The following is a 144,179-nucleotide window of genomic DNA, read 5'->3' as shown; positions in this document are numbered from 1 at the left end:
GAGTGATGAAGTAATTTTGATATAGAAGAGGAAAGTACATGTTTCCTTACACATATTTACTAATTTCCCCATAGAATGTCCCCAGCTCTTTTGAGAAAGAGGAGGGAAGAGTTACTGTAGTCTAAATGGTTATGTGGTACCTAGACGTCTTTTTTTTTTGTAAGGAGGTGGACATCTTCAAAAGACTCCGGCCTGGGAACGCCAGAGTGTGGGATTTTTACCCAATAAAACCACCCCTGACTCCTTTAGCTAGGTCTCCTTCCGTCTACCCGCGGTGTTCGTAACCGCAATTTCCTCACTTCTTCTGCTTTTCGCAGTTTATCCTGGATTACTGCAATCATGGAAATGACCGCATCCCAGTCTTCCTAGCAAGTTACCATTCTCCAGACAAAATTTTCCGATGATAGCACTTTACCTAGAGTTTCCTCTAGGTTCCTCCTTTCTTCCGCGAACCTAGGACATTGGAAGAATATGTGCGCTGGGTCCTCTGGGACCCCGTTGCAGTTTGGACAATTAGGTGAGGTGTCCAATTTAAACCTGCACAGGTATTGACGGTATCCTCCATGACCGGTGAGAAATTGGGTGAGATTATAATTGATCTTGCTTTCTTTCCAGCCAGTCCCCAATGAAAGCGATCCACCTGTAAGTCCAACGACCCTTTTCTGACTTGCCCCATCGCTGTTGCCATCTGCTTATGGATCTCCCCATTTTGGCTGTTTTCATCTGCGATAAGGGAGAGATGGATTGGGTGTTATAAATGTTCATCATTTCGGTTGCCAGGATGTCAGTCGGCATCATTCCCGAGATGACGGTCCTGAAGGCAGAACACACCCTTAAGGCTGTTCTTCTGTAAACCGTACTCAGTTTATATGCATTGCCTAAAACCTGCAGCGCTTTTCCTCAAACTGGGACCGCATACAACATGATAGAACTTACCACCCAGACTACAAATATGCTCTATGTGCTGCTTAAAATTGAGTTTTCCATCTATCATCACATCTTTTAGGCAAGCGTTGAATGCACCGAGCAGTAGGTCTGGCCGACATTGACACACCTGTTTGTATACTTCTGCTGGGATACTATCGGGTCCTGGCATCTCCTTATTGGGGGGGGGGGGGCATAGAGGCTCCGCAGGCCGTCGTTATCAAGTTTATAACTAAATTTACGACAGTGTCACTTCCAGCAGCCCCCAAGGCGAGAGATTTCGTTTCCTTTTGGAGTCTGGGTGAGGCATGCCTCACTCAAGTGCCCTGACATTGAAGTCACCCCGACTAGGATCCATCCATCTGTGCCCAAGGTAGCATCCTCTAGAGTATCGAGCCTAAGTCGAAAGTCCTTACCTCTAACGAAGCTATCATCTCGGCCTTGGGCAAGAACCCTAAGGCGATGCCCCCGAATCCAGCTGGCAGCATTACCTAATATGACGGGGTACCAATAAGCTGAGTCCTTGTTTCCGTATTCACTGAAGAGTACTAAGTCTGTTGTGCGGTTAGTTAAAGTCAATCAAAAGAGCTTCCCTTGTAAGCTAGTTTCACTGCAGGGAAATGCATTTCTGGGTATTACCGGTGCCATGAGGACTACTTTATTCAATTGCAAGCCTTATATTATATATATGTGTACTCAGAGCACTGTAATGAGAACACCTCATTCGTTTAAATCTATAGGGAAAAGAACGTGCGTGAGGGACACAGAGGATTGGAAGAGTTATTGGGAGAACTAAATGCAGTTTTTGTAATGCTTTCTGATTCTCGGATCCCCTTACATATTTTTGGTAGAATATGTGTCCTGAAACTTAGAGAAAACTGGGACGAATCAGAAGAATGCGCGGCAGGCTATACTTTACTTATACACCGATACTTTTTGGATAAAAACGCGTAGTGAGCTTCTCCTTTGGAAAAATATGCAATGGCCTTTCAGGCTGAATGCGATTCGGAGGGCGGCAACCTGGGTGATTGACAAATCATTGATGAGATTGTCGGGCAGCTCTCTGACCAACTCTTTCAGGAGTCTATAAATCGATTGAATTCAATTTTTAGGTTCAATACGGTGGTTAGTTAGCTGTGGTGTAGAGGGAAATGAAATCTTGAATGCCTTAGCAAAAGAGACGAAAACGATATGACAAACCTGGGGATCAGTTTCCCATAGTAACAGGTGGCCGAGCCCTAAAGCTGCTAGATACATCAAACCTTTCCTATTGTAACTAAACAAACATAGTTCAAAGTTTATCAATAGCTAGCGATATTGCAAGGTAATACGTGTTCATACTGAGGGAGCGGAATCCACGGAGCTTTTTCTATGTGAGTGGGCCGCCTGTGAACCGATCAGACATCAGATTGTTGGTGTTGATGAGCTCCTGCTGCAGCGGGTAGTATCATATTCATTAGTGGAAATCCCGCGATATATAACTAAATCTGGGATAATCCATTACACGGGGGAGTCGAGGACAATGGACCACTATCGTCTGAATGAAACTGCATCAGGGCGATCGATATTTTTTTCTGGTTGCTTTCGAAATTATGGAAAATTTTGTAAGGGTGTTCGATTATATATTAGTTACTTAGACCTACCCTTAAAATTCATAGACCTCACACTCATTCTTTCCAGTTGTCCTTTGGTTACAATGAAAATTTTGTGTGTGAATATTAAATTTTTAGTCACTAAGGCCAGTTTTAGTATATTAAATTGCATAAGCAAAATACATAAGGATAAAAAGATATTGACACATTTTTCAGGATACTTTCACCACTTAAGATAAAAGCCACTATCAAACAGTGCACATCTGAACTAATGTAGTCCTTTATTCTAAAATCATCACATGCCATTCAAATTCTGAACTTGATGAAACCACACTCACCCTTATCTGAGGTCGCATACAAGGAATTAAAATTGTTTGCATTCACATCACGTTTCCCGTGCTTGGTTTTGATAAAGGTGTTATAGCAATCAATTGAATTCATCATTGGAACGATTTTCAATTACGAGAAAACGAACGACTGAGCTGAACTAGTCAGGCTTGAAACTGTCACTGTAACCGGCGAGGGAAGCGATACTCTTGTTCTACAGCAAACGGCAAACTGAGATTGGCCATCGAGAGTTGTACAGTAAAACAGCTTTATCAATATTGGATTACATGCATACTGTTGTAAAAATCTAGGCTGACATGATGCGACAATATGGGAGATAGTAAACAGTTTCGAGATCAGAGGAGTTTATATTTATATTAGAGGCAGCTAACTGCCGGCGAGTTAGCGATAAGGTAGCTCGGAAAAAAATATTAAATTTTTTTGTGATTCACGGAGTTCAGATTACTATTATTCTAGGAAGACCGTTGTGACTCCCAAAGTACCGGAGAAAAGTTTATTTACTAAACACGTTTCGATTAAACAAAAGCTAATTATCAGGCTACCGAATTTGGTAAAAAAATTCCAAGTTCTTGCAGAAAAGAGATACTATTTCGTTTTCATTTTATTTTTATTTAGATTCAGTAGTGCTGAAATACGATCCACGCCCCAGATTTTCAAGCTATTTCGGTTCGAATTGATGAGGTACCGAGAATGATGAAAAGAGTCAGAAAGTTTAAGCTTCGGACTATATGTATCTATTTTTTATTCATCTCAGAATTTTTTATTAAACATATCATTAGTGAATACGAGTAGAAGAAATGCAAATTTGTTGTTTACGTAACTTATTTTAAGATCTTCCTTTTCTTCATCCTTTGTCCCATTCATAATCGGGGTCAGTTCGTCGTGACCGCCGAGACTTTTAAATCCCCATCCAGTGTATCAAGCCATCGTTGTTTCGGCCGGTTTTTTTGGTCGTTTACCATCGACTTCGATGTTCAGACCAACCTTGACAAGTGAGTTCTCGTTAGCACGATAGCCTCAAATGTCACTTCCTGAACCGAGGTAAAATCTCTAAGATTTTGAGATCGAAATTTTAGTCTACCAGGGTTGCATCAAGCCACCGATATTATTTCTTCTGGTTATCAATGACGTTTTTCACGCTGCCTTGCCCGGGGAACGTGGCGGAGTTCAATAGATGGTAACAGTTTTCTTCAAACATTTCGACTACGCTGATGACATCTGTTTACTTTATCACCGGCTCATGGATTTGGAAACAGAGGCAAGTAAAGTTGGACCGAAGATTAACACCAGTTAAACCAAACTTCTCAGCCTAATTGGTTATCGCACTCCCCTATCTGCATTAATGGGCGTTGATCAATTTATATATCTAGGAAGCGTGATTTCTCCCGACGGTTACACTGAACTACATTTTGCCCAACATATTAACAGCACTAGATTCCCTCTCGCTACGTTATCAAAAATCTGGAACTGCGATTATCTCAACACCAAGATCAAGTTGATACTGTTTCCGTGCTAGTGTTATTTCTGTGTGGCTATAAGAGCACATGGAAAGTGAAACCTGCTGTTGGAAAAAGTGAAGTGGAAAGTGAAACTCACTGTTACTCAAAAGCTCCAAGTCTTTATCATCGCCATATAATCGGAGTACGCTGTCATGATACTATCACTAACGAAGAACTTGGTCGGCGCAGGGTCCTGTCACTGGTACGAACTGTGATTGGAAGGCGGAAATGGCAATGGATAGTTCACACATTATGGAGGGGCGACAATTGCATTGCTAGCTACGCCATGTAGTGAAATCGACTTTCCTAAGATGGCCGACGAGTGGGTCGCCTCAAGGGCACTTGGGCCAGAACAGCAGAGAAGGGGTGCAGGCGTCTCGGGAAATCGTGGTGGGAGCTGCAATGCATTTCACGTAATCGCGATTGATGGCGCGTAGCTATACCCCACCAAGGACTAAATGAGAACCATAAATAGTATATGCAACGGTATTAGTGATTCGAAGCTTCTGCACTACGTTGGGGGGGGGGGGGGGATTTTCAGTTGGGGTTTGAAGGAAAAGCGGCTGCTATTGCCTGCAAAGGCCCGACAAAGTGATTTGGCCATATGTATAATATAAACGCACTCAAATAGACTATATTTACTAATTGTCATCCCTACGTTTTGTCACTTGTTCCGATCGATGGCAAGAGAGAGAGAGAGAGAGAGAGAGGGAGAGATCACTGCTGAGCTGTTTAAAGAAGTGTCGAGGCTGATCTTAAAGAACGGCAATAATCTTCTTGCTTACTTCAAACGGGTATATGCCAAAAGCATCAAAATTGAATAACAGTTAACAACTATACATTATCAGGACAGCCATATCACTTCGTGATCTAATGATGTCCATCACGTTCATTGTGCCCGATTAAAGAATTCACTGAGCCACAGTGTTGGGTCCTAGCTCTTCGCTTTTCAGAGCTCAGATGCGATGTTGTCAGGTTCTGTTGCTATCCTCGATTTCATTCGCTCAACTTCAGTTGCGTTGACAGGTGGAACTGCTCCTAATGTTGGCAATGATAGTAGAAGTGGGGGATAAACAGATTCTTCTATTGAAATCTGCTCGAAGTATTCTCGCCAGTAATTAGTGAATAAGTATAAAAGAACCGTATAATCGTAGTTGTTTTTAGTAGCATTGTACTGATAAAGGGGGTTGTTTCCGAAATATATATTTACATTGAAAACTAAAAATTATATTTTGGAGGAAGTTACAATCAATGTGCAAATAGCAAATAAAAATCTAATCTCTCAGTATTATTTTTGGGAGTATTGAATAGTTCTGCACCGTCATGGTTCCATGACATCTTCCTTTTTAAGGTTTTTGTTTGGGAAACGAGGTTTTGCAGTTCTCCCCCTTTCTTGTTTTCTTCGGAATTCTTCCTGCCTAAGCTGTTCATGAATAGTTTTCAACGTTTTTTTCGATTTCTCTGGCTCTAGCTAAACTCCACGTTATTTCGACATGCTCAGCCCATCCCTGCGACAGCCTCCAATCTTGTTCGGCTTCCAGTCGACCCGGAACAATGAAATACAACATGCCTCACATTCTCAACCTCCATATCCACTCGAGAATCCTATTGTCCAGTATGATGTAATATGCCCTATGTCTTTGGCGATTCTGAGATAGATGTCTACAGTGTTAGATGCCGTCGAAATGCCCTAGACTCTTCGATTGTATACGTTTTATCGTAAAGACGCCGGTCTTTGGTCGCCATGATCTCTATGCAAGCACCCTTGCTAATACATATGCCGTTTTCCTGATGTTGTCGAGTAAGCCATCATATTGATTGGGCCGACAGTTAATCTAGCCTCACGAAATTCGAATTGTTCGTCAGAGAGACCACTTTTCTTCATTGCAATAGGGCGTAATGTATGTTGCTCATTCAAATAGTTTGCCAATGTTACTGACTAGACTAATCAGTCTATATAAGAAGGGGTCCTCCAATTATTTATCTGACTTCGGAATGAGCATCAACAGGGCCATAGAGAGAAAATCGGGGCCCGGGGTGAAAACGAGACCCGGGGTGAAAATTGTATGGTTTTGTGGAGGAAAATTATTTGGCCTCCCCATTATTTTTTTTTATTGAAATTAATATTACGGGCCTCCGAGGAAACTCCGGATTCGAAGGAATTCCTCCCTTTCCTTCCTTTCCCAACAGTTCTGAGTGCATGTTGTAAAAGCATACCTGGTGCTGCCCGGTGGAAATCTTGACATTATTGACCTCCATGAGGCTGTCTGGACGACTTAATCCCACGGTCTTCTTAAGACACGGATTGATTTTGTGACCACAATCAGAGCCCCGCTGAGACAAGCAACAACGGTACCAGTCTATACAAAGTGCATGGCTTAGCTGGTGGATGCAAGACATATCTAAATCTCCACCGAACTAAAAGTACGGCACCCGTGTTGTAACATAACACCACGCCGAGGCCTGAAGGTCTCTTCTCGCTTGAGAACACAACCCCCGTGAAACTCCCACTAGGGGGCCAACCGCAAACAACCGAGCTGTACTCACATACAACGAGAGTTCACCAGAAGTATGAGAGTCCAGGGGCTATCCCGGTTCGCATGGTACCAGTATACCTCTGGTAAGGTTTCTTGACCAAATTGCCCCGTGCAGACTCGGGTCTGATTGCCCCGTCTTCTTCACCGCCATCTCTGAGCACCACGAGAAGTTACATGAAGAATCCAAAAACGCTCGGAAGAAATTACATGTGGCTGTTATGAAAAGTAAAAGCGAACACTTTAAGCGATTGTGTAAGGAAGCTGACACCCCTGGGGTGGCGCCTTTAAGACAATAATATTGAAAGTCAAAGGCAAACGCTCTCAACCAATTTTTTACCCTACTCTGTTTAATGGAATAGTAACGGATCTTTCTCCACAGAATGCGAGTACCGCTAACATTCCCACTGTCGAGATAAACACCGCCGAAGTTCCCATGGTGAGTGAAAAGGAGGTCCTCGAAACTGCGGAAAAAAAAGTTGCAAATAAAACACCTTACTTGGATAGCATTCCTAATAAAATTCTCAAAGCAGCAGTCAAAATAGATCCAAATATGTCTGCCGAATCGTTCACCACATGCCTTAAAGAAGGAGCATTTCCTACACAATGGAAGAAGCAGAAATTAATACTAGTCCCCAAGCCAAACAAACCTTTGGGGGAAGCTTCGTCCTTCAGGCCGTTATGCCTTTCAAATAATACTGGTAAACTATTCGAACGAGTATTCTATAACAGATTACTTCGAATTGCCGAAAAGGATGCCGGTCTCTCCGAAAATCAGTTTGGCTTTCGAAAGAGGAGGTCTACAATGGATGCACTTGCCCTAGTAGCTAATACAAATTCAAGGACAACTGTTGTGCTCACACTTGATGTGAAGAACGCCTTCAATTCCGCTAGATGGAACAAGATGCTACGAAGTACCTGGTGCGTATCGTTGCCAACTTCCTAATCGATAGGGTTCTGTGCTGCTAATCAGATGAAGGAATGAAATTATACCAAATGACATACGGAGTTCCACAAGGGTCTGTCCTAGGGCCACTGTTGTGGATTATTATATATAACAGAGTACTGACCTTCCTACTGGTGTGACGTCCATTGATTTCGCGAACGATATTGGTGTGAAGGTTGTTCCACGCCTTCTCGAACAATTCGAGCTTCATGCAAATGAAGCAGTCTATGTGATTAAATCCTGGTTAAAGAATGCTGGTCTACAGTTCGCAGAGCATAAGACGGAAGTAGTACTTATCACCAAGCGGAGAAAGTGCACTTCCATCAAGATTAAAGTTGGAACGCAAACAATTCATTCCAGGACTGCGCTTAAGTACTTAGGCGTAATGATTGACCAGAGGTTAAAGTTCAGATTGCATGTGGAAGATGCAGCAACCAAGGCATATAACATCGGAGGGCTGGTTGCGAGAATGCTACCAAATATAGGTGGCCCAAGGCCGAGTCGTCGACTCCTTATTTCGAAGGTGGTCAGTTCGATCCTACTGTATGCAGCCCCAGTATGGGCAGATGCACTGAAAAATATAATAAATAAGAGAAAGATTGGAGCTGCGTATCGCACAAGTGTACTTCGAACATGTTGCGCCTACAGAACAATATCCAATGAAGCAGCTTGCGTGATAGCAGGAATGGTTTCGATTGAGAGGTGGTTTTAGTGGGTAAGGGCCCCACATAACCGTATGGCAGGAGCCTGCGGTAGCTTTTGAAACTTTCCACCTTCCATCGGCGAACAAAAAAAACAGACAGACGGACAGACACACATCCAATCGATTCTAATAAGGTTTTGTTTCACACAATACCTTAAAAATAGGAATACTTGGGAACATTAGAGGAAGGAGAGAAAGAACGGGACGAGTACCCATGAAAAGAATCTCTGTGGGAAGGATGGGTAGCCATGAGATGACTGAGAAGGGGAAGTTGAGTAGAGAGAGTTTAGGATGGAGAATATTGTGGTCAAGGGGATCAAAGGCTTTGGAGAAATCGGTGTAAAAACCAGAAAGTTTGTAGCAGTAGATCAATGTTTCATGAAATCATGCTGTTCTTTTGCTATGATTTGACCGAAGTGCGTGGTCAGCGAGTCGTTGACGTATCTCTCGAGGATTTTTGAAACAAGGGAATAGAATCAGACGGTAGATCACAGCTAGAGTAACGTCGCCGCTTTTGAGAATAGAGGCAACAATGGCCTCTTTTCAAAGATCAAGAAAGTAGCATTCTTCGAGACTTTTATTGAAGATTACACACAAAGGGAGGGAAATGCATTGTTTATATGTTAGTTAACAAGGAAAAGCAGATTGGCGGCAGATTCGGAGCAGACTGTGCCTGGAACAGGTGTAAGTGAAGTTTGTTAGAGCACTTCACTTAAGACCGTAACGGTGCACTACAGTACACAGTAGAAGACAATGTGGTCAGCATTGTACTGGCGTGATTTGACTCCGGCACTCATTCATAGCTGAGTCGACTGGTATCCGACAATCAGTCACGATACCAAATCCTTCTGCCACCATCATCATCATCAACGGCGCAACAATCGGTATTCGGTCTAGGTCTGCCTTAATAAGGAACTCCAGACATCCCGGTTTTGCGCCGAGGTCCACCAATTCGATATCCCTAAAAGCTGTCTGGCGTCCTGACCCACGCCATCGCCCCATCTTAGGCAGGGTCTGCCTCGTCTTCTTTTTCTACCATAGATATTGCCCTTATAGACTTTCCGGGTGGGATCATCCTCATCCATACGGATTAAGTGACCCGCCCACCGTAACCTATTGAGCCGGATTTTATCCACAACCGGACGGTCATGGTATCGCTCATAGATTTCGTCATTGTGTAGGCTACGGAATCGTCCATCCTCATGTAGGGGGCTAAAAATTCTTCGGAGGATTCTTCTCTCGAACGCGGCCAAGAGTTTGCAATTTTTCTTCCTAAGAACCCAAGTTTCCGAGGAATACATGAGGACTGACAAGATCATAGTCTTGTACAGTAAGAGCTTTGACCCTATGGTGAGACGTTTCGAGCGGAACAGTCTTTGTAAGCTGAAATAGGCTCTGTTGGCTGACAACAACCGTGCGCGGATTTCATCATCGTAGTTGTTATCGGTTGTGATTTTCGACCCTAGATAGGAGAAATTGTCAACGGTCTCGAAGTTGTATTCTCCTATCCTTATTCTTCTTCGTGTTTGACCAGTGCGGTTTGATATTGTTGGTTGATTCGTCTTCGGTGCTGACGTTGCCACCATATATTTTGTCTTGCCTTCATTGATGTGCAGCCCAAGATCTCGCCGGGATCACCGCCTGCTCGATCTGGATGAAGGAAGTTTGTACGTCTCGGGTGGTTTTTCCCATGATGTCGATATCGTCAGCATAGGCCATAGTTGGGTGGACTTGAAGAGGATCGTACCTCTTGCATTTACCTCAGCATCACAGATCACTTTCTCGAGGGCCAGGTTGAAGAGGACGCATGATAGAGCATCCCCTTGTCGTAGACCGTTGTTGATGTCGAATGGTGTTGAGAGTGATCCTGCTGCTTTTATCTGGCCTCGCACATTGGTCAGGGTCAGCCTAGTCAGTCTTATTAATTTCGTCGGAATACCGAATTCTCTCATACAGTTTTACCCTGGCTATGCTATCATAGGCGGCTTTAAAGTCGATGAACAGATGGTGCAACTGTTGTCCATTTTCCAACAGTTTTTCCATCGCTTGCCGCAGGGAGAAAATCTGATCTGTTGCTGATTTGCCTGGAGTGAAGCCTCTTTGGTATGGGCCAACGATGTTCTGGGCGAATGGGGCTATCCGGCCTAGTAAGATAGAGGAGAATATCTTATAGATGGTACTCAGTCACCACCAGTGAGACTTAAACCGCGACCTTCTGCTACGACAGTCCAGCGCTCTAACCACTTCAGCCATCTGGACAGACATTCCGAAACTGACTAGAAAGGAGCTATACAAGCGCATCTCGACGACATCGATTAAGTTTTTTTGTTAACTGTATCTGCCTTTTGACCACCCCAAGGTCCACCCAACATGGAAAACGACGCCAAACGATTACTCTGTTTTCTGGTTTTAATGAAACAGGATATAGGTTTATATACACCTATCCGTCATACTCTCTACTAAGGCCTTTAGCACATCCGTGTCTTATAATACGTATATAGGATACATATTGGCCTTACACCACCGTTGCGGCTTGAAATGCTAGTATTTTAGCTGGCTCTGATTTTAAGGTCATGTAGCGTAGGTCCACCATCTCATGCAAAAGTATGTATATGCCATATATATATCTCTGGGAATAACGATCTACAAATTTAAATACTGCTTTTTCCTTATTTTAAAAGAAACCAATCATTGAGTTTTGTGGCCAATTTTCTCATCAAATTACAAAATCTTAATTGATAAGAAACTTTGGTTTATTCATGTGTCAATTATTTTTAGACTGTCCAGTCAAAATAGGTTGCAAATATAAATATGTATGTAAATTCTGGTATCCGGTCCATTAATTATTTTACGATTTTCATGCAACACCTAATCAAAATCTTATCATTGCTGAATTCCCACTGAATGTGTTCGTCCCCGAACAAAAGCGAAATATTCAAAAGACCTTGCTTGGGATTGGAAAGAATGAAGACTCCAAAATAAATAAAGTGGAAAAAAGTCCAATCAGCGTACGTACATACATAATTATCAACACTGTCCAATTGACGAATGCCATTTGCATTGATTTATTTAATTTGTAATACTATCACTAAATGCAGTGTCAAAAGTCACGAAAAAATAAAAATACGTGGAATATCTTTACTTAGCAACTGGCAGTCCACCGCCGCCATATTAACATTGTTCAAGAAGCAACATTCAGCTCTCATGGAGTGGACTGAATATTGTTCCCAGGGTTATAGTCTATTGTTAACATATATTGTAACAAAAGCACTTTCGAGATGATTCGCCAGCAGACAGTTTTAATCGACTGAAAATACTTAGCAATAATTGAAGCAAGTGCTGCAGTCAGCGGTTGGTAATTATGGTCCGCTGGGGAGGGCGTGTTGACTATTCCCTTATCAATTTGGTTTTATCTGAAGTCCTAGGTCAATGGAATTTTCCTTGAGGTTTGCAGCAAGAAAGTATCATTTCACTCGATGTTGCAAAACACAAGAGATTTCCATACCGGTTAAGACGTTTTTATAGGAATGCGCTTATGCTAGAAGCGAATATCAATGAATTTTGGATTGTTTCAAAGGTAATTGTTTACTACGTATGTATGTACCACAATATCATGGAAAGCATGGGGTAAAAATGAAAGAAAACTCGCGAACTCCCCCTCGAACACCACTTTGTTGTGGTGGGGGAGCTTGTGGTAGTTTACTACTACAGTAAGAGTGCCCAAAAATACATGAAGATGGAAACAAAGGATTGTAACTCTCCAAGTGGTTAGAAGTCACAGACTTCGAATCCACCCGCGACTCCACCTAAATCATGTTCTCCCACGGAAAAATCTGGGGAAGACAGGCTCTCCACTTCAGTAGAAAACCTACACCCGGTGTCTATGGCGCGGTGAGGCAAAAAGGATAGTACAGCAACTCCCTTAATGAGAGGAACTTGAAATCTGACTACCGTCGGCCTGTCGGTGACACTGTTGCCTAACTCTTCTAAAATACGGGGGAGGAAGGCTCGGCAGAAGGAAACTTTAGCCGCAAAGGAGAAGGGACTACAGGCTTGCCTGTGAGAACCTTCTCCTCCGCCTGTATCCGGAAAAACGGAAGAAAGGGAAGCTGGTAATGTGGACGCAATTGATCTATGTGAAAACAGGTTCATGCAGCCCGGACTCCGTGAAACTGGGAGGGCTTCTAGACGACAACAACGGAAGGCACTTTAGTATTTAATAAATTATATTTTAATTAAATTTAATTTTATTTAAAAAAAACAAAATTCTATTCATAAATCAATACATTTCATAAAAACTTTTTAAAATTCAAATCGTAAGCGGAGTGCGGATGTCGACTGCTTTTTGGGTAGTTCTCATCAGTCGTAGGTAGAAGTCTAGCAATTATTTTTTTTTATATGACATTCTGCGTCCACTCATGGCACTCTCCTCTCCACTCCTGTGGCGAGGTCTAAACTGAGTGGAGAGCGCTGGTGGCGTCATCTGTCCGTTCGCATTTGCAACATTCAAAATAAATTTCGAATGCCGCGAATCCTGCCGCGCCACAACACTGCGAAGTCGAAGTTTTTTGGGAATGAGGACATAGATGATCCTACACCACCAAGTGTGACGATATACAGAGAAATCGGACGCAAGAAAGTGAAACTTTCGACGGAAGGTGAGGACAATCTTGTAACCCCAGTGAGATTCACACATACCTTTCAGTTAGCGGCGATTTTCATATTAGATTGCACTTATAGGTACAAACATAAGAGTTAGTCAAATCAACCTGCAGCATGCCAAAGCTTCTTCCTATCTACTGGCGGCAAAGTTGGCAAAGTTGCAGGACTGTCCTTATATATTTTTGACTCAAGAGGCATGGGTTCGTTTTAACAGAATTTGTGGTATTGGATCAACCAAGGGGACTAGGATCTTCTTCGATGAAAGATCCTCGAGACCGAGGGCCTGGGTTCTGATGTCAAAATTGTTCGAGGCAACCATGCTGAGACAATTCTGTTCCCAGGACCTTGTTGCGGTCAACTTACAATACCAGGTTAATGGTAGGAGGAGAAACGTCATAGTTGCCTTGAATTTGCTTAGAATTTAGCCAAATTATTGCAGGCAAACAGTCTGTAATACAAAGATGGAATCCTAGGAAAACGGATTGGAGAAAGTTCAATGAACTTCTTTGCGACAAAGTTGAACTCCCTAGGCGACTAAGGACTGCTTTGGCGATCGAAGATCAATTGAAAACTCTGAATCGCATACTTTTAGAGTGCTTTGAAGAGGCTTGTTCTATTTCCCGAGACCAATGTGGTAAAACGAATCCGTGGTAGAACCGAGAACTGCAGAGACTTAGGAAATGAACCAGACGACTTATAAATCGTGCTTGCAAAAACAATAAAGATGAAGACTGGCTAAACTTCCGGAACTCACAGCATGAATATAACAGGCTCGTAAAGCGTTCGAAACCAGACTCTTTTAGAGCATACTGTGAGGAATTGGAAGGTGAAAGCGAGACTTCCAGATTATGCAGAGTTCTTAATAAGGATGTGTTGGCCAAGTTGGACTCTCTTAGAAAACCGGATGGTACTTTCACGAACTCTAGAGTTGAGTCTATAGAGACTCTCTTGGAAGTACACCACTCGGGAGAAAAGGTCTCAGAAGTGCGAAGAAGTGAATTGGCGGCCTTCAACACGAAGGTGTTGCAAAGGGATTGGGACACTGCGAAAGCGGTTGTTACCAATGAAAAGGCCACCACCTGGAGTTGCACCTGACGGGAGATCTGGCAACTCCTCACATATCTGCCTGTCACTTTTCTCCACTTTTCTCAAAAACAGATCTACGAAATTTGGTTCGATGGTGTGACTTGTGAACGCCCATACATATAGTGAGTTTCATTCTTATATGTTGAGTTTTAGGAGGGGATCATACATGCAAAAAGGGGGTGTACAATTTTTTTGGGGATGATAAAAACCGTGCGCGGATTTCATCATCGTAGCTGTTATCGGTTGTGATTTTCGATCCTAGATAAGAGAAATTATCAACGGTTTTAAAGTTCTAATCTCCTATCTTTATTCTTCTTGTTTGACCAGTGCGATTTGGTGTTGTTATTTTTCCATCGCTTGTCGCAAAGAGAAACAAGTCGGGAAACCGGAAGCTGGACGCTTCAGGTACGAAAGGTTTTGTGTATTTCTTAGTACGTAGCACGTAATATATCCATATATTATGTGAGAGTATCCACTTTCGGATGATATTGACATTCATAGTCTTGAATTTGCGAAGAAGCGACAACTTGGACGTATTATAACTTTGTTAGTAATAGTGCGATCTCCACCAAACTTGGTAAGATCATGCTCTATATTATAGCCTACATGACTGCAAAATTTCATGGTACTAGGATGAACTTAAGGGGGGTTTCTAACCAATTACAAAAAATTGTAGTAATATGCTATTATTAACTTTATTTAAACAGATATCGGTATGGAAGGTATTTCGAAGCCCAGGCACCATATAGTGGCAACCTCCTGATTTTTTTCAGATTTTTCGGTTTGGTAGTTTCTGAGAATGGCCCCCTTAAAAAGTGATCAATTTCAACTCCCCGACTCCCCACCCTTCCAACTAAGATCGGCTTTGAAAAGTACTAATCGAGACCTTTAATTTGATACCCCAAATTTTACACCCCCCTTTTGCATGTATGGGGACCCTTCCTTAAATTCAACAAGTTCCCACCTTTCTACCTAAATTTGGTGTCAACCGCTATAACCGCCTCCGAGAAAAATGCGTGTGACGGACAGACAGACAGACAGACGGACAGATAGACAGACAGTAAACCGATTTTAATAAATAAAAATAAAATAATCTGTTGCTGATTTGCCTGGAGTGGTATGGGCCAATGATATTCTGGGCATTTGGGGCTTTCTAACCTAACAAGATAGTGGAGAATATCTTATAGATGGTACTCAGCAACGGGGCACCTATATAATTGCTGTACTGCGTGAAATCTCCCTTTTAAAGGTTTTGTTTGCAAAACAAAATCTTATTAAAATCGTTTCAATGTCTGTCTGTCTGTCTGTTACATGCAATTTTGCCAGAAACAGCTATACCGATTGACATGAAATTTGGTGAGACGGTAGGAACTGTGAACGCCCAGACATGCAGTGAGTGACATCTTTCTACGTGGGGATTAAGGGGGAGGGTCCGCATACATGCACATGTGTAACTTTTTATATCGAATATAATCATCAAATGAAAGGTCTTGATTAGTACTTTTCGATGCCGGTCTAAGATTTGACATTTGTTGAAAGGGCGGGGAGTAGGAGGCCTCAAAATTCTCTCCATATCGATATCTGCCAAAATTAAGTTATTAATAATAGTATATTACTATGATTTTGCGGTAGAGTAAATGCCCCCCTTAAGTATATCTTAGAGGTAGTTAGGTTATACTCAAATTAAGACAATAATATGTCACTATTTTTGGGAAATTTACACATTTATGAAAATGTAGAATATAGTATGAAGCATGAAATCCCCAAATTTGATCTAAATCGTACCATTACTGACAAAGATACAGTAGCTCAAAGGTGTCCCTTCCGTGTAAATTTACTACAACCCAAAATACTAAATATCAATATAACACTGAAGTGAGTATTCTGACATTCCGGGCTACGTCCAAATGGAATAGTTCTGTACCCAAATAATAAATTAATAAGGAACTGCAGACATCTCGGTTTTGCGCCGAGGTCCACCAATTCGGTATCCCTGTCTGGCGTCCTGGCCTATGCCATCGCTCCATCTCAGGCAGGGTCTACTTCGTCTTTTTTGTCTATCATAGATATTATCCTTATAGACTTTTCGGGCTGGATCATCCTCATCTATACGGATTAAGTGACCCGCGCACCGTAATCTATTGAGCCGGATTTAATCCACAACCAGACGGTCATGGTATCACTCATCAATTTCATCGTTGTGTAGACTACGGGGTCGTCCATCCTTATGTAGGGGGCGAAACATTTTTCGGAGGATTCTTCTCTCGAACGCGGCCAAGAGCAGGCGGCGCGGTGCCGTCCTACCTTTGTTTACGGTTCTATTAATACCAGTTACAGTACGGGGAAGACGTTCCCGCTTTGTTGGATTGGTTCATCCTCCGCCAGATTCCACTCTTACTTCTGAAATATCATCAACAACAGAAAGTTCCTCTGGATTGGATGGACCTACTTCTTGCCGAACCAGCATACCCTTGGTCCGTCCGAAGACATGTTCAAGCGATCACTGCAGGAAGGACTGTGAGGCCCAATTACGCCAAACTAAAGGATAGTCGGACCAGGGTCCCTTGTTAAGATTTGAATAAAATCACATTTGTTTGCATAATCTATTCCTTGTATTTCAACATAATTTCCTTCCTGTCGTTTGATTACTCGCTTATAATCAAACAATGTGTTAAAATTTTGTATTACATTTTGTTAATTCGATTTTATATCTAACGTTTTCTATGCACAGTCATGAATTTAATATTTGCACAGGATTAATTTTAAATTCTATCCATTTGTGTTCTTATCGCTAAAAGTGTTATAAATGAAAAGCTGAATAATATGACTGTACAATAATATCTCAAATGTTTACAAATTAAATCGTTGGTATCCATTCATGTGTAAATTTATAAAACAGCTGAAAACAGAAAATTATTCAGAATATTTTTAAGACAGTCATATTAATTTCACTTTTTATCATTTCCAGTTGGTTTTAGTTTTATTATATAATTTTGGATTTTCATTTTTCTTTTGGGCATATTCCTTATTCATAAATATAATATAATTTGTGTATAACAATAACAACTCTGAGATCAACAATTATCGTTAGGGATATAATTTTTATTTTGGATAATAATATGGGAATTTATAGGAATTTATTTTTTCGCGGTTTATTTATTTAACATATAGAATAATTATAATATTATTCACCAAAAATGAATCTACTCAAAAGTAAATGATAAAGTAACAATTGCATTCAGCGGAATCATTACAATTTTATTCCTAAAATTAATTCATTTATTTTACCTACTTGAAACTGAAAATACAGCCGTGTGTCCTCAAAAAATATCTTTTTATCTTCATTTATGCAATATTTTATCTTATAATATTTGCCAGATAGTGTGACATTTATTTATTTCTTGCTATGAATTTTTATGGTAAAAAATACAATATTTTTCGCAAATCGTATAGTTTTCATTTAGTTCTTGAAGAAACGTCACGTAAACCATTACAAATGTTTATGTCAACACTGAGGAGGGTTTCGTTGCATTTTGTTTATTCAACTCTTTCTGGAATATCTCAAAAGTACAAATTCAAAATGTATTCTTTTTATATTTAATACGTGTAAACTAAATACATATTGAATCGATAAATATATTTGATATAAAGTTAAAATTAAGTCAATAGGAGTGGAAACATATGTGTAATGATTAAAAATAAAATAGTTCTCAATCAAATTCAAGTTTATGTGAATACAACCATCCATTTACGGAGCACTTTTTATTAGTATTATATTAGTTGAGTTAGTTTTGACAATGTTTTTTTTTTATTTATGTATTATCTATAAATGTTGGTTTAAAGGTAATTTCAAACATATCTACATATTATTTTAATGTTAACGTTGTTGCTTTATTTAAAATTCTTTTAATTTTTTCACACTTAGTTAAGTTTATTCTTGAATAGTGCTTCTACAAAAGGTAGTCTCTAAATAATTCAACAAAGTAGGTATACACACGCATAACCTGCTAAATTTTCACAGAAAACAAATCTACTTTCGATAATTATTTAAAACGTGTTCTCGCATAGAAGCCCGTTAACAAATTTACTATATATAAATTTTTCTCGCAATTTCAAGCTCGGAAAATAGTAAAACTTTAACAAATTTAAATTAAAACATTTACAGCAGAATTTATGAACAACGAATGCTAAAGGAGTTACGAAAATAAGTCTTCTTGGTTAGTAATTTACTTTTAGCGTGTGCAAATTCACCTGCTCCTCTCTACATGCCTAACATTCTTAAAAATTTCGTACTTTCCCTTATTAAATTTAAGTAATTTTTCATAAGTATTTGAGTTTTTATTTCTAGCTTAGAATTAAAGGAGTTTTTCTTCTTTGATTTTCTTTCGATCTTCATTTCAACTACAAAAATAATTTTTAGTCAATAAAAGTTTGTTTTACTTTATTTTGTTTTTATTTTTTGTTTTAAGCAATTATGTACAGTAGTGCAAGAGGATATTTAATCTTTAATTTAGAAGTTTGTGTTTATTGGATTATTGCGACAAAATGTGTAAAAGTGTTGTATCCATTCTCCTTTTTGTGTAGCTGATTTCAAGTGGAGTTGGAAAATGTGATTTTTTTGGGAATGTCAAGCTTTTTGACATTATTCACGAAAAACAATGTAACTATGTACATAACCGTAAAAGATGGGGTCAAGCAGTGCATTGCAGGATAGACTGATAAGGAACATAGCTCCCTGAGGCCAACCTATCTCTCTCTGAGGATGAACTGTCTCTGCTCTGGGGTGGTGCGTGGCTTTTCAGGGGTCAAGCCTCTCGTCTGCCAAGACCGTTAGTGAGTGCTGATAGCCACACGCTGTACGAGGTGACTCTACTATTAACGAAACGCTACGGATCTAGATTGGGGAGTCGAAAAACACCTCCCCCAATACAGGCTTCATGTGAACTAACATACTGTATTCGAATGGAGCCTCACTGATACCTGGTCGCCTCAGTAAGTAAATTGGACTTCACCGTGCTACAGGGGTCTATGGCACGGCGGACTTCTTAACCCCCATACTCGTGCGAATCAAATGAGTACAAGCAACAAAGAAACAAAAAAGAAAACCAATAAACCAGGACCCTGTACCGCACAAAAACTAGATAATCAGGCGGGAGCACATCTCCGAAATACTGAAAGCCAGGTGATTACACTCAAGAAGGGAGAAGTTGGGACGTCAAGCAGTGGATCCAGTGGAGAACAACCAACGAATGCCACCGCTCAAAAAGCAGGGACCAGAAAAAACACGTCTAAGATAAATATATCAGACGTTAGGAAGGAGACAGGTCTCAGTGGCGCAGGTGCTAAATGGTACCTGCGCTACTTGAAGAAGGTTCGGGATAGACCTAAGTCATCTCTACCGGAGCCGAGAAAGCGGGGAGTAGCAGAGATTAGCCCGCAGAAGGAAATACTCCCAAAAAATCCAAACCTGAACCCAAAGGGGGAGAAAATCCAGGTAGGTCAGGGGTGAAGGCAGGAATCAGGAAGCCCGCCATTAGCTATGCTAGTGATTAAGAGCACTCGACTGGTCATACTGCCAAAAATGTTTCCCAAGTAAATACTCAATCGTCAGGAGCAGGAAACCATTGCAAGTGATGGACTTCGAAACTTGTGTTCACCGGGATACGCTTTTAATGAGGTCTTATATTGGTAGAGTGCGCGACGGAAGACACTGCAGAGTGGATTAGAACCATAGTTCCTAAATTGCCAGGCTGGGAAGGGAGAGTACTGTCAACATGATGATATCCCAGGGGCACACATAATAACAGTTTTTATCCCAAAAGTCGCGACAATAGAAACGAAAGACCTTATGGGTCTCCTAATCGCTCAGAATCAGGATCTCAACTATCTCCACGACTATGGGGAGGGCAAGGGTAAACTCCTCACGGTCGGGGTCGACGACCGATTCCTGGAGGTAATCAAACGTCGGAGTTGCCAGATCAACTATCGATTTGGCAACATTCCCGTGCATGTGCACAGGGAAAAGCCGAGGAAAGACACGTCGGAGGAGACGCCGGGTGAAAAGCATACCGAGGTCCCCGAAGTCCCGGAAGTCAAGGAGAGGCGGAAAGGACTGGATCAACCAGAGAAGTAGATCTGCTGCACAGTGAAGAGCAGAAGCTGGACGACCTAGACTTAGGATTTCGAGGGTTCAGGGTGGACAGCGACGCGCAGCAAAGCCATGTCGGAGGAGGAGGGCGATACTCCGACAGTGGAGAAGAGCTCCAAATAATAACAGAGCCAATGGCATCGGGATGGTAGTGGCATCGGGATACTTAACAGGAGACGAAATCCGAGCTCCGCCGGAACAAGTCGCAAAACTAGTGAAGTATTGTGAGAAGAGGGCGTTACCACTTCTCCTCGGCCGTGATACCAACGCCCACCACGAAGTCTGGGGAAGTAGCAACACCAATCGAAGAGGTGAGTACCTTATTGAATTTATTTTTAGCAATAAGTTAGAAATATATAATTTAGGGAAGACTCCAACATTTGTGACCAGCACTAGATAGGAAGTACTAGACATAACTCTAGGAAATACTCTAATGAATGGAATGGTCAGGAATTGGAGCGTGTCGGATGAACCCTCTATGTCTGATCGGAAAGGATAATCAGATTCGACATTGAGGGTAACTCCGAAATAAAAAGAATAATAAGGAATCCCAGAAGAACGGATTGGGAATCCTATTCAACGCACTTGAGCAACAACATTGCTTACCTTTAAGGGGGCGGTGACATCAAGAGCGAACTGGAACTAGAAACAGTGGTGGAAAACCTCAACACAGTCGTCATTGACGCATATGAGGCCAGCTATCCGGCTAAGATAGTTAGGTTATCAAGGATGTACCATGGTGGGACAGGAACCTATCCAGAATGAGAACAGGGAAACGAAAACTCTTCAACCGGGCAAAATAAACCGGGGACTGGCAGATGTAAAAAAATGCACTGACTGCGTATAGCAACGCGATCAGGCAAGCAAAACGGAACAGCTTCAACGAACTCTGAGAAGGTATCGAATAGATCACAGAACCAACCAGACTCTACAAGACTGTAACCAAAGATGGGGCAATATCCTTAGTCTGTTCGAAGAACGAAGATGGGACATTTACCGAGAATGAGGAGGACAGGGTACACCTGCTCCTCAGAACTCATTTCCTGGGGTCCTACTCCACAGTGGTAGGTGACAACATTCTGCCTGAGACTCCAACAACGAATAAAGGGAGAAGAAAGGAGAACTGGAAACTAGCAAAAGAATCTAGACTAAGGTGGGCAGTGGGAACTTTTAAACCACTGAAATCTCCCGATGTAGATGGTATTTTCCCAGCACTAATCCAGAGAGACCTAAGAATTATCTTAGAGTCTCTTCTGAGGGTGGTGAGGAGGTGTATAACACTGGGATACATACCAAGGGCACGGAAACGGGCAAAAGTGGTCTTTATTCCAAAAGCGGGTAAAAAGGATCCTTTTTACCCAAAATCTTTCAGACCAATTTGTCTAACATCATTCGTTCTCAAAACGGTGAAGAAGGTTATAGACAATTACATTAGAACTAACGTTCTAAAGCGTAATCCCTTACATCACTATCAACACGTTTACCAGGCTGGACGGTCAACTGACCCTGCTCTGTATCAGTTGACAGATGTACTACGGGATGCCATAGAAACAAAAGAAATAGCAGTGTGTGCGTTTTTGGAACGAACGAGCACGAAGGAGCATTCGACAACACATCGCACACATAGATACAAGATGCCCTGAGCCGCACGGGAGTGGGAAACACCCTGGCATTTTGCAGGTTTACGCGGACGATATTGTTTTAATATGTAGAGGCAAATATAAAGATATCCTATGTAATAGAATCCAAACTGGACTAAGGGTTACTAGTGCCTGGTGCAGGAAGGTGGGACTGCGGATCAATCCAGCCAAGACCACCATAGTAGCATTCACTAGGAGGCGTAAGCATTATTATTATAGAGCCATACGATTACATGATATGGAGGTGAAACGAGAAACAGAGGTAAATATTTGAAAATTACGCTAGACCAAAAATTAATCCGGAAGACATATGTCGGAAACACTTGTCGGAAAGCCACGAGGGCTCTGATGACTTGTAGATCCATAGCAAGAAAAAATGGGGTTGCAGCCCGAAGATACTACTTTGAATATATACTGTAATAGTAAGGCCAAGGATTACGCATGGAGTGGTAATCTGGGTAGAAAGGACCGAACTCAGCACATAAGCCAGGGAATTACACAAACTCCAAAGACTGGCTTGCGTGTGTATCAGTGGGGCAATGAGGACATGCCCAACGGCATCCCTGGAGGTCCTTCTGGGATTACCCTCTCTCCATCTGCACATACAGATGCAGGCAAGAGGGGCAATATTCAGGATGGCCGGGAGCATCACTGAGGCGGGGAGCTGCCTAAACCGAAGGAAGATTGATATTCTTTCTAGCCGGTATCCCGAATTACTGATACCAAGAAATAACATGACAACGAGGTTTCACTTCGATAAGAAGTTTGAAGCTCGTTGGAGTAAGAAGGCGAACTGGGAGAGCGTGGCTGTGATATAAAGCTTAACCCAACAACTGATTACTTGGTACACTGACGGATCCCTCATAGTAAAGGAAGCGAGTGCCGGTGTCATTGGTCCAAGGAAAATGTACTTTGAGCCAATGAGCAGGTACACTAGCATATTCCAGGCGGAAATCTTCGTCATAGACAGATGTGCCTCCTTTAATCTCCAAACGAACTACAGGGGGCAGAAGATTGCTATTCTCACCGATAGACAAGCAGAGATCAAGGCACTTAGGTCCAACCAGGTGAACCCTAGACAGGTATGGGAATGCCTTGAGAGACTGAATACACTCGGTTCATTCAACAAGGTCGGGATACTCTGGGTTCCAGGCCATGCTGGGTTGGGAGGCGGCGAACTATCCAAGAAGGGAGTAGGGACGCCTTTGCACGGGCCAGGAAACGGTTTCATCGCTATGATTCTAAGATATGAAGAGGAATGGTTGAGGGAACTATACTGGGCGGGCCTACTAGGGATGGAGCAGTGCAGGGTTCTTATTGAGGGATACGAACCCATGCGCACAAAGGATTGCTTAAACCTGACCAAAAAGAACCTCTGAATCATAGTGGGAATTCTTACTGGTCACTGTCGGCTGAACTATTAACTAGGGAAACTTGGGATATCTACGGACACTGCCTGCAGGTTTTGTGAGGAGTGTAACGAAACCTCTAGACACGCCCTGGGACAGTGTTCGGCACTTGTAGTAGGTCGAGGCATCTGGGAGAACGATGATGCAAAGTTGAAAGGTCTGGACGTATGGAACCTACTAAAGTTCCTGACGGTTATAGGCTTGGTTGAGATACTATGATTAATAGGTACACTATAGCCAGTAAAAGGGGCACAAAAGTTCTTTAAGGACGCGGTGCGACTTTCCCTTCATAGAATAATAATAATAACAGCTAATTGAAATAATAAAACTTGTTGTTTCTTTTTCGTTGGTGTGGGTATTTATTCTTGCAAATACCGATATTTCGGGAACCACTTGTTCCCTTCATCAGTGCAAACAAGTTGTTTGCACTGATGAAGGGAACAAGTGGTTCCCGAAATATCGGTATTTGCAAGAATAAATACCCACACCAACGAAAAAGAAACAACAAGTTTTATTATTTCAATTAATTAATCGTTGGAAACACCGCATAATTTCACTCTGAATAACAGCTAGCTAACGTGGTCCCGTGGCGTAATACGTAATGGTGGTCCCTCGGAGGAGGTGCGGTGCTGGGGGGGTGATTTTAGTGGGCCAAAATCCCATACACCGGCGTATGCAGGTCGGCACCTTTTGAATATTTTTATCTGCTTAAAGAAAAAGACAGACAGACATTATATCCAAGTTAATATTTTGTTTTACACAAAACAATTATGAAAACTCGTGGCATCGTAAATAATGTAAACTCCGCCAGGCTAGAATGACGCTTAGTAGATTAAAAAGTATTTGGTGATCTTCACAGATAACAAAGGATAGGAAGCTTTGAGGGTTCACCTTGAGGGACGAGATAATTCTGCAGCATTTTAGTGAAACATAACTCTCAAAGATTATCGAAAACAAACTGTGGTGGTTTCGTCTGGATATCTGAATACGGACTCAAAACAATGTCAAACTATTAGCATTCATCAAGAATTTCTGGATAGTAAAATATTCTAGCTAATGGGAGTTATACAATAAATCAAGAACTATGAAAGATGGTAGAGGAAGAGATGGTTACTGTTCAAATTAGATTAGATGTTCGATTTGTCATGTACTGTGCAGACTAGCGAATAGGTAGATAGGTCAAGTCTTGTTGAAAAAGAACTGCGCTGAAGGGGTTGAATATGAATATTAAAGATTGGGCACAGGTGTTTGCGATCCAAATGGAGGCGAAGCAGAATGGATAATAGTAACCCAGATTTTTTAATAGGGGTGTGTCGCCACGAATTCAGAACAATTGGAGGAAACATATTTTGGAGGCCTATGTTCGATTTGGATGATAATAACATAAACAGGTTGGAAATTTAGGCGTATTTAGATAAATTATTCAAGTGAAGATACAATTCATATTTGAAAGGAGTTACTTTTCTGGTAACCACAGATATTTTCCGAAAAAAAAAACTTTTTAAAATTTGTTTTCAATTATTTTGAAAATGGTTTTCAGTTCTAATTGAGGTCGGTTTTCCGATATACATTATATGTTTTATCTGACAGAGATATGTACATATTTTCCACATTTATTCGCAATTTTAGTTTAATATGAATCATCATTTTTATTTATTTATTTTATCGTTCTAAGTTTTATACTTTTAATGAAAATATTGAAAAATGTTCTGTTTTTTTTTTTGAAGAAACAATGTTTCCAAAAATTTACCAAATACAATATATAATTTTTCCCAGATCCATAAGACAAATTGAAAACATTTAACTCTTTTTCCTCAATTCATTCCGGCATCGCTATCTCCATAAGGAAGCCTGATTTCGCGTACAAAAAGGGTAGAATACATAACTATCTCAGCCAAACCAATGAAAGAAAAGACAACTTCGTTTCTCAATTTTTCAATCGTTAACTGTCGTAATCTCAAGTCTTGATGGTTTTCTTACTATTAATTACTACTAATTAGATAGAAGGTCGTCGTTTACAATGTGACGTGAGATAAGAGCGCATTAGCACTTTAATATTAGCTTTCTTTTGATTTTTACAAAAATATATATGAGGGTATGTGTGCCTTATCAGTTTTCTGCCCAGTTATGATAGTCAGTGGCTAACAAATGATAGTGCAGATGGGTTGTTAATTTTCAAGGTCAAGTAAAGGGGCGGTTTTATTACAACTTGCGGACGCTTATAAATAACACCATAGATAGACTAGCGCCGCATGATTAACTGCAACCTCAGATCAGATCACGCTTGAAGTGTGTTGATAAGTTTGACAGATCAATATTGTTAACTTCTTTTTTTAACCCCTGTCTAACTTTTTACGAAGAAGCTCCGCATTTAGCCAAGAGCACAACTACGGATATGCAAAAACACTGCTTTAATTTTGATAGGAAATTTAACTCCCGAATTGGCTTGTTCGTATAAGCATCGGAAATTTCACATCAATTGTCAACTCAGAAGCAGGTCCTTCAATTTATAATAACCTAATGCTCATTTGTCAGTGATTATTCAAGGGTTAATGCTAAGCAATAATATAATTTTACAAATAATATAGACCAAACTTCTTGGGACGTCAAGTTTTCTTGAAAATTGATTGAAAGCCTGCCTTTTGAAATAGGAATGAAATTCTAATAATAAATAAATAAACATTTAATTATTATTGCTTGAAAATACGACTAAAACCGTTAACGATTATAATTGCAACATTGTCTCTAATATGGCAATCAACAATTGTTGTTTTCAATTTGTTTTAGGTCAATTACAATAGTTTTCCTTAATTTCCTCCATAATTTAATCTAATTTTCTTATTTACCTAGTCCCATAAAAATGGAATTAGAAATACATTTATATATTTATTTCTTCTTCCGGGCTAAGTATAATAAATGGCAGTTCAATGTATTTCTACTTTATTTTTTTTTTTTTTTATTTACACTGCGGATTTAAACTTTTATCTTTTATGTTGGTAAATCGATCATTGGGTGCTTTGCTTAGCATTTAGATAGTAGCCACAATTTAGCTTAATTTTTAATAATAAAATAGTTGGAAAATTCAAAGATTTGATGATGAAATTAATGGAAACATTTTTTCTGTATAAATTTTGAGCCAATTGTTGGAGAATCTTTACGAAGCGAGGTGAGCTTGATTGTGCAGATTCTCCTAAAAAATTTTCAGAACCTTTTCAATATTTCCGGTTTTATCTTTTGTTTAATTTTCTGTGGTTTTAAGCCATATGTTTACATTTATGTCGTCTATTTATCTTTGAATTATTTTTACTAAGTTTAATTATGCCACAATTAGTTTAAGTTTGATATTATTTACGTCGCATTTTCTTTAATTTTATTTTTTGCTTAAATTAATTCCCCTCCTGTCTTCCTAAAATCGTAATATTTGACTTCTCCTTGCAAAATGTTTAACGTTCTCTACTTCATTTGTTTAAAAAATGTTTACTGGTTGCTTCTTCTCCGTCTCAATATTATGTACAATTTTAATTTTTCCTCACTGCACACGCATACATATGCAATAATGAAGGAGTACTTATTCCCTTTGTTTTCACTATTATAATACATTTTCTTATTCAAATCTTACGTGTTTAATATAATTAACGAAAAACAAGGTTTCTTCGCATAAAGTTTCAATAAAAAGATTTTTTTAAAAATTTGTTAAACAACTAAATGTGACACATCACTTGTATATGCCGGTGAATATCTCGGTGGTGGTGGTAAGCTTGTAAGTGACTTTCCTTTAGGACCTGCCTTGAGATCATCAAGGGCGCGACGGTTTCTCATTAAATTTGAATCTCCTGGCCAACCCCTTTCGGGACCCCGCGGACCCAACCGAGGGAAGCGATTCTTGTCAACTGCAAGGCTGATTGTTCCAGGGTTGGAATTTAGACCGACATTATATTGACGTTGCATTGCTAGCGATGCACGTAGTGTTTTCCGTTTCTGAAAATATTTCCAATATTTAGTCAATATTTAAAACGCATTATGAGTAAATACAGATGCATCATAAGAAAGAATATTTAAATGTTTACTTGCAATACTCAATGATACTACATTCAGGCCTTACATGCCCATATACAGGGTGCGGCGGCATAACTTCCTTTTTTCAAAACTCAATAAAAACTATTGTATGCATCGGAAAATATTTATTTATTTTTTATAATGTAGGTACATGTCAATGTAGTTTTTATTTACATTGTTTTGAAGATCATATCTGTTAGGTGACGTCCCCCATTCTCCATACATTGCGTAAACCGATTTCTGGCGTTTGTCATGACTGTTGTTAGCATAGCAGGTGTTATGTTGGCAATTTCTTCTTGGATGTTGGTCTTCAAATCTTGCAGGGTTCTTGAACTGGGGGGGGGGGGGACTGGGCTTCATCGCAAAAAAAAACAATAGCACCCTCGGGAACGATATCAAGAAGAAGCTCACACGCGTTCATCCGAGAATTGAAGTGACGTTCTGAAAGTTCCTGCACTATCGCCATCTTATAGGGATGAAAATGAAGATCATCACGAAGAATTCTTCTCACAGAACGATCCGATAGTCCAAGGGCAGATGCGTGTTTGCGCGCAGAACGCCGTGGCGATCGCAACATTGACGCTCTCACTGCTTCAATGTTCTCAGGTGATCTAATGGGCCGAGGGACTCTGAGAGACTCTGAGGTGGACCTCGCAAGCGATCATCTCTTTTTAATTAAAATTATGCTAATTGCATCAAAACATTTTATTATAATTTATTTACAACTTTTTAGAAATTCTTAGTTAGAATAAATTATAAGCGAGAAGTCCATCTTCTCGTCGCTTCTTTCTGTCTCGAACTCTACTGAATTCTGTCATGACACCGAAAAACTATCTTCGCTGTCAAAATTTGTTTTTCAATATCATGCGTGCATCTGACACGCAAGTTGCTCACTCCGCCACAATATTCCATCCCCAGCTGAAACCAAAGGGGTTCCCTGCGAGAAACCAGACATACGGCTCCCTCAACTCGGCTGCCACAAGTCAAAACAGACATGTCACGCGCCTCTCGTGCTGGTCGCGTTTCTTTGCTGGACGAAGGGTTTTAGTCGAACAAAGGAGACTCGGTTGACCGTGCCCCCGACGTTGGGGCTATAATGATGTCAGCCTCATTCGAAGCCTTTAAATGGGCCCTCATAAGTTGGCTACAGTCGCTTCCCGGAGCGTTCGTCTTAATTAGGACATACGTACAGGATTCGAGCTCCCTGGGCACGTCAGTCATGGTTTTCGCGTGGATGGTGGGTAGTGGCGGCTTCAGCTTTGGCATTGCACCCTTGAGCAGACGCAACCGACCGGTAAAGTTGCGTCGCGGCGTGATGTGGAGAACAGGGTTGGCGCGGAGCATCAGGTTCTCTTCATATACCTGCTCCACAGAACTTTCCAGAAAATTCTTCTCTATTGGCTGTCCGGAAACTTATTAGAACGAATGGCAGGACATCCGACCAAGAAGGGTTGTCTTGAGCATTATAGCGGCGTCCAGAGTCCTGTGCCACCTTTCGAGCATCCCATTGTACAGTGTGTGGTATGCGGTTGTTCAATGGCATTTGAGACCGAGGAGTTTTTCTCAACTCTGAGAAAAGGGAGGACTCGAATTACATTCCCTAGTCGGTCATTGTAATTGCCGACGCACAAAAGCGAGGAATCCGCTCTCGACAGAGGGCCTCAGCACAAAATTGAGCAGTAATGCCTTTCAGAGGCATCGCCTCCGGCCACCGCGTGAATCTATCGATGAATGTGAGGCATCACCAGAAACCGAGCGAGGGCTAATGATGTCAAGGTGTATTGTGTGGAAACGCTTGGTGGACCGAGGGAACACTCCTGCCTCTTTGTATTTGGAGTTGATCTTCAAGTTCTGACCTGGCTAATAACGTTTAAATGTCGAATTTGGCGAGGGGAGTCTTTGTCGGGCTTTTGTTCCAAAGTAAAAGTGAGTGGCTTATGGTCCGTGAACAATGTGAACCTTCAAGGGAATACCGAAAGTATTTAATTGTGAGGTACGCGGCTAATAACTCATGATCATAGGTGGAAGGGGATTGAGCTGTTTGGAGAAGAAGCACGGCTGCCCCATTTGATTCAATGTTTGGTGAAGAGCAACATCGACGAATACGACTAAGGGTGCATCTTGTTGGGGGAATGCCAGAAGGGTAGCACCCACCAGCTGTTGCTTAGTGATCTCAAACACCTCGACAGCCTCTTGGAACAACACAATCAAACTGGAGTTTTTTGGCCCAGACAAGAAAGCGTTAACGATCGATTGATAGTGGGCGGAAACGACAATACAAGTTTAACATACCAAAGAACCTTCTCAGATTTTTAATAGGCAAACTGGGTGATTGACGAGCGGTTGAAGGGCAGGCGCATCGCAATCTGCAGTGATAGCCAAGCTGCATTGAGGGCGTTGAGTACTACTTTGATCACCTAGAAAATGGTCCAAAAATGAAGAAACCGTTTGAACTCTATCTCTAGATTCAATACGGTGGAACTACTCTGGGTACCTGGTCACTGTGGCGTAGAGGGAAATGGAATCTCGGATGCTTTAGCGAAAGAGGGGTCAATCTCCCCTATGTCGGGACCGGAAGCAGCAATTGGAGTATCAGTCGCATTGGCTAAGTCTGTTTTCAAAAACTGCCACAATGATAGGTGGCAGAGCCTAAATGCTGCTCGATACACCAAAATTTTCCTACCAGAGCCAAACATGCGTACCGCAAAGGTTATCCTGTCGAAAAGCAGGAGGACTTGCAGGTGTATTGTGGGCATTCTGACAGGCCATAATTCACTAGCTGGGCATATGTTCAGAATAAGAATTACTGAAGATGATACGTGTTTCTCTTGTAATGAGGAAGCGGAGCCCCACCTATGGACACATCAGATCTTTGGTGCCGATGTTTTCCAGTTGCGATGGGTAGCATCACATCCACTAACAGAAATCCTGCGATACGTTAACGAATCTGGAATATTCGGTTAGATGGGGGTGGCGAGTACAATGGGCCAACATGGCCTAAGTGCTCAGAAGCTGTAGCTTCTCCCCCACCACACACACACTTAATAGTTTTGAGAAGGGGGAAACTCGAAATCGCTTGCACCTTAATTGGGTATGATGGATACCTTCAGTGGTAATCAGGTGGCGGAGGAGTTCTACCTGCGATTGTAGAAATTTGGACAAAAAAATCGGTGCCAAAAATTGGTGGGCTGTCCGAAGGGCAAGTATAGCGTGCACCAAGCCATAAAAATATGGTGAGAGCTATTAGAGTGTTCTCTCAACAAATCACAGTAGGAAGATCGAAATCCCAAGGAGAATTCGAAATAAGCTACCCCAATGGTGTCACAGACGATCCAAATTACACCCAATCGTATTGTCATCAACCTGCCATGACACAAGAGAGTGCGGGATAAAAATATGGACATTCTGGGTAATCAGCAGATACTTAAGTGGAAAAAAGACACACTAATAGTTCCGAAAAAGGAAATGAAAGCCCCAAAGAGAAGAATGCAGGTTTCGAAGTGCGAACTCTGGCAATCGAATGGGTAAAATCCAAAGGGACGAACACGGTGGGTGGAGTAAGGTAATTAATAAAAAGGCGAGCAAAAGTTAGAATTCAAACAGAGGCAATTGTGATCCGCTGCAAGGGTAATTTGTTCTACGCGGAGATATTTACAAAGGTCGAAACTGACTCCGACCTAAAAGATCTAGGCGGAACTGTCAGGAATATTCGAAGGACCCAGAAGGTTGACCTCATGTTTGAGCTGAAAAAATCTAGCTTAGAGAAAACTAATGACTTTCGAACTCACGTTAATAAGTCACTCTGAAAGAATGTCACAGTACGGGCTCAAAAACATGAGGTCTATATACAGTGCAAGGATCTCGATGAAGCGACATCCAAAGGAGAAATTTGCACTGCCGTGGAGGAGCAGTTCAAGTTGGAGGAACTTGCCAAGGAAACCATTGTGAGTTTGCGAAAAGCTTATGGCATACATTATGATTACTAGAAGTTATTGATAGCCGGGAGAGTTCAAATCGGATGGGTTGTCTGCTGTCTGAAGGAGCAAATTTCTTTAAAGAAGTGCTTCAGGTGCCTCACGTTTGGCATTTCTCAAAGGCGTGCACGACGGAATTGATCGGTCCGATCGATGCAGAAAATGTGGGGAGAAAGGCCATATTGCCAAAGAGTGCAATAGGGACCCCAACTGCTTATCGTGAGAGGGAACGAAGGGGCGGGAAACCAGCATGCTGCCGGAAGTGGCAAATGACCTAAATTTAGAAAGGCACTGACTTCGATGAGTAAATGAGGTTTATTCAAACCTCAACCATTGTAAGGTCACTTAGTATTTATTCGAGCAGACCACCTACGAAGCTGAGGTGAAAATTGCTATCATTAGCGAACCCTATAGAGACTGTTACAGATCTGGGTTACAGATCCAACTGGAAGAGCGGCGATATGGGCATGCGATCGAAAAGCCATACAAAGTAGTGAGAGTCAGACGCCAGCGGCTTTTTGTGGGTCAAAATAAACGTGGTATATGTGTACAGCTATTACGGCCCATCAAGTTTGACACTCCCAGAAAATGCTTAACAGTCTTGTTCTAGACGCAAGGGGACGAAGTGCAAGGGCAATTGCAAATTTTCATGTAGGTGTGTAGGAGGCGCCTCTGTGGAAAGAGCTGTCCATGTGACCCAATGCATCGCCAAAGCATGTGACGCGTCCATGCCTAGGAGGTGCTCATCCGCTAGTAGGAGACCGAACTACTGGTGGGGTACTGAAGACTTTTACTGTTAGAAAAACGGCTCAGGAGGTGGTTGATAGAATCGAGCAAGAGCAAAAGGAGCGCGCCTATAGGGAAGCCCGCAAAACCCTGAAGCTCGCCATCAAGCCGAACAAGAGGGAATGCTTTATAGAGCTCTGTAAGGAAACGGAGCACCTACAGAATCGTGACGGGACGATTCAGAGGCCGTTCATCTCCGCAGACCACGTGTCTTACCCTCTTGGTGCAGGGGTTATTCCCAAAGCAAAAGGAAGACACTAACAGTTTCAAGAGGCCTCTGAATATGACGCCAGTTACGAGAGGCGAGTTACTGGAAATTTGTGCTCGAATATGTATAACGAAGGTTCGGGTCTGGATGGCCTACCGAAAAGGGCCTTTAAGCTTGCTGTGAAATCCAAATCGAACATATTCGCTGCATCATGGAAGTGGGAGAAGTTAGTACTACTGCCTAAGCCTGGTAAACCTCGAGGTGAACCAACCTCCAGGAGACCTATTTGTCTTTTGGACAATGTTGGAAAAATGCTAGAACGAGTAATCTAAAATAGATTGCTCCCTAGCTTCCTGGCCCTCAACAGCACAGTATGGACTCCGTAAAGCCAGATTACCCATTAATGCCATCAAAATGGTTGCTGGTTTTGTGGAAGATGCAATTCCCGGAAAGAATAGTACTAGCAAATATTGCGTGGTGGTGACCCTCAATGGGATAAATGCATTCGATTCGGCCAATTGAAACCTAATACGGGAATCTCTGGTAAATATTGATATTCCCGCTTATCTTGCAGCCGTTGTCAACAGTTACTTACAAGAGCGAAGACCGTGGTATTTTACCTTGGCGGACCTCAGAAGTACATTGTCTCCGCGAGTGTCACATAGGTTCCGGACTAGGCAAAGTGCCTAATCTTCCTGTTCCAGCGGAAGCCACGGTTGTGGGTTACGCCAACGATATAGCGTTGGATGTTGAATTATACTCATGCGAAGCAATAGGTACTGTTAAGGGTTCTGCTCCGACATTTGTGGAGGAAAAAACGGAAGCGGTCCTCAGGGCAGAGTTGATCCTGTGGGAGGTTCATGGCATACTTCCAGATTGCTTATAAGCTTATAGCTTATAGCTGCTGTAGTGAGTTCGATTGCATTGCAGCTCACATTTTAGTCTAATAAATTGAGTGCTGTCTACAGAAAAGCAGCCTTAAGGGCGTGGTTTGTCTTCAGGACTGTATCAGATGAAGAAGCATTCGTCATCTCGAGAATGATGACATCTTGACAGATGAGGTGACGATCATATGCAATGCGAAGTATACGAAGGGGGAGATAGATAGAGAAATAGATGGAAAGAGCACTGGAAATGCTCGGGAAAGGGTCGGTGGACCCACACGCTCATCCCTACCATCAAGGAGTGGTTGGAACGGCGGTACGGAGAGACTAATTATACTTTTATCCAGTTTCTCACGCGGCATGGAGGGTATCGCCAGTACTTCTATAGGTTTAAACTGTATATCATCCGATTGACCAAACTGCGAAAGAGTTCCATAGAACCTAGAACACATATTCTTCCACTGTTCAAATTTGTAGAAGAAAGTTTGCTGGTACTAGAAAATTTGGTGCGAAAAATGCTAGCATGTTACGAATACTGATCAACTTCATGGCCGCAACTATCCAGAAAAAAACTGCGAAAAGCAGAGACGAGAAAAGGGCGGTTACGTATGCCGCATAGAGAAGAAAGGTGACCAACCTAGAGTGAGCTGATTTTGCCCCATGATATTTTACGATGGTTCCACAGGGCATTGGAGGAGCCAGGGGTGGTTTTAGTGCGCAAAAATCCCACACGCAGACGTGTCGAAGCTAGTGTCGTTTGAAGATTTCATTCTCATCAACAAGCAAAAAAACAACCAGACAGACACACAGCTAGTGAATCGGCTTTAATATTCTTCTTCTTTTTCTTCAGTTTTTGTCCTGTTTGCAAGCGAGGTCGGCTTGTCGTGATCGGTTTCGCCATTTGGTTCTATCGAATGCCTGATCTGGGTGCAATCTCGAGGCTTTTAAACCCTCACCCGGCGTATCAAGCCACCGTTGTTTCGGTCGCCCTTTTGGTCGTTTACCATCCACTTCGATGATCACACCAATTTTGGCAAGTGAATTCTCGTTAGCACAAATTGCGTGACCATACCATCGAAGACGCCTCTCTGGCAATTTTTCCACGATAGGTGCAACCCCATAACGATCGCGAATATCCTCATTTCGGATGTGATCAAAACGTGTCACGCCACTAGTCCAATGCAACATCTTCGTCTTTATTACCGCAAGACGCCATTCATTGTCTTTTATAGTCGGCCAACACTCAGAACCATAGAGGGTGACAGGGCGGACGATATTGCGGTAAGTGAATCGACTTTAATAAGGTGCTATTTTACAAACAAACCCTTAAAAATTAAAACTATCTTCAAATATCTTTTAAGGCACCTAACTTTAAGTTGATTACCGAACTTCTAATAAATAATTTGTTGAATATTGTGTTGTTCTATCTATAAAACTTATCTTTATGGTTAAAGCACGTTTCCGTCCTTATCCTCGTTTACTTTCAACAATAACCGATCGTAATCAATAACATCAATTTACAAATTTAAGGACTGACCATTGAACATAAATGTTCCAAGGACTTTTTCCTTTGAAACTTTTTATATTGTGTGGGCTCAATATTGGTAGCATAGCAGAATCGTTTCAGTATTTTATGGGGAAAAATACAAAAAAAACCCTTAATTCTTATCTGATCCACCTTAACTTACCTCTATTGTCCCTCGCCATTTATCGGCTGCATGTCTAGCGATTTCCATTCGCTTTTGCTTTTTAATTTGATGCTTTTTGTACACAACTTCAATAATAATCAGGCCTATACCGCCTACTATACCGGCAGCTACTAAAATGAATACGCCTGCCATATTTTTCAGGCCTAACGTATTCGGAGTTTTCTCGAACTGTTCACATTGCATATTGCCGTGAAATATCCAAGATTTGTCTAGTGATTCCATGAAACCGCCTGGTGGGAATAGAAATGAATATTGTATTTTCTAAAAAAGACTAAAAAAAAGGTTTCTTACTTTCATGGAATTCTAATATCGCTAATGTGACGGCATCAGACCAGGGTGATCCCTTCTGAAGGCCGATACCATATCCGCTCCTACCGAATAGCTCGCCAGCAGTAACGAGCTCGCAGTCCCTTGCAGCTTCATATTCCAATCGAGACGAGTCCCAGATAAATGCCATTAGTTTGCTGAAATTATCCAGTTTGGTTAAACATGACATTTGTTTATACTGATCTTGAGGCGCATATCAAACTCACCCGTTCTTGACATCCTGGATCGCCTCCTCAGCAGTAGCATAGTTATTGGCTTCCATCGTCCTATACATATTCGACAGCTCCACTTGCCTCCTGAAGTACATATCCACTGCTGATCCTTTTACAGTCGCACATGTCAAATTCTCCATGGTATTCCTAAGACGAGCATCATTGATGCCACTAAGTTTGGTTTTTGGACGCTCCAACACGAGGAACGCAGCCAAGTTGGCAGTATATGATGCGACTATGATCATAGCGAAACCAGCCCAAACCATACCAAGAACTCGGGCTGAGAAACTACGCGGAGTTCCTTCCCCAATTCCACTGTTCAACAGGACGCCCCATGCAAACCAGATGGCTGAACTCAAATTGAGGGCATCCTCCTCGGTGTTGTCATTGCTTGTTAATTTAAATCTACCAAAAGGTGAAAATCTGGAAAATTGAGAATAAATTGTATTAATTGATTTTTTGTGCCAAATTCTAGTTGAGGATAAGTTTTAGGGGATTATGGAATTATATTCTGAAAGTTCATTTCAGATCTTCTACTAATTGTGGAGTTTTTGACATAAGGAGAATGTTTTCGAATCGCGATTAATCAGTTTCGGAAGCGGTCCAGAAGCTAAATCGTCCAATAATTCGATTATTTCTAGGGCACCTTTTTGTCAGTTTTTCATGTAGACACCTCTTTGGGATCTTCATAGAATACAAAGCAACATTTGTGAATGTGGCTGGTAGTGCTGAATGTTATGGGGGTTATCCACAGGAATCGTTTGGACCACGACAATAGACGACTTGTTGCGCGAAATAAGTTCGAAATAAGTAGAGTTCACAATGGCAGTATAGGGATTTCGCAGCGCGAAAAAAAAGTGAAACCCGCTGCTGGCAAGATCTAATCGACGAGGTAAATGAGGGGGAGACAGTTAGGCGTTAGGTCCTGATGGAATCACGTAGGATTTACCGTTCGGCCGGTTCAAAGCTCAGCTCATCAGGAGGAGACTCGCTTAGTTGGTTTGGTAGTTTGGTTTCAGAGATCCACGCTGGATGCTATTATGGAGGTCGTGTAAGCGATTCATAGACCCGCACCACACAGCCGCCGAACTTGACGAGTAGTACTTGAACGTGTGATGTCAGAAATGCCTCCAATTCCGTGGATAGATGGACAGATATACCAGACGCAATGGAAAATTCATTCTGCATGGCTACCCATCTCTTAAGAATATTGAGGGAGTATTTGCAATCGCTCCTTGCTCTCTGAGGCGTTAGAGGATCAAAGGAGAATATAGATTATGTCGAGAGTAGCGCAGGCATCCATTCTAGGGCTGGACTTCTGAAACGTTTCCTGCTATAGTCTCCTAAGATCGGACATGCCAGAAGGGTAGCATCAGGTCGCTCATGTGGATTATATAGAAGCATTTGTTATCGGATGTATTTTTAAAGAGATTCTAAGCAGACTTGGTATATTGATACGATGTGTAAGCAAAAGGATGACTGCTTATGGTTTTAGCCTTGGGCTCAAGCAGTGCACTCCAGGATAGACTGACGAGGAACATAGCTCCCTGAGGCCAACCTATCTCTCTCTGTGGGTGAGCTGTCTCTCTTCTAGGGAGATGTGTGGCATTTCAGGGGCCAAGCCTCTTGTGTACCAAGACCGTTAGTGAGTGGTGAGATGGTACGAGGCGACCCTACTATTAACAAAACGCTACGGATCTAGACTGGGGAGTCGAAAAACACCTCCCTCAATCCAGGGTGTTATGCGAACCGTGCCCACTGGATAGTTTGCAGTCGAGGGTAACTGACTGTATTCGAACAGAGCCTCACAGAGTATTGGGGTGGACTTTGGGGGTTATCCGCCCAGCACGCTGAGCATGCTGAGTGGATCACCGCCGAAGGTACCCGCCATGCCAATACGCCTGACGTGAATTTTGCGGATGTTTCCGAAGAGGAAGTTCGATGAGCCATAAAGAGCTCGAGGAACTGGAGGGGTCCAGGTGTGGATCGGGAGCAGAACTTCTGGCATAAGAAATTTACCACCGTACACAGTCGGTTGGCACGGCCGGAGGTATGACATTAAACTCCCTTTCATGGCTACTGAATGGTGCTAGAGGGCATGGTTTTGCAGTAAGTGCGAACTGACACACTTGATGTACTTAGATGACATCAAGTTGTATGCTGGTACTTACGACCATCTTAGAACTCTGTTGCGAATAGTAGAAATGTTCAGCCGTGATATTCGGATGGAGTTTGGATTAGACAAGTATCGAATCCAAGCCATCCGCAAAGGTCATCACGAGCCACATGTCGGACATAGCATTGGTGTCCTCCACATCGAAGCTATGACCGAGGCAGACTTCTACAAGTACCTAGGAATTCTGCAAGGAACCCAGAATAAGATAAACGCATTGAATGTATACGCTATCCCTTCACTGGCTTATGAATTCGGAATATTGCCGTGGAGGAAGACCGATCTGGAAAACGTTCAGCGGCGGATACAGACTACTAGGTCCAAATTCCGAATGCATCATCCAAACTCTGCCGTTGATCGGATGAACCTGCCTCGTGAGATCGGAGGTAGGGACGTGGTTGACGTGACGGCACAACATCATCGCCAAGTTGACTCGCTGTGCACTTATTTTTAAAGCAAAGAGCAGGTGAGTCCCTTGCGTGCGGCTATCTGTAAGGCAGACTGTGACACGTGAATTGTCTTTGGTAGCCATTTGTCAAACAGATGGTTGTGCGCTGAGGAGCTCTTTGCTGAGACGGAGGGATGCCTGTGTGTCATTTAGGAAGGCGTGATCGCCCCCCGAGCTTATAAAAAGCCCATCATGAAAGAACGGGTGGAGAACGACCAGTGCAGAATGTGTGGTGATCACGGGAACATTTCAGGTTTACCGATATGAGCCGCAAGCAGTACTTGATAGTTCTGCTTACAGCATGAATTGGGACCGGCAAGTTCTGACTGATCGCCATATTCCACATAATAACCCTGACGTACTGTTAGTTGACAAGACGGGTTGCTCCGTGTATATTATTGATGTTGCTATCTCCCATAACAGGAACATTGAATGGAAATACGTGGAGAAGAAAGTGAACTATAAGCCACTGGTTCGGGAAATCAAGGAAATTTGGTGTTTCGAGCGAGTGGTTGTAGTTCCCATAATATTGTCAGCTACAGGTATTGTACCCAAATTCCTCACCGCTTCCCTTGATGTCCTAGGACTTTCGCATGGTCTGTTTCAAACTATGCAGAAGTACATCATTCTGCATACGTGCTCGATGTTGTGGGGAATTCTCGACAGATTCCTCCAGTGGCCTACCACCGGCCCCCACCATCAGCGCCTCTTTGGTTTTTACGTAGGTAGGATCGTGTGAGCCTAAATACTTGGCACTTAGTCCGAGATTGCCGAGATTGTGACAACTCTGAAATATAATATAAACTCTAAAAGTAACCACTTACCTATCTAATAAATATAGCACCAATGCTACAACATGGACAGAAACCATAACTAGTATCCACAGTGTATTACTGAACGGCTGCATGAATGATACTAGAGTACTCGATCTTGACGGTTTCTTCTCCAATATTGTGATTCCCTGATATTTGAAAGGTTTTGAAAACTCTATAAATTCGGCACGTTCTGGATTAATAGTTAGCGGTGCCACAATCATATCAGCCCGTTCGCCAACCAATTCTCCGATTAGACCTGTCCATTCTTTTTTCACAGCCAACGTTCCAGTTGTTAGATTTTTTAAGATATAATGACCAAATTGGCCATCCGGAGACAATGCAAGATCGAAGGTGAAATTGATGCGCAATGAGAGAGCTCTTAGCAAATCGACACAGTATCCTTTACAACAGAAATCATATGCTGAAATGAAAGAGAAAAGGATATACTATATTAGGAGTGTGGATGTTAAAATTTGCAAGTATTCAGGATTTTTATTTATGCTGCAAAAATAAAAAAATCTTTCCTAGAGCTCCAAGTGTCTAGAGGCTTTTAATTTGACTTTTTTATAACAGTTGGCCCGGTTGCATTTTCAACATCGTCCGTCTTTAGATAACGCCTTCTGGATAGAAGGATAGTCCATCAGATGCACTCTTTAATTCCATAATACAATTCGTCTTTTTTCCGGATACTAAGCTACAATGAACTGGAGTTCTAGCACTAGTATCTATTTAAGTTTAACGTAGAATGATGTAACTTACTGTATGCGTGACTATTCACAGTTTCCACCTTCCACCAAATTTGGTGTTTCCGAGAAAAATGTATGTGACAGACAGACAGACAGACAGACGGATAGACAATCTGTATGGAGTTGCCAGATCTCCCATCAAGTGTGTCCCTTCATGCGGGTAAGGGAGGAACACCCAGGACGAGAAACCAAGAGAAAGGAGAAGAAAGGAGAGACAAAACTTACGGTGCAAGGACTCGAAACCCCAGTACCGGCGGCTTTTGGGAGTGGGCAAGCAGACTTCCGGCTGCCGATATCCCACGGCTACAGTGCCTTGGTGGGTTACTTGGCCACCGTTCATCAATTACTACAAGTAGCCTGGAAAACAGGCATTTAAAAGGACTACAACACTATTCAAAAAACACGGAAATATGCTTCACAAACTGGTCATTTATTAGCCCATAGTGGAATAACTACACCTGGTCGGGACATATCGCAGAACTTAGCGTTAGGAGATTTAGGAGAAGCTCGACTCAAGGTTGGTGATGGAAGTAAATCGGGGAAGCTCCCGGAAGGCTAATAAATACGGAAAATCAACCAGAGGAGCAGTGCCAGAATACGGACGAATCGTCGTTTGCCCTACTCGGAGGAAAAATAATAGAGTTATCCGAATTCATAAAGGACAAAGACATCCCCATCAGAAACATGGTCCGAGCCATTCGTGTACTGTACAATATTTTCAAGGACGAAAAAAATGCCTCGAAGAAATCAAGCGTCATTCAGGCAACACAAGTGACACATCCTCAAAATCAAAGGCGGTAAACTTGAAAAAAACAATAGAGAGGGCGGGTCAGGGGGGGCGGGGAGAAGGTCATATGTTCATGGAGTGTAAAGCAGAGCCTGAATGTATGCTTTGTAAGGGGAAAAAGGGCGTCGACTGTCGGCACATTGCAGGCAGCAGCAGATGCTCAGGAGAGCCTTGGATGCAATAAAGAAATGAGGTTGATACAAATCAACCTCAACCACTGCAGAAACAATCCGTGAAATTCATCCCCTTAAAAATCACAAGTCGCCAGGAGTCGATGGAATTACAGCCGAATTGGTTAAATATGGAGGCGACCAATAACACCAGGTTCATCAACTTGTGCTCATGATGTGGGACAGCGAATTAATGCCTGACGACTGGCAAATAGGCATTATCTGTCTCATACATAAAAAGGGAGATATCACACAGTGCAGCAATTATAGAGGTATCATGTTGCTGAGTACCATTTATAAGATATTCCCCGCTATGTTGCTAAGTCGGATAGCCCCATACGCTCAGAACATCATTGGCCCATACCAAAGAGGCTTCACTCTAGGCAAATCAGTAACAGATCAGATTTTCTCTGTTCTGCAAGCGATGGAAAAACTATTGAAATATGGACATCAGTTGCACCATCTCTTCATCAACTTCAAAGCCGCCTATGATAGCATAGCCAGGGTAAAACATAACGAGCGCAATGCTGACAACATTGTCTTCTACAGGCTATCCTCTAGTGTACCGTTACGTCTTGAATAAAGTGCTCTAACACACTTCAAGGCCCTGATCCAATTGGATTGTTGCGCCAACGATTATTACTATTATAATAGCATAGCCAGGGTAAAACTGCACGTGGCCATGAGAGAATTCGGCATCCCGACGAAATTGATAAGACTGACTAGGCTGAACCTTACCAATGTGCCAGGCCAGATAAAAGCAGCAGAATCTCTCTCAAGACCATTCGACATCAACAACGGTTTACGACAAGGGATGCCCTATCATGCGCCCTCTTTAACCTGGCCCTCGAGAAAGTGATCCGTGATGCTGAGGTAAGTCCACCCAACAACTGACCTATGCTGACAACATCGACATCATGGGAAGGACGACCCGAAACGTACAAACTGCCTTCCTCCAGATCGAGCAGGCGGCGATTGATGCCAGATTTTGGGCTGCACATCAATGAAGGCAAGACAAAGTATATGGTGGCAACGTCAGTACTGAAAACCAAATAACCAACAACATCAAACCGCACTGGTTAAGGGGGAAGAATAAAGATAGGAGACTACAACTTTGAGACCGTTGATAATTTCTCCTATCTAGGGTCGAAAACCACAACCGGTAACAGCAACCGCGATGAAATCCGCGCACGGTTGTTGGCAGCCAACAGAGCCTATTTCAGCTTACAAAAACTGTTCCCCTCGAAACGTTTCACCATACGGTCAAAGCTCTTACTGTACATGACAGTGATCTTGTCAGTCCTCATGTATTCCTCGGAAACTTGGGTTCTTAGGAAGAAAAACTGCGAACCCCTGGCCGCGTTCGAGAGAAGAATCCTCCGAAGAATTTTTGGCCCCCTACATGAGGATGGACGATTCCATATTCTACATAATAACGAAATCTATGAGCGATACATTGACCGTCAGGTTGTGGATAAAATCCGGCTCAATAGGTTACGGTGGGCGGGTCATTTAATCCGTATTGATGAGGATGATCTAGCCCAGAAAGTGTATAAGGGCAATATCTATGGTAGAGAAAGAAGATGAGGCAGATCCTGCCTGAGATGGAGAGATGGCGCTGGTCAAGGCGCCAGACACTTCTTAGAGATAACGAATTTGTGGACCTCGGCACGAAACCAGGATGTCTGGAGTTTCTTATTAAGGCAGGCCTAAACTGGATACCGGTTGTTGCGCCATTGATGATGATTGGACCGGCATCGTAGGTTCCGTAGGTGCTACGCAAGCCGTCGTCGTGTCTCGAAGGGGCAACACAATATCTGACTGGATGCCGAATCTTGGAAGCGGATCGATGACCCGAAGTCAGTAAAGCTTTACTGATCCTTGCGACTGATGGTGCAAGTGGTCCATTCGAGCTACGATCAGCAATAATTTCAGAAGCCGATATCACATCAGAAAGGAAGCATGAAGGACGTTAATGATCAACTCCTCATAAATTATAACAAGCAACGCATCAAAGAATATTTCGAAAGCTTATTCGACAGAGTACAGGCTAGCTTTTACTACCTAGAACAAAGATCTTGGTCGGCGCACCGGACAGTGTAGTGATCGCGGCTTTGCGACGTGAGCGGAATCGCATTAATGCGTGAAGCAATTTCATTGCACAGTTCTTCAATGGCTGATAGCATTGACCCGAGATATTTAATTCGCTCAGTTCTAGGGAGGTTACTGCAGCTGGCAGCGCTGAGTAATTTAAATATCTCGACTCAATGCTATCAGCCCATGGAGAACTGCGGAATGCTCCTCACAAAGCGAAACACAAAACCTTTTATACCTGAAGCGTCAAACTTCCGGATTTCATTTTTTTTTCTTTGATTTAATTTAATTTTTCTTTTGGTTTGAATATTATTACTTTTCAATTTTCTTTTATTTTTTTTTGTTTGGAGTGGATCAATATATCATGAATTGTGAATAATTTCTATTGATTTGAGGATTTCCTCCTCTCTTCCTCCTTGACCCCGCAAAACCTTTATAGGGACATCCTCTGAAATAATGACCTGAGGATATCAACGAAGGGAGGGAACCTCAGGGGCCTCGCCTCAATCATGATCTGAGGTAGAAGAAATCATGATCGGGATTGTGATCCGTCGTGGATCTTCCCTCTCGATCGCGGCACTCCGATCCGGAGACTTACGGCTCCACAGAACAACAGAAGTGCCAACGTGTAGCTCACACATTAAAAAGGGGCGACGATTCCATTGCGAGCTATGTCATGCAGTGGAATCTACTCTCCCAAGATGGCCGACGGGTGAGTTGCCCCGAAATCACGTGACATAGAACAGTAGAGGAGAAGTGCTGGGTTCTCCTGGCAAGAGTTGTGGCAGATTTCAGCGAATCGTGATCATAGCGCGTGGACGTGGTTGACACGTTATGCGACATCAAGAGGTGAAGTGTAACCTTGTATGCATAAAATGAGCAAGCATATATTGAGCACCAATAGAAAGCTTTGATACAACGTGTTGAATGAGATAAGACAAAAGTCAAAAAGGAAAAAAATGAGAATCCATTCTTTCTCCTCTGGAATCCCTTATTGAAATGAGGATACATTATTATGGATCTCCAAATCCCCATTGTCCAACCAAATGTTACAAACTTACCTGATCCTTCTTTCTTTCAAACAAGAAAAGATGAAAAAATCAAGAAAATTCCAAGAAATCTAATTTTTTTTAGTTCGAAATCCGAAAGTTGACCGGAGGCGAATTATGGTGGATGGGATGACCAAGTCGTACATGCGTACCTCTTTTCCAACATTTCAACCAATCAATTAAGAAAGAGAATCTTTCAAAAATCCAATCTTTCTTGTTTGTATTGCGAAAATTTGCTGAAAATGAAATAGCGGGGACGACCAGACATGGTCTCATGCTACGTAGTTCCGCTCCAGCTCACTCGCCAGCAAACAGCAATTATCTATGAAACGCAGAAAGATATTCTCCCATATTTGGTATCTGGCAATTGGAAAAGAATGAAATATTAGACATTTCAACACGTAGCTGGAAACCTCCGTGTTCATTACATGGACGCCTTGGATACTTGTACTTTACAACAACAAAGTTGGATTCTCGGATTTGATTTTTCCCAGGAGATCACACGATTCAGTTCATAAAGTTTTTGTGCATTTCAGATATATATCCTGCCTCTCTTTTATTATTATTATATTCGTAAACATAAGGAAGTTTTATACTTACAAGCACCATCTGTAATATTAAAATGTGGACAAGGGATTTCATCAGGTTCGCAAGCGGTTTCCTCCTCTGTTAATCGTCGTACGTAGACGAATGGCTTCTCCTCAATAGTTAGCACCTTTAAATGTGTCGGAATTATGATTCCCTCCGGCTTCTTTTCTTGCTTTCCAGGCCACAATATTTTGCTGTCGTTGATCCTTAGGCGCATTTTTTGCTTATCCTGGAAAATGAAGTTGAGCTTGGATGATTTCATTCAAATCTCTGAGTGGTTCTAAATGATTTCAAGTAATTCTACGAATAAGGAATTTGGACTCTCTAGAAATGGTGTTTAGTAGGACCTAATAAGGTATTTACTAGGGACAGTCGCAGACTTATGGCTGCCATTATTGCAGGAATCCTTTTACTCGATTGGATGTACCACACGTGCCTACTTTGATGGCCTTGAATTTAGAATTTCCCAGAAGAAAGCGGATATATAATATAATGCACTGTCTCTCTGACTCCCTATTCGGGAAAGAGCTTTAGGCTAACTGTAGTCATCTTAAGAAAATTATATTAATGTGAAGCTCATCCTAATGTCATTAAAAAAATAACAAAATTAAACCCCACTTACCGCGTCGTAATGAAAACTCCCCACGCTAACTTTCTTCTGATGCTCCCGTATATTAACAACATCATACTCTGCATATATCCTGTCTCCATTATCGTCGAAGGCCACTTGTCCGGTTTCTCCTCGAATATTCCTCGTCTTCAAGTAGTGAAATACCCTTTTTCCTACGATAAACGGCAAGAAAAAATGCAATAAGTGAAGGGAAACCATAGTTTCTTGTCATCACTTTCATCCATTGAAATGTAACTCCGTCAAGTCCTTTACCCTTTGCAAGATTTGCAAGATAGAGGTAAGAATTTCAAAGCGCTTACCTGATTCCCAGTTGACACCGGAATCATCGCAATCTTTTGGTGCTTCAGTGATCGTCTCGTTTGCCATCATCTCCTTGATAGCCGATGCAAGTACATAAACACTATCCTGTTCGCATGTCCGTTGGTTGTAGTTACGGTGGTAGAATTGCAGGAGCAGAAAAGGAAAAGGAAATAAAAATTCAATTATATCTCAGGAAAATGTTGGAAGGTGTCGAGAGATTCTATTTCAAATTCAATTGGATTTGCGATTAAGGAATTTATTGAATGGAAAATGTGAGGGGGTTCTAAGTGGATGCCAAGGCTGATTTAAGGATTCGCTTTAAAAGAAGCTAAAGTCATTTTAGTGGAATTTCAGTATAAGCACTTAGTTGGTGTTATGCTTCTGGGGGCGAGAAGATGTTAGTGCCATTCAATTAGTTTTATAGTTTTTTCATAGTTGTGGCTCATTGTTTCATATTTGTTTTCCAAAAGAGTATTTGGTATATGAGATGTGCGATGTGAGTTGCCAGATGGAAGTTTGGTTTTAAAGCCCGTACCCGTGTGTTGGGATCCTGACACTTCTTCCAATGAGTAGAGCAACGGGACGATCATTGAAATTTCGAAGGAGGAACCTTGCTTTGGAGGCGAAATGCCATTATGTATGAGTATTGGAATCTTGTCTTAGACGGACCACAGGCTACAACACCTTCCTGTTGCGTCTAAAACCCTAACCCGCAACTGTTTGGCCCCTTATCTTCAATTATCTTAATTTCAGTGTAGAAGTGTAGAGAGCCAATGCACGCTCAAGCTTATGCTGCTGACGTGGCTGTACTTGCTGTTGATCGGGATCTTGGAACGGTGTGTAGCAATATACAACGTGCCGTTGATTTGATAGACAGCTGGTGCCTTAGACATGGTCTGTCAGTTAATTCAAATAAAACCACAATGGTTTTATTCACAAAAAGGAGAACACTGGATGGACTTTGGCTCCATGAGATGAGGGGTACTACCCTTCAACTCTCTGAAGAAGTGAAATATCTGGGAGTCACTCAAGATAAAAAACTTCTTTGGAACAAATATGTAGAGGTAAAGATGAAACGAGCTCTCACAGCTTATGGGCTGTGCAGACGGACCTTTGCCTCGACATGGGGACTCAGGCCTCATGTGGTAATGTGGATATACGTTGCCATCATTAGGCCGATGTTCGTATATGCATCCGTAGTGTGGTGGGTTAAGGTGAGACAAAAAGGTTTTCACCGTAAACTAACCGCACTACAAAGAACTGTGTGTCTGGGTATCAATGGTGCCATGAGCACGACATCCGGCGAAGCTCTGAATGCACTACTCAATTTGCAGCCCCTGGATATATTTATTCAAAGCGCTGCAATGAGAGCAGCTCATAGGCTAATTCGATTAGATCTATGGGAAAACAACGGATGTGGGGGGGGGGGGGCACAGAGCATTGGAAGAGTTACTGGGAGTACTGAATCCAGTTCTTACAATGCCTTCCGATTCTCGTGTCCCCATACATCTGTTTGGTAGAAGATATGAAGTTATCCTGAAGCGTGGAGAGGATATACGGATTTCTTCTACACCGATGGCTCAAAAACAGAAGAGGGTTCTGGAGCCGAAGTCTACTTCTCGAATAAAAACGAGAAGTGGGCTTTTCCTTTGGGACAATATGCAACGGTTTTTCAAGCCGAAGTTTATGCGATCCTAAGGGTGGCAAACTGGGTGATTGACGAGCGGTTGAAGGGCAGGCGCATCGCAATCTACAGTGACAGTCAAGCTGCATTGAGGGCATTGAGAAGTCCTTTGATCACCTCGAAAATCGTTCAGGAATGCAGAAACCGTTTGAACTCTATGTCTAGATTCAATACGGTGGAACTACTCTGGGTACCTGGTCACTGTGGCATAGAGGGAAATGAAATCTCGGACGCTTTAGCGAAAGAGGGGTCAATCTCCCCTATGCCGGGACCGCAATTGGAGTATCAGTAGCATTGGCTAAATCTGTTTTCAAAAACTGGGAACAAGTTTCCCATAATGACAGGTGGCAGAGCCTAAATGCTGCTCGACACACCAAACTTTTCCTGCCAGAACCGAACATACGTACCGCAAAGTTTATCCTGTCGAAAAGCAGGAGGACTTGCAGGTGTATTGTGGGCATTCTGACAGGTCATAATTCACTAGCTGGGCATATGTTCAGAATAGGAATTACTCAAGATGATACGTGTACCTCCTGTAATGAGGAAGCGGAATCCACGGAGCATTTCCTATGTGAATGCCCCGCCTATGGACACATCAGGCATCAGATCTTTGGTGCCGATGTTCGCCAATTGCGACGGGTAGCATCACATCCACTAATGGAAATCCTGCGATACGTTAACGAATCCGGAATATTGCGTTAGACGGGGGAGGCGAGTACAATGGGCCAACATGGCCTGAGTGCTCAGAAGCTGTAGCTTCTCCCCCACCATACACACACACACACAGAGCCTCAGCTACCCTGCCTTCTGTCCAATCGACCACTCCCATTTTCGTCTTAAGAATGCCTTGAGTGCAACGTGCCACTCTGCTGCACGAGTTCTATTTTCATCCTTCGGTCGACAGGCGATAGTTATGGCGCCCCCACCTTCTGAAAAAGGGAAAAGTGTAAATGCAGTCAGGCGACCGGTATTACCCGATTTTATACGTGTAGGACTGAAAGCACTCTTGTCCGCTGAGCAGCAGAGCTCCTAGCTGTTGTACTTAAACTAGGCGCGTGTGTTAAGTTTGGTAATTCAAACTTAAATAAAGAAATTCTTTAAAGTTCCTTCCGCGGAACTATTAGGAACACTTGCTTATCTATCACTTATTATCACGTATTACAAGTTGTCGCGGAACTAATGAACTAGTGTACTTGAGTAGTTGCTGAGGACGCCAGCCCATACATCGGAACTGTAAACAAGGATAGACTGCAACCCGCTCATCAGCAAGCGATGCCTACTGGATCTGGGATCTGGCCATCAGTTGGCAAATTGCAAACATTCTAGCTGCAGTTTTCTTAATCTGTTCGAAGGAGTTCATCTTTGTGACTATCATGATGCCGAGATATTTTTCCGCTGTCTTCAACAAGACTTTGATTCCATTATGACTAGAGAGGGCTATGGAAACCTTTTCGTTGGACAGGATGGCAAATTTCATGTTCAGTTATCCAACTGTTGATTCGCGGCTTCGTCAGTCCCAATGTCGTCTTGCATTGCTGGGTAGGAGAATTGGAGTCGCTGGGGTCGCTATTCAACTTACTCTTCTTTTTCTTCAGCATTTGTCCCGTTCACAGGCAGGATCGGCTCGTCGTGATCGGTTTCGTTATTTAGCTCTATCGAATGCCTGATCTGGGTGCAATCCCGAGGCTTTTAAATCCCCATCCAGGTATCAAGCCACCGTTGTTTCGGCCTGCCTTTTGGTCGTTTACCATTGACTTCGATGTTCAGACCAATCTCAATTTCAACTTACTCAGTTGTTGCTATCTTTTCGCCCTTTTCGACGTTGCTTGTTGCTTTTGATTACAAGTTCGTGGAATTTTTCTTGGAGGATTTCTGTTTTCTGTGGACTGCTCAGATGCTCACTGCCCTTAGGAATTGACACTCGTAACGTGACGATCTCTAGCCCGTAGCAGTGCTCCCGAACCTGCTTAATATCTAATTCAGGAAGGTCCTGGCCTATCGGCCACCTTCTGTTCTGCAGCCTGATGCTCAGAAGTGGCGAGGAATCAGACGAAGTTGGTTTTCAATGCTGTCGTTGCCACCACAAACTTTGTCTTGCCTTCATTGATGTGCAGCCCAAGATCTCGCCGGGATCGCCACCTGCTCGATCTGGATGAAGGCAGTTTGTCCGTCTTGGGTCGTTGTTCCCATGATGTCGATATCGTCAGCATAGCCCAATAGATGGGTGGATTTAAAGAGGATCGTACCTCTTGCATTTACCCCAGCATCACTATCTCGAGGGCCAGGTTAAAGAGGACGCATGATACGGCATCCCCTTGTCGTAGACCGTTGTTGATGTCGAGGGGTCTTGAGAGTTATCCTGCTGCTTTTATCTGGCCTCGGACATTGGCTAGGGTCAGCCTAGGCAGTCTCATCAATTTTGTCGGGATACCGAATTCTCTCATGGCCGTGTACAGTTTTACCCTGGTTATGCTATCATAGACGGCTTTAAAGTCGATGAAGAGATGATGCAACTGATGTCCATATTCCAACGGTTTTTCCATCGCCTGCCGCACAGAGAAAACCCGATCTGTTACTGATTTGCCTGGAGTGAAGCCTTTTTGGCATGGGGAACCAGAGCGTCTACGTTAAATTGAAGGGAATCACAGTCTTTAGGCGACGATATAATGGAAAACAGCTTGAAGTCATCGGCATAGAGCAAACAGTGACAAGTAAGGAAGGGGGGGAGGTTGTTGATAAAAATAAAAATAATAAAGCACCCAGAATAGATCCCTGTGAGACGTCAGAGTATAAGGAAAAAGAGCAGGATATGCAGCCGTCAAAATTGGCGCGGCAGGTTTGGCTAGAAAGGTATGAGGCCAGCCATAAAACAAGTGGTATGGGAATGCTTAGGTACGAGAATTTGCATAGAAATATCTTGTGATTTACCATGTCAAAGGCTTTAACGAAATCAGTGTAAATGATATGTACTGCCGTCAATTTAGACATTTGGCGGCAAAGTTGGTAAAGCCAAGCAAGTTGGAGTCAGTGGACCTACGCTTAACAAAGTCATGCTGCTCTTTCACTTTCAAAGTCATGCTGTGTTCACTGTGGTGGCCAAAGTGGGCAGACAACCAATCGCTGACATATCTTTCCAAGATTTCGGAACAGGAGAAGAGGAGCAGAATGGGACGGTAATTCTGGACAAGCATCCGATCACCAGTTTCGTGAATGGAGATGATGAGAGCCTCATGTGTCGTCGGCCCGGTTATTTGCGGTTGGCCTGTTTGTGCGAGTTTCTTTGAAGTTGTGTTTATTTCCACATCGCGGATAGAACACTTTATGCGTTCAAACGCAACTTCACGCTTGAACCTTCACCCTCCATCAAATCAAAGGATAATATCTTAAGGGGACCACGGGGTTATGCCAACGCGGCTAGTAATAATAACAATAATAATCATTGGCGCAAAATCCAATTAGATCAGGGCCTTGAAGTGTGTTAGAGCACGTCATTCAAGACCATAACGGTACGCTACAGTACACTGTAGGAGGCAATGTGATCAGCATTGCGCTCCCCCGAGATTATTACCCTGATTTGACTCAGGTACTGATTCACAGCTTAAACCACGATACAAATCCCACTGCCACCAGTGAGATTTGAACCGCGCTCCAAGCACTCAGCTATCCAACGCGACTAGTACTCGTATAAAATCACCAGGGACTTAACTGGTCTGCAGCATCCTAGTAAAGGTGTTTTTCTGGAAACGAAGTTGTTCCAAAGCTTCAGCACTCTTACGTTCTTCACCTGGAAGTCAGAGGAAGAATTCAATAGACGATGGTAGTTCAGTGACCCTCTGGTTAGTCGCGTACCTCCCTGGTTAGTCGCGCACCCTCTTACCCGTCGTTGAGGGAGGAGGAGTGCTTTCGTCGGCAAAGTTTTACGCAATACACATACCGACTCACGGCAAAGCTTCATGCTTTGGCAAGATGCAGTCCCTATAACTAGGAGGAGTTCCTTCTAAGCTGTTCGCACTGCTCTTTATTGTAATTGGTGTCAATTCAATTGGTGACCAATTCGTCAGCTTCGATAGCTTTGGCTGCAAGTGAAGGCTTAACCGTTTACTGCCTTTTTCTGCGAGAAGGTTGGATCCTTAGAGGACCGTTGAGCTTCCTTAGTCGGAGGTGACCCGGGCGTTACTTTCGTCCGGAAAGCGGGTTTTCCGGGCGCGTTTTGTTCGAAGGCGGTTTCCCCGACGGTTTTTGCCCGAAGACAGATGCTTACAAGAAGACAAGACTTTAGTCTCAACAGGTAACGTCGACTGGAGTCGGAGTCCGGGACCACGTGTGCTGACAGAAGGGGCCTGCTTTGGCTCATCCGTTAAGGACTTGTCAAAAATTTTTTTTGCACCATATTGGTAACATTCACCATATATAGGAACACAGGTATTATCAACGGAAAAGTATGAATGGAAACGCTCTCTGTTGTGGAGTACAAGATAATCAAACTAAAACAAACATCTGTGAAAAGAGCGGGAATGTAACATTGAGAACGAAATATGCAAAGCATAAGCTAACTACCTATACATTTGAAGGAGTTTCAAACCGTCACTTCAACGCGACAAAGAAAAAGGATATTAAGTTTTTCAACTAATTGAACGAAGAGATTTTCATTTCACGTAAAGGTAAGGGAGTCACTCCTCAGGAGCTTGCAAACTTCCAGCTTACAGGCGCTGACACATGAGACAACAATTTCCAAGACAAGCACAAGAAATGACAAGCTGTAACCCAAACTTTGAAAAGCTAGGTGAAGTGAACGGGGAGTCTAGCCGGGGATCATTTTGAGAAACTGATGTGTCTCTATCCGGCACACTAAAATGAAGTTGGGAGCCGGAATATCTTTTGCAGGTCTATCGTGTTAAATCTAAAGAACGCCGAGCCCATGTTGGGCGCCAATGTTAAGGGAGCTTCTTGGGAAAAGGGTACTGCTGTTACTAAATGGCAATCTGCTTTAATTTGATTAGTTTCTCGACCAGAATGAGTGATACTGCGGTCAAGGGTTGTTGCCATGAAATAAGTGGCGATGTCAGAAGAAGTTTTCCAGACTAGATGTTGAAAAGCATTTTTGGTTTAATGTTGCATGAAATGCTATATCTTGAATAAATCCTAAGGTGTAATGTTTTTCAATGTCATTATTTTATAGAGGGAAGCTGGACTATATCTCATGTTTCAGTAATCAACGTGCACAAGGTTTTCCATTCTACTCAATATCGAGCAATTGCGTCGCCGGTGAACAGCCTTGAATAATGTCTGGAAAAGTTGAGTTCATTGCCATCCAGGTATCTTAAAGTTGTTTTCCCAGATCTATTCGAATATGTATGGTTGAGTATCTCGTGCAAAACATTTCGCATTCATCTGTAGTGTCCTTGAGAAAAGTTCTACTCCCATCTCCATTTTCATCTGCAAACTTGAGTATAACTTCAACATGTATATAAACACATTTACATGCGACATTATAGTATATCCTCAAGTCTATTGAAAAGTGTTTAAACCCCCAACAGACGAAAAAGGATGACAAAACTAGACACAAATATAAAAGGGTCTTCTCCTTAAGAAAAAAAGTATAAAAAGTTTTTGGAGTGGAAAAAACACAGGTCAGCCTTCCAGGAGTATTTAACTTGTTAGGCCGGAAGTAAACTTATCCTTTGTGATTCCAAGGGGGGTAACGTGTATGTACTTACTCTTATGTGTTCCTTTTCGCTGTTGACATGCTCAAGTTGAAGTCCAAGTATACCACCTGGTGTATTGTTCGAGTTGAGGGCCTGTTCAGTAACAATCCAAACATGACCGGCTTTTGTCATATTTAATTCGGCTGCATCTCGGAATATCACATAAGCATCATCCGTGCTGAAAGGGAAGTGGAAAATGTTGAGAAAAGTTTAGATGTTGAGTATTTTCAGACTGTGCGAAACGTTAGGGATTTGAAAATGTTATTTTATTCAGTTGTTCTCGGCTAATATATGTGAACTTTCAAAGAAGACGGGGTTTGATATATAACAAGTCGGGAAACCGGAAGCTGAACGCTTCAGGTACGAAACGTTTTGTGTATTTCTTTGTACGTAGCACGTAATATATGCATATATTATGTGAGAATATCCACTTTCGGATGACATTGACATTCATAGTCTTGAATTTACAAGGAAGTGACAACTTTGACGTATTATAACTTTGTTAATAATAGTGGTATTTCGACCAAACTTGGTGAGATCGTGTTCTATGTTATACCCTATATTATCTCATGTTGCTAGCATGAACTTAAAAGGGGTTTTGCAGCCAATTACTAAAAATTATAGTAAAATACTATTATTAACTTTATTTGTACAGATATTAGTATGGAAGATATTTCGGAGCCCAAGCACCATATAGTGGCAGCCTCCTGATTTTTTTCAGATTTTTCGTTTTGGCAGTTTCTGAGAATGGCCCCCTTAAAGAATGGTCACTTTCAACCCGCCGCACTCCCCACCTTTCTAACAAATGTCAAAACTAAGACCGGCTTCGAAAAGTACTAACCGAGACCTTTAATTTGATACCCCACATGAGTATATTTGATGAAAAAAAAATTTACACCCCCCTTTTGCATGTATGGGGACCCCCCCTTAAATTCAACGTAAAAGGATGTAACTAACTGTATGCGTGAGCGTTCACAGTTCCCACCTTTCTACCAAATTTGGTGTCAATCGCTGTGACCGTTTCCAAGAAAAATGCGTGTGACGGACAGACAGACAGACGGACAGACAGACGGACAGACAGACAGACAGACGGTAAACCGATTTCAATAAGGTTTTGTGTTTACACAAAACCTTAAAAAGGGCTAGGGAGAATTAGATTCTTCTTGAATGGAATTTTCATATTTCACTCAAATGTCAATTATTCTCGTTAATTATGACGTCAGCATCTTATTTGTATGGCTTAGGATGCTGTTAATTAGCACGAAATTGATAAGTTTGAACTTCTATAACTTTCCCAATAATAGTTGGATTTGTGTGCACGAGTGATGTGTATGCACGAGGCTGTCCTCTATGTCGGTGCGAAATTTAGTACACTTAGGATGAACTGAAGGGGAGTTTTTTAGTCAATTTCTAAAAGTTGATAATATACTATTAGTAAATTTTTTGAGCAGATACCGGAATAGGACACCTCTCGAAGATTAGATTTCACATAAGTGTTTCACACAAAACCTTAAAAGGGCTGCAGATAAATAGATTCTTCATAAATGTGACTTTAATATTCCACGCGAATGTCAATTATTCCGGGTAATTATGACGTCAGCATCTGATTTGCATGGCTTTGGAAGCAGTAAACTCGCGCGAAATTGCTAAGTTTGAACTGCTATAACTTTGGCGTTAATTGCCTGATTTCCATGAAATTTAGCACATATATACGAAATATTGTCCCCTGTGCTGGTTCAAAATTCGGAAGACGTAGGATGAATTTTAGGGGGGGTTTTCAGTAAATTTCTATAAAGTAGTAATATACTATTACTAAGTTTATTTGAGCAGATATCGGAATGGGACATATTTTGAGGCCTAGATTTCGTCTAGGCGCACCATTTCGATTTTTTCCGGATTTTCAGGTTGGGTAGTTTCCGAAAATGAGTCCTGTCTCACTTCAAGTGCGTACATTTTGAATCATTACTCACCCACTTTGCAATTTATGCCAAAAATAATATCAGTTTCGAAAAGTACAAATTGAGACCTTTCATTTGATACCCTACACAACTATATCCGGTGAAAAAAATTTTTGAATCCCCCCTTTGCATGTATGGGGAGCCCCCCTTTAAACTCCACCTAAATTTATGCCACTCACTGTATGTGTGGGATTTCATAGTTCCCATCTGTCCACCAAATTTCGTTCGGATCGGTTTAGCCGTTTTGGAGAAAAATGCGTGTGACAGACAGACAGACAGACAGACATTGAATCGATTTTAATAAGGTTTTGTTTTACACAAAACCTTTAAAAGCAAGGGTGCATGATGCTCTCTAAACCCTTCATGCGCTTAAACTTTTAATTTCTATTCGCTGTGTAAATTAAGCATGGTATCTGTTGTTATTTACATAGCATGCTGGTCCCAAGCCCAGGGAAATGAGGCGAGTTTGAAGCAACGTATTTTGTGCTATCCCCAGTGAAACAAAAACAAAATGCTGAGATAATGGAAAGTGACAAGTGAAGTCCCGCAGCAGGCCTATGAAGAAAATGCATCCAAGGTCGTGGAAAACAGAGTGATGGTGTTGACAGATCGTACGTGTGGGAGGAGTGCTAGGACGCTCACCTCAGTCAACGCGGTATGACGGACCCGGCTCCTGTCGAGAAATGAGCAAGAGTTCTTGACGCAAAGACGGCGTCAGGACGCAAATAAATAGTCCGGGCAGAACAACTATGTGCCTGCACGCTAAATATTGCCATCCTCACTGGAGGAACTCGTAAGAGCTCCTCGGAAAAAGGCGCATTAATATCTGGGCTCTACAAGAAAAGCCGGGTGCCAAAAGCTGCCACCGGAACTTCAGACATTAAGTACGGTACTGGCAATTACATCTCAGGAGGTTTCCGTGATGCCATTAAAGAAGTTGAACAATTTGATAACAAGTTGAAGACTGATAATAATAATAATCGTTGGCACAACAATCCAATTGGATCAGGGCCTTGAAGTGTATTAGAGCACTTCATTCAAGACTGTTATGGTACGCTACAGATTTATAGTACCTATATTAGGCAATGTGGTCAGCATTATGCTGGCCCGAGATTATTACCTTACTTTGGCTCAGGTACTCACTCACAGCTGAGTCGATTGATATCCGACGTCAAGTCACAATGCAAATACCACTGCCACCAGTGAGATTTGAACCGTGACCTTCCGTACCACAGCCTGGTTGATTTGGCTTTACGGATGCCATACTGCTGATTTGAAACGCCGCCTTGGCTCTCAACAACCGGGAGTGATCTATTATAGATTACTTGCTCTAACATTTTCCCCATAGTAACCAACACCGTTAGTGCTACCTGGGTGAAAGATTCATCGCTAAACGCGGTGATATGGGCATGTGGAGAACAAGTCATTCAAGAAACAATGGCATTCCCAAAAGCCCGTTTTGAAAGAGTAAAAGTCAACGGCGTCCATATCTACAGCTGTTATGCTCCTCCTAATGCAACATTAGTGCAATATGAGGAGATACTAAACGGCTTGCTGTTGGACGCTAGAGACCACAGCCCCAAAATCATTCCCGGTGATTTTAACGCGTGGACCTTAGTCTGGGGAAGTCAGGTGACGCACATCTGGGGCCAAATTCTGCTTGAGACCTTCGCAGAACTGGACATCGTGTTAGCCAAGTTGGATGCACCTTCCGAGGAAGAGGGCTTGGCTCAATCATCAATCTGATTTACCTCAGTACCTCGTTGGCGAGAGGGATGGTCTGACGGGTGAGTAAACACCACACCCACAGTGACCACCAGGCCATATTTCTCGATATCAGGAACGAGGGAGGCGACAGTTCAGTGAGCAACAGAAGCAGAAAAACCAGGATAGCTGGGAAGCCCACTGGAAGGGCACGGCGTAGGCACAGTAGGAACCAAACTATTAGTAGAATCAAGAAATCTTGATCTTGAAAGTGTCGCGTCTGCGAGCGAGGAGGCTTTGCCAAAGGACCAGAGGGAAAGTAAACGGAATTGCAGTTGTGCCTTGAGGCAAATACGAGCCCCTGGGGCACTGGGTACAAGTTTGGAATGAACAAGATTCGTGGACAAAAATCACCCCAAGTGACGTGCGGTGACTTTTCTTCAAAATAATCGCCGTTCTTTTGCCACAACAGGAAGAAAGTGGACCTCGTCCAATGGTTCTACAGAACGTCTTCTCAATCCTTGGGGTGACCGAGCAGGAACTACGGGAGATCTGCGGACGAATTGAAGACAATAAAGCTATGGAATTGGAGGGGATTCCGAACAAAGTTCTGAAGTTGGCTGCTAAAATCAGGTCTGCAATGTTCATTAGTACATTTGAATCGTGCATGGTCGAAGAAGTGCATCCCGCTCAGTGGAAAAGACAGCGATTGGTTCTGCTACCGAAGCCTCAAAAACCACCTGGAGACGGTGGCGGTCCTTATTTCCAATCGTAAGGAAAACGATATTGTCAAAATCCAGGTCGTTTCAAAATCGATCATTAGATATTTGGGGTAATGATCGATGCCAAGTTGAGTTTCAAGGGGCAGCTCATTTCTGGCAAGAATGATGTCTAATATTGGTGGGCCAAAATGTAGTCGTCAGCTGGTTTCCGCAGGGGTAGTGAATTCCATTCTCCTATACGCGGTTCCTGACCGGGCGTGCGCACTGAATAACACAGTGAACCAGGGAAGGCAGTTCCTTACAGGACACGGTGGATACAGGAGGTACTTACATCGCTTCGGATTGGATGAGTCCCAAACTATCCCGAATGCGCGTTACACCCGAAGACTCGGAGCATATTATGTTCCACTGTGCGAAATTCGCGAATGAAAGACGAAGGTTACATGACGCCCTCAACTTAGTTATCGGACTCCATACGTTGATGGAGGAGATGCTGAGGTCCGCAGCAAATTGGAGTGTGATAAACGTAACAGTAATTGCGATACAGGAAAGGTGCAGGATTCGGATCGAGCCTGTAAAACGCGACGGACGCGTGACTTAGTTGTAGTGCTGTAAACCATGGTAGTCTTATGGAGATATGGACGGAGAAGTGGGAGTGGATTTTGTGGGTGAGAATCCCACACACTGCTGCAACCTGGCGCAACAGCGTCTTGTTAAGATTTTCACCTCCACCCATAAAAAAAAATTGTCAATTCCTTCCAGCGTTATCTGGGAAAGGTCTCCAATTCCCAAGATTTCTGTATGAACGGACGTAGTAGATTTGCAGTAACTGCAGGTGCCGCGATAAATATCTCTGCAAGGAGACCGTGAAACCTAGGGGCTTGCTCCGTTTGAGTGCATAAATGGCCGAGATGATTTCTCTTCTGACTGGAATAACATTGCGCATTTTATGTTACGGTGGTTAGCGATTGCATCCATCAACAAGGGGGGAACCTTACCGGATGTCATACGGTCAACAATCGTGGTGAAGTCTTCTTTCCACCTCTTCAGTGATTTGTCCTCGTGGATGAGAAATCGACCATTAGCGTCCTTGGCATCACCATTGAAAAACTTGCGACCACATACAAGCTCTTCCGTGATGCAGTATACACTTCTGAAATCATTGAGTTCTGCGGTATATTCTACTTCCCTGATCAACGCAACAGCAAATTCTCTCTTGCCGCCGCGCAGATCGCCCTGAACTTTTCGGAATTTCTTTCGACATCGGAGCTGGAGCGAGTTGCAACGATCAATAGAGCCTTGAACCCCCGATCATCGATCCGTGTCGAGAACTTATGACGCCCATTCGGGAGGTGGTCGACGACCTCTGCAGCACCCAAGAAGTGAGCATTTTAGATGTCGGCGCAATGCTTATCGATTTGTTCAGAGGATTACTCAGTATATCTGTCGTCCGATCAGCAAGACAACTCTGCCACTGTCGAGCGACAGCTGGATCACTCATGCGGTCGATGTTGAACTTTGGTTGTTGCAGTTCATCAACGCTGCGAGAAGTGCGGACGCAACACGTAAGCGAACGTAAGCGACCATCAGATAGTGATCTCTTTCAAAGCCGATGTCAACGCCTTGTTGCGTACATCCAGGAGACAACTCCTAATCTAGTGCTGATCGCACGGTGTCGGTCAGTTAAAGCTCAACTATCTTATGGCATGCTCTATGCTCGAACAATGTGCCACCAATGACAAGACGGTGGAAGTTGCAAAAATCCATGAACCTCCCACCATTATCCCTACAGTCAGGACCCAGCTTAACACTCTGATCACTCATGACGATTACAATGTCACCTTTAGGAAGCCTCCCGTGAACTGCGTGTAATTGCCCGTAGAAAGCATCCTTTCCATTATATTGAAAGTCTACGCCAGTGCATAGCATTGTGCAATTAAAATGCTCCTTAACCTGGACCGGAATCTTGCAGTTAGAAGTCTGTCAGAAAGCGGCTTTGAGGTCAAGAGACGTGGCTTGCTGTTGCCGTCAGAAACAACCCTACACCGGATTTGAAAAGAGGATATTGAGAGTGCAGTCCGCAAACGGAAGACAGTGGGTCGCCAGCCAGGTTTATGCAATAATGCTGTAGAGCCACCACGAAAAAATTAAAGGCAACCAGCTGAGTTCTTACACATGTCGGTAGATTAATCGAACGGTGGGGACAAAATCAGTTACATAGGCCGATGGGGCAGATGCTCGATTTTCGTCCTTATGAGAGTAAATCATACATGTAGATTTTAACAGTCAAGTAGGGAAGGAGCTCGTATTCAGGCGATACTTCGGCTCCTATAGCTTACATAGGGATACCAATGATAGCGGACTGCGCATTATCCAGTTAGCTGTATCGCACGAAATGGTTGTTGGAAGTACCTGGTTTGCGCGGAAAGAGGTTCACAAACATACGTGGACCTCTCCAGACGGGACCACTTTCAACCAAACTGACCACGTGCTGATTGAATGCCGCCACCTTTTACATATAGGGGGCCAATATAGACTCGGACCACTATTTCGTTGGTATGGTGCTCCGAGCTCGACTAACAATACCACCTACAATTCCCTCTGACAATCAGGTGAGAGTGAATACTGAAGGCATCCACAACACAGCCCTCTGCTACACCTATAAGAGCAAAATGGATGCCGTAATAACCGCAGTCAACAGAGGACCTGGAGATGAAGCATCAACAAATGATCTTCACAATCACCTGAAGAATGTTAACATTGATATGGCCACAAAGATACTTGGCCCCAGCCGCAAAAAAGTCGGAAAGGCTGGTTTAACGATGAATGTAAGCTAGCAACGGAACGGAAGAATACTGCATACCGGGTAATGTTGCACTCTCAAAAAAGCGGGCACGCGCAGAGACTTATCACGCGCATCGAGCGGAGAAGCGACTTCACAGACGGAAAAGGGAAGCCTGGGAGAAACAACCAGGCTGTGAACTCGAAAAGTACAAGGAGCAACCACATTACGCGCGGAAGTTTTACCAACAATTCAGCAGGATGAAGCCTTATACATCTTCATACTCATCTTACCGAGACAAAGAGGGAAATCTGATAGACAGAATGGGCATATTGGAACGATGAGTTGAGTATTTTGACGAACTGCTCAACAACCAAAATATCAGCGAGTTAGAGGTCCCGCCTATTGACGACGACGGACAAATACTGCCACCACCAAGTGTAGGACAAACAGTCAATTCATCGGTTTAAAAATCATAAGTCGCCAGAAGCCGATGGACTTACAGCCGAATTGGTTAATTATGGAGGCGACCAGTTACGCCAAGTCGTTCATCAACATGTGCTCAAGGAATGGGGCAGGGAATCAAAGCCTGACGAATGGCAACGAGGCATTATCTGTCTCATACATAAAAAGAGAGATATCGCACAGTGCAGCAATTATGGAGGTATTACGTTGCTGAGTACCATCTATAAGATATTCTCCGCAATCTTGCTAGGCCGGATGGCCCCATACGCCCAGAACATCATTGGTCCATACTAAAGAGGCTTCACTCCAGGCAAATCAGCAACAGATCAGATTTTCTCTGTGCGGCAGGCAGGATGGGAAAACTGTTGGAATACGGACATCACTTACATCGACTTTAAAGCCACCCATGATAGCATAGTCACGGTAAAACTGTACACGGCCATGAGAGAATTCGGTATCCCAACGAACTTGATAAGACTGACTAGGCTGAACTTGACCAATGTGCGAGGCCAGATAAAAGCAGCAGGATTACTCTCAAAACCATTCGACATCAACAACGGTCTACGACAAGGTGATGCCCTATCATGCGTCCTCGTTAACCTGGCCCTCGAGAAATTGATCCGTAATGCTGAGGTAAAAGCAAGAGGTACGATCCTCTTTAAGTCCACCCAACTACTAGCCTATGCTGACGATATCGACATCATGGGAACAACGACCCGAGACGTACAAACTGCCTTCATCCAGATCGAGCAGGCGCCGCGAGATCTTGGGCTGCACATCAATGAAGGCAAGACCAAATATATGGTGGCAAGGTCAGCACCAAAAACCAACCAACCAACAACATCAAATCGCACTGGTCAAACCGAAAGAATAAAGATAGGAGACTACAACTTTGAGACCGTTGATAATTTCTCTTATCTAGGGTCGAAAATCACAACCGATAACAGCTACGATGATGAAATCCGCGCATGGTTGATAGCAGCCAACAGAGCCTATTTCAGCTTACAAACATTTTTTCGCTCGAAACGTCTCACTATAAGGTCAAAGCTCTTACTGTACAAAACAATGATCTTGTCAGTCCTCGGTTCTTAGCAAGAAGAATTGGCCGCATTCGAGAGAAGAATCCTCCGAAGAATTTTTGGTCCCTTACATGAGGATGGACGATTCCGTAGCCTACATAACGACGAAATCTATGAGCGATACCATGACCGTCTGGTTGTGGATAAAATCCGGCTCAATAGGTTAATCCGTATGGATAAGGAGATCCAGCCCAGAAAGTCTATAAGGGCAACATCTATGGTAGAAAAAGGAGAAATAGAAGACGAGGCAGACCCTGCCTAAGATAGAGCGATGGCGTAGGTCAGGACGCTAAACAGCTTTTAGGGATATCAAATTGGTGGACCTCATCGCGAAACCGGGATGTCAGGAGTTCCTTATTAAGGCAGGCCTAGACCGGATACCGGTTGTTGCGCCTTTGATGATGATGATGCTAAACTAAATCTAAAGTATTATATCAACAACTAACCCAAATGAGTAGGAAGAAAATCTGTATGACGCGATGACGCAATATCAGGTTTACAGCTCAGCAAAGAACAGAAACAATTCTCATAAAAATCACATTAAATTCCCACATCTTAAAGCAAACCATATAACGAACCCCCATCCTTTACAGGGAATTTTGTCGCTTTTTTGTCATGAAATCAAACATGTAAAAAGTGTTATCTTCTAAGTAACAATTACATACAACATGAAAAAGCTATTTTCAACCCATCTGCATTTCCACATTTCCATGTCCTTACAGATGCGAATTCCGTTTCAGTGAATCTTTTGATGTTAAATTGAGTGTTCGTTTCTTCCATATACTTTAGGCGCATAACTTTTACGTACTTGTAAAAGACCAAAGTGAATGGAGAGCTCCGTAATAAAGATACTTTATTGTTAATTTTATTGCCCTAATAAATTGTTGACTTTTTGTGCAAAAGCGTTTTTAACCGGAATTTCCAGCCAGGACGCAAATATGCTGGCGGGATATTTACCATCTGATTTGTATTATGTATCAGGTGTGTTACAAAAGGTCGCAAGGGATATCCACACGTATATGTACCCGCATGACGTACACAAACGTGTACATATATGATCCTGAAGTACGTACAGCCAGAAAAGTTTCAGGGGAGGCAACTTTAAACGCTCGCGGAAAGTTCCTTAATTTGATAAATAAAACGGACTAAGTGTTGAACGGAATTTTCCATTTTTTCGCCTCATTAAGGATACTCCCTGAACCCGTTTAGAATCCTTATCTATACACAAGGGATCGTTTTGCTAATTGATTTATAACTCCTTTCCTGAATGTTTAATGGTGTGTTCATCCCTTAAGATTAGAGACATTCAGGCTACACCTACAACGCATTTTATGGATACCCAGTCCTATGTCTTATGCGAAACAGGATAAATGCAAAACAGTAGAAACTAATGACTATACCCAGGATAATTTTACTCTTTTCCATGAATAAGTTAAAAAGAAGGCCCGAAGGATTCGTATCTCAAAATAATCTTACAATAGCAAAGGAACTTTAATAAATTATTCGATTTGGTTTCACTGTTTCTTCTCTCTGCCAGCATCACCTTATTTAACTATTAACCTCCATAGATATTTGATGTGTGTATAGCTGGCAAGGAAGCAGGCGAGACGTTTCAACAAATCTACCCCTGACGGCGTACTATCACCAGTGAATAATGTATGCCCATTCGGGACGTGATTTTTGCTTTAATACCTCTCTCTGGCTGCTGAGTCTGAAAGGCACAAGTTTGTTCACCTGTCCGTCAGACGTGTCGCAAGTGAATCCTGGAAGTGGCTCATAGTTATGCATGTTCATTACAGTATAAACCAGGAAGCTTTCGGGAGCTATGAGCTAATTTTGAGAATGGGGTTGTTATGACAACCTGTTGCTCCACACAAAAGGACGATTCTGTGGTGCTGGAATTATTTAAAATAACAACCAGCGTTTCTGTTAATTAAATTAAACAGAAGCGGAATGGGTATAAAAAGTTTTGAATTGCAGGGATGAGACTGTTTGAAAAACGAAGCCAACGGTCTGTCCTGTGTTTGTATTTGTCTTTATTGTTGAAAAAACAGCGGAAGCAAAATTGTACACCAGTTGGAGAGAAAAAAATCGGTTATTTGCCAGCACATTATACAAGCATAGCAGAGCAAATTTGTGTCAGTCGAGAAACTGCGGCCAAGCAAATGAAGTATTTGCAAGGACACTTAAAAAATTTCTATTTTCATACCAGGGATGTTAAGTCTACTGTGAAAGTCCTTAAACATTCCTTATCACATTTCCATGGTTTATCTTTCGGAAAAAAAATCAAGCGTCCTACATTTGCAATGAGTATGCACCGTTGGAGCGGTGAAAGTAGACATTTAGCAATGAACCACTATTTTGCCGTAGACAGCCTCAAGCCCGTTTGAGAGAGGAGGCAAAAAGAGTTACTATATTGTGGGATTAATAGTATTTTACTCAATCCTGGAAGGAAATGAAACGCACCTCGGCAGACCCTTTGCCTACGTAATTTTTTATTTTTTTGGGGGGAGGTGAAATGCTTTTCAGCACAAAGAGTCGGACTCCTACCTCAGACAGATTACCGGCTAATTTACCTCCCCCCTCCCCTGCAGCACATAGGACTCTAACCCGGAACCGTTTGACACATTACCTCAGGCCAGACCTATTCAGGGAGCGTCAGGTACCCTGGCATCTCCCTCTTTTTCTCCTTTTTTTGGGGGTAGGGCAGGTGAATGCATTTATGCACACATTTTTGGACTCCCGGTTCGGTACGTCGTCGGACTACCAACTATACACCTTCCCATCGTCAAAGAGCTTGCCTGGAACCGTTTGTCACATTACTTTGGGCTAGTCCCCGAACTCTCCCGCCTTGCGGAGCCCTCAATTCAGGGAATTCCTTTCACCAATGGGAGAGGAGAAGAGGAAGGGAACTGTCAGTTCAAGGAACCCCCTGCCATCCGGCTCCTCCACCACTCGAGCTATATTTTCTTAGCAACGAGAAGAACACGAATGTAATGGGCAACACGGCTCCACCCGTCAGCACTCCTCAGAATCTCGTCGACAATGTTGTCTGAGGAAAGATCTCCTGGCTTTAAATAGAGTTGCTGACGAACCCCATCCCACCTTCCACAAGAAAAAAAAAGTGTAATGGGCAGCGTCCACAACTCCATTGGAACACACACAATCCGCAGATCGCCCCTTTCCAATCCTGTGCAGGTAAGACTGAATACCTCCATTCCCACTTAAAAATTGGGTAAAGAAATAGTCAGTCCCTCCATGCTTTCTATTCAGCCAGGCACCTAAGTTGCAGATGAGCCGCGTACACCATCTGCCTCTAGTTTCATTTTGCCAAGAGAGCTGCGACTCGTCTAGACTACGTTGCCGTTCTTCGCGAGCAACAACCTCCCTTGGCTCATCTCCCTTGTGCTTGTATATGGCTTAACGCTCCTTAGCAAGCGGCCGGTTCACAGACAGTGCGGTACGCAGACGCCATCTGCAAAACTCCCCGTCTCTGCACTTGCGCGAGATGCTTACGATATACCTCCTTGCTAAGAGCGTCAGCCCATACCTCTGCGCCGTAGAGCAGGACCTACTGCGTTGAGCTCATCAGGAGACGTCGTCTGCTAGACGTAGGACCCCCAATGTTTACCATTAGCCTACTTAACGCCGAAACTCCAGCTGCAGCCTTTTTCGCTGCTGCTTTGATTTGCTCAAAAAAGATCATCTTTGAGTGAAGAGTCAACCCGAAGTACTTTACCACTGGTTTTTACTCAATTATCGACTCGCGGAACGATATGGAACGCAGGGTTGGAATTCTCTTTTTAGTCAGTATGACTATTTCGGTCCAGTGTAAGGTTGAAACCATGAGTAGTCATCCATCCGCTTACCCGTCGCATCAATATGCAGAGTCTGCTTTGCGCTTATTCGACAGTGCATCCAGCAACAAACGCAGAGACACCATTTGTATAGCCGACCAGGCACGACTCTTCTGGCATGTCGAGTTTAAGTACACTATCATAGGTCGCGTTCCAGAGGTCCGGCCCTAGGATGGATCCTTGTGCTACCCCCGACGTGACCTCCATCCTCCTCTGACCCTCTAGTGTTTCATAGAGCGGGGGGAAGTCCCTCAGATATTCCCTCGATATCCGTAAAAGATAGTTCGGCACGTGGAAAATATTGTCTAGTGTGCCTAGAATTTCTTTTTACGGAATCAAAGGCGTTTCTGACGTCAAGCATCACGAGCAGCACCACCCGTCGAGTTCGGCAGCTATGTGCCTCGCCACCTTCCAACGAGCAGAGAATGTGCCCTCTTTCAGGCAAGCGTTGAATGCGCCGTGCAATGGGTCTGGCCGGTGTCGGAATACCAGTTTGTATACCTCTGCTAGAATACCATCAGGTCCTGGCGCTTTCTTGCTTTTCATTGAGAGGACTGATTGCCTATTTCAACTCTTTTATAGAGAAAAGTGGACAGTTCTCTGAGCTCTCCGCGCCGACATCATTATTCGATACGGGATGCACAGGAAATAGTGCCCTTACAATGTGGTCCATCTGCCATCGGCGCAACAATTATTCCTGAACTATTTGCTCACTTGTGAGGAGCAGGAAACTATCGAAGGCCTTGTCGTCAGGCAGATGTGCAAGGGATGGACTGTGAAACTTGTGTTCACCAAGATACGCTTGCGAGCATGTCACATACTGGTGGACTACGACTCGGAGGACACTGCAAAGTTCCTAAATGGGCAGACTGGGAAGGAGTAGAACTGTTCACATGTGCTGAGCATGATATACCAGGAGCACACATGATCACAGTGTTTCTTCCGAAAGCCGGAACAATAGAGGTCAAATATCTCATGGGTTTCTTAATCGCTCAGAATGAGGTTCTACATATGCGATTATGGAAAGTCTTCAGAAGCAAGGTGGAGGGCAAGGATAAACTCCTCACGATCGGGGTGGATGACTGATCCCCGGAAGCAATCAAATGTTGGAGCTGGTATATCAACTATCGATTTGGCAACACAGCTTTGCATGTGCACAGGGAAAAGCCAAGGAAAGGCACCGCGAAGGACACAACGGGCGGAAAGCATAACGAGGTCCCGAAGAAATCTTGGAAACTATACAGGCGGAAAGGACTGGATCAATCAGCAAAGTAGACCTGCTGCCCAGTAAATAGCAGAAGCTGGACGGCCTAGACTCAGATTTTCTAGGGCTTAGGGTGGATAGCGACGCGCAGGAAAGCACCATGTCGGAGAAGAAGCTCGATGCTCTGACAGTGGAGAAGAGCTCCAGATAATAACGGAGCCAATGAAAACACTAAGATAGCTCAAACAAGCCTCCACCATGCGAAAGCTGCATCTGCGGAAATTGCAAGGGCAAGTTCCAAGGAAAACATTGGAATAGTGCTTGCTTAGGAGGCCTGGGTGTACCGGGGGCAGATTTGCGGTCTGCATATATATGTCTTTCAGAGTTCCTGACCGGGGATCAAGTCCCATTGTAAGCCGGGATGATACCGGGAGGCAGTAGTGGCATCGGCATACCTCCCAGGAGACGAAATCTGGGCTCCGCCGGAACAAGTCGCAAAATTGATGAAGTATTATGAGAAGAGGGCGTCACCACTTCTCCTCGGCTGCGGTTCCAAAGCCCATCATGAAGTCTAGGGAAGGAGCGACACCAATCGAAGAGGTAAGTACCTACCTGAATTTATTCTTAGTAATAAATTAGAAATATATAACTTAGGGAACACTCCAACATTTGTGACCTGCACTAGACAGGAAGTAATAGACATAACTCTAGGAAATACTCTAATGCACGGGATGGTCAGGAATTGGGGGGTGTCGGATGAACCCTTTATGCCTGATCACAAGGTAATCAGATTCGACATTGAGGGTAACTCCGAAATAAAAAAAATAAAAAGGAATCCCAGGAGAACGGATTGGGAATCCTACGCAATGCACTTGAACAACAACATTGCCATTGTTGGTGTCATCAGGAGCGAACTGGAACTTGAAACAGTGGTGGAAAACATCAAAACAGTCGTCATTGACGCTTATGAGGCTAGCTGTCCTGTTAAGAGAGTTAAGTCATCAAGGGATGTACCATGGTGGGACAGGAACCTATCCAGAACGAGAAAAGAGGAATGAAAACTCTTCAACCAGGCAAAACAAACCGGGACTGGCAGATGTACAAAATTGCATTAACTGCGTATAGCAACCCGATCAGGGAAGTAAAGCGGAACAGCTTCAACGAACTCTGTGAAGGGATCGAAAAAATCACAGAAGTAACCAGGGATTACAAGACTGCAGCCAAAGACGGGGCAATATCCACTGTCTGTTTGAAGAAGGAAGATGGGACCTTTACCGAGAATTTCTCAGAACTCATTTCCCGGGGACCTACCACGCGACGCAAGGCGACAACATTCTGTCTGACACCCCAACAACAAATGAAAGGGGAAGAAAGGAGTACTGAAAATTACCAAAAGAGGTATGCTCAGAAGCCAGGCTAAGGTGGGCAGTGGGAACATTTAAACCACTCAAATCACCCGGAGTAGATGGCATTTTCCCAGCACAAACCCATAGAGGCCCAGGAATCATCTTAGAGTCTCTTCTGAGGGTGGTAAGAGGGGGATAAATACCAAGGTCATGAAGACGGGCAAAAGTGGTCTTTATTCCTAAAGCGGGTAAAAGGATAAGACTGACTAGGCCGACCCTGATTAATGTGCCCGGCCATAGAAAAGCAGCAGGATCACTCTCAAGACCATTCGACAACGGTCTAAGACAAGGGGATGCCCTATCATGCGTCCCCTTCAACCTGGAGAAAGCGATTCGCGATGCCGATGTGAATGCGAGAGGCACCATCCTCTTCAAGTCCACCCAACTAATGGCCTATGCTGACGATATCGGCATCATGGGAAGAACAACCCTAGAACAACCCCTTCATCCAGATCGAGCAGGCGGCAATTGATGCGAGATCTTGGGCTGTAAATTAGTGAAGGCAAGACGAAGTACAAAGAAAGAAGAATTTTTGGTCCCCTACATGAGGATGGACGATTCCGTAGCCTACATAAAAACGAAATCTATAAGCGACGGTCTTGGCGTCTAGTTGTGGATAAAATCCGGCTCAACAGGTTGCGGTTGGAGGGTCACTTAATCTATATGGATGAAGATGATCCAGCCCGGAAAATCTATAAGGGCAATCTATGGTAGAAAAAGAAGATGAAGCAGACCATGCCTGAAATGGAGCAATGGCGTAGGTCAGGACGCCAGACAGCTTTTAGGGATATCGAGTTGCTGGACCTCTTTGCAAAACGGGGATGTCTGGAGTTCCTTCTTAAGGCAGGCCTAGACCGGATACCGGGTGTTGCGCCGATGATGATGAAAGAAGATGGAGCCCGACCGGAGGAATGGGCCGGATGGCACGGGGTTCCTTGTACTAACTCTTCCTTTCCTCTTTTCGCCTCCCGTGGTGAAAAGAATTCCCTGAATTAAAGGCTTACCAAGGCGTTATGGCTCGGGGGCTAGCCCGAAGTAATGTGACAAATGCTTCCAGGCTAGGTCTCTGTCGATGGCGAGGTGTTTAGTTGGTAGTCTGACGGCGTACCGTTGCGGCAATCCGACACTATGTGCGTAAACGCTTTCACCTACCCTACCCAAAAAAAATCTAGCTGATCATAATTCACTACTTCTATCTATAGTCAGAATAGGATTATTACAAGATTATCTGTGTCCGATTTTTGATGCTGATTTACTCCATCCATTGACGAAAATCCTGCAGCTCGTATTTGACGTATTTCGTGGGGCAGGGGCGTCGAGCACAATGGGCCAATAAAGATTGGAAACTGAGGAGCTGGGCCACTCTCCCCCCTATATACACCCTCATAATCTTACAAAATGTAAATTTCAGAACATTTCTCCGTATTTTGGCAAGAATTAATGTCTACCTAGAACATGTTAATTATGAAATAAGATATCAAAGATATTGTGATGAACTGGAAGGTAATATAACGTCTAGAAAAGGGCCTTGGGTATGACACATATTCTAATATAATATAACATTTCCAGAGTATAGCAGCTGCCAGTATTTCATTTTCCACGGTTCCTGGATTGTATTTGATTGAATATGATAATGTCTTCATGAAAATTATGTACCAACAGTTGTACGAAGTCACACATCACTTCGTTGCCTACGGATAAGTCTACATATCTCCTGGTAATGTGTACCCTTTCAACGTAGAAAATGTAACATTTTGAAATCATCCCTTATCGGAATTGAAACGTACCTGGCATACATCAGATAGACACGTGACTGGGCTGTCTTCATTTCTAAAAGATGCTCCGTGAAACTTTCCAACTTGGGCTCGAACTCGACAATCATCTCGACAGTTGCACGTACATCGATGTCATCGTAGTTTGTTTGAGATGTAGTCTGAAAACGTCCTAGGATCGCTCTCCCATCCGTATCCGAGCTGTGAATTATAATCACCTGAAAGACGAATAGGTGTAAATTAATTTTCGGCTTGAGGCACTTCACAGTATTAGGCAATTAGATGCTGGCATATTACGAGGGGCTAGGTAGCGGGAGGGAGGAGTCTCCTTCACCATAATCCTCTTTATGTGAATATAGTTTCTGGGATTATGTTGTGTTTGATAAGGTTCCGGAACAATTGGGCGTATAATCACTGGTTTAGTCCGGGAGGTAATAAATTTTCAAGTATCTTAAAGAGAAACAGGTTGTGAAGAAGAACGTCATAAATGACTGGTAGACAGGCTTAACCAATATTAATCGATTTTTGGATTTATGAGATTTCCGCAACTTCTATTGTCATGATTTATAATGGAATTAAAAGATTTAATAGATTAATAATAGAATTAATATATCCAAACTTAAGCCCTTAAGCTGAACCTTCTATTTCCAATACTGAACCTATTTGCCCAAGGACGCTTATACGTAATACATGTACAAAGCCACAGGGGCAGAAAGGGTTGTTTTGCCACGGAAGCAAATATTCAACGTTTTAATGTAGAGCAGGAAGCAGTTGGGTGGCAGTTTGCATTCTAATCGAGCATTCCATCCCCCTAACAAACATTAACGTGATAATGACAAACCGAGGAAATGGCATCCTGTTTTGTGTTTGCCACTATCCAAACAAACAATCGCGACAATACAACCCCCTTAGTCACCGCCTATGAAAAACTTTCTAATTTGCATACGAAATGTATTAATCTGAAAATTGTTTGTTAGCCAACAGAATGGCATAGATAAAGTGATTATGAGGTAACTAAAGTTTCCCCAACAGATAACCTGACATGTGATATTATTTAGTATAGATATGTGGAATATAATAAGAAGTGGATGGGACGGAAAGCGGGGGCGAATATGCTTCACTGGAAATGCATGGAGAGGAAAGTCATGTAGGCGCATTGGAGGTAATGGAATGTATACGATCGAATCGAATTCAAACAATTCCACAATGGCAGGGATTCCATTCAATTTGAGGTTCTACAATAATCCTGAGAATTCAACCACTTAATCAATGCTCAGACGATGACTTAATAGTTAACATATTGTTCAAATTAATGGGGATTGTAGGAGGTGAAACAATATTAGTTGATGATTAAGCGAGAAGGTATTAGAATAGTTAACATCTAGTTATATTATGCAGAATGCGGGCTATCTTTATCCAGAAGCAGGGAATGTCGTACGGTTAGGAAGCACCACATATGTAGTTTTAGAAGCCATGAGCGCCTGAAAACGGTCGTTCTTACATTACTACTAATATGGATTACGAAAATTCGTCAAGCTAGAGTGAAAATGTAATCAAAATGTGGATTGAACGTTCCGGAGATAAAGGTCCAACATTTAAGCCGCGTTTAAGAACATCAATGACTGAAGCCCGTGTTAAGTGAGTAAGACTTTCAGTACGACAAACCCCACAGAAGACTACAAGGTAGAGATCATCAACTTCAGATTTTATGACGATCACGACGTCTGACTTTTCAAAGATTTCGAAAACCAAATTTGAAAAGGCATCCATTTACGATAAAATTAATAAAAGAGTTAAAGGAATAAGACTCCGATGCAAAATTCCCATCTGCTCAACATAATTTTAACAACAAACTTTTCCTGGACGAAGTCTGTTTTCGGCAAGATGATTTCATGAACCGTCCCAATTGTTCTTATTGGAGGAATTCAAATGCGATCAGCCTGGGCGGCATACTAAAAGGCACCCGTATCTGGGTTCCTTATCATAGGAATATAGAGGGGAATGATCGGGCTAGTGGATCGATCAGACGGTGCTATCTTCCTGGCAGTAAATCGGAGGACGAAGTTTGTGTCTATCCTTATGTAGGGGGCCAAAAATTCTTCCGACGATTCTTCTCTCGAACGCGGCCAAGAGTTCGCAATTTGTTTGCTAAGAACCCAAGCTTCCGAGTAATACATGAGGACTGGCAAGATCTTGTACAGTAAGAGCTTTGACCCTATGGTGAGACATTTCGAGCGGAACAGTTTTTGCAAAATGAAATAGGCTCTATTGGTTGCCAACAACCGTGCGCGTTTAACGTTTAACGAGTGCAGTCTGATGTTGTTTAATGGTTGGTTTCTGGTGTTGACGTTGCCACCATATATACGTCTCGGGTCGTTCGCATAGGTCAGTAGTTGGGTGGACTTAAAGAAGACCCTACCTCTTACATTTACCTCAGCATCACGAATCACTTTTCCCAGGGCCAGGTTAAAGAGGACATATGATAGGGCATCCCCTTGTCGTAGACCGTTGTCGATGTCGAATGGTCTTGAGAGTGATCCTGCTGCTTTTATCTGGCCTCGCACATTGATCGGGGTCAGCCTAGTCAGTTTTAACAATTTCGTCGGGATACCGTATTCTCTCATGGTATTGTGCAATTTTACACCGGCTATGCTATCAGGGATCGTTAGTGACCTTGAACGGGTCGCTTACGATAAGGGGTGTGACGTCCACGAGGTGCCCGAGTAAGTAGTTCTTACCCCCTAGCTAGTAGCCTCGGTGAAGAGCGAACCGTGAATGACCGGTACATGTCGGGACACACTGGGAGTCTCCGGGGCCGTCGACAACTATCTGTCGATGTCGACGGGGCTCACATAGAGCGTAGCTCTGCCAAGGTAGTAGTTGTGACGTGTATCAGGAGCGAGCCACTTCGGGACTCTGGTCGGGTAGGGTGCATTGAACCGGTGTTAGCAGACCGCGTTGTTCCGAGCGAGCGCTGATTCGTCCGAGAATTCCGGGATCAACTAAGCGTAGGTAAGGCCTCAGGGAACTGGGGTAGGGGCTGTATCCCGAGTGTACACCCGTTCCTGACTATAGCGGCCCGCTCCCTAGCACACGATGTGCTGGTTAGGTTTTCATGGAGAATAATTTATTTTATTTATTATTCTGTTAAGGGAAAGTCGCACCGCGTCCTTGAAGAACTATTGTGCCCCTTTTACTGGTTATAGTGTTCCTGTTGATCATAGTATCTCAAGCAGGCCAGTAACCGTTAGGAACTTTAGTATGTTCCCCACTTCCAGAAGTTTCAGCTTTGCATCTGGTATTAAGTGTTCTCCCAGATGTATCGACCTACTTTGCACAAGTGCTGGACACTGTCCCAGGACGTGCATAGAGGTTTCGTCCTCCTCCTCACAGAACCTGCAGGCAGTGTCCGTAGATATCCCTAGCTTTCCTAGGTGGTAGTTCAGCCGACAATGACCAGTGAGAATTCCCACTATGATTCGGAGGTTCTTTTTGGTGAGGTTTAAGCAATCCTTTGTGCGCATGGGTTCGTATCCCCCAATAAGCACCCTGGACTGCTCCATCCCTGGTGGAGAATAAACATGCATTAGTAAAAAAAATCGACGAAACAACAGGGAAGGAGGAAGAGCTGAGTGTATAGTTCACCGCAGCGATCAGTGAAAGGGGCAGCGAGGGCTGACATACCCGATGTGACACCGGGGCGCGCAAATAAAGAAGAAGCCTTATCAAGAGACGTTACCGACCGTGCGGAGATGACAACCTGAACACCTTGTAGTGCTCCTGTTCCGAAAGAAAGCCCAGTCGGAATCGCTGGTCCTAAGCAGATGGATTCGGACACAAACCGAGTGCAAGTACTGTCGACCGTCCTAGCTAGAGTCGAAGAGGAAAGGCTCATCAGGAAATGTGCAGCAGTGGTGCAACGTTCCTCAAGAGGAACGTCAGCAAAGGCGTCAAAAATTGGCTGATGGAACTGGAGGAACTATTGGACCATATCTCCTTCTATAGGCGAACGTGGAGAGCAGCGGAAGACGATTGGAGAGGAGAAACAGCCGCACTCCCCGCTGAGAACGCTGCTTGCGTCAAACGGACAGCAGATAGCCTACTGTAAAGCGAACAAATATCGGTGGTGTTTTTCCCTTAAAGCAAAGTCCAGCCCACACCATCAACTAAGTACGCTATGATAACTTTTCCTGGTGTCTGTCTGTCATAGCTTTTTTTTGAAAACGGCTGAAGTTATTGGCGCGAAATTTGGTGGAAATATCTAGTCTATGAAGCCCTTTAAATGCAACGCGTGGTATGATTTTGCGTTATATTCAAGGGGGGCTCCCCATACGTGCATGTGAGGTATCAAATGAACGGGGTCGATTACTGATTTTTGAAATAAAGTGAAGAAAGTCTCATTCTCAGAACTCATGTAATCGAAAAATTTAGAAAAAATCGTGATGATGCCTCTACATAAAATCTAGGCTTCAAAATACAGGGTTTCGCGATATCTAGTCAAATAAAATTAATAATGGTATGCTACTGAATTTTAAGTACATCGAAGAGGCATGAATGACAAATACCATTAGTATAAACAATAATTTATATCATAATGTTAAAAAATTTGATTGAAATCGTGCTATTAATAACAAAGTTACAATAAGTCAAAATTATCATTTTCATATGAATTTATATGACCAAAGCATCAAATTCAAGTGGAAATTCTAAGATATTTAGTGCCGATTTGTACATACGAGTCCTGATGAAACCAACAACAAGCGTCCAGCTTCTGGTTTGTTTTTTATGGGGTGGACATTTTCAAAAAAGAAGGCTACCTTGAGTAATTAACACCACATGCAAATGGCTATAAAAAAACCAAAAAGGGAAAATTAAAACGTTCACATCGACCCCCGCCGTTCATATAAGTTCACTTTATATGATGATAACATCATATACATCTTAGGGTGCAATAAATTTACCTGAAATGCGAAAGTTTGACCTTCTATAACTTTGTTAATAATAAATGGATTGACTCAAAACTCAAAATTATGTCCTATATTATCACCCATGCTGATGCCAAATTTTGTACTTCTGGGTTGGAATTAAGGGGCGTTTTCTGTTTTCTAAAATATAGGAATTTACTATTATTAACTTTATTTGTACAGATATCGGAAAGGGATGTATTTGGAGGCCTAGATTTCATATCGTGTATCACTGTGATGGGGCATACAGATCACATGTTGTTACAAAATTTCGTGACAATAAGTTTAGCCGTTTTCGAGCAAATCGGGTGTGACAGAATGACAGACAAAAAGTTTCCAGTTTAACTATAAATTTTATTTAAGAACTACACACACGTGTTTCGGACAGAACATGTGTCCTTCTTCTGACAGTTTTTCTCAAAATGGAGCTTGGGGCTAAAATAGTTGTTCTGAGTGAAATTATGCGGTGTTTCCAAGGATTTATTATCTGGAATAATAAAAACTTGTGTTCTGGTCGTAGCATTAACAAATCTGTAATCATCTTACCAAATTGGAATTTCGAAATGTAATGTCTCTGAGACTTTTCTACCGATTTTCATAGCTATGGATTTTATTAATAGAGAGAGATGTCGCCTACAAATTTTAATTTATAACTTTCCTTTAGCCATACTAGTTCCAGAGATACAAGGCATTCATTTAATTTCAGTACCCGTTATGTCGGTCCAAATGACGTCAGCAGCAATTTCACGTTTCGTGTTGATATTACCTTGCCTAGTCTGTGTACACTGATTCAACAATACTATGAAAACGAAAAGCGGCGCCATACATATTGCAAATGACATAATAAACTTTTATCTGTCACGCATCGCAAAAGTTCAATTTTCGGAACTTTTTTTGCGCATCGGACTTGCTGTATATTGCCTCATACAAATCTGTGTAATGAGCTTCATTTGACAGCTCTCTCACTCCGTATGCACGCAGTCACTCCGCTGTTGTGTTTTTTGGGCCTTAAATATAGGATGATTCATATGTGTAGAAATTTGAAGATTATGTGCGCGGATAATCGACTGCGTGCATACTTTATGTTATAACAGTCATCATCAACGCCTCTAAGAGTGCACATACTTCCGGCTTAAATTCGATTTTTAGAATGGAAGCGACGGGACTAATGCAACTGACATTAATAATAATTAGCACTTGCAACGCAAATAGTGCCAGTTTCGTATCGAGCGGGTGCACTGAACAAAAAACAAGTCGGAATACCGGAAGCTCGCGCCTCGGGTATAAAGGTTTTGTGTGCATCTTATGTAAGAAACTTCAACGCACATTTTTCTATTCCTATATAGCTACAAACCCAACATATTCCTTCATCATTCATTCTCTTCCAAACTACAAGATATACGTACATGTTACAGCCATAGATATTATCCTCACCCTAAGCAAACAAACTGCCTATTTCCGAATGCTATATATATGCACGTATATAAATTGATCGTATCCATATTTCCGATTAACTTCGTGTGCAAAAGCATACATATATACACATATAGTACGTATATTGGATACGGCTGGTTTAATGTACAAATATATCTATCTGAATTAGACCCTACCCCTAAACTTCATTAGCACGCATATATTATATATCTACATACACACACGTCTGTTTCGAGTAATTGATATTCATATAAAAATGACTAAAAATCTAAAACAAAATAATTATTTGCAACCCCATTCATAAGAACTCATTTCGTTATGCTATTGATGAATTGAAATGTGATGATGACGTCATGCAGGTTTTAAAATGTACGAAATTCACAAAAAATGGTAAAGTATCACCCCCTATAACTTTGTTAATCATAGTTAGATGTTCTTCGAACTTGACCAACTTGTGCATTATATTCTTCACTAAACCTGTGCCAAATACTTCTGGGATGAACATAAGGGGGGTTGCCGGGTAAATTTCTAAAATGTGAAAATATACTATTATTAATTTTATTTGTGCAGATAACGGAACCGGATGTATTTTGACGCCTAGATTTAGTAGAGATGCACCACTGTGATTTTTTTCAGATTTTTCGGGTGGATAGGTTCTGAGAAGGAGACCTGTTACACTTTTTGGGGGTCATATTTTGAGCCGTCACTCCTCTATGTTTCACCCAATATCAAATATACAACCAGTTTCGAAAAGTATTATACTAATTGAGTCCTTTCGTTTGATACCCCATATGGCCACATTCTTAACAAACTTAACACAAAATGGCGCCACTTGCTGCATGTAAAAGGAACAACAGATCACATACTCTTACCAATTTTCCTGACAATCGGTCCAGCCGTTTCCGAATAAATCGGCTGTGACAGAATGACAGACAGACAAACAGACAGACAGCTAAATCTGAACCATTGCCAAGCGGCTCAGGACCTGCTCTCCCAGACGATATTGGAACATAAAATCGACGTTGCTATTATCTGCGAGCAGTACAAAAATCTAGACAGTGGAGTATGGGTCGCGGATAAGAGCGGAAAGGCAGCGATATGGACATGTGGAAATCGGGCCATAGAAGGAACCACCAAGATCCTCGAGAATGGCTTCACTAGAGCAAAAATAGGGGGAATATCTATTTACAGCTGTTATGCGGCTCCAAGCCTTACGACAGAGGAGTTCCATTCTTTGGTGGAGAGGCTAGCAACAGATGTACACAACCATAATCCTAAGACAGTGGCTGGAGATTTCAACGCATGGGCTGAAGAATGGGGCAGCCGAGAAACGAACGCAAAAGGACGTATATTACTCGAAGCTCTTTCTCGTCTGAATCTTGTAGTGGCTAACACTGGATGCGTGAACACTTTCCGTATGGGGTCCGTGATAGATGTCACTTTTGTTAGCGATGTTTTAGCTAAGGATCTGCAGTGGTATGTCAGTGACGAATATACACATAGCGACCACCAGGCCATCATTTTTGAAATCAGACATGGTAAACGCATGAAACGGTCTCGGACGAGAGCTGAAAGGTGGGCAGCTAATAGGTTTGACGAGGAGATTTTCGGAGAAGTTCTGCAGCAAAATACAGCGCTTGAAGGAAGCGCAGAAAATAAAGCTTTGGAGATTGGCGAGAAGTTGTGACGAGCATGTGACGCATCCATGCCAAGGTATGTTGTGTCACAGAAGTGAGTTCCAAACTTTTTGTGGAATTCTGAAATCGGAGAATGCCGCAAGGCCTGCCTCAAGGCCAGAAGGCGCAGTCAGCGAAATAGAAACCGATCTGGATACGAGCAATTACATGAAGAATATAAAAACGATCGGAAGAAACCACATGTGGCCATCATGAAAAGTAAAAGCGAACACTTTAAGCGACTATGTAATGAAGCTGACACGAACTCCTGGGGTGGCGCCTATAAAACCGTAATATCGAAAGTTAAAGGCAAACGCTCCCCACCGATCTCTTCCCCTACTCTGTTTGATGAAATAGTAACGGATCTTTTCCCACAGAATGTGAGTACCGGTAACTTTCTCACTGTCGAGATAGACACCGCCGAAGTTCCCATGGTAAGCGAAAAGGAGGTCATCGAAGCTGCGGATAAAATTGTTGGAAATAAAGCACCTGGCTTGCATAGCATCCCCAATAAAGCTCTGAAGGTAGCAGTCAAAATAGCTCCAAATATGTTTGCCGAGGCGTTTAGCACATGCCTTAAAGAAGGGGCCTTTCCTACACAATGGAAGAAGCAGAAATTAATTCTAGTCCCCAAGCCAAATAAACCTTTGGATGAAGCTTCGTCCTACAGGTCGATATGCCTTCTAAATAATACTGGCAAACTATTCGAACCAGTAATCTATAACAGATTAATTCGAATTGCCGAAAAGGATGGCGGTCTCTCTGAAAATCAGTTCGGTTTTCGAAAGGGGAGGTCTACAACGGATGCACTTGTCCTAGTAGCTAACACAGCTAAGACCGCACTTGACGAGGGCAAATGTTGTGCAGTGATTACACTTGCTTCAATTCCGCTAGATGGAGCAAGATACTTGAGCCCCTAATGAACTTAGGCCTGGCGAAGTACCTGGTGCGTATCGTTGCTGACTTCCTAATCGATAGGATTCTGTGCTGCGAATCAGATGAAGGAATGAAATCCTACCAAACGACATGTGGAGTTCCACAAGGGTCTGTCCTAGGGCCACTCTTGTGGATTATTATGTATAACGGGGTACTGACCCTAGACCTTCCTACTGGTGTGGCCTCCATTGGTTTCGCGGACGATATTGGTGTGACGGTTGTTGCACGTCTTCTCGAGGAAGTCGAGCTCTATGCAAATGAAGCAGTCTATGAGATTAAATCCTGCTGGTCTACAGCTCGCAGAGCATAAGACGGAAGTAGTACTTATTACCAAGCGGAGAAAGTGCACTTCCATGAAGATCAAAGTTGGAACGCAAACAATTTATTCCAAGTCTGCACTTAAGTACTTAGGTGTAATGATTGACCAGAGGTTGAATTTCAGATTGCATATGGAGGGTGCAGCAACCAAGGCATATAACATCGGAGCGCTGGTTGCGAGAATGCTACCAAATATAGGTGGCCCAAGGCCGAGTCGTTCACTCCTTATTTCAAGGGTGGTCAGTTCGATCCTACTGTATGCAGCCCCAGTATAGGCAGATGCACTGAAAAATATAATAAATAAGAGAAAGATTGGAGCTGCGTATCGCATAAGTGTACTCCGAACATGTTGCGCTTACAGAACAATTTCCAATGAAGTAGCTTGTGTGATAGCAGGAATGGTCCCAATTGAGATTCTGGCGAAAGAAATACAACGACTTTACGATCGAACGTACCTCACCGGAGAATCTCCTGCCCGTCGGCGACAGTTCGCACAAGCTGAAACTGTCGCGGAATGGCAAGAGAAGTGAGACGAGTCAGAAAAAGGCCGTTGGACTCATAAAATCATATGGGATATCCGGAAATGGATCGAGCGACCTCACGGCGAATTCTCAATTCTTGAGCGAACACGGAGGCTATCGAGCATATCTGTATCGATTTGGGCGTGATGATTCGCCATATTGCCCACAGTGTGCAAACATTCCAGAGGACGCAGAACACGTCTTTTTTCACTGCCCCAGATTCGAAACCCAAAGGGCTACAATAGAAGCTACAACCGGGGAGCACTTTACACCCGAAAATATCATGGAGCTTATGGTGAAAGCCAAGGGGATATGGACCGAAGTTGAAAAAGTGATTACAGCCATCGGAAAGAAGCTTAGGCAGGAGGAAGTCATCCGAAAAAATGAACGCGAGAGGAACACGAATGTTGGCGTGAGCGCAGAATAAATTCTGATCCAGCCCCGCGACGTAATACCAAATGGGAGTCCCGCGGGGAGAGTGGAAGGAGAAGGAGGTGGTTTTAGTGGGTAACAGTCTCACATAACCGTGTGGCAGGAGCCTGCGGTAGCTTTTGAAGTTTTCCACCTTCCATCGGGAAAAAGAAACAGACAGACAGACAAACGGACAGACAGACACACAAAACCTTAAAAAGAACTAAACAATTTGTGGACTAATTATACTTTATTCAAAAAAGGCTCGGACAGAGTTCCAGCTAATGAGAGTACAACTTCAATGGGGCGTGTGTTATGTTTACGTGTTTTATATATTCTAACTAGATGACCCGGCAAAGGTTGTTTTGCCATATAAATTATTTCTAGGTAATTTCTAGTGTAGACCAAAAATAACTAACTTATTGGAAGTGTGTAAAGATGTGGTATATGCGTGAAATAGGCATGGTGCGCTGTGGACGATGAGGGAATATAAAAATAACAAACGCCAATCGCAATCGTTAATTAATTACGACAGTAACACTAGCAAACAATATCAATCTCTTAATGCTATAGCGTGAACAATATTTTTTGTTAGCCCGTCTTTAACTAACACAAACCAACTGGATGGTTTACCCACTCGAGAGCATGCCACCTATAACTGTCCGTGTCAAAAACATGGGGTGCTCAAATCTAAGTCACAAACAGACATCGTTTGACCTTGGGATTTGGTGATAGTCATTGCAAATGCCAATCTAAAACTGAATACGTTTGAAATGAATTGGCACATCTGTAGGTATAATAGGAATCCATGGTATTTATATATTTTCACCTCGGATCTTGCTAATTTTTGAATGACTAATCGTGTACCGTTGCACAACCATGGCGGGTTCAAATTACGAAGCAAGATAATCGGAGATCCAACTTTCACTTGTAAATTATTCGGTGGCATGCCTGGCAAATCCAGTCAGTTCAAAAACTCTGTGGGAAAATTTACATCTTCGCTGGTATCGCAAACTGTATCAATAGATTTGTATGATACCAAGTTCCCAGGCAACAACTTTTCTATCTTCAGATTTAAATTGTCAACGCCTATATTTTTTGCCGCTAAAATTGCTCTTTCTGTAAGCGACTCATGATTTATGTACTGTGTGTGTACATCGGGAAATATTTGTTCAATGAGAGTATCTTGCGAATCCACGATTGTGCAGAAATCGGTCGATAATTTTACGGATCTAGTTTCATCTATAGCAACTTTTCCATCACCTTAGATATCGAGTTGTTTTGAGAATGTTTGGGTGGGTGGATCTTGAAGCATTTGAACGCGCATTTTTACTCTCAGCTGTACTTTTACAACATTACGCCACAATGGAGATGATATTAAGGGGGTCATTCCATGTGAAGGCCGTTTTTTTTGCCTTTTTTTGAAAAATTATTTTGGAGGACTGGATAAAGATAGAAACGTGATTTTTTCACCATATATTTATTGATATTTCTAGTATATGTGATTAATTTTTCAGCTTGATATCGTAGCTAGTTTTTGGAATACGTGTCATTTTATGCACCCATCTCCAAAAAAAGGTGTTTTTCTGCTGCCACGCTGGAGGGCGCTGTGTTCATCCGAGGAAAAGAAACTAAACGGCATTTTAATGTGGACAATATTCTACGGTCCGCAAACTAGGATAATTAGAAAATATTAAAAGGTAAATTTTTGGTCGGCTTTTAAACTTAATTTTTTGGATTTTGGTGTTTTTTACGGCTTTTTTTATGAATAAAAAAAAAACGACCCGTCCGATTGCAATTATCCTAGTTTGCGGACCGTAGAAATATGTACTAAAGAAGTCGTGAAAATTTTAAAGAATTTTGTTGGATAGATTTTGAGCTATGGTGGCAGCCGATTTTCAAGATGCAGTTTCGAGAAAAACGCATTTGAAAATTTAAATGTGATTATCAACAGTAAAATTTTAATTCACCATTAATTTGCTATACCTGGTCCATAGAGAGCACCCTCCGTTTCTTCAAAATAGTCTTGTAAGGCCGATTGTTTCTCTCTGGTTTCAATTCTGGCTCTTTTATAGAGGTTAGTCGATCGTCGTTCGGACCACCAAATTCGCGCTTCATTACGGCGGTCGACATAAACCTGACATAGGTATCTCACCGACTTGACATCCGATTGTCACTAGGATTTTGAGAATGCCATTGAATCCTTCATTGAAAATAATTACAGCCAGAAAAGTGGCTATTTCTACGACCTTGGCCCTAGAATGAAGGTGTTTAGGAGCGAAAGTCCAGATAAATGCATTTAACGACTCATTGTTATTCTGGGTCTCTGCTCATAAACATCTGTTCAAGAGATCATCTCGTGACAAATCTTCGTAGATTGGTTTGATAATTGTTTGAACTTCTTCAAGGTGCCTTTTCGTGGTGGAAACTATCCAGTTCTCCTTTAGCTTCCACTTTGAGCCATTTGCACAAACTGTCCTCGCCTCCTGGACAATTTTGATGCTGAGGATTTTCGTCTGTAGAACATTTATGGAAAAAAAGTTGCCCAAATTTCTTGCTTCATTCCTTCTATCGAATTTGCGTGTCGACAAATAGCTAGCCCAAACAATGTAGTCAGGTCGTTTATAACCTTATCAGTAAGTTTTCCAGCCCCTTTTCCACCAATGCCTTTGTGATTCTTCTTTGCATTTCTAAGCCGCGTTCCCATTCTTTTCTCGACATGTCCTATCCATTCCTTTTTAAGGTTTTGTGTGAGACAAAACTTTATTAGAATCGAAGCGGTGTCTGTCTGTCCGTCTGTCTCTTTTTTTTTTTTTGTTGATTAGGTGGAAATCTTCAAAAAGACACTGGTCTGGACACACCAGCGTGTGGGATTTTTACCCACTAAAACCACCCCCGACTCCCTCCCTGCCCCGCGGAACCACCATAAGGTATTACATCACGGGGCGGAGTCAGTTCACTCTAGCTTTGTCACCTTTCTTCTATACGCGGCGCACGTGACCGCGTTTTTCTGCTCTCCTCTGCTTTTCGCAGTTTATTTTGGATAGATGCGATCATGAAGTTTACCGCATCCCAATTCTCTTGATGTGCTAGCATTTTCGGCACCAGATTTTCTGGTACCAGCACCTCCCCTAGAGTCTCCTCTAGATTCCTCCTTTCTTCCACAAATCTCGGACAGTGGAAGAATACATGCTATGGGTCCTCTGGGACTCCATTGCAATTTGGACAATCGGGTGAGGTCTTTAATTTAAACCTGTGAAGGTATTGGAGATATTCTCCGTGCCCGTGAGAAATTGGGTGAGATTATAATTAATCTCACCGTGTTGTCTCTCCAACCACTCCTTGATGGGAGGAATGAGCCTGTGCGTCCACCGGCCCTTTCCCGAACGTTCCCACCGCTCTTGCCATCTATTTATGGATATCTCCCTTTCAGTCTTCTTCGTCCGCGATGAGGAAGAGGTTGGCTTTGCATTGTATATGTTCGCCATCTCATCTGCCAAAATGTCAATCGGCATCATTCCAGAGATGACGAATGCTGCATCATCTGAGACAGTCCTGAAGGCAGAGCATACCCTCAGGGCTGTCCTCCTGTAGACTGAACTCAGTTTGGTAGCGTTCCCTGACATCCACAACGCCTCCCTCCAAACTGGGGTTGCATAGAGCATGATCGAGGTCACCACCCTGGCTATAAGCAACCTAGAGGTATGCCGTGGCCCTCCAATGTTCGGCATCATCCTTGCCAGGGCCATACTTGCAGTGGATGATTTGTCGCAAACATACCGCACATGTTGCTTATAGCTAAGCTTCCTGTCTATCACCACTCCCAAGTATTTAATGGTCGGCTTGGAAGTGATGACATGATTCCCGATTCTAATACAGGCGTAATTTCTCTTCCGGCGCTTAGTGATGAGGACCGCTTCCGTTTTTCCCTCCGCAAGCGTCAGACCAGAGCTCTTTAGCCAACATTTAACAGCACCGATTGCCTCACTTGAGTATAACTCAGCATCTTCGAGATGCTATGCGACAACAACCAGCGCTATGACGTCAGCGTAACCCACCACTGTGGGCTCCCCCGGAAGGGGAAGATTAAATACATCGTTGTACATAATGTTCCACAGCAGCGGGCCCAATACGGAGCCCTGCGTGACACCCGCGGAAACAACGTACTCCTGGGGTCCGTCATCGGTGTCATACCAGAGCCTCCTTTCAGTTAAATAACTATCGACGATAGCAGCGAGATAGGCGGGAATACCAAGCTTCGCTAAAGATTTCCGTATTAGATTCCAATTGGCCGAATTGAATGCATTTTTCACATCCAGGGTTACTACCACGCAATATTTGCTGGTACTACCCTTTCCGTGAATTGCATCTTCGGCCAAGCCAGTAACCATTTTAATGACATCAATGGTTGATCTGGCTTTACGGAACCCATACTGCCGATCCGAAAGACCGCCTTGGCTCTCAACAACCGGGAGTAATCTATTATAGATTACCCGCTCTAGCATTTTCCCCACCGTGTCCAGGAGACATATGGGTCGATATGAGGATGGTTCACCTGGAAGTTTACCTGGTTTAAGCAGAAGTACCAACTTCTGCCGCTTCCATGCCACTGGAAATATCCCCTCGGACATGCACGCTTCGAACAACTCAGCGAACATGTCCGGTCTGGATTTCACGGCAAGCTTAAGGGCCTTATTCGGTACTCCGTCCAGGTCCGGCGCTCTGTCCGTCTGTCTATCTGTCACATCCGATTTATTCGGAAACGACTAGACCGATTGTCACGAAAATTGGTGAGAGTTTGTAATCTGGTGATCCCTTTACATGCAGTAAGTGGCGCCATCTTGTGTTAAGTTTAAGGGGGGGCTTCTCATACATGTGAATGGAGGGTGCAAATTTTTTTTTCACAGAATGTAGCCATGTAGCCTATCAAATGAAAGGTCTCAATTAGTACTTTTCGAATCTGGTTCAATATTTGATATTAGATGAAACATAGGGGAGTGAGGGTTCAAAATATGACCCACAAAAAGTGTAACAGGTCTCGTTCTCAGAACCTATCCAACCGAAAAATCTGAAAAAAAATCACAGTGGTGCATCTCTACGAAATCTAGGCCTCAAAATATATCCGGTTCCGATATCTGCACAAATAAATTTAATAATATCATAGTATATTTCCACATTTTAGAAATTTACCCGGCACCCCCCTTGTGTTCATCCCAGAAGTACAAAATTTGGCATGCGTATAATGAAGAACATAATGCACAGTTTGGCCAAGTTTTAAGAAAATCCAATTATTATTAACAAAGTTATAGTGGGTGAAACTTTACAATTTTTTGTGAATTTCGTGCACTCTACAACCTGCATGACGTCATCATCACATATCAATTCGTCAATATCACAACGAAATGAGTTCTTATGAATTGGGTCGCAGAGAATTATTTTGTTTTAGTTTTTTATTTATTTGTCAGCCAGACATGTGTGTATGTTAGGTATATAATATATGCGTGTTAATGAACTTTGCCGGTAGAGCCTAATTCAGATAGATATAGGAAGTAAATCGGAAATATGGGTACGATCAATTTATATACGTGCATATATGTGTACAGTATTCGGTAATAGGCAGTTTGTTTGTTTAGGGTGAGCGTGATATCTATGGCTGTAATATGTACGTATGTCTCGTAGTTTGGAAAAATATGAAGGATTATGTTGGATTTGTAGCTATATACGGACAGAAAAATGTGCGTTGAAGTTTCTCACATAAGATGAACACAAAACTATCCGAAGCGCGAGCTTCCGGTATTCCGACTTGTTTACTACTACGTATATTTTATTATTTGCAGAAATACCGGAGAAAACTAGAGCAAAATCCAATATACAATATACAAAACTTGTCGCAATTGGAACATCCATGTTCATGCTTGCTAAAAGTTTCTTTGTTGATGTTGATGAGAAGTCCTTTTTCTTCTCTGATAAGTATCGATTCCCATGAAATACTCGTTTTTTAGTGCGAGCATGACGTTGAACGTTAAAGCGATCTCCCTTCGTACGATCCATTTTAAAAAATCACTGAACACACAAACAGCACAATACTTACAACAAAATATCACTGAGTATAGCTTGAAAGCCTTTCAGTGCTGACTTTAGACTGGATTATCCTTTTTATTCCAAACAGCAAAAGTTTAGACAATTGATTGGTTTTCCATCTCTTTATATTTATACCTATGTTTGAATTTATAAGGCTCAGGTAAAAAACTAACAGGTAAAAAAAGATTCGATGCTCTTTCTCATCGAGTACTCTAGCCGCGGCTGCAAACTCCTTACCTGTTTAACACTGTAATTTCTGAACGACTCGGAATATCGGAAAATCCCTTTGCCCACATATTCTCCACTATATATAGATACAATTCAAGCAAAAAAAAAAATCGATTTCTCCAACCCGACACACGGGATGACCCCCTTAAGCAAGCGTTGATCTCATCAGCATATGTTGAACGTGGAATGACGAGAAGTGTTTGTACGTATTGAGTGCTTTTGAGGTTATGTAAATCACTTGATTAACTAATCGTGCAAAATACATTCAAAATAATTTTTTAATTATTAATAAAATAGGAATAATTAATAGTTAATATGAGAGTTACACTGAGATAGCAAAATGATAATTGTAAACGTTACTACTACACTTGATGCATAAACAGTAATGATGGCCGAAAACTCTGTTGGGAGTGAGAGAAGTCTTATTGTATGAGAGAAACAGGAGATCGGCTTTGGTTTCATCCCTACTCCGTGCTGTTTACTGGGAAGTGACACCGGTATAGTCTGGCAAATGAGTGTTGATCCAGTAAAAGCGCGGAAAATTTTAAAAATCTAGGACTGGTACACTATATATATATATATCAGGAATAAACTATAATAACAAAAACAAATATTTATTTTTATAAATAAAAAAATGTAAGCTCAGGGAAATTCGAAATAGAGTGAAAAACATTTACAAAAAAGACGATAATTGATCAGTTATCGAGCTGGATGAAAAATGATTAAATTACTAAAAAATAGGCGTTGGTAATAGAAGGGTAAAAATTTAGGGTTGTATGTATTTTTTAATGCCACATTATAGAAAAATAAAAAATCTTGTCCAAAATTAAAAAAAAAATGTTAAAGGTGGACAACTCTTATCACTTAGGGCTTAGGAAAATAGTAGCTGATTCTCAGACCTACTGAATATGCAGATAAAATTTCAAAAGAGTCGGTTAAGTCGTTTCGGAGGAGTATGGTAACTAACATTGTGACATGCGAATTTTACATATAAGATTATGCTGATGCAATTTACCGGTGTACACTTGTTGACATTGTGTCCACACTTTAGACAGGTGTCCAATTCCTAGTTTGCAAATGAATTTTGTTGTTTTGGAATTTCTAGATATTATTTCTATTACTTAGGTTGGAATTTATCTGGCTAAGTATTTTAGTTACGTTGCCATCTGATGACGTATACATAACGTGCCTTCAGCAGTTCTCAAAACGAATAAATTTATATTAATTACGGTCAAAAGTAGCGGCTGAAAACAAAAAGCGCCGCCAAACCGCAAATGGCCCAATGTGACATCAGAGCGAACTTTGCCGGCCTGAAATGTTCGTTGTACATTGAAGCTGTGTGCGGTCCCATGGCACACTGAAAAACTCGAACATGGTTTTTTCGTCATCTTGCCATCAGATACGCCGCGGACACAAAGCAGTTGGCAAACCACTAGCGCCCCGGGTTGGGATTTGAATCAACGTCCGGAGACTCATCATCCGCTCTCATCACCTGGCTGAAGAAGTTAAAAACCGTCAGTTCTTAACCCTTCTGATGACAAATGACGATCGGCGTCAGAATGCTTATGAACAACGAAAAACACGACATGGGTACGAATTATATTCAACATAAATTCGTATATAAAGATACGAGCAAACTTCCAAGCCTGAAAAGTTTTCCACCGGAATACATATTCAATTACATTCGTTTATTCATTAGTGATAAGATAGTTTAAGCCATAGTTTTTACCTTAGATTAAACTATGCTGTTAAGGTAGTACATAAGTTAGGTTAATGTAACTTTGTAGTGATATAGGATAAATAAAAATGTTGTTTTTTACGAACTCTGAAAATGTGACTGAGAAGTGATTAGGTGTTGTTAGTTATCTGCTTGAAAATATTTTCACGTCGAATTTGAAATTGTAATTGGCTTGGAAATTATATTTCTAAAATGTATTTATTAAAGCAGATGCAGGTTTGTTTGTGAACTAAAGTGAATTAATTTTTTGATGAAATGTGTCACAGAATATACATATGTAAGCTAAATTCTGAGAATTTTTATTACGTTTGTGGTCATTTTGATTACGTTGTTGTGCGACATCCATATTCATATATGTCGCCACCTAACATAAACAAAACAAAAAACAAGCAACGTAAATATGTAGGCCCATCTCATATCAATTAATAAGATCAATTTGTAAGCAAGAAGCAAATTTCAAGATAAGAAATCATAACTCACTTTTTAAGTAGCTTCCTAAATGTAAGCTCAATTATTTGATCGCGGTATAAAGTCATCAAGAGCTTAAGGTAAATCAGTAAACAATGGAAGAATTGTTAAATGGCGATCGCATTTAAGATGATATTATAAACACATTGCGGCTCTGATATGCATTTGTATCCACTTGAAAATATCGCATGACATGTTGATGTGATGATTTCGGCAATAGTAAATCGTGAACGTTCATCATCATCATCAACGGCGCAACAACCGGTATCCGGTCTAGGCCTGCCTTAATAAGGAACTCCAGACATCTCGGTTTTGTGCCGAGGTCCACCAATTCGATATCCCCAAAAGCTGTCTGGTGTCCTGACCCACGCCATTGCTCCATTTCAGGCAGAGTCTGCCTCGTCTTCTTTTTCTACCATAGACATTGCCCTTATAGGCTTTCCGGGCTGGATTATCCTCATCCATACGAATTAAATGACCCGCCCACCGGGTTATTGAGCCGGATTTTATCCACAACTTGACGGTCATAGTATCACTGATAGATTTCATCGTTATATAGGCTACGGAATCGTCCATCCTCATGTAGAGGGCCAAAAATTCTTCGGAGAATTCTTCTCTTGAACGCGGTCAAGAGTTCCCAATTTTTCTTACAAAGAATCTAAGTCTCCGAGGAATACATGAGGACTGGCAAGATCATCGTCTTGTCTTGTACGGTAAGATCTTTGACCCTCTGGTGAGACGTTTCGAGCGGAACAGTTTTTGTAAGGTGAAATAGGCTCTGTTGACTGCCAACAACCGTGCGCGGATTTCATTGTCGTTGCTGTTATCGATTGTGATTTTTGACTCTGGATAGGAAAAATAATCAACGGTCTCAAAGTCGTAGCCTCCTATCTTTATTCTTCCAGTTTGACCAGTGCGGTTTGATGTTGTCGGTTGGTTGGTTTTCCGTGCTAACGTACTTCTTGCATTTACCTCAGCATCACGGATCACTTTCTCGAGGATCAGGTTAAAGAGGACACATAATAGGGCATCCCCTTGTCGTAGACCGTTGTTGATTTCGAATGGTCTTGAGAGTGATCTTGCTGCTTTTATCAGGCCTCGCACATTGGTCAGGGTCAGGGGTTTCCGTCTACTGCCTCGTAGAAGGTATCCTTTTCCGACTCTGCAGTTTCATCTGTAGGGGCGTGAACGTTAATGAGGCTTATATTTCTAAATTTGCCTCGAAAGCGCAAAATGCATAGCCGTTCGCTTATGTTTTCAAAGCCGATAACAGCAAGTTTCATTTTTTGGCTGACTAAGAAACCTACTCCCATTACATGGTTTAGTGGATGGCCACTATAATATACGGTGTAGTGACTCTTCTCCAGGAAACCAGTCCCTTTCCAACGCATCTCCTATAACGCTGTTACATCAGCCCTATATTGGGACAGGGTATCGGCTAGCTGCTCAGCAGCTTCATCTCTGTACAGGGAGCGCAGGTTCCATGAGAAAATGCGCAAATCGTTATTCCTTTGTCGTTGCCGGATTCGTCGTTGTATTATCCGTCCAGTCCGAGGCTCCTGTTGTGGCATCGTAACAAGTTGTTTTCCGTGTAGGGTTATCAGCCCTACCCAACCCCCAACTTGGAAGACCAGTTGGTACAATTTGTCCCGGTTGTAGGCACGGGAGACTCACCTTCATCCTTCTCCGTGTGTCGTTTGTTAAGTGGAAAGGGAAGAATATTTTTTTTGCGTCTTATTTCACAAGAAAGTTTGGGTTCAAAATTAAAAGGAAGATTGAATAAGGGATGTTTTAAAACCGCATAGCAGTCAAGATACAAAGTGGGTCCTACATTTTTAAGGTTTTGTGTCTGTCTGTCTGTCTGTCTGTCTGTCCATCTGTCTGTCTGTCTGTCTGTCTGTCCGTCACACGCATTTTTCTCGGAGACGGTTGTAGCGACTGACACCAAATTTGGTAGAAAGGTGGGAACTGTGAACGCTCACGCATACAGTGAGTTACATCCTTTTACGTTGAATTTAAGGGGGGGTCCCCATACATGCAAAAGGGGGGTGTAAATTTTTTTTTCATCAAATATAGTCATGTGGGGTATCAAATGAAAGGTCTCGGTTAGTACTTTCCGAAGCCGGTCTTAGTTTTGACATTTGTTGGAAAGGTGGGGAGTACAGGGGGTTGAAAATGATCATTCCTTTAAGGGGGCCATTCTCAGAAACTACCCAACCGAAAAATCTGAAAAAAATCAAGAGGCTGCCACTATATGGTGCCTGGGCTCCGAAATACCTTCCATAGTGATATCTGTACAAATCAAGTTAATAATAGTATATTACCATAATTTTTAATAATTGACTGCAAAACCCCCCTTAAGTTCATGCTACCACGACGAAATTTCACAGCAATATAGAGTATAACATAGAGCATAATCTGGTGGAAATCGCACTATTACTAACAAAGTTATAATACGTCAAAGTTGTGGCTTCTTCGCAAATTGAAGACTATGAATGACAATATCATCCGAAAGTGGATATTCTCACATAATATATGGATATATTACGTGCTACGTACTAAGAAATACACAAAACCTTTCGTACCTGAAGCGTCCAGCTTCTGGTTTCCCGACTTGTTTCTTTTGTAAAAACTATAGGTTTACTTTTATAGGCTGGACTCCGGGAAAACAAAATGTTGTATTCAATTTAGAGCACCAGTGCTGTGGAGAGAACCCTAAGATCACCAAAATGATTGCTATTTTTATATAACATGAGCGCAATGCTAACCACATTGCCTCCTACAGTATACTGTAGTGTACCCTTTCGGTCTTGAATGAAGTGCTCTAACACACTTCAAGGCCCTGATCCAATATGGATTGTTGTGCCAATGATTATTATTATTATTTATATAACATGTTGCCAATTTTTCTACGTCCAGAAATACTTTTATCTACTATGGAAAAAAATATAAAACCAGTCGGAATATTGGAAGCTCGGCGCTTCCAATATGCTACTTGGATGTGAGAAACCTTTTATACACGTTTTTCTATTTGAACATAGTTAAATATTCACAATAGTTCTCATATATTTCCAAACTGCAAAATATACACATGCAAATATTAAAGTCATAAATAAAGCTCATCCTAAGCAAACAAACATATTCTACTACCGCATACTGATGCATACATATGTATGCACGAACTCCACCCGCAAATTGAACTGATTATTGTTGGTGCTATACTTACCCATTTATATCTATTTTATTTGGGCAATTCATATAAAGTACAAAACCTTTACGCTCTATAACTTTTTTAAGAAGCAGTTGAATTTTATTCAAAGTTCCTATTTCGTTTTGTTTCGCACAAAACCTTAAAAAAAATTAAAAAAGTAAAAATCTCTTATCTCGGAATAGACTCCTCGTTTTATTTTCACTAATGACGAAAATCATTTTTATGTTGCAATCTGACAAAACTCCTTTTTGAAAACAAACTGTATTACCTAAATTATCAGCATTTTAAATTTCAATCAACAACAGTGAATCGGTCTGACTACAGTGCTGCGTCCCAACAGTTCAATCAAATTCAAATGCCCTGAAAAGTCCGCGCCATTTTGTGTGACGTCATGAATCGTGTCAAGAAACTTGAGAAGACCGGCAACCGGAAGTTGCTTATCAAAATATCAAAGTACTAAACTTAATTTCGTTCGTGAATTGTCCAGAAGGAGTTCGTGCCTTGCTGCTCATATAGTTCGGTAAAACCTCGCTGAAAGCTTTTTTAGCTGTCCCGAGAGAAAATATTCGTAAGAAGTGCACCGGCATTGTCCGACGCCCGATATAATTATGTTAGAATTTTGTGCGACTACTAAAATTCAAATTAAGTCATGGGAAAAGAGATACCGCAAAATATTCAACTGGTCTAAGGTTCAAATCGCGCTGACTGTAATTCCTTTTTTGTGGCCTGTGGATCTGTCAGAAACGTAAGTTTTATCGCCGTCCAATTATGTAACATCATGGCCAAGATTTGCATTAATTTACTTTCTCACACTTGTAAAATGGAAAATATGTTTGAAGCAATGGAGACAAATATTAATCAACATTACAACACTATTATTCTACTTAGTATAATTAATATGCGGCCAACAACATATTGAACTTGCTGTTTTAACACCTTTCATTTCGGGAACGTTGTACTTGCCAGAATATACTGTACAGCTTGTCACCATTGCTGCCGAAATGTGAGGTAAATTGAAGGATAGTTCTTTCGGGCAGCAATTATTTCCTTTTCTGTTAAAAACTGATAGATTGCTTGAAAAGTAAAAAGTAACAAACACTAAACCGTATGCTTTTACGTCAATAAGATTCAAGTTGTTCGTTCTGTGGCGTCACTTGATGTGTCAGCTTGTGGGAATTCAATTTTTCAACTATTATAATTACTTGCATTACTGCGCAGGTGAAACTATTATTTCGGCGTCAAAGGGTAGTATAGGCCCCCCCCCGTGGAGTGGTACCCCCGATAGAGCATAAAACCTGCAAAACGCTTGCTGAACCAACACCAACAACTCTATTACCAAATCCTACCTCCCCCTTCACGTGGTGACCACTGGAAACTTTTCTTAACGAAAAGCTGCAGACTGAGAAGGATCAAGGCGAGTCTCCCGCGCCTAAAAACGGGGGGAAAATGTACCAACTGGTCCTCCAGGTTGGGGGTTGGGTGGGGCTGACAACCCTACACGGAAAACCGATGTTACGAAGCCACGGAAGAAGCCTCGGACAGGATGGATTTCAAAACGACCAACTCGGCAACGGCAACGGAATAACGATTTGCGCATTTTCTCAAGGAACGCTCCCTGTGCAGACCAAATGCTGCTGAGCAGATAGCCGATACCCTGTCCCAATATAAGGCTGGTGTAACAGCGTTGCAAGAGATGCGGTAGACAGGGACCGGTTTCCTGGAGAAGAGTCACTACACCATATATTATAGTGGCCATCCAGTAAACTATGTGCTCGGAGTAGGTTTCTTAGTCAGTCAAAAAATGAAACCTGCTGTTATCGGCTTTCAAAATATAAGCGAACGGCTATGCACTTTGTGTTTGCGAGGCAAGTTTAGAAATATAAGCCTCATTAACGTTCACGCACCTACAGAGGAGACTGCAGAGTCAGAGAAGGATAACTTCTCCGAGGCAGTTGAGCGGACCTTCGAAGCCTGTTCAAGTATGATATCAAAATCATACTTGGAGATTTCAGCAGTCAAGGAGGGACTGAGCCCGTATTCAGGCGATACGTCGGCTCCCATAGTTTAATTGGTTTTCGGTGGTGACGTTGCTACCATTTATTTTGTGTTGCCTTCATTGATCTGCAGCCCAAGATCTCGCGCCGCCTGCTTGACCTGGATGAAGGCAGTTTGTACGTCTGATTTCAATACAATTGCCGTGAAACAAGCCAGTATCATCCGATATATAATTAGCTATGTCACTGCAAAATTTTGTGCATCTACAATAAACTTGTGGAGGGCTTCCAAACAAATTCCAAAAAAATATAGTAATATGCTACTATTAACTTTATTTGACCAGATATCGGGATGGGATCTATTTTGCGACCTAGATTTTGTATAGGGGCATAACTGTGACTTTTTCAAATATTTCGGGCGGTGGTAGGTGCGCCCCTACATTTGTGGGGGAAAGGAGAAGTGAAGTAACTGACATAACTATCTACACTACGAAGTTGGTAGGTTTGATTAGAGACTACCGACTGCTGGCTGGAACCTCATTTTCGGATCACCATTATTTAGAAATTGGTCTGACTATTGCAGGCGAAATGTCTGTGATACAAAGACGGAATCTTCTGAAAAGGGGTTGGACGAAGTTGAATGATCTTTTTAGTAACGAAGTAGAGCCCCTCCCCCTTCCCTGATGGAGCATGAAGACTAATTAAACTTGCGGAACTCACAAGGCAAATATAAGATGCTCGGAAAACGTTCAAAGCGAGACTTCTTTAGAGCATACCGTGACGAACTATTATAGAAGCAGAAAGGGAGATTTCCAGGCTATGTCGAGTCTTTGAAATGGATGAGTCGGCCAAGTTGAACTCTCTTAGAAAACCAAATGGAACTTCCACGAACTGTAGAGTTGAATCTCACCATCCGGGAGAACAGCCAACAGATGTTGGAGTGAGAGAATTGCAAACTCTTCAACACGAAGGTGTTGCAAGTGAATTGAAACACGGCGAGAGCGGTTGTTACCAATGAAAAGGCAAGAGCTGCTATACTATGTTTTGAACACTTCAAAGCACCTGTCAAGACAATGACTGATTTTCACTGATGACGAAATCGTTTTTATGGAGCAATCTAACAAAATCCTCAAAGGCAGCTTTTTTTTAAAAAAAAAGTTTTGTGTTTGAAATTTTCAGCATTTGAACAAATTCAAACAGACTGAAAATCCCGCGCCATGTTGTGCGACATCACAACTTATACCAAGAAACTTCAATAGCCCGACAACTGGCAGTTACTCATAAAAATATAAAACTGTCAATATTAACTTCCCGCATGAAATGCTAAGAAGTGCGATGAAATATTGCTGTGTGCCTTGTAGCACAAATAAGTCCATAAAAACCCCGCAGAAAGCTTTATTGGCTGTTCTGAAACGAGGTTTTCGGAAGAACTGGATCACCATCGTCCGACGGAATCCAGTTTCTTTGTAGTCAGGTTTAAATTGTGAAGATCATTTCAATGTGAGTTAACATCTTTTAAACTTTAATTCCATCTTAATTGACAATATACGATTGCATTAGAATTTTGTGTGACTGTTATTGAAGTCAGAAGAGACGAGATACCGCCGAATATTCAACGTACCCAGGGTTCGAATCCCGCCCGGTGCAAATCCACTTTTTTTTCGGGCTCTGAATCTTTCAGAAACGTACGTTTTATTGCCGTTCAAGTAAAAATGTCAGAATTTACGATATCGATATCGATATCATTACTGCCGAAATGTAAAGTAACTTGAAGAATTATCCATTCACGCATCAATTTCCCACTTTCTTGTTAAAAACTGATTGATTACTTGAAAAGTAACAAGCAACAAACACTAAACTGGATGATTTCACGTACATAAAATTCCAATAACTCGTTGACGATGACGACATCCTGTTTTCTTTTTCGCCTTGTGAGAATTCACTTTTAAACCATTACTATTTGATGATCGGCTGATGAAGCTCACCATTATATCAGCTGATCGCACTATTCACTTCTTCACCGCGTATGCACCACAGACAGGTCGACCTGATGCCGAGAAAGACGCCTTCTGGCAACTTCTCGATGAAAAGATTTGTCACGTGCCTGCTGATGATTACATAATCATTGCCGGCGACCTTAATGGTCATGTGGGTGAAAAGGCAGACGGTAACAGGTGCCATGGGGGAAAAGGGTTCGGAGCGCGCAATGAAGGTGGCGAGCGTATAATCGATTTTGCGGACACCCATGACCTTGTACTTATGAATACATGGTTCATCAAACGATTGTCTCATCTTCCCACATTTTATAGTGGGAACAATAAAACGCAAATCGACTATATTCTCGTAAGACGCCAACATTTTACCACTGTCACTGATTGCAAAGTCGTTCCCTATGAGACCATCGCACCTCAACATCGGCCGTTGATTGTCGTCCTGCGAATTAAGCCACCGATAAAACAGCGTGAGGAACGCACTGGCCCGCCGCGCATTAAATGGTGGCGATTTGGTGAGAAGAAAGAAGAAACGGTCTCACTCATACGATTGCCAACCATTACGAATGTGGAAGAATCATGGAACCAAATGAAAGACGCGATCCACAAAGCGGCCTCTGCAACCCTCGGGGTCACCAAGCCGGGTAAGCGGTACATCAACCGAGATACTTGGCCTTGGAATGATGATGTTGAAATGAAGGTCCGTGAAAAGAAACGCCTCTACCACAAATTTCTAGACGATAAAACGCCTGCTAATTGGCAAATTTATAAGAATGCCAACCGGGAAGCAAAGAAAGCGGTCGCGGTCACCCGAGCGAACCATTCCAAAAATCTTTACGATAAACTGGACACTCGGGATGGCGAGAGAGATCTGTATCGACTTGCTAAAAGCCGTGATGAACGCACACAGGATATCGAACACTTCTGCTGTGTTAATGACAAGAACGGTATTTTGCTTACCAACCGTCGAGCCGCAACGGATAGATGACGAGAATACTTCGAACAGATTTCAACTGAAGAATTTGCTCATCCTCCACTTCCACAATCATTTCCGACATTTGGAGCAGTTCCATCAGTCAGCGCAACTGAAGTCGAGGAGGCAATAAAACAAATGAAATCGGGGAAAGCAACAGGACCTGACGACATCGCATCTGAGCTCTGGAAAGCGAAGAGCTGGGACCCAACACTGTGGCTCAGTGAATTCTTTAACCGGGTTATTCAGGAAGGAAGAACACCATCTGACTGGCAAGAAAGTACCACTGTTCCAATATGGAAAAAGAAAGGTAGCCCAGCAGAATGTTCAAATTACCGTCCAATCCGGTTACTTTCCCATACCATGAAGATTTTTGAACGCATTCTTGACAACCGTATTCGCGAAATCGTTGAAATAACCGTGAATAAAGCCGCAATACACACTGCGCGGTTACTCATGGAGAAACACCGTGGGAAGCATCACCCTCTTTACATTGCCTTTCTGGATCTAGAGAAAGCGTTTGACCGTGTACCACACGAACTCATCTGGTATGCTTTACGACAACACTTCGTGCCAGAAGAACTCGTGCGCTGGGTTCAATTGCTCTACCACGATCCGCAAAGTAAAGTTCGAAGTATGGCGGGTGTATCAAAACCGCTTCGTGTCTCTGTTGGTGTTCATCAAGGAAGTGCCCTCTCACTACTCCTTTTTGTCCTTGTTATGGACACCGTCACACGGGATATCTAACGTCCAGCGCCCTACACACTGCTTTATGCAGATGACGTTTTCCTAGCATCTGATAGCAAAAATGATCTCGAGCAACTTGTTCAAAAATGGAATGATCGCCTCATGCAACACGGTCTCAGATTGAATTTAAACAAAACTGAATTTTTGACGACCGATCCGCATGAAACAGGCACAATCACTGTCAGCGGCAGTGATCTGCCCAGAACTGAGCGATTTAAATACCTCGGGTCAACGCTCTCAGCCAATGGAGAACTGCGTTATGAAATTGCTTCACGCATTAACGCAACCTGGATGAAGTGGCGTTCTACAACTGGTGTCCTTTGTGATCGACGTATCAACGAACGTCTCAAATCAAAAATTTACCGCAATGTCGTCCGTCCAGTCGCTCTCTATGGTTCTGAGTGTTGGCCGACCATAAAAGACAATGAACGGCGTCTTGCGGTAATGGAGACGAAGATGCTACGTTGGACTAGTAGCGTCACACGTTTAGATCACATCCGAAATGAGAATATCCGCGATCGTTATGGGGTTGCACCGATCGTGAAAAAACTGCGAGAGAGGCGTCTTCGATGGTATGGTCATGTAATTCGTGTTAACGAGAATTCACTTGCCAAGATTGGTATGAACATCGAAGTCGACGGTAAACGACCAAAAGGCAGACCTAAGCAACGGTGGCTTGATACGCTGGATGGGGATTTGAAAGCCTCGAGATTGCACCCAGATCAGGCATTCGATAGAGTCAAATGGCGAAGCCGATCACGACGAGCCGACCCGGCTTGTGAACGGGACAAAGGCTGAAAAAAAAAGAATATTAACAAATGAGCGGTCCCAATTGGTTTTTAATGGGTATGGTGATTTCGCGGGTGAAACTACTATTTCGTCGTAGAAAAACATATAGTAATTTTCTAGCGCGGGGAGTATATTCTGTCAATTTATCTGTGTGTCCGATTATTCGTTTGACCTGAATTTTATAGTATTCCTTTTTTTTTGATTTTTTAAGGTTTTGTGTAAAACAAAACCTTATTAAAATCGATTCACTGTCTCTTTGTTTGTCTGTCTGCCACAAGCACTTTTCTCCAAAACGGCCAAACCGATCCTAACGAAATTTAGTGGACATATGGCAATTATCCGCATACAGTGAGTGACATAGATTTGAGTGCAGTTTCAAGGGGAGCTCCCCACACATGTCAAGGGGAGATGTAAATATTTTTTTCATCGAATTTAGTTATTTGGGGTATCGAATGAAAGGTCTCAATTTCCGAATCTGATATGTTTTGTCGCTAATTGCAAAGTGCACGAGTAAGGAGTCATTTTCGGAAACTACCCAACCGAAAAATCCGAAAAATTCAGGGTGGTGCACTTAGATGAAATCTAGGCCTGAAAATATGTCTCATTCCGATATCTACTCAAATAAACTTGCTAATAGTACATTACCAGCTTTTATATAGAAATTGACTGAAAAACTCCCCTCAAGTTCATCCTAGGAGTACTAAAGTTCGCACCGGCATAGAGGGCAGTATCGTGCATACCATAGCATGCCAAGTTTCATGGAAATCCAACTAATAATGTCAAAGTATAGCAGTTCAAGCTTAACAATTTCGTGCGAATTAACAGCATCCTAAGCCATACAAATAAGAGATGCTGACGTCAAAATTAACGAGAATAATTGACATTCGAGTGAATCCCATTCATGAAGAACCACTCCTCCCCAGTCCTTTGTAAGGTTTCGTGTAAACAAAACCTTATTAAAATCGGTTAACTGTCTGTCCGTCCGTCACACGCATTTTGCTTGGAGATTGTAGCAGCGATTGACACCACAAACAAATTTGGTGGAAAGGTGGGTACTGCGAATGTTCAGGCATACACTGTTACATCTTTTTTTCCTCGAATTTAAGGGGAGGTCGCCACACATGCAAAAGGGGAGTGTAATTTTTTTTCTCCAAATATAGTCATGTGGGGTACCAAATGAAAGGTCTCGGTTAGTACTTTACGAAGCTGGTGTTAGTTTCGACATTTGTTGGGAAATCGGGGAGTTCGGGGGGTCGAAAGAGATCATTTATTCAACGGGCCCATTCTTAGAAACTGCCAAACTGAAAAATCCGAAAAAAACGAGAGGCTGCCACTATATGGTGGCTAGGTTCCGAGATACCTCCAATGTCGATATCCCTTCAAATAAAGTTAATAATAGTATATCATTATAATTTTTAGTAATTGGCTGCAGAACCCCCTTTAAGTTCATCCTAGCACCACGGCAGCAATGCTTGATTCTACCGGTGGAAATTGCACTATTACTAATAAAGTTATAATAGGTTAAAGTTGTCACTTCTTTGGAAATTCAAGATTTTGAATGTCAATATTACCCAAAACTGGATATTCTCACATAATATATGAATATATTACGTGTTATAAATTCACAAATTCACACTCAAATCTCTTTGTAAAAGGAATACCCAAAGCCCTTCATACCTGAAACGTCCAGCTTCCGGTTTCCCGACTTGTTATGTATGAGACAGATAATACCTCGTTGCCAGTCATCAGACATTGACTCGCTGTCCTACACTTTGAGCATTAGTTGCTGAACCACTTGGTGTAATTGCTCGCCTCCATATTTAACAAATTTCGTCGTAATTCCATCGGCTTCTGGCGACTTATGGTTTTTAAGCCGATGAATGAACAGTCCGTGCATGTTTCTTCTGTGGTGGCAGTATTTGTCCGTCATCTTCAGTTCGCGGGACCTCCAAATCGCAACCAGAAGTTGAGTATGCCCATTTTGTCGGAAATTAGATTTCCCTCTTTGCTTGAGGAGGATGAGCATCGAGGTGTGTAAAAATTCATCCTTCTGACTTGTTGGTAAAACTTCCGCCCCAGGTGCGATTGCTCCCTGTACTTTTCGAGTTCACAGACCTGTTGGTTCTCCCAGGCTTCCTTTTCCGTTTGTGAAGTCGGTTCTCCGCTCGCCGGAGTTCATGATAACTCTCTGCGCGTGCCCGCGCTCTTTGAGAACGCAACATTACTCGGTATGCAGCATTCTTCGTTTCATTGCTAGTTTATATTCCGACTTTTCTTGTGGCTAAGTTTCTTCGTAGTTTATCGTAGCGGAAGGTCGCGGTTCAAATCCCTCTGGGGGCAGAGGAATTTGTTATCGTGATTGGATGTCGGACACCAGTCGACTCAGCTGCGAATGAGTACCTGAGTCAAATCAGGGTAATAATCTCGGGCGAGCGCAATGCTGACCACATTGCCTCCCACAGTGTACTGTGGTGCACCGTTACTGTCTTGAATGAAGTGCTCTAACACACTTCAAGGCCTTGATCCAATATGGATTGTTGCGCCAACGATTATTATTATTATTATAAGTTTCTTCAGGTGATTGCGAATATCATTTGATGATGCTTCATCTTCAGGATTTCTGTTGACTGTCTTTATTGTGGCATCCATTTGCCTCTCATAGGTGTTGCGGAGGGCTGTGTTGTGGATGGCTTCAGTGTTAACTCTCACCTGATTGTCAAAGGCGATTCTGGCCGGTGTTGTTATTCATGCTCAGAGCACCATACCAACGAGATAGTGATCTGATTCGCGCTTTCCGCGCAAACCAGATACTTAAAACAACCATTTCCTGCGATATTGTTAACTGAATAATCCGCAGACCGTTACCATTGGTATCCCTATGTAAGCTATGGGAGCCAACGTATCGCCCGAATACGGACCCCGTCCCCAATTTGCTGTGAAAATCTCCAAGTATGATTTTGATGTCATACTTGGAACAAGCTTCGAGGGTTCGTTCGATCGCTTCGTAGAAGGTATCCTTATCCGTCTCTCCAGTCTCCTCTGTAGGGACGTGAACGTTAATGAGGCTTCCAACGCGTTTCCTGCATTGGTGTTACATCAGCCCTATATTGGGACAGGGTATTGGCTAGTTGCTTGGCATCTTCGTCTCTGTACAGGGAGCGTACGTTCCATGAGAAAATGCGCAAATCGTTATTCCGTTTTCATTGCCGGGTTCGTCGTTATAAAATCCATCCAGTCTGAGGCTCCTGTTCCAGGTTTGTAACAAGTTGTTTTCCATGTAGGGTTGTCAGCCTACACAACCCCTAACCTATAGGACCACGTGGAGGTGGAGATAGGATTTGGTAGTAGAGCTGTTGGTATTGGTTCAGCAGGCGTTTCCCAGGTTTGATGCTCCATCGTGGGTACCAATCCACCTTTCGCCCTGTGACCTATACTACCTACATGCTCCAATAAATTCGCATAGCCCATATGTACGTATCACTAAATTATCTCTCCAAAAATTCGTAACCTAATAACGTCATATTTTCATTAATTAAAGAGTGGGAGGAATCTAATATCTCGGCTATGCTATACCATCGCCGTTTTATGCTGCTTTCCGAAACTACTTTGTCATTCTTCCATTCAACAGAGAAATTTTACTGCAACACTTTAATAAATGAAGTTGTGTACGCATATGTTCGTCCGCATCCTTTTCTCATCTAATTTCTCCAGATATTTGTACACATGTATACTGGAAAAGATAAATTACCCTTAATGTTGTGTATACCACAATGTATCTTAAGGATGATAGCCATTTTTCGTTCTCAATAAAATCGAGAAAAGCGTTGTTTTAAAGTCTAACAGCTAAGGGAAAATACCTTGTTTTAGCCGAGATTTTTCTGCGATATTTTCTCAATTTAAATCCCCTCTTCAAATGAAAAGTATGTGAAAAGCTTAACGGCTAAACTGCGGAAATAAAATACACGTGTCTGGTACTTTATCTGGAAATAATTTGACTTTAATATTCTCAAAACCTTGAGGCTTGGATAGATTTTGTGGGCGGAGCACATGCATATACTCGACTGGAAATGATTTTCGGTGTTGAATTTTGGAGAAAACACCGAAATAAATGTGTGCTAGCAAGTATGCGCTATGGGAGCTAGAAAATTAAAAAAGAATAATTAAATGTATTGTATGTTAATGGAGAATGGAGTTTCAGTTCCTCTCTGGAACGTGAGCCTTGAAAAGTACATATTGTTCTCTTCTACTCGACCCTTGGGAGTTGTCCTGGTATAATATACACTTTTCTAGTGAATCAGCGTTATTTTTGTAATGTAAATTTTATTGCCTTCATCTATATGATAATCCTTTCAGGGTAAAGTTAGGGGTTCAGGATTAACAAATAATCCCGGCAGCAGAATTTATTATGGATGAAAATGAACAAAAATATAATGAAAGCACATAAGTCATCACTGCGCAGAGATAAAGAGTAGAAAAAGTTGATTTATGCTTGATCAAGTTTTTAGGTATAAGGCAGCTTTGCGATTGCGATATGTTTATTTCATTATCTCATTTCCAATTATCTGTACCCTATCTTGACAGATGTGGTTTTCACAGATTTTTCGGTTGGGTAAGTTCTGAAAATAGGTCTGTTAAAAAATGAGCATTTTTCAGCCCTCGCCCTGCCCCTTGTGCATTAAATACCAAAATCGAGACCAGCTTTAAAAAGTGCTAATCGAAACCTTTCATTTGATACCCCATATGACTATATTTGGTGAAAATTTGTTTACCCTTCTGTTATACGTATGCAGTCCCCCCCCTTACATTCCATGTAGTACAATGTAACTCACTGGATGCGTGGGTGCACAGTTCCCCTCTCGGTGTCAATCGGTACAACCGTTTCTGTTTGTAGCAGACAGACAGACAGACAGATGGGAGACAGACAGTACCCGATTTTGATAAGGTTTTGTTACGTAGAAGAATCGTAAAGATGCGATCTACAAAGTGGCCTCTGCAGCCCTCGGGGTCACCAATCCAGATAAGAGGTACATCAACCGAGAACTTGGCTTTGGAATGACGATGTTGAAATGAAGGTCCGCGAAAAGAAACGCGTCTACCACAACGAGGAAGCAATAAAACGAATGCAATCAGGGAATGCAACAGGACCTGATGATATCCCATTTGAGCTCAGAAAAGCAAAGAGCTGGAATTTAACACTGTGGCCCAGAGAATTCTTTAATCAGGTTATTTAAGAAGGTAGAAAACGATCTGATTATCAAAAAGTACCACAGTTCCAATATGGAAAAGAAAGATAGCAGAATGCAGCAAAATGTTCAAATTCCCGTTCAATCTGGTTACTTTCACATGCCATGAAGATTTTTAAACACCTTCTTGACAACCGTATTTGCGAATAAGGAAATGGAATAACCGCGAATCAAGCCCGATTTTTCAAGAACTACGGAACTACTAACGCAATACACGTTGCGCGGTTACGCATAAAGAAACACGGTGAAAAGCGTCGTCCTTCTTACATTGCAGTTCTGGATCTAGAGAAAGCGTTTGATCATGTGCCACACAAACTCATCTGGTATACACTACGACAACACTTAGTGCCAGAAGAACTCATGCGCCGGGTTCAACTTATCTACCACGATCTGAGTTCGGCGGGTGAGTCAAAACTACTTCATGCCTCTATTGGTGTTCATCTAGATAGCGCCTTCTCACCACTCCTCTTTGTTTTTGTTATGGATACCGTCGCACGGGACGTCCAACGTCGTAGCATTTGATAGCAAAAAGGATCTCTAGCAATTTGTCTAAAAATAGAATGATCGCCTCATGCAACATGGTCTCAAATTGAATCTGAATAAAACTGAATTTTTGACCACCGATCCTAATGATACAGGAACAATCACTGTTAGCAGCAATGACCTACCCAGAACTGAGCGATTTAAATATTTCGGGTCAATGCTAGCAGCCAATGGAGATCTGCGTTATGCAATTGCTTCAGGCATTAGCGCAACCTGGATAAAGTAGCGTTCCGCAACTGGTGTTCTTTGTGATCGACATATCAACGAACGTCTCAAATCTGAAATTTACGGCAATCTTGTCCTGTCGCTCTCTATGGTTCTGAGTATTGACAAACTATAAAAGGCAATCAACGGCGTCTTGCGGTAATGGAGACGAAGATGTTTTTGGACTATTGGCGGAATATGTTTTGACCACATCTGAAACGAGGGTATCCGCGATCGATATGGGGTTGCCCCGATCGAGAGAGGCGTCTTCGATGATATGGCTACGTAATACGCGTTAATGAGAATTCACTTGCCAAGATTGGTCTGAACATCGAAGTTGATGGTAAGCAACCAAAAGGCCGGCTGAAACAGCGGTGGCTTGATGCGCTGGGGATTTCAAAGCCTCGTGACTGCATCCAGATCAGGCTTTTGATAGAACCAAATGGCGAAACTCATCATGACGAGCCGACCCCGCTTGTGAGCGGGACAAAAGTTGAAGATAAAGAAGAGATTTGCACGGTTACATCTGGTTTGGGGAGGATCGGCATATCATCTGGCTGTAAGGAGGGTGTAATAAGGACCCTAAATGCACTTAGTAAGTAAAGGGGAGTAATGTGAAAACCGCAACATATACAACATCTGGGGCAGAATTACAAGCAGTCAAACCATACAAGATTCCATGAAGCAGCTGATAGTAGGTTTTATCTAGGCAAAGAAAAGCGAAATTATGTTCCGTTAACCCTCACATAGGTCGAGTCGCTTACGATACGGCGTGCGTCGTCCCCGAGGTACTCGAGTTAGTAGCTCTGACCCGCTAGCTGGCATAATACCTGGTGGTAGTAGTCTCGGGAAAGTTTCTCGATGAAGAGCCTAGATCTACATAAGTGGTAGTTGTGGCATGCATCCGGAGGCAGCCCCTTCGGGACCCTGGTTGGGTAGTGTGCAATGAACCGATGTTAGTAGACCGTGTTGCTTCAAGCGAGTGTTGATCCGCCCGTGAGTTCCGAGATCAGCTAATTGTAGGTTAGACCTCAAGGAACTCTGGTAGGGGCTTTCTCCCCGGATCCTGACCATTGCAGCCCACTCCCTTTCACACGATGTGCTGGTAAAAACTAAAATAGCGAATACAAACAATACGAACGAGGAGATAGTGGGAATTGAAAATGCGTTGGCTGCGTTTATACGCAGTAAGAAAATGCATCACTCGCATCCGTAAACAAAGAAAAAGACTCGCAAAGTGATGCGGCGCTGCAACGGAAACGGCAACCTAGACAGTAACAGGCATTGCTATAGTAGTGGAAAGAGGCACAGCGGAAACTACTGAAATTAATAAGATGGTTTCGGATATAAGCCGAATGGGAGCGCTGTTGACTACTCTGGCGAAAGTTGAAGAGGATAGACCTATTAAGAAATGCGCAGCAGTTGTGACGTGCATGCGCTTTGTGACCTTCCTCCAGGAAAACTTCAAAGGGGTGAAAACCGGCTGATGGAGCTGGAGAAGGTCCAGGAAAGGATTTCGTATTATATGTGAACATGAAGGCTAAGAGGAAGTCTACAAGAAGCGGCTTCCGATGAAAATACCGCGAGCGCAGATAGCCCGTTGCAGAGGAAACTGGGGAAAAACGAAAGGAGGAAGGAGCATCTGAAGGAGACTTCACTCAGGTACTTTCCAGGGCTGAAAAGAGAAGAAGGTGAAGAGTGACAAGAGACAAAACCACGCTGCGTCATCAGAAAAACCTCTGCCTAAATTTAACTAGATACGAAGGAGGGAGCACTAAAAGAGAAGGTAGGGAGACGAAGGATAACTAGACCGCCAGGTCTGCTTACTAAGCCGAGAGAAAGCAAGCCTTTTGAGGAAGTCGTCAGTGAAATCTGTTACAAGATCGAGGCCGAAGCTTCTAAACAGCGGGAAAATCGGAATTCGTTGGGTAATGTGTAGGATACGAATCCGGGTCGCCCCAACCAAATGTTGCAGATGTTTAGATTATGGGCATACGTCTACAATCTGTTGAGGACAGAAGAACAACATTCCACAAATGTGGTCAGGCAGGCGATAAAGCGAACGAAATTAATAAGACTGACTAAGCTGACCCTGACCAATGTGCGAGGCCAGATAAAAGCAGCAGGATCACGCTCGAAATCATTCAACATCAACAACGGTCTCAGGGGATGCCTTACCATGCGTCCTCTTTAACCTAGCCCTAGAGAAAGTGATTCGCGTTGCCGATATGAATGCGAGAGGCACCGAACTCTTCAAAACCACTTAACTATTGGCCTACGCTGACGATATTGATATTATGACAGTCTACTTTCATCCAGATCGAGCAGGCAGCGCGAGATCTCGGTCTGCACATTAATGAAGGCAAGATGAACTACATGGTGGCAACGTCAGCGCCAAAAACCAAAGAACGAACAACAGCGAACCGCACTGGTCAAACGAAAATAATAAAGATAGCAGATTGCAACTTTCAGACCGTTGAAAATTTCTCCTACCTAGGGTCGAAAAGCACAACCGGCAAGAACTATAACGATGAAATGCGCGCACGGTTGATGGCAGCCAACAGGACCTATTATCTAGCCTAGCTCATAAAAACTGTTTCACTTGAAACGTCTCACCATAAGGTCAGAGCTCTTACTGTACAATACTGATTTTGCTGGTTCTTACGTATTCCTGGGAGACCTGAGTGTTTAGCAAAAAAATTACAAACTCTGTGTCGCGTTCGAGAGAAGAATCCTCCGAACAATTAGATGGACGATTCCGTAGCCTACATAACGATGAAATCTACGAGCGATACCACGACTGTCTGGTTGTGGATAAAATCCGGCTTAACAGGTTGCGGTGGGGGTTCACTTAATCCGCATGAATGAGGATGATCCAACGCGGAAAATCTATAAGGATAATATCTATGGTTGAAAAAGAAGATGACGTAGGCCAAGACGCCAGACAACTTTTAGGTATATCGAATTGGTGAACCTCGGCGCAAAACCGAGATGTCTGTACTTCCCTATTAAAGCAGGCCTAGATTGGATACCTGGTTGTGCCGTTGATGATGATGATGATGATAACTTTGTTTATTACTAGCAGTTGGGTTTCTGCAAACTTTTAACATTATATTATTACTTGCAACCGGTATGAAAAATATCATCTGTTTCGGAAAGTAATTGAGCTCTTTCATTTAATACTCGACGTGACTATATTCGGTGAAAAAAAATTACAACCCACCCTCCCCCCACCTTTCACTCCTGCCAATTGGCCAATTATCGAGAAACTTGTGGTAGAGGTGTTTGTTTTCATTGGAATATCATCACTAGAAAGCCAAGTATCTCGGTTGATGAACCGCTTACCCGGCTTGGTGACCCCAAGTGTTACATGGGACGCTTTATGAATTATATTTTTAACTTGGTTTCACTGTCCTTCTACATTCGTAATGGTTGGTAATCGAGTAAGTGAGATCATTTCTTCTTCTTTCTTGTCGAAATCGCTGCCATTTATTACGCGGCCGGCCAATGTGTTCCTCAACCTCTTTTATCGGTTGCTTGGTTCGCAAGACAGCAATCAACGGTCGATGTTGAGGTGCGTTAGGCTCATAAGGATTGGATTTATAGTCGGTGACGGTGGTAAAATGTCGGGGTCTAATGAGAATATAGTCGAATTGGGTTTTACTGTTCGTAGTGTAAAATGAAGGAACATCATAGCGTGTCCAAACCCTTTTCTCCAATGGCACCTGGTGCTGTCTGCATTTTCACCCACATAACCGCTAAAGTCGCCTGAAAGCAAATACTTTACAGGTCGGTGTATCGAGAAGTGACCAGAGAGCATCTTTCTCGAGACCAGGTCGACCAGTATGTGGTGTGCATGCGGTTAAGAAATGAATCCTGCGATTACTTGATAAAATGGTGAGCTTTATCATCCCCTCATGAAATTTTTTTTTTTTAATCATCACGGCATCACGGAAATCTTTAGAGATGACATTGCCGACACCATATTGAGTGAGTGGGTTACCAAAATAGAGAAGTTTATAGCCATTTTTTCCGCGTTTGCGTTCTATGTCGCAGCTTTTGCACCAGACCATAGGGTTTCTTGTAAAGCGTAGATACCAATGCGCTCTTTATGAAGGGCTCGTCCGAATTCCTCGGTCTTTCCAATGAGAGTGCCAATATTTACGGTGTTGACACGTCAAATATGCGTCAAGAATCCTTAGTCATTTTTCGACAGGACCGGGGCCCGCCGTGCCATGTCGACTTTGGTGAACCCTTAGCATTGATCCAAAGCTTAGATTCCTTCAACACGAACATTTTGTTTTTAATGACATTAGAAGCATTTTCTTGATCGACCTGTCGCGGGACTTGTCACCCAGGGGGACAGAGAGAGATAGAGAGCAGGAAGGATTTAGCATTATTAAACTTTTTCCCTGATCTTAGCATTTTATTTGTGTTTTACTGAGGATAGTACCAAGTACGCTGCCTCAAGCTCCCCTCCTTTATCTTGGTTTGTGACCAACATGCTATGTAAATAACATGGTGTCCTTCTCTATATTATATAACTGATATTACGTGTTGAAAGCAAAAGAGGTACCTCTAGATGGTAAAAAAGTAGAAGGTGAAGTGAAAGTGAAAAACCTATGAATAATTATGGTCCTAACCCAGATCAAATCTGTTTGTTAAGGGAATATTCAGTTGTAACCATCGTGTATGCTCAAAAGCTCAATGGCAATTTCCTAAATTTTGCTTTTCATTCACAAAAAGTTATTTCGATTGATGTTTATGATAAGCAAAACCTGTTTATCTTGTGTAGAGAATTCTTTCGAAAATTTAAAAAAAAATTCCAATAAAAAGGACACATACTTGCTGTTGATTACGTGAGAGCTGTTAAGAATTTGTCATTTTGCGTTTCACCTCTTTCTTTCCTATCTCCGCAGAGAACAGGTCACCCAGTTTTTATAAAACTTTGGTTCAGTTGAATTCTAGAAATATTTCGGTAAAACGAGAAAAGGGCATCCTCATGGGGACAAAATAGACGTAGATGTGCAATATGGAATGCAGCTTAATAATCGAATACCAACGCAATGTAGTGGCTGCAGTGAAACGATATTCAATTGCTTGGAGACGACAAATTGCCAAAGGATATGAACAATGGGAAAAAATTACATTGTTCGAAGCAGGACGGTCCTGTGAATGCATAGAAGACGAGCCTTGGTGTATGGAGTTCCATTTGAGCATAAATCTATGAACTAATAAAATCAACATAGAGTGTGGAATGTATTATTTCAAGTGTGTTCGTTGGAAAATGGAAAGAATGTTTTCCGGGACATTGTTGGAAACTTTTGAAATGTTTTTCTTTGATAGATTTGATAGCATATTCCGCATTTGAAATTTCAGTGAATAGGGGACCAAGTTTCAAGAACATCTATGGAAGAAAGGGCAATATGACCGACATATGGGAGAAAATCAATAAGGCCTACACCTGCGAAAATGCCAGAAAGAGGTGCATACTGGAAAAGAAATTAAGGCGTTCACCATAACACAAGCGGGCCAGGGTGCAATAGAGAAACCGAAGGAACAATTCATATTTAACTATGTGATCAACAGATCCAATGAACACTTTACCCAGGAACAGCTTTCACTTCTCAATAAAGGTTTGAACTTCGCCATAAGATACCCCACCTTCCCCAAAGAAGACATCGTAATTGACGTCGGCGCAGGAATCAAATATACATCACAAGAAGAAAAGCCGGCAACCGGGAAGAAACTAGGCGACTACTGACCTCTATCAAGCGAATGGGCTCTAAGAAAAGAGCGTCGTCCAACCATGACAAAACAATTGAAGAATTAAAAGAGAAACCCGTTTTCTACCTACCAGCAGACAATGGAAACGCAGTGGTCGTCATGGGCTAAAGAGCATACGACGACTTAGTACGCCAAAAATTAGGAGAAGGCAAGTTTCACGACATCAGGACGGACCCTCTCCCAGACTCCATTAAAAGAGCTGGTTGAATGCAACCCCATTATTAAGAAAGCAGCTGTAGGCAATATCACTAACCCACCTCGGCTCAGAATCAAATGCCTCCCCAAAATACATAAAGAAGGCAACGAAGTCAGAGAAATTATCGCGGCAACGAATTCACCGACCTAAAATATTGCGAAGTGGCTCTTGGAAGAAGTCAAAAGGTTAGGCCTAAAAATAGGAAATCAAGCAGTGGGGAGAGAAGTCATTGCCAGAGTAAATGAGGCCAGGGGGATATAAAGTGATGAAATATTAGTATCCTTCGATGTAAAAACGCTGTCCCCAAGCGTACTGATGAAGGAAGCTCTACACTTGTTAGAGGAATGGATCACGACACACGAAAATTCGTCTGAATGGGGAAGAAGGTTAGATTGTATAAGAAACTGACCTTCACGTGCATGACTGAATCTTATTTCATATTCAGGAATCATCATAACCAACGGCGCAAGGAACTCCAGACATCCCGGTTTCGCGCCGAGGTCCACCAATCAAATTCAGGAATACATTTTATAAAGCAACCTCCGGGGTAGTCATGGGCAATCCCCTTTCACCGCTGCTATGCGAGGTATTTATGGAGAACCTGTAGAATGAACTCGAGGAAGCTGGGACACTCTCGAGATTCTGGATCAGATACGTGGATGATATATTAGCAATTATCAAAAGGGAAGAAGCAGGAACAATCCTCAAGAAACTCAACCGGGCACACAGGAACATCGATTTCACCATGGAAATCGAAAGGAAAGGGAGATACCGTTCCCAGACTTAAAAATAATCCAGGAACGAGAGGATTTTGAATTCCACATCTGCAGGAAGTCGACCCAGACACAACAAACATCTCAAACCACGATTTCCACCATAAGATGGCGGCATACAACTTTATGATTCACAGGATGTTCACAACACCGCTCAATGACGAGGGTAGAAATAAAGAAATGAATTACGTCCTGGAAACAGCCCAGAAAAAGCGGATACAACAGGAACCTCATCGAAAATGGCATCGAAAAGAACTAAAACAGCAACCTTGAACACAGAACCTAGGCAATGGATAACATTAACCTACTCGGCTCGGATGCAGAACTCAACAAGCAGCTACATAGACGTGGATTTCAGGTCACCTCGACCAGCAGACGATGCCTACTTCGGACCCGGATACAATCAGTCAAGGGCAAAAAAGAGTGTACGGAAAAAAGCGGCGTTTATAAGATTTCCTGCCCGGACTACGACAAGATTTACGTAGGGAAAACAAAACGGCTAGTCTACAACCGGGTGCTAGAACACTTAAAGGAGGGCTAACTTAACTAACCCGCACATAAGGTCCGCGATTACCAGACATATATAAAAGAGCAGTCTTGCAATTAAGCTTGTCGTGGTTTCGACTTTGAAGTGTTTCAGCTCCTTCTAGCTCTTCGTTTTGAGCCGCATTCCTACTTTACCATTCTAGAGCGACCACTATAACGGCATCCTGGGACAGTGGAGATGCCATTGCATTGTATAGCCCATAATGGAGTTGTTGGCCTTTTTTGAAGTGTGATTTATCCACTGTGTTACGATATGAAAAGTCAACGCCACTATTTATGACTGTAATGTTCGTAATCTGTACTGAAAGTGGTCTTGGCCTGATCTTTCGAGTGCACTAATACCTGATGGTATCCGCTGGCTAAGTTCAGTGTGGAAAAATACCGCAAATGTCCTAACTGGTCTACCATGTCTTCTATTCGAGGAAGTAGTTCGTTTAGGAAAATCGACCACCATTCTCCAATTCTTCTCTCCGTTATAATAATAATCGTTGGCACAACAATCCATATTGGATCAGGGCCTTGAAGTGTGTTAGAGCACTTCATTCAAGACCGTAACGGTACACTAGGAGGCAATGTGGTCAGCATTGCGCTCGCCCGAGATTATTACCCTGATTTGACTCAGGTACTCATTCACAGTTGAGTCGATTGGTATCCGACGTCAAATCAAGATGCAAATTCCACTGCCACCAGTGAGATTTGAACCGCGACCTTCCGTATGACAGCCTAGTGCTCTAACCACTGAGCTATCCGGACACGCTCTCCGTTAGCCCCGGATTTTTTTCGGAACCACCAATGGTGGTGAATTCCATTGGTTCTTACTTGGACTTTGGACTATTCCAATTGGTCGCCTCTGACCTTCCGATATAACTGCCGCAATCGGTAATGTTTTTGGTTGATAGGTGCCTGATCCTACACAAAAGGAATTTAATGGGTGATGTCCCTAACTTATCTCCCTCCAAGTATAATATTTCATGATATGGAATAATTAAATGCATTCGCGATGTCGGGGGCACCGGTGCGCAGCATTTTTCCTCGTCACAAGTTTTCCCGGCGATTTCAAAACCCACTTTGGTAGCATCAAGCCCTGACCGAGTCCCCTGTAAGCCAAACTGCCTAATTGATAAATAACCGCCACTATCAATTATTAGATATAACCGGCATATATAACATAACATATTTGTTATCCTCTCGAGAACCTTGCATATTGTATTCAGAAGTTAGAGAGGTCTATACAATGTTAGTTCGACTGCAGAATAAATAAGTTTTTATAATTTCCATTCTCCGGGGAAGGATTCTTCTTTTAGGCAGTCTGTGCGAAAATTCTTGGTGGCATTCTCATTGCCAGTCTCAGCACCTTGTTGAGGATTCAATCAATACTGGAGGACACGTTATTCCGGACTTATTTTACTGCGTCCAGAACTTCTCCTGCGGTTAATGGATAAATGATTAATCTTCAGCACTTAGTGATATCGTCGGAAATGTAGGTGCCAAAACGATCACCCACAGTAATCTGGGGGGAAACCTTTTACCCTTTACTGAGGATATATTTGTATCAGCAGTCTGTATGCACGTCCCCATGGCCCCAAATCTCCCTCATTGCAGACTCGCTTGAAGCAATCGTTTTTATTCTTCATGATGGTCGTTTGCAACTTTTTACGCGCGCGTTTATACTTGTTCATATTCAGGCGTGTCTCGTCGGCATTAACTTCCCCTTCTGGCATTCAGGCATTCCATCCGGCATTTCGCTATTTCAGTTCCAAAACTAGTTTAGTTGAACTCACACCAACAGTTCTACTACCAAACCCTATCTCCACCTCCACGCGGTGATCGCTGGGAGTTCTTTCTTCATGAAAAACTGCAGACGGAGAAGGATGAAGGCGAGTCATCCGCACCTAAAACCGAGACAAAATGTATCAACTAGTCCTCTAGGTTGGGGGTTGGGTAGGGCTGACAACGCGACACGGAAAACCTATGTTATGAAGCCACAACAGGAGCCTCGGACAGGATGGATTTTACAACGACGAACCCGGAAACGACAACGGAATAACGAATTGCGCATTTTCTCAAGGAACGCTCCCTGTGCAGACCGAATGCTGCTGAGCAGATAGCCGATACCTTGTCTCAATATAAGGCTGGTGTAGATGCGGTTGGACATGGACATGGACCGGTTTACTGGAGAAGAGCCACTACACCATATATTATAGCGCCATCCAGTAAATCATGCGCTCGGAGTAGGTTTCTTAGTCAAACAAAAAATCAAACTGGCTGTTATCGGCTTTGAAAACATAAGCAAAGGGCTATTCATTCTGCTGTTGCGAGGCAAGTTTAGAAATATAAGTCTCATAGACGTTCACGCCCCTACAGAGGAGACTGCAGAGTCGGAGAAGGATACCATCTACGAGGCAGTTGAGCGGATTCTCGAAGTTTGTCCCAAGTATGATATCAAAATCATACTTGAAGACTTCAACAGTCAAGTAGGGACGGAATCGGTATTCAGGCGATACGTTGGCTCCCATAACTTATATAGGGATATCAATGATAACGGATTGCGGATTCTTCAGTTAGCAATATCGCAAGAAATGGTTGTTGGAAGTATTTGGTTTGCGCGGAAAGCGGTCCACAAACATACGTGGGCCTTTCCAGACGAAGCCACTTTCAACCAAATTGACCACGTGCTGATCGAACGCCGTCACTTATCAGTCTTGATGATATATCTAGGGTTGAAAATCACAATCGATAACACCTATGACGGTGAAATCCGCGCACGGTTGTTGGCTGCCAACAGAACCTATTTCAGCTTACAAAAACTGTTTCGCTTGAAAAGTCTCACCATAGAGTCAAAGCTCTTACTGTACATGAATATGATCTTGCCAGTCCTCATGAGAGGACTCCTCGGAGACTTGGGTTCTTAGCTAAAAAAATCGCGAACTCTTGACCGCGTTCGAGAGAAGAATCCTTCGAAGAGTTTTTGGCCCCCTACATGAGGATGGACGAGCCTACGTAACGACGAAATCTATGAGCGATACCACGACCGTCTGCTTGTGGATAATGCGGCTCAACAGATTGCGGTGGCCGGGTCACTTAATCTGTATGGATGTGAATGAGCCAGCCCGGAAAGTCCATAAGGGCAACATCTATGGTAGAAAAAGAAGACGATGCACACCCTGCCTGAGATGAAGCGATGGCGTAAGTCAGGACGATAGACAGCTCTTAGGGATATCGAATTGGTAAAGCTCGGCGCAAACCGGGATGTCTGGAGTTCCTTATTAAGGCAGGCCTAGACTGGATATCGGTTGTTGCGCCGTTGATGATAATGATGAATAAGACAAAGAGAGAACTCAGTGAAATGATAGGAAATTAATAATAAACCATGAATAAAAGCTAGCAGATTATATGGTATTGAATAAGGCATAGAAGTGTAGTGTGTTCTCCAAGGTCACCAATTTTTTTCACCATTTTCGCACTTCGCTCTTTGATTCTTAGCTGGCTTCCGCTTGGACAACACTCAGAAACTTCCTGGTCGACATTGCCCGCTGTTGCTAAAACACCAGAAAGACAATCTAATTCCCTTCCTATTGTTCCATCTTGTGTTAATCTCTCTTCATCTTTCACTACTTGGAAATTGATTTTATTAAGCGTCGAATTCAATATCAAGAAGAGACTACAAGAACTTAGAGACTCTCCCACTCCTATCTTCTGGTTTTTCTTCATTCTCTGTTCTGTTCACAAGCGGGGTCTATCGAATGCCTGACCTGGATGTAGTCGCGTGGCTTGTTAGCGCGAATTACGTGACCATACCATCGAAGATGCCTTCCTCGCAATTTTTCCCCGATCGGTGCAACTCTATATCGATTGCGAATAATTTCATTTCGGATGTGATCAAAATGTGTCACGTCACTATTCCAACGCAACATCTTGGTCTCCACTATCGAAAGACGCCGTTCATTGTCTTTTATAGTCGGCCAACACCCAGAGTCATAGAGGGAAGACATTGTTTTAAACTCTAAATTTGAGACATTCGTTGATACATCGATTACAAACAACACCGGTTCTGGGACGCCACTTCATCCAGGTTGCGTTAATACATGAGGCAATTTCAGAACGCAGTTCTCCATTGGCTGATAGCATTGACCCTAGATATTTAAATCTGTCAGTTCTGGCCAGTTCACTGCCACTGATAGTGATTGTTCCTTCTCTTTCCTCCCATATAACCCACTATTACTAATCCGTTTATTTACATCTAATACTGTGTGCTAGCTTAACACTGATTCCTTAATTAAATTAGACGCCGTCCTTGTGTCTACAAGTAGTAATAGACTCCTCCTCAAACCGCGAATAGTGGGAATTTGAACGACACACCTTCCATCCAACATCGTAGAAAATTATCTTCTCAGATGGCAATTACTCTCTTTTTAAGGTTGTAAAACATAACTTTATTAAAATCGGTTTACTGTCTGTCCATCACACGCATGTTCTTGGAGACGGTTATAGCAATTGACACCGATGGACACCAAATTTGGTGGAACTGTGAACGCTCACGCATATAGTGAGTTACATCCTTTTACGTCGAATTTAATTAAAATATAGTCATGTGGAGGATCAAATGAAAAGTCTCGATTAGTACTTTCCGAAGCTGGTCTTAGTTTTGACATTTGTTGGAAAGGCCCCCGGCGAAAATGATCATTTCTTTCACGGATCCATTCTCAGAAACTACACAACTAAGTACCAAATTAGGAGGCTGCCACTATATGGTGCCTGGGATCCGAAATACCTTCCATACCGATATCTGTTCAAATAAAGTTAATAATATTATATTACTACAATTTTTAGTAATTGGCTGTTCACCCCAGAAATTTTGCAGCAATGTAGGCTACAGCATAGAGCATGATACTACCCAAGTTTGGTGGAAATCGCACTATTGCTACCTTGGCATTCAAATCATTCCTTTAGGAAGCCTTTTCTGAACTTTTGGGTCTTCTAAGTCGCAAAATTGTTACAACCTGATTTGTAGCCAACCAGTATATTTTTTGCATCTCTTTTACGAAGGTTGATACACTGGATAGCGGTTAATCGTCTATTTTAAGATACGAGGGTCTCGTGAAGCATGACTTTGCTGTCAGTGAAAGTTTTATAAGAATATAGTTTGTTTGCATTTCAATAATCTGACTATAAAATGTGGAAAGATAAGACGACCTTTTAATCAACCATTTATTGACAACTGCAAAGTCGTCAGCTTCGATAAAACTGACGAAACTTTCGTTGCCCTTATTGTACGCCCTGATGCCTTTATTCCAATAGCGCCAGTTGTTATCTGGTTCTTCACCAAAGTGATCTTTATTATCCCCAATGGCGATATTGTCATCGACAGGCACGTTGTAGATCTACGTGTCAAACAGTCGTCAAAAGGATACTTTCTTGGCGTCGATTCGACCTGGCTGTGGAGCGTAGGCGGTAAGGAAGTGAATTGTGGGGCCAGCTAAGAGATAGTGGGAGCTTTTAATCGGCACCTGCTATTTTAATGACATTCACTGTGTTTCCTTGGTAGGTCTGCATCTACTACCAGGGAAGGTGGGCTGCGACTTGGCATTGAAGATTAACTCCGACTATACCTTATTTATCCCCCTTATTTTGGTACTTTGTTAAGAAGCCTGCAAGAGGACCTTCGGATATTTGGCCGAGGATGGTTCTTTGGACGTACCAGGTCGTGCTTCATCCAATCCTAAAGTACGATTTGATTGTGTGAAGACCGCCGCTAAGCAAAAAAAAAAACGACTGAACTAATCTCAATGGGATCCAAAGAACTGTATTGGCAATTGCCCCTGGGGTTCTGAAATCTGTCCTGGCGAATATCCTCCATCTTCTCTTCCTATACCACTACATTAAATCCGTCTCCAGTGTTGTCAGACTCCGCGAGTCTGGATGGTGGACAGCGAAAGCCTACGGCCATAATAGTATCCTTGATGAAATACATCAGGCATTTTACACATTTCCAACGGACACATGCAAGCCGAGCTTCAAGAGAAATTTTGTTCTGTCCTTTCCAGAAAGAAAAGAGGAGAAGACCAGCAATGTGTTGTGAGGTTATGACGCAGTATTCTTTCCCCATGGATCAAAGATAAGGTGTAGAGATACCGGGCTATGGATACGCGTAGCGTAACCCTATCATACGGTCACCAGTTGATTCCATGTGGAGGCGCCGGCCATACGTAAAACTTAGCATAGTCATTTTGAAAGGCAGCTAACAAACTGATGGGGTAAGGGCCGTACTGGGCAGATTGGGCACGCTTGAAGTTCCCTCTTTTGAGTTTTTGATCATATCACCGCATGCGAATGACCACCTCTAGGCAGGCAATACTATTCGGACTTATAAGGGAAGTGTCCGGGGGGTCAGTGGTTAGAGCGCAAGACGGTCGTTTGAAAGATCGCGGTTCAAATTTCACAGGTGGTAGTGGGATTTACATCGTGACTGTATGTCAGATTCTAATGTCCGACATTGCCTCGTACAGAATACCGTAAAATGCTAGGATCTACCTCTGTCAATGCGGCAGGATGGTCTCCGGTCCTGTCGAGAAATGGGCAAGGGTTCTTGACGCATGGACGGCGTCAGGACGTAAGCAAGTTATTCTGAACAGAACAAATACATGTCTGCACGCTAAATGTTGGCACCCTAACTGGAAAAACCGAGGAACTTGCAAGAACCCTTCGGAAAAGGCGCATTGATATCTGCGCTCTGCAGAAACCCGATGGTTTGGTGTCAAAAGCTGCGACATTGAACGCGAACGCGGTAAAAATGGCTATAAACTTTTCTATTTTGGTAGCCCACACACTCAATATGGTGTTGGCATTGCCATCTCAGAGGGTTTCGGTGGTGTCATTAAAGAAGTTGAACGATTTGATGATCGGCTGATGAAGCTGTTGGTGTTGTGTAATTGTTCGCAGGGATTATTCTTGTATACTATATCGTTGGTGCATAGCACTGTTGTGACGCTTCTTTATTTGAAACGGAATCTTGCAGTCAGAATCCTGTCCCCGGACAAGCGACGATATTCGCCGATGAAACCTCCGTAAATATCCTCGGACACTGTGCGCTACCTCGGTAAAGATGGAAATTCCATCTACGTAATGCCAGACGCAAAGCATTTAGAACTGGTAAACCTCCTGGATTTCTGTGGGTAGCAATTAGTAAATATACTAAGCATACATATAATACCATCCAAAGGGCCCAATAGCTTTTTAGCATACTGAATTATTGATGCTGAGATGAGGAAAGTATCGTAAAGAATATCTAAGGAATCAATATTATTTATTAAGTTCAGTGGAAGGAAAGTAGTAAAAGAAGACGAAATTGACTTGTTATGGAATATTGGGTCTTCTTAACGCTTTGACGATTAGCAATAATACATGCTCATGATGAATGGAGTTGAATTGCATTATTTTGAATAATCTGTCACTTCAACATCCTTTTTTTTTTGCACCAATAAACAAAATAATTTGTTGCTGCCCAATCTTTTTCGTTTTCAAATTATTTGTTTGGAACAGTACGAAGTTCTTATTCTGTGATTTTCTATTCTCCCCCTCGTCCTAAAGGATGATTTTATGTTTTCCTGAGATGGAATGATAATAAGTTTTCGAAGGAACTCATCAACTCTAATTAGTTTCCCTGCGTTGTTATTCCGAAATTAGGGGAGGAGTGACAAATTAATTTGTAGGGCTGATAAATATGTTCTTACGTGACAAGCATGAAATGCAGTTGGGGGCTGAGAACTGAAGCTGGAAGAGCTGCGTATATAATACCAACAAATTCTGCTTAACTACACTTAATTGTTTATTATATTGCGTCTCATTTTACGATTTCAGGATGGTTGATGCAACAATTGAGTAGAATTCAATTCAATTGAAATAACTGTGAAAAACATTTCATGACTCATGAGTGACATTCAACACGAAATTGAGTGCGTCAATTTATTCCTGTCCTCCACCTCCTTCAAGTGAATGAAGGAATTTAACAGCAGCTATAATAGAGCTGGCACCTCATTTCAACTGGGTCTCCATCTAAGTCCCGGAAATTCTTTACAACGTAAATAAATTCCTTTCAAGATATGTTGATATCAGGACTTTTGTGTAATTTATGAGCGACTTATACTTTATATAAACTGTTTTATCGTTCTGTCGGCATTCTTACCTTGGTGTAGCCAAAATGGCTCAACATTTCGAGCCATACGTCCGCTTGATGATAGTATGGTGGAACAGTGCGAAGAAACGAAACGTGAATGTTCTTATCGGAGAAGGCCGCGTCTCGAGATGAAATACCAATAACAGGAATCTGATAAAATCCACTTGTATAGCTCACAGCAGCTGGCGATAAATCACCTGACTGTTCGTGAGATACCACCACAACATATACCTGGAATTGGAAAAGATAAAATAATTTTAGGATAATTTTAGGAACAAATTTTCATGGATATGAAGGATCGTTGATACGTGACTTTATGTAATGTATAAAATTTAAATAGTTTGCCATCTGAATCGATAAATATGAAAAATAAGCCATAAATTTAAGGACGACCATCCTCTTTTGTTGTTTGTCAATTCCCTGGCTTTGACTATGGAAGTAACTTTAACTGCGTGGCAATGATGAGGAGAATAAATGGCCGTAATCGAAAGCCCCCTTTTTGTCGGCGATGAACTGGCTCGAACTTATTTGATATGAGAAAAGGGTATATTCTTCTTAGAAGTTTGGATGTCGGATATTAGTCAACTCGGCTGTGAAATAGTACTTAAGTCATATCAGGGTAATATGTTAATTGCGGGGAAGCCCATTACTCGCCTCACCCGTGGTTGAACAGAAAGCACGGTGAGATTGATTACTTCCTTACCCAACTTCTAAGTGGGCATGGAGGTTTTCAGTCTTACCTGCACAGGGTTGGGAAGGCGCGATCTCCTGATTGTGTGTTCTGCAATAGAGTGGCGGATGGCGCTGAACACACCTTTTTCTCTTGCGAGAGGTGGGACGGCCTCCGCCAGCAGCTTTATGTAGACACAGGGGAGCTCTCTCCAGATAACATTGTGCGAGAGATGCTGAAGAGCGCTGGCAGCTGGAATCGTATTGCGTATTATGTTCGGGCTCTTCTTACTACGCAGAAGATTGAACTCGACCGGCAGAGGGATCGGACGGTAAGGGGTTCCCTGAACTAACAACTCCTTTCCTCCCTTCCCTTCCCGTTGGTGAAGGGAATTGCCTGACTTGAAGGCTCCCAAAGCCGGGAGAGCGGGAGGGCTAGCCCGAAGTAATGTGTCAAACGGTTCCAGGCTAGTTCTCTGATGACAGGGAGGTGTTTAGTTGGTAGTTCGCCAGCGTGCTGTTGCGGGAGTCCAACACTCTGTGCGTAAACGCATTCCCAAAAAAAAAAAAATTGCTCGCCTCAGCACCCTTCAAAGGTCGAAATGAAGTGTCCTAACAATCCAATGTTGTTGTTGCGGAGTCTATTATGAGTAGAGAGCGACATCCCTATACCAATCTGTTGAGATAGATTTGCGAACTTTTTTAAGAGATAAAAGTCAGGCTCTCTTAATGGTTTATGTATATAAAGCCTGTATGTCGATAGTTAGTTTCAAAAGATTATGTTTCGTTTTTCTGATTGATTGTTCTTATTTTCGCGGAACACATATTTCGGGAACCAGTTGTTATCTTCTTTTCAGTTCATTCATCTTTCCTGGTGAAAGTTGGAAAAGGGGGTTCATATATGTATATAATGCCATAATACTTGTGTAGGAAGCCGTTACAACTGGAGTAAATTAGAACAACAGCAACTTTGACGTATTATAACTTTGTTAGTAATGGTGCGATTTCCACGAAACTTGGCAAAGTCATGCCCTATAGTATGAACTTAACGGGGGTTACTATTATTAACTTTATTTGAACAGATATCGGTGTGGAAGGTATTTCGGAGCCTAGGCATCATATAGTGGCACCCTCCTGATTTTTTTTTTCAGATTTTTCGGTTCGGTAGTTTCTGAGAATGGCCCCTTAAAGAAATGATCACTTTCAACCCCCCGCACTCCCCCACTTTCTAACTGCAGCCGGTTACTAAAAAATATGGTAAGGTACTATTATTAACTTTATTTGATGAGATATCGGTATGGAGGGTATTTTTGAGCCTAGGCACCATCTAGTGGCAGCCTCCTGATCTTTTTCAGATCTTCCGGTTGGGTAGTTTCTGGTCCATTAAAGAAATGATCACTTTCGACTCCCCGTATTCTCCACCTTTCCAAAAACTGTCAAAACTAAGACCAGCTTCGAAAAGTACTAACCGAGACCTTTCACCTATATTTAATGAAAAAAAATTTACACCATCCTTTTGCATGTATGGGGACCTCCCTTAAATTCGATGTAGAATTATGTAGCTCACTGTATGTATGAGTGTTCACACTTCCATTTCACCAAATTTGGTGCGAATCGCTTCAACCGTCTCCGAGAAAAATGCGTGTGACGGAACAGACAGACGGACAGATAGACAGATAGATGATGCAGCATTTGTCATCTCTGGAATGATGCCGATTGACATCTTGGCAGATGAGATGGCGAACATATACAATGCAAAGCCAACCTCTTCCTCATCGCGGACGAAGAAGACTGAAAGGGAGAGATCCATAAATAGATGGCAAGAGCGGTGGGAACGCTCGGGAAAAGGCCGGTGGACGCACAGGCTCATTCCTGCCATCAAGGAGTGGTTGGAGAGACGACACGGTGAGATTAATTATAATCTCACCCAGTTTCTCACGGGGCACGGAGGATATCTCCAATACCTTCACAGGTTTAAATTGGAGACCTCACCCGATTGTCCAAATTGCAATGGAGTCCTAGAGGACCCAGAGCATGTATTCTTCCACTGTACGAGATTTGTGGAAGAAAGGAGAAATCTAGAGGAGACTCTAGGGGAGGTGCTGGTACCAGAAAATCTGGTGCCGAAAATGCTAGCACATCAAGAGAATTGGGATGCGGTAAACTCTATGATCGTATCTATCCAAAATAAACTACGAAAAGCAGAGAAGAGGAGAAAAACGCGGTCACGTGCGCCGCGTATAGAAGAAAGGTGACAAAGCTAGAGTGAGCTGACTCCGCCCCGTGATGTAATACCTTATGGTGGTTCCGCGGGGCAGGGAGGGAGTCGGGGGTGGTGTTAGTGGGTAAAAATCCCACACGCTGATGTGTCCAGACCTTCTTCTTGTTTGTTCTTTTTGAACATTTCCACCTCCTCAACAAAACAAAAAAAAAGATAGACAGACAGACGGACAGACAGATAAAGTAGAAGACCATCATGCCTGAAACCGAGGAAGATGTCAGGCTGGTCCGCTAAAGCTCTGAATGAGCAGACCTTCATAGAGGAGTGGTTAGACCAACCTAATAAAGCAGGCGCCTGTACGGAAAGAGCTGTCCATGTGGCCCAATGCATCGCCAAAGTGTGTGACCTGTCCATGCCTAGGAGATACTCATTCCCTAGTAGAAGACCAAGCTACTGGTGGAATACTGAACTGACCAGCCTTCGATCAGCCTGCCACAGAGGCAGAAGAGCGGCTTAGAGAGCGGTAGGCAGAATTGACTAAGGGCACAAAGAACGCGCCTATAAGAAAGCTCGCAAAACCCTCCAGCTCGCCATCCAACGGAGCATGAGGGAAACCTTTAAGGAGCTCTGTTCGGAAGCGGACGTAAACCCGTGAGGGAGCGCCTATAGAATCGTGATGGGGCGAAGTTTTGTTTTACACAAAACCTTAAAAAGGGGACATACGAGATAAAAAAATTCTGGGCAGAGTAAACTGAACAGTATTTCATCCTTCTTTTCTGGGGTCAATTTGGCCAACGAGTGCATTCAGTAATATGTATTGTAATCCCTTTATCCTCACATTTTCTTTCTACATTCCCTAGATTTTCTAATTATTTCTCTCTATTTCATAATTCCCATACCGTCCTTCATTTAAATACAATATTTAACATTTAAAATAATTAATTTGACTTATTTTGAAAACAACCCAACAACTGGTCTCTTTTCCGTAAATTCCATAACCTCATTTTATTAAAACAATTTCAAATTCTATTTTTTAAATGATGCAAGGAAAAATCGACCGGGCCAATCGTTAGTATAACATACCGTTAAAAACTTGCCTATATTGTACATTATTCGATGCAGGCGGGCGATTGATCGTGGTTAGGAGGAATGGCATGCCGCATACTACAACACAACAGTATGCCGTTGTTGCTGCCGCTGAGCCGGCATGGACTTTTAATTTCAAGGCCATGTGCAGGGAATGATGATTAGCGGGAACCGGCTGATGGGTAGACAGATGATCAGTTGGACCGGGGATAGGAAATGAGTGCGATAAGCTAAGTTTAATAGTCGGGAGGACAATTTCGTTGTCTGATATTGGAGAAGAAAGTGAAAAGGATCAAGATTTGCGGTGTTTCTGCCCGGCGGTTCCGCTGTTTCTTGTTTAAGGGAATTACATCAACATATTGAAGTGGAAGTTGTTTTTGATTTGAAGAAGGTTACGGAGTAGGAAAGCAGCGTTACCGGGTAAAAAGCAAGAAAGAGCAAGTGATCCTTTTTTGTTATCGTTGACAGTAGCTTACTCCAAACTACAATTTTATTTTATTATGCATATATACACTATGCGCTATTTATAGATGGAGCCTCCCAGAGAAGTATTCTTAGAAAAAAATCAACAACATTTTGCATATCTGAAATGGCGAGCTTCCGGTTTCAGACCTGTCTTTTACTTGGGGATAGTTTGTAATTAAAAACAGTCGTTCGTGGGTACGCCAGATGGATTTTGAGTATGTGAACCACTATCCTTGACAATATGCAGGAATATTGATTTTTATGGTTACCAGTTAAGGTCAATACCACATGAGTCTCTTGGCAACCAATTTTTGCCGTTAAAATGACGTCCTTTCATTAGAATCCCAAAATAGTGATATTATTCTGTCCACAATACCAAGTTTTTTTCTTCTCAAGCGCTGAGAGTTGAACCACTTATTATTATTATGTGATTGTGAAATTTAATTTTACTTTTGAAAAGATTCAGCAGTTTAAAACCATTCACCTACCCACCAAATTTCCTGTGATCCATCTCTCTTAGTCTACGTTGTGTATTTATGTGCATACCTATTTCTCTAGAACCGTTAGCACCTGTATCTATTGGTTACGAATTTGAGGGTGTAATGTAACTTTTAAAGTTTCAAACAACAACCGCAACTATTTCAATTAATGTTAATTGGATGCTTCGTCCTTCTTTCCTGAAATAACGGCTGGCAGTGGAAAAGCTTGGATATATGTTTCTCATTAAAACACATTTTGAATTAACTTCACCGGAAAAATGGCATCAGATATCATTAAAAGTTTACGAATCATGGAATGAAATCAAAATTTGTTGTACACTTTTTATTGAATACGGCATGGATTAAATTAAGTTGTACCGTGATTTGATGATGAGTTAATTGGAAATTGAGCAACATACATACGAGTGCAATAGAATCCTTTGAACCGTGCTCGTTACTGCATGTTCAATAGCAAGCGTGGAGGAGCTAACTAAATGGTAGATACTAGTTATTTTTTCGTGGTAAAAACATGTGAAAAGTTCAGATTTGAATTGATAATGATATAAAGGGAAGCGAGATTGCTGTGGTTATAAAATTAAAAGTGGAGATGAAATTTTGCCACAAAACCTTTTAATTAAGAAGGTTGCCTGGTACTGGCATCTTTTTTATAAAAATCGATTTTCTAAAAACACTTTCGTCTTATAGTGTACAAACCCTCCCCCTCACAGTAGAGAACTAAGTTGAGGGTCTTACCATAGTTGAGCAGCTCATAGTGGATGATTCCCTTCCAATCTCACAAACACACAGCAGAACCTTCCTGGCCGTCAATCCGGGCATGGCGATTGTTTGGGCCGGCTCGCCGCGCTTCGTCCACCATGTTTTCCGTTGCAGGTTGACGTAAGTGATCCACTTTTCATCACCAGTCACCATCCGCTTCAAAAATGGGTCAAATTCGTACCATTTCAGCAGTGCATCGCATAGCAGAGATTTTTTGCGACACCCAAACATCCATTTTTTTGGAATCCAATCTTCTGCAAATGGTTTCAAATGCTTTTATGGTCTGTACCCAGTTCCTGGCCAATTGAGCGAATGCTCACATGCCGGTCTATTTGGATGATTTCGACGATTTTATCGGTTTCTACGACGATTGGCCTTGCAGTACGGAGTGTACCTTCGACATCCACTACGCCAAAACGAAATCGATCGAACCAACGCTGTGCCAATCGTTACAGTATCGGGCCCATAAACTTCACAAATTCTTTCGGCCGCCTTCGTTGCATTTTTACCTCTCAGGTAGTAAAAAGGTAAAATATGACGAATTTCTTGCTTGTTGGACTCCATCTTTGACGCGCTATAACTTGAGACTGGAACGTACGATCACGTCACATCACGATTTTAACAGCCAAGTATGGACGGAGCCCGTATTCAAGCGATACGTTGGATTCCAAATGATAACGGACAGCGGATTATTCAATTAGCAGTGTCACTCGAAATAGTCGTCGGAAGTACCTGGTTTGCGCGGAAAGCGGTCCACAAACAAACGTGGGCCTCTTCAAACGGAACCACTTTCAATCAAATTGACCACGTGTTGATCGGACGCCGCCACCTCTCAGTCTTGATGAATATCAGAATATATAGAGGGATCAACATAGACTCGGATCACTATCGCGTTGGCGCTCGAATAATGACACCACTCAGAATCCTCGCTGACAATCAGGTGGGAGTGAATACTAAATTCATCCACAGCATAGGCTTCCGCAACACCTTTAAGAGGGAAATGGAGCCCGCAATAACCGCAGTCAATAGAGATCCCGGAGGTGAAGCATCAACACATGATCTTTACGATCACCTGAAGAACGTTATCGGCCACAAACATACTTGGCCCCAGCCGCAAAAATAGTCGGAAAGGCTGGTTTGACGATGAATCTAAGCTAGCAATTGAACGGAAGAATGCTGCATACCGAGTAATTTTCCATTCTCAAAGAACGGGGGCACAAGAAGAGACTTATATTGAGCTCCGGCGGGCGGAGAAGTGACTTCACAGACCGAAAAAGGAATCCTGGGAGATCCAACGGGTCTGCGAACTGGGGAAGTATAGCGAGCAACCGCATCAGGTGCGTAATTATTACCAACCAGTCAGATGAGGCCTTACCCACCTCGATGTTCATCCTGCCGAGACAAAGAGGGCAATCCGATTTCCGACATAATGGGCATATTCGAGCTATGGGTTGAGTACTTTAATGAACAACCAGAACAGACGACCGGCAAATACTGCCACCACCAAGTATAGAAGAAACAGTCCGTGCAATTGATCGGCTTAAAAATCATCACGCCAGGAGCCGACGGAATTGCAGCCGAATTTGTTAAATATGGAGGCGACCAATTACACCAAGTGGTTCATCAACTTAGACTCAAGGGGTGGGAGAGCGAATCAATGCCTGAAGACTGGCAACGAGGCATTATTTGGCCCATACATAAAAAGGGAGATATCACGCAGTATTGTCTATAAGATATTCGCCGCTATCTTATCGGATAGCCCAATACGTCCAGAACATCATTGGCTCATAACAAAGAGGTTTCACTCCAGGCAGATTAGAAACTATTGGAATATGGATATGAGATATACCATCTTCTCATCGCCTTTAAAGCCGCCTATGATAGCATAGCCAGGATAAAACTGTACTCGACCAGGAGAGAATTCGATATCCTCACGAAATTGATAAGACTGACTAGGCTGAACCTGACCAATGTACGAGGCCAAATAAAAGCAGAAAGACTCTCGAAACCATTCGACATCAACAACTGTCTAAGACAAGGGGATGTCCTATCATGCGTCCTCTGTGACCTGGACCTGGAAAAAGTAATTCGTGATGGTGAGGTAAATGCGAGGGGCACGATCTTCTACAAGTCCACCCAACTACTGGCCTACGCAGACGATATTGACAACATACTGTACTGGTCAAACGGGAAGAATAAAGATAGGAAGCTACAACTTTGAGACCGTTGATAGTTTCTCCTATCTATGGCCACAAATCACAACTGACAAGAGCTATGACGACGAAATCCGCACACGGTTGTTGGCAGCCAATAGAGCCTTTTTCATCTTGAAACGCCTCACCATAGGGTCGAAGCTCTTACTGTACAAGACAATGATCTTGCCAGTGCTCATGTATTCCTAGGAAACTTGGGTTCTTAGCAAGAAAAATTGCGTAAAAAAATTGGTAAATGAATATCCGGATGGACGTTATGAAAATGAGAGGGATAATTGGGAGAGCTGGGGGTGTTGGAGAAAAGGCGAAGTATTATGCATCATTGAATACATTCTCTTTTCAGATTGACCTTGGAAAAGGCGAATGAACTACTGTTCATTTTGCAAAACCGCGGACACTACAACATTGCCGATCGTAAAAGGGGTCGGTTTGATTTCTCGTGCGGTGTCTCTGGGCTGGAACCCAACTGACCTTATGACAAGCTCTGTACTCGGACAATGCGCCATCAATGATGAGGCGGTGCAAGCTGTAAAAATACAAAAAACTCCTCACCATTACCGTTGCAGTAGCAAAAGTTAAGCTTCCCCATATGCATCTCTGAGCAGTTAGAGCTCACTTTGGCATTCAGATCACTCATCATGATCACAATGTCACCTTTAGGAAGACTCAATTACGTAGAGAGCACCCTTCTCCATTATATCGGAACTCTCCGTTGGAGCGTAGTGCTATACATTTATGATGCTCTTTAAACTGGATCGGAATTTCGCAGTCAGAAGTCTTTCAGAAACCGGCTTCCAGATGAAGAGAGCGTGCCTTGCAGTAGCCGTCAGAACCAAACTGACACCAGATTCACGTTTGCTACCGGCTCGCCTTTCCAGAGTACAAAAGGATATTGCCAGTGCTGGCAATTGGGGGAGGAGTACTATCCAGAGTCCCCCCAACTTACTTTGCTTAGGCCCAGAATGTCTAGCTTATATCGTTTAAATTCTCGCCCAAGTTGGAGAAAGGAGTATTCTGAGGACATTCTATACCGCTGTCAAAGAGCGTGCGTACATTCCAGAATCCAATAATAGTTTGTTTTTGATAGACAAAGGACGTTGGTATGAGGTCAGTCCCTATCCGAGGCGTTGTTGACGTTTCGATAGCAATAAAATTTTAAAATTTGCAGTTTCTTGGCCCACAAATTTCTATCCTTTTTAGTCGTCTCTTATAACAACCTGGGAAAGCTTTGAGTGTATTCATGACCCCCAAATCGCAGGCAGAAGTAGTAGTATTAAATTGGAAGGGTCCCTGGCGACTATTGATATTAGCAATTATCCCGGTTCTGGTTGTGCCCGCTACCCGAAGGCAAGACAGGCACAGGATTCTGGACTGGACCCAGTATTGCGAATCTACAATGAAGTACTTAACCTCCGCCAATGGTAGGTGCCGCTGAGAATAGAATTGGTTGTGGTTACAAAATATATTGAGGAATCAAGTGGAGAGGGTGGTGATACCCTTACGATGCGGAGATTTTGGCGAAAGGCGGGGGGGATACGAGAGGGGCTTGTATAACCGTCTCGCAGAGTTCGGATTTTCGCCCCTGGCTCGAAAATAAGTAGGTTATTTTCAACAAAAAACTTTTTTAGAGTTATGCACGCCTATGTATTCTTCTTCGTTACGCAATTTCTGATTTCTACGTACATGCAATATATTCCCAGCAGTATTGGCTGAACACTCTGATAACCCTTCTCTATTGCACTTTAAGACAATGAGTCCCATCAATTGATGAAGCGATACCACGGGGTCATGCATATACACTAAAACTATTCGTGACTGAGCCCAACATCAATTGGTCCTTTTCAAAAGGACGTCGAACATTCTATCCGTTTCTAAGGATCTTATGTCAACTTTACGGAATATGAGCAAATTGAGACAAATGGTATTCCGAGAGCGTGGGATGTAGTTTCAGCGTCAAATTTCGAGTCATATAACAAGCTCTTTATATTCAACAATCTAGGATAGCTGCCAGTGAAAGGACGCTTTCTACCTATGAACAACAAAGCTTCAGGGTGACAGGATGCTAGTCAGAAATATGCGGTATAGATCAAGTGCATAAGTCTGCCATCAAAATTGTATTACGTAGTAAGTGAATTTCAATGCAGAGTCTGGAGGATTCGAATATTTGAAATTGTAGGAGAACCCAACGAAGAGTGAATGAAATGGGCAGAGTTCTCGAGTTAAACTTGAAAAGACAAAAGGAGGTCTTTTGACTGACTATAGATGCGTAGGTATTTTAGGATCAAAGGAGCAGTATAATGCGAATTTCGGCCGTTTGCTTCAACGAACTTGCGATTGTTACCTACCCACCTAAGCGCCTTCACTTTCTGTACATTGTTGTATGGCATCGCTTCGCCTAATCGAACAGAAATTCCAGTGTAACTTGATTGATGGGTGCGTATTTGCATACTCCACTAGGAACTTATTGAGTTAGGGGGAGTAGTAACTGATGACTATCAATAAGGGAAAACATGTTTATAGTGGAAATCATCATCAACATCCAAATTTGACTAGAAAAATTATCAATTCCGGACTTTCGCTTAATACAGGTATATGTACGTCAACCTTTTCTCTGAATCAAACTTATTCCTTGTCGTCAAGCTCGAATAGTCCAAAGTAACTAATGAAGGTAAATTAGAAATCGTCGGGCCAGCAGCCTGAAAATTTTGAATCTTTGTATCTAGCGAAACGTCCACAGCGCCTCGGGCAGAAACTGACCTCACGGGTACGACCCTTGGCTATCAAAAACGTTTATGATTCGTTTCAAGAATATTCGGATGTTCCTCGTCAATGATGCTGAGTGTTGACAGAATGTTCGCTCTCTTCAACTTTTGTGAAAATTCCAGCGATATATATTCTAGAAATAAGCAAAGCAGAGTATTTCTCTTACTCTTGCGCCACCGTAATTTCATATTCTGGAAAACCTAGTGGCAGCAGACGTGAATTCGATGTTGCACTGCTACTCTCTTGACTTGCATCTCCGCAAAGCTGCAGCACTCATTTATAAATCCTGGGAATCCAAGATCCCAATGAGTAGAGCAAAGAGATGATCGTTAAGATTTCGAAGAAAAGGACTCGAGTTGAGTGCGACATTTGGATGCTCCTTCTGATGTGAAGGTATAGTCCTGACTCAAATCATACCTGCACAGGTCAAGGAACGCCACGAAAGTTTGACAGACCGAGAGCAAGTTGGTTTCTGGATCATTGCGGAACCGTTTGAAGAGTTTAGATCACCGCTCCACTTACTTCAGAGAAGGTTTTGTAGAGAGTCAATTGGGAGTCTATTTGGAATATTCAACTTAGGCCTTTTGGCGGTGCTTTTGCTTAATAAGAATTGACAAAATTACCGTTGATATAGCTACTGACTGCCAGTTTATAGGCCCAGGAAGGAAAATTAAGCTGGGTCCTGTGGGGCAAGGTGCCGCTTCGCAATAGTGAGGTCATTACGTCCATATTAAACACATTCACGATAGAATCTCAAAAGACAGTCTAGCCTTTCTTGGGTTTTGATAAGGAGGTTCTAGGAGTTGTCATCGATTGATGAATATGAAGCCATTCACCATAATCTGTAGATATTCTGTAATACCTCCTTTAAAGGCTGGTTTACATAATGGTAGCAGCTTTTACTAGTCGCCATAAACATGTACTCCCTTGTAGTAGACCCTTTGTGTAAATTGGTGTTCTGTATTCCAGTGAAGTGAATGGAAAGCCATCTTATTTACTGGAGTGCCACCAACACTTTTCATACTATACTCGACTGAACAACATAGTAGCACTATAGAGGACAGATTGCACGATTCGAGTAATATCTATGAGGGACTAGTTTGGTACTATTGATGACATTAGCAGTTTGTCCAGTTCTTCAAAACGGCAAAGTGGGGCGGCCATACTATTTTAAAGTGTAGGCACCACTATTGCAACTTTGCCATGTTATTTACTTAGCATGCTGAACCCAAGCCCTCATAAAGGAGGAGGATTTGAGGCAACCTACTTTGTACTATCCTCAGTAAAACAAAAATAAAATACTGCGATTGGAATTATTCCACTATACTCAATTTTACCAAATCTCACTTGGTGACAGGTCCGGTGACAGGTCGACCATGAAGATACATTCAAATGTAAATTGAGTTGAGAGATCCTAAGCATCAGGGAGCTGACCCTGTTTGTGAACGGGACAATGACTAAAAAAAAAAAGAGGAACAAGAAACCATTTTGATTTTCTTCTTTTTCTTTAGCTTTTGTCCCGTTTACAAGCGGGGTCGGCTCGTCGTGATCGCCATTTGGTTTTATCAAATGTTTGATCTGGATGCAGTCACAAGGCGATCTGGATGCAGGCGCATTAATAGCGGCAGATCCGCTTTCACGGCTCTGTTTAAAATATGGAAATGAAGTTATCACAACACCAAGATCAAGTTAAGATTATTATGTGCTAATGTTCTTTCTGTGTTGATATATGGAATAGCGAACTCCACTGTTACGCAAAAGGCCCAAACTTTCGTTAATATCTGCCCGCGTGATATCATCGGAATAAGCTCGCCTGACACTATTTCAAAGCAAGAAGTTGATTGGCGCACAGGCCTAGCATCCGTACCTACTGTGATCAGAAGGTGGAACTGGTAGTGGATAGGTCACACATTATGAAAGGGCGACAATCGCATTGCTAATTGCGCCATGTAGTGGGACCCACTCTCCTAAAATCGCCGAGGAGTGGGTCACCACAGGGGCACTTGCCGTAGAATAGTGGAGGACGAATGCGAGAGTCTCGGCAAGTTCGCGCGTTTAAGGTAACAGCAAAGTTTCTCTTGAAGTTCAGTTTGCTTGTGGCATAGTCCGTGGGGAATGCCCAGATTTCCCAAGGTACTTCGTCTAGGATGTTACTGGGTCCGTAGGACTTAGCTGCCCAGCATCCGGACTCACGTAGTCTGACGGCACTGCACGCCGCAACGTAGTTAATGTGGAGGGCTAGGGGGAGGAGATGCAGGAGTACATTGAGAGCATCTACTGGGCAGGACTACAGAGCCCCAATAGCATCTGTACAAGCGGTTATTTGAATCCAATTAAGCTTCATCCTATTGTATTTTTTGCTCAAAGCCTATCACCATACAATAGAGTTGCATGTATACAGGTCTTCTTAACCCTCAGTTCTATGTTCAATCTCCAATTTAGCTTTGGATCCAGGATTACACCCAGATACTTTACATTAGAGGAAATAACCAATCATTGTTCATTCAGCCATGGTAGGTGGAATTCAAGTATCTTTGTTTTGGTGGTGAATAGCATAAGTTGCGTTTTGGTTGGGTTTATGTTGAGTCCGCATCTTGCGACTCACAAGCACACCTTTTGCAACGCTCCTTCCACGATGTCCATGATAATGGGCGAAAACATCCCTGATACTAATATCACCAAGTTGTCGGCATACCCCACCACCTTCACCCCACTGCTGTTCAATGTTTGTAAAATTTCGTTCATTACTATTAACCAGAACACTGGAGAGATGGCGCCACCTTGGAGCGTGCCTTTTTTCACAGCTCTGGTCAAGTGCTTGCCTCAAAGATCCGACAGGATTATCCTGATACTTTGTATGGATATAATCCAATGCGTAAGATACCCCTCCAATCCAATACTCCTCAAGGTTTGCTTGATGGCGTTGGTACTCACGTTGTTAAGAGCTCCCTCTATATCCAAGAAGGCAGCTAGGGTATACTGCGTGTACTGCAGCGACCGCTCAACCGTGCCAATTATCTCGTAGAGGGCGGCTTCTGTGGATTTTTCTTTGAGGTAGGCATGCTAGGACTTAGAGAAAGACGTTCTCTCCATAATCGTCCTTAAGTGGATGTCCAGGAAGCGCTCTAGGGTATTCAGCACGAAAGAGGTCAGGCTGATTGGTCGAAAGTCCTTCGTGGACTTATGACCACGTCTGCTCGGTGTCGGTATGAAAACCACTCGTGCGCGTCTCCAGGACTGTGGTAGAGAGATGCAGCTCCGGTAAAGCTCAACAAGCCATGGGACAACCTCTTCCTAATGCTTCTATAGCATGACTGGCATTATGCCATCTGGGCCTGGAGATTTATATGCGGAGAAGCTGTTTATAGCTCAGCTGATTTTATCCTCGGTAATTACCGATTTGATAGTCTCGTACAGCTGGGGTGGCAGTAAACCCTCCAGGCAAGGTTCTGACTCAGAGTCTTCCTCGTTGCTTTTTCCAGAGCCCCGACCTTTGACTCCAGTTCGTTTGTCGTGGCAATATTACCAATTTGCACACCGAGGAGTTTGTCCTTAATTACTTGACCAAACTTTCTTCAGGCGATTTTCCTGGGGTCTCTAAAGGGTTTGGGGACCTCTGCGATGAGATCTAGACTGAAAAGTATCCGAGTATGATCAGTGAGTGTGAGTCTCTCGTCAGACACTCTCCAGTCTTCCACCCTAAGAATTCCATTGTGGGTTATTAGGGTGATATCAAGGGCCTGCTACCAACCGTCAAAGTTCTCCGAGCAGGGGAAATGGAAAAGTTACTTAAAAAAGTTATAGTAGGTAAAATTTGCTCCTTCCGCCTCAAATTACTATACCCTAAGGAATAAAATCTCAGGTTATGTGATTTCGATATGTCGGGAATGAAGTTAACCTCAGAGAGGACCCCGCGTAGAATTTGAATGAACAGCGGAATTCTACGATAACTAAAAAGTCGTGATTTTGGATGAATTAAGGCAGAACTTGAACTATGTAATTTGTGGCTGTTGACATTTTTCCCAGAAATGCAACTATGAAAAGGAAAAATGTCACCTCTGTAATTCTATAATACTTGGGCGTCACCAAAGGCTGAGAGAGAGAGAGAGAGCTTCTCATTGTTTAACAAATCTTCTATTAGCTTAATATACTTCCGTGAAGTTAATTATTTTTCTCTCTTGAAAGCACTCCAATTTCATGGTGCGATATAGCATGTAATTTGTTAGTTTACTTGTTAACACCATCCAGCAATAACTCACGAAAATTGCCTGAAAGATATTAAATTCCCAAATAACTCTTCGGAAGGGAAACTTATTTGACGACCAAAGGCAAGAGTGTTCCATGTTCGGTTGCTTCTAGTTTACATTTTATGGAGTTCTGGAACGTACTGCATTGCAAAGGTAGCTGAGGTGCATAATATGTCACAAGAAGCAATAAAATGTTCGATTCTTCGTCCTTTTACGGCTACCTCGTAAAATGTTAATTTCAGAACTACCTGCTGTAAATTTGAGCCCGCTTACCATAAAGTGTACGTCAGTCTAGTGAAGTTTTTGAAACCGGAGGAGCCATTTGGGAACATTGCCTGAAGTAGAAACGGTTCCCAGCATGTACTTCCTTTTATAGATGAATTATCATCACTGCGACTTCAGGAGGAGTTTGCAAATTGAGGAAGTTTATATCCCAGTTATTATGATTACTTGCAGTATCTTTTCCTTGCACATAATGCATTGTATCGATGAAGTGAAGGTGAATTTTTAACATAAACTGCTCCAAATTATATTTCCAGCTTTACTTCTCCCAAAGGACTCTTGTTGCAGTATCTGACTATTTCTATGATGAGCTGATGTGGAGCATCGTATCTTTATGCATGCAAATTCTGAGAACAAACATCCTTCGTTTGCTAGTAACATGTGGAGAAGCTTAGTTGAAAATGAGGACTTCATACACTTATGGTCGGACTGGGGTGGGTTGCTTGTTCGTGATGAGACGACAGCCAAGCCGGGACAAAATGTTTGATTTTCACTAGCAGATTAACTTGGGTTTTCCAGTGAATTGTAAGCATTCATGCAGTGCATGCAGTGAAAAGTTACAATAATTTAGTACAATTTTAGTAACTGGTAGCGAAGATGCAGCAGGAAAACTTTCCAGAATCCTATCCTCAGAGTAAATAACACATTTTGGAACTTTCATGTTATAATGAGTTGTGTTAAATGGATTGAATGCGTGATGAATTATCTAATTTTAGATGGGGTTCAACTGAACATAGTGTGTTTCCACAGCATCCCTTTTCACACAATCTGATGTTACCTCGTTTCTCTTATGAGTTCCTAGAGCCGTTGAGGGTCGTTTATAAATTCACCAGCTGGCTCAAGCGCCCAGCGAAGGACGCCACAAGGGCTGAAATACCCGACGAGACATCAGGACGCGCAGACGGAGAGAAGAACTCGCAAAGTGATGCGGCACCTGCAACGGAGATAGGAACCCAGACCATACCACACAGTGCTATAATTGCGGAAAGGGGCACAGTGAAAAGTGCTGAAACTAACCAAATGGTTTCGAATATAAGCCGAGTGGGAGGGCTGTTGACTACTCTGGGCCAAGCACAAGAGGATAGGCTTATTAAGAAATGCGCGGCAGTTGTGAAGCGCTTGGGATTTGCGACGTTCCTCCAGAAAAACTTTAGCAAGGGGATGAAAAACGGGCTAATGGAACTGGAGGAGCTCCTGGACAGGATTTCATATTATAGGCGGACATGGAGAACAAGAGAAAATCCTCAGGAAGCAGAAACAACTGCGCTTCTCGACGAGAACACTACGAGTGCTAAACAGATCGCTGACAGGTCATTGCAGAGCTGGGGAGAACTGGGGAAAAAACGAAAGGGGGAAGGGACATCTGAAGGAGATTTCAGTTAGGTACTCTCCAGGGCTCGAAAGATGAAGGCGAAGAGAGACAAGAAACAACAACACGTCGCGCCATCAGAAAAACCTCTGCCTAAAATTAAGGTGGACACGAAGCGCGGAGCATCAAAAGAAAAGGTGGTAGACCGCCAGCTTTGCTTATTAGGCCAACAGAAGGCAAGACTTTACGGAAGTCCTCAGTGAAATCTGTTACAAGATTAAACCCGAAGATAACGGAGCAGAAGTGTCTTCCATTCGTAAAACGAAGGGCGGTAGAGTCCTAGTCGAACTAATCCCGAAGACAATAAATAAAGTTACGTTCTGTGAAGTAGTCAAGGGGCTTCTGGGAGAAAAAGTTTTGGTTTTCAGCCTGGAACCCACTCGTTTTTTGAAAATCCTTGACTGCCTCACAGAAAAGAACGAGGTAGAAGAGGCCATCAAACGCGAATGTCTGGAGATAACCAATGTCCGGATTGGTATCACCTCTGCGAATTTCTGAGGCCAAAAACCCGCTTTGTAGGATACGAATCCGGGCGGTCCCAGCCAAATGTTCCAGATGTTTGGATTATGGGCTCAGATCTGCAACCTGTCGGGGACCTGACAGAAGAGCAACATGCCTTAAATGCGGTCTGGCAGGCCATAAAGCGAACACCTGCAATGAAAAGGAAAGCTGCGTCCTATGTAGGAACCGTGGCGCGACTGATCAGAAGGTTTTGAACACAGCGGGCTTAGGGTGGTGTCCAGTTTTGAGAGCAGAATTGAAAAGTGCTAGGACACGGTCAACACGGTTCGCATCTTACAAATCAATATGCGCTGGAGTGCAACAGCTCACGAATTGTTAGAGTAGTTCACTGCGGAGACCAAAGCTGATTTAGTACTCATCAGTGAGCAGTACCAAAACAAGGACCAAGTTTCATGCCACCCTGACATATCAGGTACTGCTGCCATCTGGGTTCGGGACGGCACCCTCCTTAGGGTTCTTGCCAAAAGCCAAGGGGACGGCTTTGTCTGGATTCGGTGTTCAGGGATAACGTTTTCTTAGTGTCTATCTTACGCCGAATGAGAGGATGCCGGACTTTCGACGGAGACTTGATGCTTTGTAGGACGCTGTCTTAGACACAGATGGGCGGATCCTGGTTGGGGTGACTTCAATGCTAGGGCACTTGAATGAGGCATGTTTTACACAGACTCCAGGGAGAAATGAATTTTGGAAATCGCGGCGAGAACAGGACTGGTAGTTCCAAACACCGGATCCACCCCAACGTTACTGTGCCCGGGCTGTGAGGGAAGCATTCCAGACGTAACCTTCGTGTCAGATTCACTGGTGTCGTTGGTGGATGGGTGGTGAGTTCTGAAATTCTTCTCGGCAAGCGACAATAAATACATCGTCTTGTGGTGGACACAAACTCTCGGTGTGCGCCACGCCGGCAATCTTTCTTGTATGGAACGTCGTGAACACAAGGAAGTTAGCCGAAACTCTTGGAACACGTGGGGCCGCACTGGAGGGTGCCCCTGGGGGCGGCGACACTGCAGCTGACACTCTCGTAAATTCAGTGATGAACTTGATAACGACGGCCTGCAAGGCCTCCATGCCCAGGAGGGCATCGAGACGTGGTAAACCTTCTATATTCTATATATAAATCGCAGTGCTCCGGAAGGCGTGTCACAGGCTTCGCCGCTTAACACAACGTCTAAGCGACCGGGAGGAGGCATGTACCATAATGACATAGTACAAATCAGCCAAAAGGAGACTCCGCAGCGCAATAAACAAGAGTAAAGCTCGCACCTGGCAAGATCTGGTCGACGAGGTGAATGAGGACACGTGAGGACGGTTAGGTTACAAACGGTGAGGTTACAAACTGGTAACTCGAAAAATCTGGACTCTGCGGAAACTCTGTTGACTTAAGACCGAGCAGATGGACCGCATTGTAAGGGCACTATTCCCTGCGCACCCCATATAGGATGATGACGTCCGTGCGGAGAGCGCAGAGGACTGCCCACTTTTCTCTATAAAAGAGTTGAAACAGGCAATCTTCTCTATGAAAAACAAGAAGGCGTCAGAACCCGATGGCATTTCAGCAGAGGTATACAAATTGGTTGGTATTCCAACACCGGCCAGACCTACTGCTCGGCGCATTCAACGGTTTCCTGAAAGAGAGCGATTTCCCTGCCCGCTGGAAGGGGGCTTGCGCTGATCCACGAAGGGAAAAGCGGCCCTGAATTGTCGTCTTCATACCGCCCACTATGTATGCTTGACACTGCTGGGAAAGCTCATCAGAAGTAGACTCGCTGAAGTGATATGCGCTTCCGGAGATGTATCTCCCCAGCAGTTTGGTTTTAAAGCAAGGAGATCCACAGTTATTGCTGTCATGCAATTCGTGGATGCCGTTCGACGAGCAGAGGCACATAGCCGCTGAATTCGACGGGTGGTGCTTCTCGTGACGCTTGACGTCAGAAACGCCTTTAATTCCTTAGAATGAAAAGGCATTCTAGGCATACTAGACAATACTTTCAACGTGCCGAACTATCTCTTATGGATATTGAGGGATTATCTGAGAAACCGCTGCTTGCTCTATGAAATACTAGAGAGTCAAAGGAGGATGGACGTCACGTGAGGGGTAGCACAAGGATCCATCCTAGGGCCGGATCTAGGGAACACTATGATAGTCTACTTAAACTCGACATGCCAGAAGAGTCGTGCCTGGTCGGCTATGCAGATTATGTCTCGGCGCTTGTTATTGGACGCACTGTCGAACAGGCGCAAATCAGACTCGGGATATTGATGGGACGGGTAAGCGAATGGACGACTACGCATGGTTTCAACCGTGCACTGGAAAAAACCGAAGTAGTCATCCTGACTAAAATGTGAATTCCGACCCTGCGTCCCATATCTTTCGGCGAGTCGATAATCGAGTCAAAGCCAGCAGTAGAGAACCTCGGGTTGACTCTTGACTCAAAGATGACCTTTTTTGAGCAAATCAAAGCAACAGTGAACAAGGGTGTAGCTGGAGTTTCGGCGTTAAGTAGGCTAATGGTCAACATTGGTGGTCCTATGTCTAGCAGGGGACATCTCCTGATGAGTTCAATGCAGTCTGTCCTGCTCTACGGGGCAGTGGTATTGGCTGACGCTCTTAGCGAGGAGGTATATCGTAAGCTTTGCGGCTGGCGTCTGCGTACTGCACTGTCTCTGAACCGGGGAGTGATCCCCGTTGCCCTTTTTGTTAAGGAGCGTCAAGTCATATACAAGCGCAAGGGAGATGAGCCAAGGGAGGTTGTTGCTCGTGAAGAACGGCAACGCACTATAGACGAGTAGCAGCTCTCTTGGCAAAATGAAACTAGAGGCGGATGGACTGCGCGGCTCATCGACAACTTAGGTGCGTGGCTGAGTTGGAAGCATGGTGAGACAGACTATTTCCTTCTTCCTTCCTTCCCAATTTTTAAGTGGCCATGGAGGTTTTCAGTCTTACCTGCACAAGATTGGAAAGTCGCGATCTCTGGATTGTGTGTTTTTCAATGGAGTCGTAGACGACGTTCATCACACTTTTTTTTCTTGTGGAAGGTGGGATGGGATTCGTCAGCAGCTCTTTTTAAACACCGGGGATCTCTCTCACAACAGTGTCGAAGTGATGCTGACAGGTGGAGCCAGGTTGTCCATTAGGTTCAGGTCATTCTCGTTGCTAAGAAGATAGAGCCTGACCGGACCGGTGGAGGAGCCGGATGGCAGGGGGTTCCTTGAACTGACAGTTCCCTTCCTCCTTGTCCCTCCCGTTGGCGAAAGGAATTCTATGATTTGAAGGCTCCGTAAGGCGGGATAGTTCGGGGGCTAGCCCGAAGTAATGTGACAAATGGTTCCAGGTTAGCTCTCTGACGATGGGGAGGTGTTCAGTTGGTAGTCCGACTACGTACCAAACCGGGAGTCCAACACTGCATTCACCTACCATACCCCCAGTGTAAAAAAAAGACAGACATACATACAGATCGACTGATGGATAGACAGACAGACCGATTTTAACAAGGTTTTATTTTATACAAAACCTTAAAAATTACGTGTCAATAAATTAGTATCAATTATTTCATTTACTTATAATGTTTCAAAAACAAACATTAATTTCTTAATCTAATGGTTGATCAGGGACATTAAGGCGGAGAAGCTCGGAAGGACTCTGCTGCTGGGACAGAAATGTTGTGCACTCACCTCGTTATCAAGTTCTCAAATGATGGCGATATAATATCCACAAAGAAACATGAACAAAAGTGATGAAAGGTAAATATTTAATTTATTTGCCAATATAAGCCTGACAAGAACGTACTGAACTGCAAAAATAAGGATACTGAGGATGTAATAAGGTTACTGGGGACTGTAATTTCTTCCCATAGCTATCGATATTTTCCAAAGGAGAATTGATGACTAGCGGCATTGTTGAATCCAGGACAGAAATGTGTACCTGCCAATATGCATTTTATGCCTGAATGATGCCGAATTCCTTCTTCATATACAAATAAAGCATTTCATGGTCTAGGGGACAAGTTACGAACAGAGAACAGGTACGCATTGGGTTTCAAATCGTTCATGGTTGTACCGAACTCCTCTTTTGGATGTACCTCTATATGCCTCAAAGGGACGACACATCTACATGATAATGTAAACGTAATTTCGGAACCGTGAAAATCACTTTCACACCTGAAGGCACATCATGAATCAAAAAGCCTTTCTCCATTAGATCCGTTTTATTTGATTCATGGAGAAGGTATGCCACCACCCACTTCGTATTTACAGGAGCTGAAAGGAATGTTCGAAAATAGCTCGAAATCGGCCTTAATCCGTAAAATACTTACCCGATGAGATATTAGATGTTTACAGACGTTGAGAGCTGTCTTAATTGGATTTCGATCCATTCTTATGGTTTTATTGTAGTATGTCACCCCTCTTGGAACGTATTGTTGGTCGAAATTTAAGTTCTGTAAAAATAGATAAGAAAAGCAGTTCAGAATTTTGAAGTTCCTAGTGATATTGATTTATAGTAAAAGATTTAGTTTCTGATCCATTGATTAACATCTTCAGTAGAACAGATCAATTAGTCGGGAATTGATCGCTTCAGGTTAAGGGTTTTGAAGCTCTCCTCAGTTACGCTATATTTAATAAGTCTCCACGTGCTGATCACGGGGAGCTCTTTCTTAACCAAAGCTGCAGACGGAGAAGGATGAAGGCGAGTCTCCCGCGCCTAAAAACGGGAGAACCAATCTCTGTACCCCAGGTTCGGGGCTGGGTAGCGCTGACAACCCTACACGGAAAACAACTTGTTACTAAGCCACAACAGGAGCCTCGGACAGGACTTATAACACAACGACGAACCCGGCAACGACAACAGAATAATGATTTGCGCATTTTCTCATGGAACGTGCGCTCCCTGTACAAAGATGGAGCTACCAAGCGGCTACCCGATGCCCTGTCCCAATATAAGGCTGATGTAACAGCGTTTCATAAAATGTGTTGGACAGGGACCGGTTTTCTGGAGAAGAATCGCTACACCATATATCATATTATAGCGGCCATCCAGTAAACCATGTGCTCGGAGTAGGTTTCTTAGTCAACCAAAAAATGAAACCTGCAGTTATCTGCTTCGAACACGTAAGCGAACGGCTATGCACTCTGCGTTTGCGAGGCAAATTTAGAAATATAAGCCTCAGAAATGTTAACACCCTTACAGAGGAGACTGTAGAGTTGGAGAAGGATACCTTCTACGAGACAGTAGGGTGGATCCTGGAAGCCTGTCCCAAGTATGATATCAAAATCATGCTTGGGGATTTTAACAGCCAAGTAGGGACGCAGCCCGTATTCAGGCTATACGTTGGCGCCCATAGCTTATATCAAAATACAAATGATAACGGAGTGCGAATTATTCAACTAGTAGTGTCACATGAAATGGTTGTTGGAAGTACCTGGTTTGCGCGTAAAGCGGCCCTCTCCAGACGGGACCAATTTCAACCAAATTGACTACGTGTTGATCGACGTCGTTACCTCTCAGCCTTGATGAATGTCAGAACATATAGGGGGGCCAATATAAACACGGATCACTATCTCGTTGGCATGGTGGTCCGAGCTCGAATAAGAACACCACCCAGAATTCCCTCTGACAATCAGGTGAGAGTTAAGACTGAAGGCATTCACAACACAGCCCTTCGTAACACCTAGAAAGGGAAAATGAATGCCGCAATAACCGCAGTCAACAGAGAGTCTAGAAGCATCAACAAATGAACTTCACAATCACCTGAAGAAAGTTATCATAAAGACGGCCACAAACAAACTTGGCCTCAACCGCAAAAAGAATCGGAATGGCTGGTTGGACGATGAATGCAAGCCAGCAACGGAACGGAAGAATGCTGCATACCGTGTAATGTTGCATTCTCAAAGAAAGCGGGCACGTACGGAGACTTATCACGAACTCCGGCGAGCGGAGAAGCGACGTCACAGATGGAAAAAGGAAGCATGGGAGAACCAACAGGTCTATCAACTCGAAAAGTACAGTGAGCAATCGCACCAGGCGTGGAAGTTTTACCAACAAGTCGGTAGGATGAAGCCTTACACACCTCGATGCTCATCCTGAGGAGACAAAGAAGGCATATTGGAGCGATGGGTAGAGTCTATTGGAGTAGTAGAGTAGGCTGAGTGCCATCTACACGATATTCTCCTCTATTTTGCTAGGCCGGAAAGCCCCATACGGTACGCAGGCAAACCAGCAGCAGATCAGATTTCTGTGCGCAAGCGATGGAAAAACTATTGGAATATGGACATCAGTTGCACCATCTCTTCATCGACTTTAAAGCCGCCTATGATAGCATAGACAGGGTAAAACAGTACACCGCTATGAGAGAATTCGGTATCCCGACGAAATTCATAGGACTGACTAGGCTGACCAATGTGCGAGGCCTGATAAAAGTAGCAGGATCACTCTGAAGACCATTTAACATCAACAACGGTATACAAGAAGGCGATGCCCTATCACGCGTCCTCTTTAACCTGGCCCTGGAGAAAGTGATCCGTGATGCTGAGGTAAATGCAAGAGCCCACCCAGCTGCTGTCCTATGCTGACGATATCGGCATCATGGGAAGAACTACCCGAGAGAGACAAACTGCCTTCATCCAGATCGAACAGGCGGCGATCCCAGCGAGATCTTGGGGTGCACATCAATGAAGGGAAGACAAAATATATGGTGGCAACGTCAGTACCAAAAACCAACGAAGCAATAACATCAAAACGCACTGGCCAAAACATCTGTAGTATTTGTGCCACTATATTCTAGAGTTTAAACAACACAGCCGATACTGGAGTGGCATGAACCTTCGAGAACTTCAAGAGCAGCCCTTGCATACAGAACGTGTGACTATTTGGTGTGCAATTTCGAGCGCTGGCATTTTTGGATTCTGGTTTTTTGAAGAAAACAACATGAGGGTTACCCTTGCTACTGACCGTTATATACCTGGGAGACCAGGTATTGATAGTGGCAAAGACTGTTTTGGGCCCAGCAAGGATTAAGCGCTGCATGCTAATGTTGAGAGAATTTATGCTGAGTACTAGCAAAAGTACTCAGAGTGAAAAATTGGCTGAAAGAGATCGGTAATCATCTAAACACGGTCTACAAATTCGTTGGGCCGAAGTATAATGTTCATCGATATATAAAAAGGTTTGTTCGAAACTTTAAAGACGTCTGCGACAAGGCCATAGGTGAGTTAGGTTCGACGAACCAATGCACAGCGAATACAGGATAGTTGCAAACTTCTACGGTGACCTCAGTGGCAGATACCTATTGCACTCAAACAAGTCCAAGGTGGAAAGTTGTGGAGGGCGTAAAGAGGAGCAGAGAAAAAATGGAGGAATG

General features: G+C 42.7%; 2 protein-coding genes across 2 annotated transcripts in view; both read right to left on the bottom strand.

Moving 5' to 3' along the window:
- Positions 1-3,110, bottom strand: part of LOC119659275 (microtubule-associated proteins 1A/1B light chain 3B-like) — a 16,653-nt gene extending 13,543 nt beyond the window's left edge. The window contains exon 1 of the mRNA XM_038067283.1: positions 2,855-3,110. Within this exon, the coding sequence (XP_037923211.1) occupies positions 2,855-2,960 (106 nt within the window). The 5' untranslated portion in view covers positions 2,961-3,110. The remainder of the gene's footprint in view (positions 1-2,854) is intronic.
- A 21,708-nt stretch (positions 3,111-24,818) lies between these two features.
- On the bottom strand, positions 24,819-141,255 carry LOC119660449 (glutamate [NMDA] receptor subunit 1). Its single transcript, XM_038069008.1, has 12 exons — positions 141,138-141,255; positions 119,741-119,962; positions 69,802-70,004; positions 52,850-53,015; positions 45,448-45,553; positions 45,140-45,300; positions 44,530-44,746; positions 39,093-39,504; positions 35,642-36,070; positions 35,400-35,572; positions 35,088-35,338; positions 24,819-27,469 (listed from the first exon to the last, which is right to left on the bottom strand). Exons 1-12 carry the CDS (start codon positions 141,195-141,197, stop codon positions 27,185-27,187), a joined length of 2,685 nt encoding a protein of 894 aa, XP_037924936.1. The 5' UTR covers positions 141,198-141,255; the 3' UTR covers positions 24,819-27,184.
- Between the last annotated feature and the right edge of the window lie 2,924 nt (positions 141,256-144,179).

Source organism: Hermetia illucens, chromosome 6 (assembly GCF_905115235.1).
Source record: "Hermetia illucens chromosome 6, iHerIll2.2.curated.20191125, whole genome shotgun sequence".
Taxonomy (NCBI): domain Eukaryota; kingdom Metazoa; phylum Arthropoda; class Insecta; order Diptera; family Stratiomyidae; genus Hermetia; species Hermetia illucens.
The sequence above is the reverse complement of the archived record's forward strand: the minus strand, read 5'-3'. Positions and strand labels throughout refer to the sequence as shown.

Bases quoted from the DNA above. Each gene is read 5' to 3' on its own strand.
- LOC119660449 (XM_038069008.1), bottom strand. From the start codon at position 141,197: ATGGATCGAAATCCAATTAAGACAGCTCTCAACGTCTGTAAACATCTA. The intron at 119,963-141,137 runs GTAAGTATTTTA...TTCCAATTCCAG, and splicing joins AACATCTAATATCTCATCGG to GTATATGTTGTGGTGGTATC. The intron at 27,470-35,087 runs GTAAGTTAAGGT...AAATATTTTCAG, and splicing joins AATGGCGAGGGACAATAGAG to AAACGGAAAACACTACGTGC.